Genomic DNA, 134,251 nt, shown 5'->3' with positions numbered 1-134,251 from the left:
AGGAGTCATGTTATGAAGGAAATATTTCAGTATTACCAGAGCAACAACGAAAAAAGTCTCACTAACCTATACTAAAACATGCCAAAGGATTGTGTAAAATAGACTTTTCCCTGTCTTTGGCAATGAGTTCTAATTTCTGATATGTCAATAAACACCTGCACCCAGGGTGCGAACTACGGGGGAGCTAGGGGGAGCTCGGCTCCCCTTAATAAGACATGGGCTCCCCTGAAAACGTGATTTGTGAAATTTTGGGGGGTCTCAAAAAATATTGACAATGTGTTATTTTGACGTGCAATTTCAGTTTTGTGTAATGTGATCATCGTGGATTATTATGTGTAAAATTGCAAAAATATCATTCATTCATGCATGACGGCGATTTAAACCTAATTCACTTCAATAAAGATAACTATACATGCTATTCTCGTCATGAGCATCAAGGTGTGGGGGCGCTGCGGTGCAAATTCATTCCACTCATGTTTAGTGCATAACTCAAAGATTCATAAAAAAAAAAATAGTCCTTGAAATCCATTCTGCAGTTAGCATCATATAGCATCATATAGCCACCATGGCAAAAAGAACACAAGGCAGTTTAATTAAATTTGGTTTTACTAAGATATTGTGTAATGATGACGTTAATGGCACGACCGATTCACCTGCTGCAAGCCCTGTTAGCACACCTCCCGCCACGCCGACAACCAAGTCATTGCAAGACCCCGGTTATATATATAAAAAAAAAAGGTGGGCTCTCCCAAAGTCCACGGTATAGTTCGAACACTGCCTGCACCATTACTTAAATGTGTTATAACTTGCAGAAAAAGCTACATTACGCAGTATTAGAGCTCTGAATTATTATACTTTATTAATTAAAATATTACTAGGCACAAAAAGGTTTTCCTAAAGATATTTTATGCACCAAATATGATGGCAGGAACATAAATTGTATACTGTTTACACAATATTGACTCTACTGTTCAAAAGTTTGAGGTTTTAAAAATGTAAAAAAAAAAAAAAAAAAAAATGTTTAATAACTTTCAATTTAATAAATTTTACCATTTTATTTCTTTGATGCAAAGCTACATTTTCTGTGTCATTATTCCAGTCTAAGTGTCACATGATCCTTCAGAAATCATTATAATATGCTGATTTGCTGCTCAGGAAACATTTCTTCTTATTATTATTAATGTTGAAAACTGCTGTGCTGCACAATATTTTTGTGAAAACCATGATACCTTTTGATAAATAAATGAATAGTTCAAAATAACAGCATTTATTTGAAAGGAATATCATGTAAAATTATTTATATATTATTAATTATTTATTAATTTCTTTCTACAAAAAATAAAATAAAATAATAAAATAAATAAAAATCCTACTGACCCCTTTTGAATTGTAGTGTATTATGTAGGCAAGTACAGGTAAAAGCTAATGCACTAATGTGGTTTCACTGTCTTATATAAAAATCAATGTATATACAAAGACCTCAAGGGCTATATTTAGTAAGTTTGCCAAAACATTTTATAAACTGAATGTTTAATCGGGAATCATGAGCTGACATGTACATTATGGGCTTCCTGCATCTTTGATGTATATTGGGATAGTCTGGTCTTCATATTTCTGCCCGAGCTTCAAATGTTTCATTCAAAATGAGAAATGTCTAAGCTTTTCTGTGAGCTGGTTAATTTTCACATTTTGTTTTTGTCCAGCTGGTATAAGCACTCATGTGCTGGGAGCTCTGCGGCAGCACTGGCACTGTGGGAAAACTCCTGCTGACTCACAACCTGCAGTTCAACACTGAGTGATTAAGGCAAACACTGCACACGTTTTTCAGTTTGGGTAAGATGAAAACTCTAGTTTTTGGTTTCAAGGCTTTTCTGTTAGTGCTTAAACAAATAGTTCAGGCATGAAGTGAAAAGTTTCTCATTATTTAGTCTATAAAACCTGCAAGAACATATAAAGTCTTCTGGATGCAGTACTTAACTCATACATCAAATAATTGCATTAACAATGCCAAAAACATTTCACATTAACAATGCCAAAAATGAAATATCTCTGAATATGTGGCAATTTTCTTCAGTTCTATTATTAGTAAGTTACATAACCAGGTGAAACCTTTTGTCCCTTTAACAACGTGTGACAAAAAAGCTGCACACAGCCATTATGCTTAACATGATATTCCATATATAAGCATGGAACCCATAATTACCAAAATGTAGTGGTTCCATTCCAGTCATTAATATAGTCTCTCAGCCATAAAAGCCCCCTGACAGCCTATCATTTCACCATGTCTTTTAGAAACCCTGACAAACCTTTAGACAGAAGTTATATTATCTAGAGCACATGTATATTGTGAAGTCTCTTAGAGTTTTTGAATGTCTTTCTATGCCTGACTACTGGCAGTATAGTATAAATTCAAGTCGACCTTTATTTATATAACATTTTATACAATACAGATTGTTTCAAAGCAGTTTTAAAATAATAAACAACAAAATATGATACACAATTCATCAAAAAATAGACAAATTAAAATTAATCAGCTCAATTCAATTAAAGTTCCATAACAGTGTCAATGTAGCAAAACTCATCAAATCTGAAACAAAGATGATTAAGCAATAAGGTAGCTCTATAGAAGACAGTAATGTCATCATCCAGCTCAGTTCAGTTCAAGTTTTGTTCTTCTCCAATAGTTTCAGTGGTCAAATCAATAATGGAATGGAATGTTCTAACATAAAACATTCTGCTATCCTTTAAAAAAGTTAATAAAGTTGACCGAAGGACGAAATCTATACAATCTGATGCAACTGTAATAATGGTTCCGCTCTCCAACTATGGATATTACATCATGGATTCACATCTTTCCTCTGCTCCACTATGTAAGTGCGTGGAGGCTTTGATGCTGTACCTTTTCTATCAATGTCAATATTTTGAGGACAGTCAGACAACACCGCCTTCACATTCACAAGTTTGCAGATGAAAATGGGCCTGGAACCTTTCATTCTGCACTGCTGAAGGTAGAGGGGGGGTGGAGTCTCATGGAGATACCTCCGCTTTGTTTGAGAAACATCAACATTCAACTCCTACTCTCCCCTCACACACACACACACACACACACAGTGCTGATGACTGAGAACCTTTTCTGGTGTGGATGTGTTGGATTTAAAAAGTTGCCCACTGCATCTCCCACATACATTCTCCATTTGTAATACTTGGTCTGGTCTGGATTGAAAAATAAAAAAAGTTTCCACACAAAAATTGCTAGAAAATTTCACTAAGAATAGCAAAGAAATGTGAAATTTTATTTTATTTCAAAACATACTCCAAACCTTTGCTCGATTTACTTTTTTCAGTGTAGCTGTGCTGGGTTCATATTTCTTATATCAAGTCAAGTCAAATTTATTTGTATACTGCTTTTCACAGTAAAAGCAGCTTTACAGAAAAATACGATGTTAATGTTTTTAATATCTTAATAGCTTCATGCCTTAGAGTCACATTTAGTAGATTAGAGCTGGGCAATAATATAGTTTACATTTTGCAACAATACAAGCAGATATTTTTTTATATGTGAGTATTCTGCAGATAGAGTTGGACATACTTATATATCTTTATTTATTAAGAACTGAGCAATAATATCACTTTGCAATCCATTTCTTCACACATAGTAAATCTCAATTAATTAAGCAATGTAATATGTAGGGAAATATACAGTCAAAATAAAACTCTTTTTCATATATTAAAATGAATGGTTTGAACAGGAGATATTGAAGGGCTTGTCATTTATTTATTTATATTAACACTGATATTTTTATTTACAATAACTAACTCCAATAAGTAGCTCCTACTTGTTTCTGTAAAACAGGTAAGAATGTGTTTGTTTGCATACATCTGTACATGATCATAAACTGTGTGAAAGCTGAGCTTATGTATGTACATTTTGCATTTCAAGTGCTATCAAAGATGACTCATTTTTGAGCTGCCTTTGATACTAGTCCAGGCAGTTGCTTCAGGAGTTTTATCCATTCCATCATCTAATCTTACATCCTTCCAGCCTCTTCTCAGTATTGATTGTTTCTAAGGTTAAACAAAAAAAAAAAAACATCTACAGACCTATTACTGGAAAGCTTATGAATACAGATCTCTTGCATCTGCACAGAGTTTTGATGAACCTGTTATAAATTTTTTCCTGTTCTCTTTCTCAAATAGTGTATACGCCATATCAGGATTCCTATAAACAAAACATATATGTGACCCTGGACCACAAAACCAGTCATAAGAGTCAATTTTTGGAAACTGAGCTTTATACATAATCTGAAAGATGAATAAATAAGCTTTTCATTGACGTATGTTTTTTTTTAGGATAGGACAATATTTGGCCGAGAAACAACTATTTGAAAATCTGGAATCTGAGGGTGCAAAAAAAAAAATATTGAGAAAATCGCCTTTAAAGTTGTCCAAATTAAGTCCTTAGCAATGCATATTACTATTCAAAAATAGTGTTTTGATGTATTTACAGTAGGACATTTACAAAATATCTTCATGGAACATGATCTTTACTTAATATCCTAATGGGTTTTGGCATAAAAGAAATCAATAATTTTGACCCATGCAATGTATTGTTGGCTATTGCTAAAAAATATTCCCGTGCTACTTATGACTGGTTTTGTGGTCCAGGGTCACATATATGGTTTCAAATAAATACATTTATGTAGACTCATACCTCTAAGATAAAATCATACAACATATATGTCCTGGTCCATTGCTGGTCCATTTTCACTGCAAGCTGCTTCAATTTTAAATATGTATGAGGTTTCTCTTGCCTTATCCGTAGAGTTATCCATAGAGGCCTGTTTGGTGCACTGTTTCATGTGCTCCCATGGGCATTTAAATATATTAAACTGGATGCAATGGTTGTAAACAATTTACTGTGCAGTGCCTCCATTGTTTGCTGGTGAATTCAGTGCGACTGTACTGTCAGAGAGAGGATCTGCAGAGTGAAGTGCCAGCCAGGGGCTCTTCATATTTCCATCAACAAAAAATTTAGCTGCTCATCACACTGGCCTTCGTTTCCTCTGAAATGTATCGATCACTGACCCATGTCTCCCACTCTCTTTCATTCTCCCTCCCCTCTGTATCTCTCTCCTTTTCCCTGTTTGGATAACTCATACTACTATATCACGTGTGTGCAGGGCCGGCGCTAGCCATTTGGGTGCCCTAAGCACAAACGCTTGGCGGTTTGAATAACTACCATTCAGAATTTCTTAGTTAGGTTCTCTTTACTTCCAAAATAACTGCTGCAAATAAATAATTGGAACAGAACAATGTAAACACAGAAAGTTAAAAGTGCAAAAAAAGTTTAAAGTGCAAATAACAGTATAAGTGTATGAATTTTATGAAGTATGAATTTTAAAGTGCACATTTTAAACTGCAAATAACCATACATAACTGCACAGTAGAATTTACTTCTACATACTCCTGGCCTTGAGTTGCTCCTTGCATGTATTTTAGCATTGACCCTGCATTCAGAAATACAAGACAAAATATTCAGGGATTCTACTGAAATGCATTTTTGATTGAACCATCAACCATCATACAAAAATATTGCACACATTAGTCTTTTATATAGGCCTATGTGTCACTGGAACATTTAAAATTCAAAACTCTATTTTACCTTTAAAAGAGGTCTGATGAGGCACAATATAATAATTCTGTACATAATTTGTAGGGCTGGGAAAAGATTAATCGCGATTAATCGCATCCAAAATAAAAGTTTGTGTCTACATGATATATGTGCGTGTACTGTGTATAATTATTTTGTATATATAATTTATATAATTTGTATAATTATTTTGTATATATAATTTTGTATAATTATTTTGTATATATATTTTCTATATACAAAATAATTATACACAGTACACGCACATATATCATGTAGACACAAACTTTTATTTTGGATGCGATTAATCGAGATTAATCTTTTCCCAGCCCTAATAATTTGACAACTCTGTGAATATGAAAATATACAAACACTGAGATTGTGGGTTTTTTTTTTCTAATTTCAGTTTCACCAACAGATGTCGCCCTTGGCCGAACCTCTTGAAAATGACCGCATAGAACAACGAAAAAACTTTATCTAAGCGGTCTAATTTGGCAAAATCACATCACGTTCAGTTGCAGGGTTTTTCTAAAGTTCACCTTACCAAGAGGCAGATAGGCATTATATTGAAGCGAAGAAATTACAATAGGGAACGTTCTGCACTAATAGCTATGCACACACATCTGTAACGTATAGCCTACCTAGGGGGAAAATTAGCTTTATTTGTCATTCAAATATGACGATGAGGACCCCAACGATTGGCCTTCCTTTCCTTCTCAAACAAACTGCATCTTTAACAGCCCAAGTTTCAAAATTTCCCGGGGGAGAAACCCCCGGACCCCGTTAAAATAAAAGACTCAACATGCAGGGCTAAAGCCCCGGATCTTTTGCACTACTAGCGACGCGGACGCGCCGACGCCCCTGGACATGCATACTACACGCACAAAACTAACATTTTTATTTAAAACATTGTCTTACCTGCAAGCGACGCGCGAGCATCATCCCGCTGTCTCTTCTTTTTTCTTTTTTCTTTTTTCCGCCCCCGACTCTTGGTGCCTTTTCGAGGCCATGTCTGAGGTCGGTGTCGGCCAAATTTGAAATTGATTGAAGCATAATTGAACAGACCACTGGGAGGTGGGGAAGGGGGGGCACCAGAGGGAGACTGGCACAGAGATTCACCTTTTTCTCGACTAATTTGGTCTAGGCCTATATTACTTTTGTATTGCGTTTGTATATTAACATGCTAGAAATATTTTATTTGTTATTTATACTAGTAGCCTATATTGTGATGATATTTTCACGACCCAGATTTTTTGGTGCCCCCCCAAGCACTTGGTGCCCTACGCGCAGTGCGTGATGTGCGTGTGCGGAGCGCCGGCCCTGCGTGTGTGTATTGGGACACAGATGGAACTCCTACTCACTTAAATTAAATAAAGATAAAAGATGAAGCACTGAAGCATTGAAAATAGCAGAGATGAACACAAAAAGCTGGAGCTATAGTGATTTGGTATGCTTATTCATTATGCTTATTTGGTAAGCTTACTGGGATGCTACAATTCAATTATGTTAAGCTGTGAGAAGACTCTAGCTTATATTGTAAAATGCTATTTAAATAAATGCTAAATAGATGCAAAACCTTCTCATGTTTTAGTGATTGTATCAGATATTGCATTCTTTGAGAACCATATTCTTATATCATGTCATTGTTGATTTATTCATTCTGATAGGTTGACAGAGGTTCAAGTGTTGATTAATTTGCACTGCATGAACATAAAGTAGTAGATATGTTGAGTGTGTTTCAATTCCATATCACTGAATTCTTTAAAATGAATGCTAATTAATGCCTGATTGCATGATCTTCATCAAAGAATAGGATTGGAAAAGACAGGTCTTTGAAGATGACTACATAGCCACTCAGATGCTACTGGTAATTCTGATGTATGTCTATGTGAATGCATTAAGAAGAAAAACATCAATAAGCTCTGCTGAAATGACTCCAGGGAAAAACAGTCAATGAATAGATGAATGCATTGTGTATATTAAAGTGATAAAGGGTGCAGTTCTATTTCCAGGCAGAGGATATCTACTACAGTTAGCCTCAGAGGGAGTGCTTTTGTACTCTGGAGAACTGAGTCTGATAAAGCAAGAGAAGCCACTAGTGAATAGGCCTGCAGTAGCTACACCATCAATGCCTGTGCATACACAGATATTCTCAGGTTTTCTCACAATCTCCACAAAACTGTTGGTGACAAGTCAGTTTGACATCAGAGTTCAGTTTCGCTTAGCTGATGTAAAAACTGCTTTCCAAGGAATGCATCGGGTCAGCTTGAAAAGGTCTGAAGTTCATGTTATTTTCGATTTGTGGCCTTATCAATATTTTTAAGTCAACATGAAATTAAAATTGTCTTCTCTTCCCTATTGTGATGTATTGTATATCAAATTGGAAGGTTTCTCAAATGAGAGAAAATAAATGTAGGCCTGGGCTTGATTTTGTCCATCGGGAATTGATGTTTGCTAATGGAGGTGAAACTAATGTTTTTAATTAAAGATCACAAGTGCACATAAATTTAAGTAAACTACAACAAATAAACCGGTTGACAAAACCAGCCACGATTTATTCATGAATTGAAATTAATCTGGTTTGCTCATAAATCGGTCAATTGTTAAAGGGATGGTTTGAGTTGGTTTCGACTCATCAACGAATTGAACTGGGGAATCATTTCGCAGTGAGATAATAATAAGAACTTTGATTAATTTAAGTATTTAGGTAAAAAGGCTGATTGGGATAAAACTTTAATGGCTGCAACAAAATGAACTTGGACACACAAAATGTAAATAATTTACAGGCCTACATTTATTATTTGTAGAGCTACAAGTGAATGCCTCACCTGTACGTGTAAAGACCTAAAAATGGATGAGGCTAGAAGGGACAAAGCTACGGCCACCAGGGCTTACTGGGCATACGCACAACAACAATTATTACTGTATTTGCGTTATGGTAAGGGATAGGTTTAGGATTGATGGTAGGTATAGACGTTAATGTGATAGGTAACAAATTTACTTTATTGTTATTTTCTGGCCATAGCTGTATCCCTTCTTGCCACAAATTGCTGAATCATGTTTTAGCTGGAAATGAACTGTTCAAAAGAACCGACTCACAGAAATGACTCTGCTTTTCGAAAACTCATTGCATGATGCATTGTGTTCAGGATTTTCCATGCTGCACTCAGAGGACACATTTCAAGGTAGGACGGCATCAAGGCACGTTCAAATCCAATGTTAGCTTCACTTCCTGCCTCCTGAGATGCCTCATCTGGTTGACTTTTGAAGGCAGCATAAATGTATCCTTCGCTGCCTTTGATATCCCACAATCCTGTGCGTTCCATTCCATAACGGTTGAACAAAAAAATAAAGATGGCATCAGAAAGTTGCATTTCTTGTTGTAGATCAAGTCCGTTCCGTGACTTGTCTTGCAAACGCTGCCTGCGAAGTCATTGCCAGATAAGGCAGCGAGGCAACAAGTCAGCTGCCAAGGTTTTCGGATGCAGCCGAAATTCCCATCACTAGTTCATGTGAACTCATATGGGTCACCATTGGTATGAACACAATCCGTTAAACAATCAGGGATGGGTAGTATTTCAAATACATGTATTTAAAATACATATTTGAAATACAAAATACTATTTTGTATTTTGCATTTAAATACCTTTGAAAAAAATCTAATGTATTTTGTGTTTAAATACATTTAATCTTAATATTTTTGCATTTTCAAAATACATAAAATACTTTTTGCCAATCAACTAGTTCAGACATGCCACTTTCATGCATGTGAGCTGCAGCTGTATGACTCCATCTAGAATTGGGTAATGAAATTTACTGGATTCCTGTAAGAAAATAAGGAATAATACTGCCTTTGTGTGCTATCAAAATGTCCTATTTCCAATTTAAGAAGTCTTGATTACAAGCATGTCGCATGCAAGTGCTTTGCTGTTGGAAAGAATATGAATCATGGAGGACACCAGATTTCCTGGGAAAATCTTATTAAAGCCAAAATCATAGATATTTCAGATATTTAATTTTGAATAAAATGAAGCATCCCATTTGTTGACAACTGTATCATCATTTACAGTGCTATCTTTTCAGTTAGCTTGTTGATGATTCTGGATTTTCAGTCAAATACATGCTGTTTTGCTGTGTATAAACCATACAAAATGCTTGAAATGTTTTTTGCACTACTACGTGCATGACTTTAAAATTAAGACAAAAAAGAGACTTTTGTGGGGGGAAAAAGGCATACCTGTCCCAGCAGTTAAAAAAAAGAGCACTAGCAAGGCGAACATAGCATTAGCACTAGTCAGTCTTAAGTTTTATTTTGGGGTCAGATTTTGGTTTTATCAACAAGCTAGATAGTCAAATGTGTTCATTAAACTTTAATCATACATATGTTGGTGATGATATAGAGTGTAAATCGATTTAACTTTTTCTATATCATTTTTATATCATCGTGCTATGCAAATATATCTGTGGAGCTTTTAGTGGGTAGGATCTATTGACACGTCAGAGCGATAAAGAAACATGGATAAATTAGTAATAAGCAGCTTTCTGTGTGTGTACCCAAAGACAAATATAACTATAATGTTAATAATAAAGATATAAATAAATTTAAAAAAAAAATTCTAAGGGTATACTCACACTAGGCACATTTGCCTTATACTAAAGCCCAAGCACGAGTTTTCCTTTCGCAAACAGACAGATATCACAGGATTATTACAGAGGCAACTAAGGTTAATGGTGGAATTTGCAGCTTTACTCACAAACTACAATACCTGTTCATCAATAAGATGAGAACCAGACCCATTATAAATCTAAATGTACTTGAAATTAAATTAATTGAAAATTGTGATATCCAAGTAGTAATAAAGATTTTGCTGTCATAATGATAACAATACCGCATAAAAAAAAAAAGTAAATTAACTGTTCCATGCTCCGGCGCGGTTAGCGATCACACTACATGTTTACCGCACATGAGCCACCTCTTCAAGCAAGCCAGGGCATGGTTAAACGAACCGCACTGGACACGGTACAGAGCAGTCACACTTGTGAAATGAACTGGACTTTGGGGGTCAATTATGGAATCAATTTAACGCCATATATATTTGCAAGAGAATTGAAGCATTGCAAAAGAAAATAAAGGTTTGCAAACGAAAATGAATGTATTGAGAAAAATAAATATGCTTTTTGTAAACAAAAATAAAGTACTGCAAGAAGAAAATAAGTTTTGCAACCAAAAATAATGAATTGCAAAATATAAATGAAAAAGAACAAAAGCAATGATTTTGCAGTACTTATTTTCCATGGCCATGTCTACTAATTTATTTGCAACGCTGCTTTTATTTTGCGTTTCAGTCAAGTTTGAGCTTGCCATACCGTTTTCCACTTTGCGCTTCAAGTTTCTGCGCGTCTCACTTTGTGGCACTGTTTTGACATGGGGCGGAGTCAAGGGACGGGGGCGTGTCCAACAGGCTTGGGCATGCCTCCCTGGAAGTGATGTCATCGGCCCGAGACACAGATCACAGCTGATCCAATCATTGAGCAAAGGCATGCGGGTGGATCGTTTCCTTTTTTTCACTAGCTTTAACTCATGCATGTTTTAATTTTATTAACTTTATTAACAAATGTATATGTGTATTAGCAGCGTTTGCTCAAGTTAAAGAAGTTGTTAATATGAACAACTTCTGGGTAATTTGGCTGGGTATCCTAAGCGGGGGATGTCTTGAAACAACCGCTCTGCTGCAGTATGCCCTGATTTGTTTTTGGTTGTATACGCTTGAGCGAACCTGGTAAAATGGTCCATTACTACAAGGATATATTCATACCCTCCTCGGCTCGGCTCCAAATGAAGGTAGTTGATACACACCAGTTCCATAGGTGAGTGTGTTGTAATACTGCCCATTGGTGCTCGGACGTGTGTGGTAGGTTTCTTGTCCTTTATGCAGCGACACTTCCTGGTCACATACCCCTCTATCTCAGTTTTTATGTATGGCCAGTAGAACCGATCACTCGCCAAGCTGAGTACTCTCTCTGTTCCCACATGTCCCATCCTGTCATGGAGGTGCTCCAAGGCCAACTTCCTATACTTGCTTGGTAAAACTAACTATTTTCTCTTTTTTGTTCTTCAATAGAGGAGGTAAGTCGGCAGGTAAGTGGTCAATGGCTGTAGTTCCTCTTTTGCAGTCGACATAAACAAAGCAGCGATCCAGGCCACATCTTTATGTCCTGACACACGACTACCCTCCCAAGCAGTCTGTACTAGGCTGGTAGGTAACTCTTCTGTGCACTCTGACTCAAATGCTTCGATGTCCAGGGGGAGATGGGACAATGTGTCTGCATTGATGTTGGCTCTGCCTGGCCGGTATGTGATGTTAAACCGGAAGTCAGATAACTCCCCAACCCAGCAGTGGCCCACTGCATTCAACTTTGCTGTGCTCATCACATATGTCAGCGGGTTATTGTCAGTGTACACCGTGAAGTTTGGTGCATAAAACAGGTAGTCCCTAAATGTTTCGCATACAGCCCACTTTCAATGCCAGGAACTAAGTTTGCCACTGTGTAACCGATAGTTCTTCTCAGTGGTCTTCAGTGTTCTTGATCCATATCCGATAACCCTCAACTTTCCCTCCTGTCGCTGGTACAAGATAGCCCCCAGGCCTGCTTCTGATGTGTCAGTATGGAGTGTAAAAGGTAGGTTGAAATCTGGATATGCCAACACTGGTGGTTCTTTTAGCATACTAATTAGCCTTTTCAAGGTCTGCTGGTGTTCTCTGGTCCACTCCACTGGAGACTTTGAGGGGACTTGTGGTACTTTAGCTTTCCTCCGGGTATGCACATTTTGGTCAGCCCCTGTTTTTTTCTGCAGCAATTCATATAGGGGTTTTGCGATTCTGGAGAAGTCCTGAATAAATGTTCGGTAATAGCTGAGGAAACCCAGTAGTCTTTGTACGTCCCCCACTGTCTGAGGTGTCTTGCGAATCAGAGATTGTACAGCTTCTAAGTCCCTTGGATCCACACGTATACCTTCAGATGACACCAGGCGCCCCAGATATCTGACCTCTCTCCGAAACATCTCACATTTTTCGAAGTTTCAACTTCACCCCATGGTGCTGAAGGGCTCTTAATACTCTCTTGAGGCTTTCAACGTGTTCGACGAAGGACTTTGCATAACACAGGATATCATCTAGGTATGGTATACAGCATTCATCCCTATCTTCTGCTTCAGGCCCATAATGCGGTACAGGAACTGTTGAGGAGTTTCATTTTCACTCTGTTTAGTGCACATTAACTCTTGGAATAGTTCTGTGCTGCTCCAGTCACCCAAATGTGCCTGTAGGAACCCTTTTAGTTCACTTATGCGCTTTTCCACTGCATGGTACAGCACGGTACGGTCCAGTACGGCTCACTTTTGGGGGGTTTTCCACTGGGTACAGTACCTGGTACCTGTTACTTTTTTTAGTACCACCTCGGCCGAGGTTCCAAGCGAGCCGTACCGTTACCAAAATGTGACATGTAAACTCTGCTGATCACTGATTGGCCCGGAGAATATCATCACTGCCTGCGTCACTGAACTTGCGGCACGAGACACAACAGACCCGCTAGATTTAAATCAGCACAGCCAGCGAAGAACCGAACACAACTGTTTTGAATGAGTGCACCGTTATTTTAATAACCAAATAATGGCTGTTTCGTTGTCTGTTGAGGAAGTACAGACGTTCCTCTCGTGATAGCCGAGGAGCGGATCCAGCGAGAGCTTAATGGAGCGACGCGGAATTAAAACGTTTTCCAGGAGTCACGGCAGTAGAGGCGGCACTGCTATAACAACACGTGAATAATCCCGCCCACTCCAAAGTGGTACTAAACTGCAGTGGAAACACAACCTGAGCCGAACTGAGCCGTGTCGTGCTGTTCTGAGCCGTGCCGAGCCGAGTCGTACCACGCAGTGGAAAAGCGCCATTACTGTCATATCCTCCTTATTCATTAACATATCTTTGAAGATACCGGGCTTGATGATTCTCAGCACACCTCTTATAATATCACCATCACAGAAGTTTTCTCTGAGGCCACCATCCATTTGTTGGCATATGTTGATATATGTGATATCCGACGAGTGGTCCCCAATCTGACCTCCATGTATCTTGAACTCACGGGGCTGAATGTATTAAAGTCCTCCCATTGGAAATGTGCTGCTGTTGGATGCTCGGTGTGGTCTGTTGGTCAGGTTTGTAAGTGGTGAAGCTGCACTGAGGGATGGCTCAATGGTTCTGGTGAGTGTCAAGTGTTGTCGGATTCTTCTGCCAAGTTCTTCATATTCTGCGAGCATTTTCTGCATATCTGAGTCTGTGCTGGATTTTCCGTCTTCAGCACCCCCTGAAGTAAGTGTGTACTGTGATGGTGGTATGTTAGTGTCGCCAGCAACTAATGTATTTGAAGTATGTGTGTTATGATTGTTTGTGACATTTTCAGATGTGCATAAAACAGTGTGGTTTTGTTTAGCTGATGTCACCATTTCTTGTAAGGTCAATAATTCTCTCAAACCTTTATCATCCATCTCTAGCAAGATTACACAAGACATATAAGCATCAATGTGTTTAATACATCTCTCACTGTCCTCCAAATCCAATTCACTTATGTTGTTTTCAGATATTAGTCCAATACCTTTGGCAATGCGGTACAGTTCATCAACAGGTAGGTTGACTAAATCTCTCTTGATGTCCCACACCAGCCGCCTCCTTGCGCATTCTGTCATAATCTTCACTTTGTGTCAGTGACAGCCTCAAATTTAGGATGATGAAAACTGATTGCAGAACATCTGGCACGTGCCTCGTTGTCTCGTTGTCTGTGGATGTAGCAGCCACTGGCCTCTAGCCCAACGCCACCTGGTCCAAATGGTCCTGAAATGATTGGATCAGCCTCCCTGTGTCACGTGACGCCGATCCCGGACGAGCCCCCAAGAATCTGTTGCAGGTCCCACCTCCAGAGACCCATGGACAGATTACTGTGAACACTGTAAACACAGGAAACAAAGAAAAGAATCGGGAGTCGCGTCTGCTCTCTGCCAGCTCCTCTGTTTGTGTTAGGAGTTGCTATGGAGACAGCCCTATACGTGATCTTCCCGTTTTAAAATAAAAGTCTCTGCTTGGATTATTCATAGAAAAAGATGAATTTATATATATATATATATAAAATAAGGGGATTCATGAATGTTCATAAAATTGTGTAAACACTTTCTGTGGGTACCACACTACTGACAGCCAATCAGAATCATTTCTGCTTTAAAGAGCTTGAGCATTTAAAGTGACAGATGTCACAACTGCATTGTATACAGAATACACTAATATAGTTATCTTTATAATTATCGTTCTTGGTGTAAAGAAGCTTAATAGTGTTACTTCACTGGATGGCCAATGTAGTTCAAATGTATTTTGTGTATTTTCAAAATACAAAATACTGTATTTAAATTTAAATATATTTTCCCACACAGTATTTTGTATTTGTATTTAAATAAATTTTTCCACACAGTATTTTGTATTTTTATTTTAAATACATTTTGATGTATTTGTGCCCATCTCTGAAAACAATGACACAAAATATATCACAGTAATACCCCCAAAATAAAATGTGAAACCAGAATTAAACTGAAGGTCTGCAGCCAAAGATTGCGACAAAGCATAAATGAGGTAAACTTTCTTCAACCCACAGCCCTAGCGATAAACCCCAGCTCTGGCTTTGTGTGTGTGTTTGATGTGCTTCAATACTTCTGTAGAGGTTGTGCCTATTTGTAGGTGTGTGTGTTGTGAGAACCGTCTTGTGATTAAACCGTCTTGTGTGGTTGGTTCGTGCGTGGGTGGTGACGCTCCCTGCGGTAGTTGTGTAGAGAGGTGAGCGGCACCGTCAGGCTTTTGTATCATTTGTTGTGTCTCCGTTTCTGCAAGTTGAAGAAAAGAATAGCTGAAAAGATTCTTCTTATATAAGTACCTGCTCTTGGGGGACTCAATTGTTTTGTTTTTTTACTTCTTAGTGACTGAATTGATATTTGATCGCTGGAGATGTTCAGCTGTCAGGTTGGAAATAAGAGGTAACCTCAGGACAACATATTGACTATTTTTTTCTCAGCAGAAACTTTAAGAAAATGTACTGTTACAAATATACAATAATTGAAACTCAAATCAATATTTCACATCAACATAATGATTTATTTTGGGAACTTCCGTGAAATAAGTAAGATGTCGTCTATACAGTCCCTTACATAATTTATGGCTGCATGAAGTGCAATTCTCAATATGGGAACTCATGTGAATCGTGTAATATTCTCTTGCAGTTGTGCTTGTGCAGTGCATAACCCATTTTCTTCATTTTCATTTTCCATCACACATTTAATATTAAAAATGTAAAGTCTCGTAATGGTGCTTCATCCATATGTGAGCTGAAACTGAAGTGGCATCTCAAGTCACAGCTGAAAGAAAAGCAGCTTGGATCATGTATTGATTTCTGCCCCGCTCCTGTAATGAAGATGGTGAGCGCATTGACAAACCTGCTAATGGTCGGGCAGATATTCCACAGCTGCTGCCACTCTTCGGCTTTTGTTTGGCTCCATGGGAAGACGCACAGCCATGAGAGCCAAAACCATTCAAAAGATCTGTTTCCTACTCTTTCCAGCAAGGGTGGCCCATTATGTGCTGCCTGTAATTAGCCACTGATTGATGGAGATATAGAGGTGCCATTTCCTTTTGAAATAAATGTAATACAGCCTCTGCAAACCATGTGAGCCATGCACAGGCAGGACATCATCTGTGTACTTTGCTATGCATGGTTCCAGTCTTCATAAACGCACCAGGCTACATTCTACAAATGCATCATGGAGAATGAATAATACTTGTATTTTTCTAGTACTCTACAGGATCGCTCATGATTTCAGGCCTTTTTCATCCTCGTAACTGAGGATGTGCTGATATGCAATTAAGTCCTTGAGGTGGATAATGCATACAGGGTTACTAGACAGTCTCTACAGTGTCAAGGTTCATGTCATCTCCATTACAGGAGCAGGTATGACGCATAATTTTATTTTGTGAATTGTCTGACAGCTGCTGGTGGGGGCCCAGGCCCCTCGGGTTAACAGTGTTTACTTTCCAGCAGACACATAGAATGAAAAATGACGCTGTTCAAACTGAAAGGCGATTTTTCTGTTCTCAGTCACGCAGCAGGGTTTGCAGGGCATCTGCGGAGAGGTCATCGGTAATGACAGAATTATAAAGGGATTTTTTTTTTCTTTCTTTTTACTTTTCTTTCAGGGGCTGGAAAGCTCATGGAGTTCAGGTGCCAAAACTTTTAATAGATGTCTTATTTTGGGTATCCTTTTTTAACTGTGTTCCTTTTCTCAATTTTATTTTTAAGCAGAAGTTCATTTTTTTTCTTTTTTTAATCCTACATGGTTTGGACATTTTACAGGCTGGGGGTACCTACAAATTATCAGGTCAAGTAATTTGTCAACTGACACTTTTTTTTATTTCTTTTTTTTGAGTCATAGTGTGTTGGATTTTTTTTTTTATTATTATTTGTATTGTATATGTTCCTGGTCCTGGTAAAGTGAAATGAGTAAGTTATTGTACATGTTATAAAACATTGAGTGGTCTTAATGTGGGTCACACTAGTTTGTGTCAAACATACCATCCTCATAATATCCCATTGTGTTGTGTCATCTCTTAACTATTGTTATATCATTTTCTTTGTTTTGACATATTTATCCTTTTTTTAGCACTATTTTGTGTGTTTATTTTATTTTAATTTATTTTTTGACTGTTTTAATCTTTCAAGACTATTGATTTTATATATAGTTTATGATTACTGGTATATTTCTTGTTGATGTATATTTTTTGGAAATAATGCCCTTGAACTTTGGAAAGGCTAATGTTAAACGTATTATTATTTTATAATATAATATTTTAGTAATATAATATTTATTTTATTCTTATTATTGTTATTATTATCAATATAAACATGAATTAATGAATACAATAAATACAATACAATACGTTTTGGACCACAATGACTTTTGTTGTATGGACAAACACTGAGATGTTTTTCAAAATATATTTTTTGTGTGTGTGAGTAAATGATGATCAGTATGTCTTCTTTTTTTTTTTTTTTTTGATGTACTGCTCTTTTAACTTGAAATCAAAAACATTTTAGTAGATAGGATGCAACTCATGTCTCTTCAGCAGTCCAATGCAGCCATATTAAAGCGAAGGCAGCCAAGCTAAGACACACTATGAAATGCATGTAATTAGTTCAGATGTATGCATGGATTACCATTATGCAAACATATCATAAATTCATGTCTGTGCAAGCAAAACAACTCACTGCTCTCACATGATTACAGGAGCTCAGCTGTCATCCTGGCTACAGAGACAGCTATGTATATACATACTGTATATACATATATACAGTATGTGTGAGAGAGGATGCATTCAACAGTTAATATTTCCTCTACTGCTTCAGTGGATCAGTAATGTCTTGGTGTCAATGGTTTCTCGACATGCTAGGAAAAAAAACAACCTGTCATCCATCACTGCATATGAAAACTGCACAAGAAAGAGGGAGTTGAAAGTAATTCATTTTGGATGTTTGGTAAAAATGCTTTCGCATTAAAGATAATTAAATTAAATGTATATAGGCAGGTTAATCTAACAAAAACTGAAAAGAGATAAAGGGTCTTTCTCCTTCCAGTTGTCTGCATACGTTCATAATTTTTGATGATTAAAAATTGGCCAGAAGGTCTAAACGAAAGCTATCTGCTACCAGACACTAGGTGTGTGACAACGTTCCTTTGCTGATGTACTGACAAGTCCCACAAGAATTATATTGAAGGCTAATAACTAGAAGCACATTCACAGGCTAGAACAGTAGACACACCACAAAAATAATTTAAACAACTGTATAGTTCAAGTGAGATGTTTTTTATGGAAGAATTTATAAGTGCTAAATATGAGCATTGCATTTTAGCCTTTACTATAATCCCTCAAGACGCTGACACTGTTTATGTTAATTGTAAATGTGCTTAAATGTAGCCTATTTATTTATGTATGCATGCATTTATTTATATACACTGTCAGGGATCTGCAAGAAATGGGACCCAGATGCAAATGAGCAGACAATGGTAATTTATTGACAAGACGTTGACTAGAAACAGCAGGGGGAGTGAGAAGTGAATCAGTCCAAACAGAGGAGCAGGGCAGACAACAATACAGGCAGGAGGGATGACCACTGAGCCTGTCTAAGGTGGCAGCGGACTCAAGCACAGAGCCAGCAGCTCCAGAGGAAGGCAGGAAGACAGGAACCCCGTAGCTTGAAGTGAATCTCAGAAGTCGCACCAGTCTAGCCGCCAGGTAGTGACTCACAGAACCAGAGACCTGACTCGTGAGAGTGGAGAGCTGCTTCCAGGTGGTAGGGGTCAGAGGCCAGGGAATCTGGGTAAGGACAGGACAGGGCAAAACACAATAACAAACAAGACAAGACTCAAGACAACACAACGACACAAGACAGACAAAAGAAAATCTAATCAAGAGAAAACACTAGATAATACACAATCAAAAAACAAGAACTAGACAGAACTAGAGCAAACAAAAATAGGAACCGAGGATATAAAATAAGACAAGATCAAAAAATCACTTGAGCTAGATCAAAGGATATCTTTAGGACCCAGAAACCGGTAGACACCAAAACGAACCAGCAAGGACACAAGGGAAAGGAACGCAATATAAAGCAGCAGAGCACACGAGGATCAGGTGAACACAATCAAGCAAACGAGGACTAGACAAGGACTAAACAAGGGGGCGTGACCATGGGAAACAGGGAGGTTGGACAAGAGGAGCATGTGGCAAACACAAACAGAGACAGAGCCATGTGCTCAGACACAAAACAAACAAAAGAAACATTGAACAGGGACAAGACAGACAAGACTGTCAGGGTAGGATCCTGACATATACAGTATATATAAGGGATGAGTATTTGTGTATTTGACATTATGCCATAAATGCTGTCAATTGAGCTTAATTGTTTTGATCCTGGAGCATTTCTTTTTTTTAGACAGATTTATTTCTTCTTCAGATTGTGAAGAGATACCCGTTTGATCTGCTATTATTCAGATGTTTCCAAATATTTGAGATTTATTGAATACCAAAGTAATTGGTTGATTTTTATGGTTGATTAATTTTTAGACTCTAATTAAGTGCAAATGATTTTACTCTTATTATTTATTTATTTAGTCATTTAGCAGACGCTTTTATCCAAAGCGACTTACAAATGAGGGCATAAGAAGCAATCAAAACCAACAAAAGAGCAACAACGTGCAAGTGCTATTACAAGTCTTGGTTAGCCTAAGGCAGTACAGATAATTATTATTATTATTATTTATTTATTTTATTCATTTTTTTTAAATAAAAAGACATATAGATCAAATAAAATTAGAATAGAAAGTGCTAGAGTTATAGGGTCAATTAAAGATGGAACAGATTAGTTTTTAGCCGTTTCTTGAAGATGGGTAAGGATTTGGCTGCTCAGATTTAGTTGGGCAGGTCATTCCACCAGATGGGAACAGTTAATGAAAAAGTCTGTGAAAGTGTTTTTGTGTGTCTTTGGGATGGTACAATAATGCTTCGTTCACTTGAAGAACGTAAGCTTCTAGAGGGCACATAAGTCTGAAGTAATGAATTTAGGTAAAGGGGTGCAGAGCCAGTGGTGGTTCTGTAGGCAAACATTAATGCCTTAAATTTAATGCGAGCAGCTATTGGTAGCCAGTGCAAATTGATGAATAGAGGCGTGACGTGCGTTCTTTTCGGCTCATTAAAGATTAATCTTGCAGCGGCATTTTGGATTAATTGTAGAGGTTTAATAGAATTGGCTGGAAGACCTGCCAAGAGAGCATTGCAATCGTCAAGTCTGGACAGAACAAGAGCCTGAACAAGGAGTTGTGTTGCATGTTCTGAGAGAAAGGGCCTGATCTTCTTAATATTGTATAATGCAAATCTGCAGGACCGGGCAGTTTTAGCAATGTGGTCTGAGAAATTCAGCTTATCATCAATCACAACTCCAAGGTTTCTGGCTGTTTTTGAAGGAGTTATGGTAGATGAGCTTAACTGGAAGGTGAGATTTTGATGAAGCGATGGGTTAGCTGAAACTACAAGCAGTTCTGTCTTAGCTAGGTTGAGTTGAAGGTGATGGTCCATTATCCAGCAAGAAATGTCTGTTAGACACGCTGAGATGCGAGCAGCTATCGTCGGATCATCAGGATGGAATGAGAGGTAGAGTTGAGTGTCATCAGCATAGCAGTGATATGAAAAGCCATGTTTCTGAATGGCAGAACCTAGTGATACCACGTAGACAGAAAAGAGTAGTGGTCCAAGAACCGAGCCCTGAGGCACCCCAGAAGCTAGATGTTGCGACTTGGATACCTCACCTCTCCAAGATACTTTGAAGGACCTATCAGAGAGGTAAGACTCAAACCACTGGAGTGTGGTTCCTGAGATGCCCTTTCTCAATAGGGTTGACAAGGGGATCTGATGGTTGACTGTATCAAAAGCAGCAGACAGATCCAGCAAGATAAGTAATGAAGATTTGGAAGCCGCTCTTGCGGATTCGGTTTAATCTCCACTTCTGAAGCCAGATTGGTTACTGTCAAGGAGGTTGTTCTGTGTGAGAAAGACAGAGACTTGGTTGAACACAACTCGTTCAAGTGTTTTTGCAATGAAAGTAAGAAGGGAAACCAGTCTATAGTTCCCTAAAAGAGTTGGGTAAAGAGTGGGTTTTTTAAGAAGTGGAGTTATACGAGCCTGTTTAAATGCTGAGGGGGAAATTCCAGTGTGACGGGATGTGTTAACGATGTGAGTGAGTACAGGTACAACTGCAGGAGAAATAGCTTGAAGGAGATGAGATGCAATAGGATCAAACGGACAGGTAGTAGGATGACTGGAAAGGATGAGTTTATAGACTTCTGCCTCAGAGAGTGGAGAGAAGGATGTGAACGAGTGTATGTTTGCTGGTATTATTATTTTTTTTATTATTATATTATTAGACCCATCCTGACATAATTTCTAAATAATCACAAAGGTTTTCTATGACACGTTTCCTTCTGCGCAAATCTCTGGCCACTCTAAAGTCACTAAAGTAGTACATTTGCAATAGTTTTTACATTTTAGATTCTGTCATCATGTTGATATTGTACAATTCAGTGTCTATACAAACTACAAAAAGTATACTCTACAAATACGAATGAGATGGCTCTGTCAAGAAATGTCCAAACATAAAAAGTTGGTCAAAGTTGGGCCCAGACATTGAAATGTATGAATATTACAGTGTTTATGAATGAGGAAAGGACATACAGTCTGTTTTTGCCAGATGAATTTGCAAGAGAAGAGTTTGATTGGACCCATGACCTTTGACATTAGCAAAAGAATAAGACTTTTAGCATGTGTTTCAGGAGTCAAATTCACGTCACCATCCAATATCTGTCGACCCCTCACCATGTGTTCACTGATTCAAGCGCTTAACGCAGGCAATTGCTCTGTCTCATGAAGTTCAGGTTACAGAGTAACAGAGGCAGTCGGGCGAGTTCGCAGTGTTGTCTGCTCACAGCTGAGTGAGGAAATATGGGGTTGCATTGAACAATTTCAGGCTGACAGGCTACAATTAGGTGGGGTTTATTTGTTATAGGGAGTGCCACAAAGGTGGCAGCTTTCAGGAGATGATAACTGTGTTTGCTAAGTATAGTGAGTTTAAGAAAGTTGTGTGTGCATCTAGATAGATAGATAGATAGATAGATAGATAGATAGATAGATAGATAGATAGATAGATAGATAGATAGATAGATAGATAGATAGATAGATAGATAGATAGATAGATAGATAGATAGATAGATAGATAACTTCATTAATTTTATAGTACTCTAATTAATTTTACTAGCTTTAATATTTTGGAAGATTCAGTGGTTTGTTCATACACTGTCAACTTGAGTTATTTACTTTTCGCTCTGCTGTTCATCGTGCTGTGTGAGGCTGTTTATGTAACAGCACAGCAGTTTTCATCCAAACTAAAACACTTTTGTGTGTCCCTTTGCCCATCCAACTAGTGACATCTTATCAGACAACGTCAACTTGAATTACATCCATGTAGCATTAACCGGAATTCACAAGAAAAGTGAAACTTTAGAACTACTAACTTCAAACACCCTCTTTAGAAACTCTACAACATTACCATGCTAGAGAAAGACTAATGAGAGATCGGTGAGACACAAAAAACTTTAACAATAGGGAACAGAAAATCCATATGATATTAACTTTCATCTCCGACTTGGGATTTTTATGAAAGGATGATTGCAGAAGATTATCAGCCTGCATTTTACCTTTATTTCTGCAACAGAAAGGAAGCTCGCTGTTGGCTGCAGAGATATAGCACGAAAACTAGATCATTGGGTTTTCTTAAAAGAATACTCATATTAAAAGAATATGAGTGTTGTTGCAGTTACTAAAATGCTGTGAGTGTGTTGTTATGTGGTTGCTTGAGTGTTTTGGATTGTTTTTAGGGGTTTTTTAGGTTCTCTATAATATTATAATCTATATTTGTTGCCTATTGCATCTTATGGTATTGCAGAAAGGTAATAGCATTAATGATGCATGATAAATGTCCATAAACACAGAACAAATTATACACTAAAGTTTGGGAGTTTAGATCAAGTATCTTTTAGTTCTGTTATATTGCAAGCTGTAGAGTATGTACACAAATAGCTTTATATGTCATCTCATTTTGCCTAGGTAATCAGTTCTTGGTTAGAACAAGCTACTGTAATGGCCAATGACTTTATAATAATAAGTCAAAGCCTGGCTTTGTGGAGAGCTATAATAATGCTGAAGTGTGCACTTAGAAAGATCAAATAATGAAGCATTTCTTGTGAAAATGTCATATTTTTACAAGAAAGAAAAATCTGAATTGTATCAGCTGCACACTCAGCACACTGTCATGCTTCATAAGTCGATCTCCTTTATAAACAATTGCTTATTTTCTTCAGAGATTTGACACTTTGTGTCAACCACTATATGGAAGTAATTTTTGCCATTTTTCTAATGTCAGAATAATTAATTTTACACTTACAAGTTTGTAACAATTTGCTGGGTATTAAAAGTCAGCTGGAGGGAATTAGAGATCATATGCTGGCCTTTATTCACACCCACAGGACATCAGCAGCAGAAGAACCTCCTGTGGAGATCTATCAAAATACATACGCTCACTAATTACTTTACCAGTGGTCACTTCACTCTGTACAGGTGGCAGTAATTCTGTTAAAGATAGACTCCAGCGAACAGAGTTCCTCAGAACAGACCTTCTCAGAAGTTTGGTTTTGATAAAGAACAAAACAACTGTGACTATAGCTTTATCATTTCATTTGGAACATTAATTGGAATAGGTGTATTTAGATTGGTTGGAGTAAAACATAGGGATTTGTTTAGATCACTTTAAAATCAATATTGAGGTTAAGACAATTAAATGAGATATATTAAATATTTGCGTAATAGGCCTAATGCTCGCATCTTGATGCATTAATAAACAGAATATTTATTACACATCAACGCGATCTTTTCTACTTCTAAGATGTCTCTCTCCTGGGAATCGTTCCTCTACAATTTCTTCCACCTCTTTCATCACCTCTTTAGATGTGTCTGTAAACAGCTATCTTTGCACCTAGAGTCTTTTTAAGTTTGTTAGTATCTGCAGCAAATACCCCTGAGCTCAGCATCAAGTTAGCGGAGCGAGTCTGTTAGAATTCTGGTTTTAACACTTTCCCTAAGAGTTAAGCAGTTAAAATATGTCACGAACAGCATAATAAAATTGGAAACAGACGAAAGAAACCTAAAACAGCAAATAAGCATACATACAGTGGTCCTAAAAAGCACACTTAAAATTATATGAATGATTTATTGCATTAGATTTCAAAAAAGCTAACTTTTCACTGGAGAAAGCATTATTAGGATAGAAGACTATAGCATTTTAGCTAATTTGAAGTTAAAAGGCATTAATGATGGATTTGTTTTTATGCAGCTTTCCACTTCACAAGACACTGATGGTCTGGAGTTGTGTGGATTACTTGTGGATTATTGTGCTGTTTGTTATTTTAAAGTGTCCTTGTTACACGTTACATGTACTTACTATTATAATAACAATACATTATGCAAAATTACATGCAAGTAATCTTAAACCAAACCCTAATCCTAACCCTACCCATATAGTAAGTACATGTAGTTAATTAAAATTACTCAGTATTTAAATGTATATTTACACTGTAACAAGGACACTTTAAAATAAAGTGTAACCTGCTGTTTTTATCAGCTGCTTGGACTATCATTCTGATGGCAGAGGATCAATTGGTGAGCAAGTGATGAATTTGTTCTAATGAATAAGGAAGTAAGCTCATTTGAGTACATTTTCAGCTAATTTTAAACATGTTTTCGCAGCAGGCACGTTTGCATTTAATCCATTCACAGCTCAAAAGTGTTTATATGTGAACAACTGCTTTCCTTATTTTTTTTTCCAAGAATTTGTAATCCATATATCCCTTTTCCATATTCCTAATTTACATTGTTACTTTTTTTTTTTTTTTTTTTGGCTGTAGAAAATTCGATATTGAATATATACATCTCAAAAAATGAGAATATCGTGAAAAAGGTCAATATTTTTTGTCACTCTTTTCAGAAAGTGAAACCCATATATTACATAGATTCATTACACATAGAGTGAAATATTTCAAGCCTTTGTTTCTTGAAATGTTGATGATTATGGCTGACAGATAATGAAAACCCTAAATTCAGTCTCAGAAAAATTGAATATTGCATAAGATCAATAAAAAAAGGATATTTTAAACAGAAATTTTAGGCTTCATTTCTATGCACTCAATACTTGGCTGGGCCTCCTTTTGCATGAATTACTGCATCAATGCCGCGTGGCATGGAGGTAATCAGCCTGTGGCACTGCTCCGGTGTAATGGAAGCCCAGGTTGCTTTGATAGCAGCCTTCAGGTCATCTGCATTGTTGGGTCTGGTGTCTCTCATCTTCCTCTTGACAATACCCCATAGATTCATTGTCTGTAAGCCATAGATTCTCTATGGGGTTCAGGTCAGGCGAGTTTGCTGGCCAATCAAGCACAGTAACACCATGGTCATTGAACCAGCTTTTGGTACCTTTGGCAGTGTGGGCAGGTGCCAAGTCCTGCTGGAAAATGAAATCAGCATCTCCATAAAGCTTGTCAGCAGAAGGAAGCATGAAGTGCTTTAAAATTTCCTGGAAGATGGCTGCGTTGACTGTGGACTTCAGAAAACACAGTGGACCAACACCAGCAGATGACATGGCAGCCCAAATAATCACTGACTGTGGAAACTTCACACTGTACTTCAAGCAACATGGATTCTGTGCTTAAATCCACTCCTTGTGAAGCTCTCCCAAGTGTTTGAATCAGCTTTGCTTGACAGTATTCTCAAGCTCGCGGTCATCCCTGTTGCTTGTGCACCTTTTCTTACCCAAATTCTTCCTTCCAGTCAACTTTGCATTTATTATGCTTTGATACAGCACTCTGTAAACAGCCACGCCTTTCAGTAATGACCCTCTGTGACTTAACCTCTTTGTGGAGGGCGTCAATGTTCGTCTTCTGGATCATTGCCAAGTCAGCAGTCTTCCCCATTATTGTGGTTTCAAAGAACAAGAGATACCCGGAATTTATACTGTAGAGATGGTCATTAATTGAAACTCAAATGTAAATATTCTAATGTTTTGAGATACTGATTTTTGATTTTCATGAGCTGTAAGCTCTAATCATCTAAATTAAAACATAAAAACTTTTAAAATGTTTTACTTTACATGTAATGAATCTAAAATATATGAAAGTTTCACTTTTTGAAATAAGTTACAAGAAAAAATTTACTTTTTCACAATATTGACATTTTTGGAGATGTAACTGTATAATCTGTATGCTGAGTTTTCTTTTCAAAAGCCCATATATATTTTTTTTCTTTCTCCCATTCAAGTGAGATAATTACATTCTCTCATAATTTACTAATATTTTTCTCTCGTTGTTGCTTCACCTCAGCTGTCTTATTTTTAGAAAGCATGTGGGCTGTAATTCAGTATTTTTTTCCCTTTGCAGTCACGTTATGTTCCTGCTTCTTACATGGCCCACTTTCATTCTCCCGTGACACTGTGTACAGAGGAGCTGCTCACTCCAGATCTCCACTTTAAAGGCACAGTCCACCAGCGCTGAATCACCTGAGGAATTGGCTCCCTCTGAGGTTGTAGTTTATTGTTTTCAAACATCTGCTTGAAATCATAACAGGAAAAGAGAGACATATTTATATTCTATGACAGTATGTTCTTGCTCTTGCCTTTTCTCAAGTGGCTGCCAAATGGAACTTAAAGCTTACGAAAGATTTATACTTCAAATAAATGCTGTTCTTTTGAACAAAAAGAAAAAAAACACTTAATTTCCAAAATAAAATATAAAGCAGCACAACCATTTTTAACATTGATAATAAGAAAAAAATTTCTTGAGCAGCAAATCAGCAGATTAGAATAATTTCTGAAGGATCATGTGACACTAAAGACTGGACTGATGATGCTGAAAATCTATCTTTGCCAGCACAGGAATAAATTACATTTTCAAATATATTTAAAAAGAAAACAGTTGTTTTAAACTGTAATAATATTTCCCAATATTACTGTTTTACTGTATTTTTATCAAACAAATACAGCCACAAGTAGTTTCTCTCAAAAAAAATCTTACTAACCAACAAGTTATTTATGTGTATACTTTTAGGAGCACACTAGCATATAGATGACCTCAAAGCTACCGGACATGAACTACAAGCCACAAAAGTCATTTTCTGTTTTATTTTCTCCATCGGTGACATTTTGCTTTTTCTCATAGTGACAGTTTTGAAAGGAGCGGTACAGTCAGAAAATGTCACTGCATAGCATGTCAATGTGGGCAGAAGTTGTTGATGCTGATCTGAAATCAGCTTTGTGGTGTTACCAGCAGCGGTGATATTTTAAGACGGGTGGAACAGTGTCTGACGCTGGTCTAGGATCAGCGAAATGTCCACCCAGACAGACTCTGAGATGTTTGCTAAAGGGCAGGTCTCCTGGGATATCTGCCATCTCTCATCCTGCTGATGTCCTGATGCTGCATGCAGAACCACATGAGAGGCAGAGTAATAGCACTGCACTGTAAAAATCGTTTTTTGCACACTTTTGAATTAATTTAGGTGTTGTTTGACAACACTTTCATTATAAATATTTTATCCTGCTTAATGCTTTTCTTTCCCCCACTATCCTGCACTACAATCTGATTTGTACTACGCTTGCTATCAGAACTACTCAGCTTCAACCGTAATACTAGTCATGTTAACCTGCCTCATCTCAGCTTTGTAACTGAATATAGCACTGGAACAGCATAAGAACTTAAATTTTCCATTTTTTTCTTGTATCAGCGCAAACGCTCACTGTGCTCTCAAAGAGATGAAAATTATTTAAATTTTTTACATTTTCTGAAAATGTGAGCAATGCCTGTTTGAGATTCAGTCATGCATCACATTTGTTCTGTTTCTTTAGTTTCACAGCACATTTGGAGGGAAATCTTTCATTTTGTGAATTCGTATTGCATTTGCATAGTATTCGTAGAGGATTAAACGTAGCCACATGTAGTTGCTAGGGTGTTCAAAGTGGTTACTATAGGGCAAGTCAAGTTGGTTTATGAATATAGATTGTTTCAAAGCAGCTTCACAGTAATAAACAGGAAAATAACAATCAGTGATGCAGACTTCATCAAATATGAGACAAATCTTAAATCTGTTGTAAAGCAGTTCTAAAAAGACAATAGTGTCCTTATCCAGCTCAAGTCAGTTCAGTGTTGGTTCAGTTCAGGTTAATAGCAATCTAAAGTTCATAAACTATGAAACAAGCTCAATTCACTACTGAAGACAGTAGTGTCATTATTCAGATTGAGTCAGTTCAATTTTGATTCAATTCAGTCAATTTGTCATTTATAAAACAAATTTGATTCAGCTATAAAGCAGCTCAACAGAAGGCAATAGTGTTTTCATTCAGCTCAATTCAGTTTAATCAATTAATAATAATAATGAATATTTAGTGCCTTTTAAAACCCAACTAATTGAGCTGAATGAGACAGTGCAAGGAACTCAAACTCCATCAGTTGACATAAATCGAGGAAAAAGCCTTGGGAGAAGCCAGGCTTCATAAGAGGGCCTAAATGAACGAATACGGTGTGATTTAGGATTTTGTCATAGAATGTTGCATAAAAAGGAATTGATTTCCTTTGTGTATGTGAATGATTGAAGGTGATGCCAGAAAGCCTGTCAGAATAGCATGTTGTTTGGTTTTATTTACACATTAAGAGAGGTGTGTGTGTGTGCATTTGCTCATAATTGTCCTTGTGAAGAAGTGTTTTCTCACAGAGGAATCTCCACACATCATCTTTAACTGGAGGTGACATATAATCTACAAATGGTTGGATGCCTGAAAATGTGATTCAAATTATGCAAAGACTTCTCTAGGTGCTGGGTCATTTAGTATGCTGACATTTACTTGCCGACAGTATACAGTCAAAATTAAATTCAAGTAACTAAACGGGAACTTGCAAGAAATATAAAAAGATGTCAAAGAGCAGAACTTCTTGATGCAGGATTCAGCCCACAAACCATTTATCCACGCTGGGTTATAAACACTCATGCTCAGCCAGAACCTCTCCTCCCACACACCATATTTGCTATTGCTGCATGCATGGGTAAGCATTCATCTGCCTCTACTTCAGCATATGCAGGGGATCAACCCAGCTTGCATTAAGGTCTTATTCTTTACTGGACAGGAGAGCATTGCAAAGGATTTTCTTTCTTTGTGACTGCTAGCTTCCTGGTTTTCGCTCAGTATATGTGCACTTTTTTTACCAGAATGCTTTTAACAAAATCTTGTTATATGATTACATCAGTATTTGTAGGTGTTCATTTGAGTAGATGTACAATATCAAAGTGTGAGCAGCTTCTAAAACAAATCTTTTTATGCTTCTACTTCAGAGATGTACACATTTTTATGAATTCTGTTTCTAAAGATTTGGACTGGAACTGAAATTGCTGGGAATTTTGCAACAGTACTGCAACAAGTTCAATATTCTGATAATATATTATCATTACTCTATATTATAGTAAACAATGGAGAAAAATTGCATGAGGAAAACATTTTTAATGGCAAAATTCATTATTCAGGTTTTTGGCTATAATTGTCAGTCCTGTGTCTTGTTTTCCCCTCCTCTCGTGTCTCTATTTGACCTTCCTCATTCCTGTGATCAGTAGTTAATTAGTCCCTAGCCCTGTTTAATTTCTCCGCACCTGTTTCTGTTCTTCCTCTGTGATTTTCCTTGTGTTCTTATGCCCTGTTTCCCTGCCCCTGTGTCCGGTATTATCGTCATCTCGACTCGTCACCTCCATGTCTCCTGTGATCCCAGTGTTATCAATAAAGTTCTGAAGTTGGTGAAGTTCCTCGCCTCCGCGTTTCCCTGCTCCAGAGTGAGCTCTGACAATAATATATATGTATATTATATATTATAATTTATTATTGGAATATAGAACAATGTTTATATTATCAAAGAGCATAACTTCTGGACACCGGATTCAGCCCACAAACCATTTATCCAGTTTTCTGCTATAATATACACTCACCTAAAGGATTATTAGGAACACCATACTAATACTGTGTTTGACCCCCTTTCGCCTTCAGAACTGCCTTAATTCTACGTAGCATTGATTCAACAAGGTGCTGAAAGCATTCTTTAGAAATGTTGGCCCATATTGATAGGATAGCATCTTGCAGTTGATGGAGATTTGTGGGATGCACATCCATGGCACGAAGCTCCCGTTCCACCACATCCCAAAGATGCTCTATTGGGTTGAGATCTGGTGACTGTGGGGGCCATTTTAGTACAGTGAACTCATTGTCATGTTCAAGAAACCAATTTGAAATGATTCGAGCTTTGTGACATGGTGTATATTATCCTGCTGGAAGTAGCCATCAGAGGATGGGTACATGGTGGTCATAAAGGGATGGACATGGTCAGAAACAATGCTCAGGTAGGCCGTGGCATTTAAACGATGCCCAATTGGCACTAAGGGGCCTAAAGTGTGCCAAGAAAACATCCCCCACACCATTACACCACCACCACCAGCCTGCACAGTGGTAACAAGGCATGATGGATCCATGTTCTCATTCTGTTTACGCCAAATTCTGACTCTACCATCTGAATGTCTCAACAGAAATCGAGACTCATCAGACCAGGCAACATTTTTCCAGTCTTCAACCGTCCAATTTTGGTGAGCTCGTGCAAATTGTAGCCTCTTTTTCCTATTTGTAGTGGAGATGAGTGGTACCCGGTGGGGTCTTCTGCTGTTGTAGCCCATCCGCCTCAAGGTTGTGCGTGTTGTGGCTTCACAAATGCTTTGCTGCATACCTCGGTTGTAACGAGTGGTTATTTCAGTCAAAGTTGCTCTTCTATCAGCTTGAATCAGTCGGCCCATTCTCCTCTGACCTCTAATCGTCAACAAGGCATTTTCGCCCACAGGACTGCCGCATACTGGATGTTTTTCCCTTTTCACACCATTCTTTGTAAACCCTAGAAATGGTTGTGCGTGAAAATCCCAGTAACTGAGCAGATTGTGAAATACTCAGACCGGCCCGTCTGGCACCAACAACCATGCCACGCTCAAAATTGCTTAAATCACCTTTCTTTCCCATTCTGACATTCAGTTTGGAGTTCAGGAGATTGTCCTGACCAGGACCACACCCCTAAATGCATTGAAGCAACTGCCATGTGATTGGTTGATTAGATAATTGCATTAATGAGAAATTGAACAGGTGTTCCTAATAATCCTTTAGGTGAGTGTATAATGTATTATAATTTACAAATAAAATAGATCATACAATGTTAATTATAAAATATTATATTATATCGCAAGGTTGGAAAATGTTATTCAGGGTTTCTTTGCGCCAAAAATAATTGTAATTTAGTTTTTCATGGCCATTTTCCTGTTTTTTTCTTAACAACTGAGCTGTTAAGAAATGCTGTGTCTTCAATGCAAAGTCTGCATCACACTGGATTCATAACCATAATATATATTTTTTAAGTGTTTAGGAATAATAGAATCTATTCAGCTTTCTCCTGATTTCCTCACCGTGTGTTCTGGAACTTCACATACAAATACGTGAGAATACATAATCACATCTATTAATCTTTGCATGCTTGAAACATGTTCTTAAACATGTTTGTAAATCTTCTAAACTGTAAATGTGTGCCTCATTAGTGATTCATGGAATGAACTAACTCTGTATCTATTTTCAGAATCATTTACTTATAGGGCCTATACCAATCACATGTCTGAACAAAGAACTTTGTTTTGTATGTTTTTAGCTGATGTACTATATGTTTGTCGAACAGACTGTTTAAAGCGTGGCACTTTAAGTCACTTCCAGCAGTCAAAACTGACATGACTTCTGCTGTCCTTTGATGAGATTTCTTCCACATGCTAGAACAGACACAACTCTCTCTCTCTCTCTCTCTCTCTCTCTCTGTCTCTCTGTGTGGCGCTATCAGTGGTAGCCGCGAGAGGCCGATGCAGCCCTTGCTGAAGGCTGATCCTGACATATCGATTTGTCTTGCATGTTGAGTGTGTGTGGTGTGTCTTGCACACTGAATGAATAAGTGTGGGTTTGTTTTCCATGCTGAGTGACTATTTATCCCAGCAGTGTCTACAGATATTGACCGGGGAACCTCTGACAAGCCAAACCCTCCTCTGTTCTCCTCAGAATTTTTCTCCCCTCTCCTCCCGTTTCTCTCTACATACTAAATAAGATTTTTGTATTTAACAAAGCACGGCTCATCTAAATGCCCTTGTAAGTCTGTGTGTGTGTGTGTCTGCACTTGTGTGTGTGAGGCTTTTGCTGGCCATTCTCCCTCCATATCATTGTGCCTTCTTCAGATGAAAGCAAAGTAATTAGCATGTTAACTGTATTCTAATTAAGCAAGCCCGTTTCATTTATCCTACAATGCGCTCTCTAATCATCCGTTCTTTCTCCTTTTCATTTAGAAATGGATGGACATTATGCAACAATAGTGTGCTATGGACACATAATAGTGAGTTATTCAATATAATTTTTCAATAAGACTATGAAAAGTCGCCTTAATCTAACAACTGCCTCACTATCACCTTTCATAACCTTTTATTGAGGAAATTAACATTGAAAGCTGCATAATATTGCACCTAAGGCAATACTAAAAGTGCAGAATTTACCCCACCTAAAAATGTCATACTGTAAGAAGCTTTTCTTCATCACTTAAATCAGATAAAACCCTCCGTAACTTTACGTGAAAGAACTGACTGCATAACTTCACACAGAGAAAATTAACCCAGAGTTACTTTACACCAGATTATATAATTGCATCCATTCTCACAGAAAGCCTCTTAATTATTAGATTATTAATATCGTCTCACATGTGAGATGAATTTAACCTCAGTGAGTCGACCACAGCAGGATTTATGAGAATATGAGAAGGCAATACAAGTTGTATCTGCATGTATTTGTTATGCAAAAACAAATAATTGTTACAAATAGACCTACACCGATAGAACATAATGGACTGTAGGGATGTAGAAATATGGTTTTCTAAGTGTGATTGCATTTTAATGATCCGGTACTGATTTTCAAAATCAATCATTTGTGCTTTCAATTCTTTGGATGTGTAATATCCAATTTTTATATGTAAACAAATTGGCATTTGCCATTAAAATGCTTTAATTGAATAAATATCAGAATCTATGAATTGAAGCAGATGGAATCCACTGAAATTAAGGAATAGTTCACCTAAAAAATGAAAACATTTGCTGAAAATGTATTCACTCTCAGGCCATCCAAGAATTAGTTTCTTCATCGGAACAGATTTGGAGAAATTTAGTATTACATCACTTGCTCAGCAATGAATCCACTGCAGTGAAGAATGAGAGTCCAAACAGCTGATAAAAACCAACACAATAATGCACAAGTAATTCACATGGCTCTAGTCTATCAATTAAAGTCTTTTGACTTGAAAATCTGTTTGTTTGTGAGAAATAAATTCATCTTTTTAACTTCAAAGCATTGCTTCTGATAAAAATATGAATCTTTAATCCCTAATTATTGTTTCCTCCAGTGTAACAGTCCCTCCCCTGTTGTTCTCTCACATAAAAATCCACACATATTTTTGTTTAGAACTGTTTTATACTGTTTTTGCTTGTAAACGTTGTGCATATTTCTCTCATGTTTCAGACAAGACTGGGGAAAGCAATATTACGTATAGAGAACTGAATTTAAAACATCTTATTGATTTTGTTCCAAATATGCAGTCTTTTACTTCAAACGATGTTAACTAATGGAGTCGTGCTTGTGGGTCGTAACTTACAAATCGTAACTTGTGGGGGTTTTTTTATGTTTAAAAAAAATGTTTTTTAATGTTTTTGCTTTTACTTTACTTTTAGTCATTTAGCAGACGCTTTTATCCAAAGCGACTTACAAATAAGAAAAAGTAACTAAAACTAAAAGTTAACACTCTGTAAATACTCTATACACACCCATTTAAGAAAATACAGAAATTAAATAAAATTGACAAATGCATACAACAACAACATTTCAATAGTAAACATATAAAGGGAAAAAATAAATAAATAAAATAAAAGTAAAAAGCCCGGTGGAGTCGCACGGTAGAGTCGATGGTCTTTACATACTAAATGTTTTTATCAGCTGTTTGCCCTCTCATTCTGACGGCACCCATTCACTGAAGATCCATTGGTGAGCAAGTGATGGAATGCTAAAGTTACCCAAATCTGTATCGCTGAAACTTTTTTTTTTTTTTTACATTTTGGATGATGATCTGAGGATGAGTACATTTTCAGCAAACTTTCACTTTGTGAAACATTCCTTATTGAATCTTTATGAATTACAGTTGATTAGCAGAATGAAGACTTTGTGATTAAAGGTTGATATCAAGGCCTGCTAAAAATACTAGTTTAGACACACTTGACAGAATGCATATTGCTCATAAAACTTTTGATTTAATGTTTTAAATGCTTAAAATTAGTTTTGAAGATAAATATAAATTGTGCCTACAAATAACTTAAATTTTGCAGTCTAAATTCAGTTTTTTTAATTGTCATATTTTTTATAATGAACTTGAAAATGTTTTCTGACAGTTATCAGCATTTCAATGTGCAAACTTATTCATTCCGACACACTCGTCATGCTTTTTAATCTCTGCATGTCTTTTTAAAATTTAATTCTTGACATATGCTTTCCTACAACTCTGCTGTCATAGGAATATATAGCCCTGACAACTGATATACAAGAGGTACATGGTCCAGCTGTCATCACCGAGCAACATGTGTGACTGCAGGACCCGGTACATGATATCAGACCACTCATCAGACAGCAAAGGCATCATAGCGGGGTGACAGACTGATCTGGAGGTTAGGACAAGATGAAAGTGATGGACACTGTGGAGAAGAGACTCTACACAGCATTATACTTGCAGCTTGCCAGCTCTGATCAAAGCCTGGAGCAGTGCAGAAACTACTCAGTAAGCACACAGGAACATGGAGGAGAGCGAGAGACAGAGAGTAAGGTATAAAACACCTTCCCAAGCAGCCCAGTGTCATTTCCTTTTCACTGCAGTCCTGACACACACACAGAGCTGCTGTATTTTTCTACCTGAATTTACACTCCTGGCTCTGGATCCAGTGCTGTTTGGGACTAACTGCATTAATGTTACAGCGCTGCCATTGGCTGTTAATATGCTCTCTATTATGACATCCATCCAAAATATTTCAGTCAAAGGTCTGAGGTGTTAAAAAATGTTCCCATACCACCAGTTCTGTGGCACAGATTGGACCGAAATCTGTGATTAAGCATTCTTCCAACCCAAATTCTGCCCTGGAGTATCAGAACTCCTTGTATCCAAGACGATTCATTATTAATACATGTTAAATTATGCAAATCTGCCCTCTAATAAAATTTCACACATTCAAGAACATTCTTCAGGAAATGTGTCCAACTGTAATTTCCTGCCAGGTCTGAATTTCAATCATTTTGACTGATGAAGGTTTTATTTTTAGAGATCAGAGCAGGATCATTGATCTGTGGTAACACAGGGTCATTTTTAGTAGCTCATCAAGTTCTCAGTGAAGTCTGTCTCTGGTAAATCAAACAGAACCTTACAATTTCCATTGTTCCATTAAAAAAGGACTAATTAACATGTTCTGCCTGCTGATTGGTCAATTCCAGCCACACTGATGTGAAACACCTGTTACTTGTTTAGTTTCCTTAATCAAAATGTTCAGTTCTTGAATATTTTGTCACAACTTTAATCATTTTGTTTGCTTGCTTACTTTCTTTGTGTTATGACTAAGTGAATATTTTTGTTGCATAATCTGAAACTGGGCAGGGGATTTTGAGTTCCCAGCATGTTTTGCGCAAGTCTGCAAAATCACCCTGCATCCCAGTGTTCATACTATCCATCCTAACTAGTATGTGAGATTAGAATAAGTTTGTCCCAAAGCATAGTATGTTGAAAAGAGTAAGTTCTGTATGGTCTACTATTTCAGGTACATTTTTGAAGTGTGGATCCATGCATGTACACTCTAATATCTAATGTTGCCCACAATCCATTGCACTTTGGTGAAAGATTCGGTTCAGAACTACAAACACTAATGAAAAGCATTAAAAACTACAAACATGGTGGATGTGTAAGGAGTGAGGTTTAGATAAAGAGGTTTGGGAAACTACAAATCAACATTTAACCTGGTAAAAATATTTATTTAATGTTATCTGTGTTATGTTTCATCTGCAACAACAATTAGAACATGTATAAACGTTTTATAAACTTTTGAATGCATCATTAAGTAAAAATACGAACAGATTTCTCTGCATAAAGACCCACGGCTGGCAGATCACCGTGCTACTTCTTTTCTCTCCAATACAGTAGGAAGTTAAATTAGGATAAATTAAATGTGGAGAATGTGAACTGTGACAAGATGATTGACAGGCCACTTGTACTTACTTAACAACTGTTTAAAAAGTATGTTCTATGCACAGTTTTAAAAATAAAGAATCTTTATTTTAAAAAATACTTTTATGAACTTGCATGGGAAAATAAGAGCAGCAAACCGCTTCACTGCATTTCACAAATCCACTCCTGTGGCCTCATAGTAAAGTGTCTATCGGATGCACTCTACAGAATCTCGACCGGAAGTAATAGGTCATCTGGGAACTTGTTGCCTGGTTGTGGCTCGAGGGGATACAGCTAAAACCAGAAGCTAACAATAAATTTTATTTTCTACTTATATACTAACGTCTACACCTTCCCCAACCCTAAACCTACCCCTAACAATAATGCAAAAACTGTAATTGTTGTACAGTGTGACAAATATTACACTATATTGATGTGCGCATGCCCAGTTTTAGCTGTATACCCTCCAAGCCTTCTGTTTTATGAATACAGTGAATTCAAACATACATTTTTCCACATGGTGGTTTTCACCTGGGGAAGTAGCTTTATTTGGATGCAGCCTAAATGTCGAAGAAGGATATTTTGATGTTTTTTAAAAGTTGGTTACCAAACAGTTTTGGCTCCCATTAACTTTCATTGTTAGGTCAAAAACTGTTATAGGAATGATGGGAACATTCAGAATATCTTCCTTTGTGTTCCAGATGAGAAAGAATGTTGTACAGGTTTGGAATGACATAAGGGTTAGTAAATGATGAGAGAATGTTCATATTGGTGTGGGTTATTGCTTTGTTATTATATGACTGAGACAGATGAGGAAACAAGAAAACTTGGTAGTGTTTAATAGTCTGATTTGTGGACTTGGGTCAACCTGAAGATGATTCATTTGAGTTAATTTAATATTTAATTACTAGTTATATTGGGACTTACTCATTTCAGTTCTACAAAGTGTTTGAGTCTACATTAATATTATGGTAAGAAAGTTTTCTTCAACTAAATCAAGGTAAATCAAATAATTATTTTACTTTTTTTTCATTATTATTTTTGGACGTACACTGTAAAAAATGATCGTGATTTTAACGGTAAAAAACTGTGAAAATGCTACGGTAAAAACCTGTTACATGGTTAATGGAAAGTTCCTGTAAAATTTACAGGGAAAAACCGTAAACTGACGTTCCCAGAATTCCCTGCATTCCATTTCAAATTCTGTTTGAATTTGACGTTTTTTTCTTTGAAATTACTGTTTCTTCTTAGTTATTTTCTTATCGGTTATGTTTATTAGGGTTGTATGTTACATCTAATGTTGTTAAATTAATGTTTATAGCATATTTCAGTTTAAGGAGTCTCACCATGATGGTGTTTAGTGCTTGTGTGAATGACACTGTGCACCTTCTGTATACTCTATTGTTTAAAAGTTGCTTGTGATGGGCTTTGGCTCATCATGTGACTTTCTCATCATCACCTGCATTTGGTGGTTATCAGTGTATTTCAAAGGAACAAAACAGATTTCAGTACTTTAATAGGTTGGTATATTAAGATTATATCAGTTAAAGAAATTACGGTATTTAACTGTAAATTTAAGTTAAAACCGTAAAACCTAAAACGTTGCTACCGTATTTTTTACGGTAGAATTCTTTTAACCACAGCTGCCAGTTTTTTTCCGTAAATTTTACGGATTTTTTTTTACAGTGTAGCAGATCATTATTTTTGTTGCGTAATGCATACTCAATGCATCATATTTTTATTATTGTTTGTATATATTCATATTTTTATGTATTCATTCATGTATAATTTATCACCTATTCCACATTCATTTATTTATTTATTTTTTTTTTTTGCTAAATAGCTTATTTGATTCTTATTTGTATTTTCCCTGTTACAAAATGTCATGTCTAATGTCAGATATCCCCTTAACAAGGGAATTTAGTCTTTCTCGCATTCTATTATCCAGCACAGCACTGTCATTATGCCTTGAAAACAAAACTACATTGGAAAGATGGCTTTGACCTGCTAGCCTTTACTACTCATTTAGACCCTTGTTTTGTCTTCAGGGATGGGGTACTTTATGCACTGAGTCCCTGTTTATACACAAGCTGTCAATCAAATGGGTACATGCAGAATCTAGACTGATAGAGACGCTACATGCCTGCGAAATTACCCACGGCATTCCATCTGTCATACGTATGCTAAAAAACAGCATGATCAATGCATTCAAATGTGTAATTCAAACATGCTACATGTGCTCTGTTCTCTGAGCTCTTTGCATCAATGGAATAAGTAAACAACAAGCCTGTAGATATCTATAAGATTCTATCTGGTCGTATTTCATTTTTGTATTTTTCATTTGAAAAATACACAAAAGAATTGACTCAAAAATCTGAAATGGCTTTCAAGGACATCATGGCGTCCACTGTTGTTAGTGAATGCTGTTTCATCCTCGAGTAGTTTGAAAAAGAATGTTCATGAAACATGAAAGAGCTCTCAGAAGCTCAGCTAATGCACAGCACTGGAACACTGAACACAAACAGACTGCGCCACAGATTTACAGACCTGCTGTGAAATGCAGCATCTTCCAAAGAATCAACGAACAATTCTGCACCAGATCTCTCTGTATTTAGGGTAACATTCACTGACATGGGGTAAAATACAGCTGCCTCATAATAACAAATTATTATTATTATTATTATTATTTATTATTATCATTATTGTGCAGTGTATGTGTCGTTGAAAGAAAAAAATATATAAAGACATACAATGAAAAAATAAAGTTAATTTGAAAAGCAAAAGACAAAATTGCCGATAATGTATAAAATTAAAGATGCTGTAGGCCTATAGCAGTGCCTGTGATCTGATGCAAAATTGTAGGTTGATTCTTTGGAAGATGCTGCATTTCACAGCAGGTCTGTGAATCTGTGACGCAGTCTGTTTGTGTTCAGTGTTTCAGTGCTGCGCAGGGTTACTAGAATTAACTAAATTTAAAACTAACTTTTTTTTAAACAATTTACACCATAAAAAAAAAAAAACTAATTTCAACTAATTAAAATGTATTATATTTTAAATATAAAACTTATTTTAACTATAAAACTTATTTAAACATTTCTCATTTTCTCTTATCTTATATTGATGTACTAAAATAAGTAGAACTAATATATATATATATATATATATATATATATATATATATATATATATATATATATAGAAAACTGATGATTTCAAAAACCAGATGACAAAAAGAAAACTACTAAATTTTTTACTAAAATTAAAATGAAAACAGAATATAAAAATTCAAAATAGTGATATATATATGGGCCGTCAGTCGATTAATTTTTTTTATCTAATTACATGATGTTTCAATTGATTACTCTAATTAATCACATTTAATTGCAAAATAAATTTGACTGAAAATACCCACAAAAGATTTAAACAGCTATTTTTGTGTTAAATGAGAAAGTATCAAGTACCAGAGCTGTCTAAACTCAGTCCTGGAGGGCCGGTGTCCTGCAGAGTTTAGCTCCAACCCTAATTAAACACACCTGAAGCAGCTAATCAAGGTCTTACTAGGCATACTAGAAACTTCCATGCAAGTGTGTTGAGGCAAGTTGGAGCTAAACTCTGCAGGACACCGGCCCTCTAGGACCGAGTTTGGACAGCCCTGAAGTACACATTATGTCACATGCACACAGCAGGGAGGAACGAGGAACGCGAGACGAGGATGTAACTCAAAATAACAGTCTTTAATAAATCAAGGCAGGGCTGACACACAGAAACACCAGGAGTAACTAGTAGACCAGACGAAAACTACTGAACAGACAGGACTTTTAAATACAAGTGATAATCATAGATAATAAAACACAGCTGGAACATAATTAACTGATAATCACACTAGACGAGGACAGGAGCCATAATATATATATATATATAAAGTAATATATATATATATATATATTGTGACGAGTCGGCTGCCTCCCCCCTTTCTATCATCACCACCCCGTCCCGTATTCGCCGCCCTTCACCAGGCTCCCGAAGGGAGTGGGTGTGTGAGAGAGGAGGGGCGCTGAACACCCAGGGCTGGTGGCGTGTGATGAGGCGCACCTGATGTGAATAGAGCCTCATCACCGCCGCTGTTTAAACGCCGAGCGCGCCTCTCCTCGGGAGACCGGTCTCTTCCCCGTGCATGCACGCTGGTGTCCTCGTGGGTCCAGGAAGGGTGCATCGAGGAGGACTGCCGCACCCGTTAGGCGGCTGACGGGCCAGGATGCCGGGCCGTCGAGTCCCCCCAGAAGCGCCGGGACCATAGGGGATGGAAGGAGCCGCGCAAGAGACGTCGCCGCCGCCACTCGCTCCCGGCCCCGAGAGGGGAGCGCGTGCGGCCACCGGACTCCGCCCCTTCCCTGGACCCTTCCCTGACGAACACTACCCTCCTTCACTAGCCCCGCGGCACAACGAGGACACCAGATTCCCCGTTTATTTGGACACTTTTCCCCCTTTGGACACTTTTGTACATTTTATTGTTTAATAAAAACCTCTCCGAGGCTTGACGCCACACCCACTGTGTCTGTCGTTTGCTCCTCTCGCCACAGTGGTGGAGAATGCGGGCAGGCGGAGCTAGACAGCGCAGTTGGGCAACATCTGATGACGTCATCCCCTCTCGCAAGAAAAGCCGGTGGAACCCGCACGGTGACAGAGGAACGACGGGGACAGCCTCCCAGCCACCAAAGGGGTAAGTGACATTCTTTCTATTGGTCATTTACCCTGTGGCTGGTTGAGGCTGACAACTAATACCCGGTTTCTCTGTCCCGGTTCCGGCGCGGTGCGAGAGGGAGAGTTGCCCGGAGAGGAATCCCTGCCCCGCCCACTCCGACCGCTGGAGCCTGGTTGAGGAAGGTAGCACTCCTGCGTGGGCAGCGACCCTAGGACGGGGATGTCGCTTGGGGGGGGGGGGGGGATGTGACGAGTCGGCTGCCTCCCCCCTTTCTATCATCACCACCCCGTCCCGTATTCGCCGCCCTTCACCAGGCTCCCGACGGGAGTGGGTGTGTGAGAGAGGAGGGGCGCTGAACACGCAGGGCTGGCGGCGTGTGATGAGGCACACCTGATGTGAATAGAGCCTCATCACCGCCGCTGTTTAAACGCCGAGCGCGCCTCTCCTCGGGAGACCGGTCTCTTCCCCGTGCATGCATGCTGGTGTCCTCGTGGGTCCAGGAAGGGTGCGTCGAGGAGGACTGCCGCACCCGTTCGGCGGCTGACGGGCCAGGATGCCGGGCCGTCGAGTCCCCCCAGAAGCGCCGGGACCATAGGAGATGGAAGGAGCCGCGCAAGAGACGCCGTCGCCACTCGCTCCCGGCCCCGAGAGGGGAGCGCGTGCGGCCACCGGACTCCGCCCCTTCCCTGGACCCTTCCCTGACGAACACTACCCTCCTTCACTAGCCCCGCGGCACAACGAGGACACCAGATTCCCCGTTTATTTGGACACTTTTCCCCCTTTGGACACTTTTGTACATTTTATTGTTTAATAAAAACCTCTCCGAGGCTTGACGCCACACCCACTGTGTCTGTCGTTTGCTCCTCCCGCCACAATATTAAAGCCACCCAGCTTTATATCAAGCCGATGTAAAGCTGCTTTGACACACTTTGCATTGTTAAAAGCGCTATACAAATAATATTGACTTGACTTGACTTGACAGGAAACAAACCAAAAAAGGCAAACACATGACACAGGACTGACACATTACATATTGTAGCTTTAGAAATATTTTTATTTGATTCAACATAAAATGGATTACACATAAACATTTAGGCTACAACGGCCTAGACTATGGAACATAAAAGAAGATAATTTGAGAAACATCTCAGTATTTTTTGTTCATACAATGAAAGTCATTGGTAACCAAAACAGCTTTGTTACCAACAATCTTCAAAATACCTTCTTTTATGTTCCACAGAAGAAAGTAAGTCATTGTGAGTAAATGATGACAGAAGTTTGGGATATATATATATATAATGTTCTTTCAAACCCCAGCATTAATTTATTTGTTTAGTTTTTTTATTTACTTTTTTCCACAAAATATTATGTTTTAATTGTCATGCCATCGTTTGTTCTTCTTAAATTGGACACTCCAGAAGATCGTTTTAGAGTCTTTCACATCATCTTTTATTCTAAAACATACACACTCTCCTGAAACAGATAAACTCAGGAGTCCAAGCAATGAAAACTCAGTCTGCTCTCATAAAGAGAGATGCCTTGAAATTGCTATTGATCGTTTCCTGTGAGGCAGTGAGAACACTAGAATTTAACCCACTAAATGTCTGATCAGATGCAGTTGCTGTTTCGCTGTGTGAGAGAAACATTTCTGTAACAATTCAATTCACATTGGCACAAAAATCAGTCCACATCTCATGGATAGATCAGAAGACATCGAGGGCTGGCCATTACATATTGAAATGAGGCCTTTAGGGACGAAACCAGGGGGTTTTACTGAAAACGAATTCTGTTTCTAATACTTCCAATAGTAGTGGATAGTAATCAGCATCTTCCCTCAAAAGATCCAAGAGCTTGGAAGATCACTTCAAAGAACAACGCATGAATTAAATACACATCAAGATCAAACCAAAGAGTAGGCAGAAGCCTGTAGGTAAAAACCTGTCTGGTCCAGGGCAGCAGACGTCTCTGAATCTCATGCTTTTTTTTTTATTGCTCTCAATGCGAGGGATCTTCTGAGATAGATTGGCTGGCCTTTAATATCAGCAGCAATGTGTCCCGAAACTCCCTTCAGTCGCTTTAATTCTGTTTGTCATCTTTTTGTAGTTTTGTGGGAAATAGGCCCACCTCTCGGAGCAAAGCAAAGGGCAGTACAGGTGATAGACTAGACACGGACTGAAGTACTCAAAACATTTCAGGTAATGTGGCGTTTGTTTTGGGGAAGACAGATGAAAAACACTCTAAATGGTCTCAAATGGAAAAGAAGGGAATATGAGGCAGATATTAGATTGTAGAGCAGAGCTTAGGTCTCACAGCTTTGTAAATACAATGAAAAATGGCTTGTTTACTTTCTTGTGGTAAAGCATTTCCTATTATAACAGGAAGTCAGGGTGGGACAAGGGTTTTTTAAATAGCCAGCCACATAAAACATCATTAGTGGTGTTTTTAAAACAGCAGCAATAGCTTTGTGATAAAAGAGCCAGATCATTTTGCCTCCCATGTTTTCTTCTAAAGCAGTGTTGTAATTGTTAACTAAAACTAAAACTTTAAAAACCTGTCTCGTTAGTTCCATCGTTAATTGAAATAAAGCTGAAATAAAATATAAATTTTACAAAACAAATCTATAAATACTGTAAATAGGAGTACTTAAATTGCTAAAATTAAAAATGATATAATAAATTTAAACTAAATATTATAATAAATTAGTTGATTAATAAATTAACGCTAAATATATATTTTAAAAAAAGAAAAGCACTGTCTTTATCTGGCCCTTCTATGTTAAAATGGCACATGCTGTCTTTATTTAATTTTAAATATTAATAAACTCTCTCAATTCAATATCACAGAACATCTGGTGGTCCTGATTTTTTGTCATTGGCCCTAGAAAGTGTCTCTCACAGCGAAGCCTAATTCATTTACTGAACTGTGATTTAACCCAGTCACAGTATAGACATCACCTGCTAAAATGAAGTTTATGGCAGCTTTCTTTACCCTTTATCGCAAAGTGAAGCTGGGATGCTAAGTATGGAGCATTGCCCTCTCAGGCGGAGATGTTCTTTATGTCCCATACACCATGAACTAATCTGTTTGAGTGGAGGACTGTTATTTTCTCTGTCAGGTGGAATCTATTCTGAGAAGTCGGCCCATTTGTGCTACACAACGAATTGAGCTGCGGAAACTGAGCTCTCGCCTATGAAAGTTCAAAAGAGTAGAAACAAATTATCTCCACACTGTGATTTCCTGAACATGCCAATTAAAGCATTGCTGGGTTTAGTTGAGCCAGTGGGTAGCACAGCACGGCCAAACTTAAAATACTAAATTAATGAACATGAAAGGCCATGATTTGTCTTTGGTGGCACTTCAAAGAAGTTAGGATTTAAAAAAACAAAACAACAACAGACAGCATCAGAAGGGGAAACCCGGGCTAGTTGTCACTTTTCACACTTTTTAACAGCACTGAATATCATATCTCTGATTGGATTTATTTTTGAAATTTTCTGTACAGGCAAACCTTAAAGTGTTAAAAAATATTTTCACAGTTGCCACCCAAGAAAAAGATAAAGTTAATTGAACACAATAATGTTAACTAAAGGCTGTGACAAAAAAATAGTTGCAATAAGTCACAATAGGAAACTGCATGTACTGTATGTATTATAAGCTTTTCATTTAAAAAATACTAAACCTTTTTTTTTTTTACCTTTTAAAAAAATTTAATAGGGTGACAAGCAAAATTTCAAAATGTTGTTTTGGTAATTCTTAAATTAATCCAAAATGTACATAAAAAACTAAACATATGTTTTTAAAATGATATATCATATATATGATGATATTGACATTTTAGTTTGGATTGAAAAAATTGATTAAAATAGAAAAATAGAAAAAATATGAGTGAGTGTTATAGTGAGTGAGATAACTGAGTGTTTCAAAACAGCAAACAAAACCACCGTATTTTCACATTTTGACTCAAAACTTTTTAAGACAAAGCCTGTGTGACAACTAGCCCCGGTCATTTGTATCATGGTTATATTACTTGATAAGATTATGATCTGTGATGATATATGCCTCTGCTTGACTTGTAATAAATAATAATTCCCTTCTGTGACTTTTTTCAAATTAAATTCAAAATGATTTATTAATCATTAATCACAAGTAACGCAGCCCAAGATTGATGTGTATATAAACTAAAATAATGACATTTTATAGTGATGGCATTTTCAGCTCTAAAATAATGGGTTATCGACATGACATGTTCTTTCAAATCCCATAATAATGGATGGATCTAGTTTAATTTATGTGTAAAATAAGTATTAGATTATTTAGTGTAAGTAAACACCATTGCAGAGAGTAAAGGATATTGGTTTCAATTGATTGGATCAATGGTTCTAGACTAATCTGGTGTGGAACAACCCTGTAAATCAGAACTGTTGTGTCTGGAACATAGAAACTTAATCTGTGAGATCGTATGCATGTTAGTGAGAAGGCAACAGAAAGCCATTGACTGATCGATACAGCTGCTCACTGCACTGTATATGACAGCACGCCAATGTTTCGATCATACACAAAGAGTCCGCAGATGTTTTGAGAGCTGGATGGTTATTTTCAATCACCTTTTTAATGGAATCAACAGCAGAGTGTTTTGGGACCTGCAAAGATTTGATTGGATGGCCTGATTTTGAGCAGAAGCTGGGCATGAACAAAGAAACGGCTCCTCAGTCAGAGAGGAAATTAAATCTCAAAGTTTTGGAGGAAGATTGATTTTCAACTTCTTCGTGTGCTTTTACTGAGAGCTGTATAATATCAAAGCAATAAAAAGGCAAATTCCTTTTTTATTTTCATGCAGAATAAATTATGTAACATCCAGACCATATAATTACCATAATTACTCAAAGAATTGCCTGAATCCTCAGGAGAGAGTAAGATTCATTTTGTATTTAAACCCAGCAAGTCATTTATGTTCTCATCGGGATATCAGCCATTAAAATGTATTCATGCAGATACAGTTGGTCAATGATTATTCTCAAAACATGAAAAACCTTCAGATAGAATTTACGATATTATGCTTCTAAAGCAAATAGAACCCATTATATTCAGTTATATAGAGACAGGCTGTCAGTAAAACAGTTACATACAAAAACAGATTATGGTCTGTGAGGCCGCATCTCGTCAGAATTTTGCAAGAGGACATTTGATGAATTATATGAATTATATATCAATTTGTTTGATATGAACTGTATGAAAACATATAATTTTTAGAACTAAAATATGCGTGAAGGTCTGCCCCTAACGCCACATAAACACAACCTTCACTGGGATGTCTGCTCATCATACAAGAATGTTTGAAAGAGATGTTGTACGAATTCATATAAATTAGCTGTCAATTCACCATAAACTTAAATTATGAAAGCTTGTTTCTGCCATGGGATAATAAATAAATAAAAGAGAATATTTATTCTCACGACTGAGAAAGTTTTTCTTGCAATTCTGATATAACATCTCACGATTCTAAGTTTATATCTCGCAATTGGATATTGTTCAGTTCTGACTTTAAAAAGGTAATTGCGACTTTTAGTTCACATTCCTCAGAATTGTGAGCTATAAAAAGTTTTTAGTTAAAAAAACAATTTAGATTTAATAGTTGCAATTAAAAATTATATTTAAAAACAGAAAAACAAATTGTATTATCCACTATCCATATAAAATAGTTACAAATTGGCATAATATTGAGTTAGAACTGCAAGATGTAACATCCAAATGATGAGAAATTATGATGCAACAACACAAATGCAAGGTATGAAGTTGCAGATGAACACATCTTGTATATAATACATAGCAAAACATTACATTTTTGACCTGGTGCTCCACATTCGTTTATTACATGCAAGAACCAGTGGCATTGTTGATGTAAATGTTGGCGTTCCACTCCACAGAAGCAAACAGCGAGGATGTGTAAGGGGCCGTTGACTAAATAAGCACAACTTTTAAAGAACGCATATCGAGGCTTTGCATTTTTAAATACAATATCTAGAGATGCCAATTTAAAAAACTTTAATGTTTTTTAAACTTGAGCACACAATTTCAGAAATGTGTGCTCAAGCATACTGTGTCATGCGCAAGATCCTACGAAATATGAGACGCCAACACCTCCATCTAGTAGGCTATGTTACCATAGAAAAATAATGGAAAACAGAGGAATGCAAAAAGCATGCGAGAAAATACAATTGTTATTTTCATGTAAACTATTCCTTTAAATACTAGCCACTGTTCTTTGATTCGCCTGAAATTTAAGCATCCCTGCTGAATGACTCTCAGCAGTATTGTGATGTGTCAGCCCTTCCACTCCAGATTGGCTGCTGTGCTTTGTTTAGTGCCCATTAGTAGGAGGCGTCCATTCCCACTGAGGTCTGAGGAAGATGGATTTAGTTATTATCGTCTTTCTGCTGGTGCGATGTGAAAGACTCAAGAAAATCAATAGACTCTTTGGAAAAGGCAACACCTCTGACGTATAATAAAACCAGAAGACATCAGCTAATTTATGGATCTTTAAAATGTGTTTCTTACAGTCTGCTGCTCTTAAATAGCACGTCAAAGCTTAAAACACACACTTTCTCTCTCTTTTTCAGTTAGTTTTCAAATTCTGACTTTTAGAGTTTCTAAGTGCTTGATGTATTTATGTTGATATTAAATTTACCATAATAATAACATAAATGGAATAAACAGTGCCTCACGGTAATGGCAACCAAGGTCTATGAAGAGAACTAACTCAATATCCATGGCAGAGGTGTAAGGGCTGCAGACATAATTGGTGGGCAGATTCAATTACATGCAATCATACCGCTGACACAGCCCTCAGTGGTGGATGCACTGCAAAAAAAAAAAAAAAAGGATTTTTACTCACTTGTTATTTATTATCTTGTTTTGCAGTAAAACGTCTAAACATTCGTAAATCAAACCTTAAGGTGCATTTAACTTGAGAAGCAAAATTAAATAAGATATGAAGACCTTTTTTTATTTAAAAATTATTAAAAGTGCAGTGAATTTACGCTTAAAGGAATAGGCTCAATGGATCCTGTAAAGTGAATGGGTGCCGTCAGAATGAGAGCCCAAACACCTGATAAAAACATTACAATAATCCACAAGTAATCCACACGTCCATCAATTAAAGTCTTGTGAATCAGGAGATAAATATGCACAGAAATAAGTGAAAACAACAAGGGATGGACTTTTTCACTGGGGCAAGCATTATTATTAATTATCAGGCATTTCAACGGTTTAAAGTTAAAAAATCTAAATTATGGATTTGTTCATGACAAGCAAACTTTTCACTTTTCAACAAGATGTTAATTGATCAAATCGTGAGGATTATCTGTGGATTATTGTGATGTTTTTATCAGGTGTTTGGACTCTCTTTCTGACGGCACCCATTCACTGCAGAGGATCCATTAGTGAGCATATGGTGTAATGCTGCATTTATCCAACTCTGTTATGATGAAGAAACAAACTCATCTACATCTTGGATTGAACATCTTGGAGTACCTTTTAAGCACATTTTCATTTTTGGGTGAATTATTTATTTAAAACAAAAACAATATCTGTCAATGGAGTCAAAAAATAAACTTGTTTTCCCTTTGAATTAAGTTTATTTTCCATTTCAGAAAACAAGAATTAATATCTTAAAGGGATAGTTCACCCAAAAATGAAAATTCTGTCATCATTTACTCACCCTCAAGTAGTTCCTGTATGAAAGTTTTTGTTCTGCTGAACACAGAGGAAGATATTCTGAAGAATGTGGGAAACAGCAGTTCTGGGGCACCATTGACATCCATAGTATTTATTTATTTATTTTCCTACTATGGAAGTCAATGGTGCCCCAAATCAGCCTGGTTACAAACCTTCTTCAAAATATCTTCCTTTGTGTTCGGCAGAACAAAGAAATTCATACAGGTCTGAAAGCACATGAGGGTGAGTAAATGATGACAGAAATTTCATTTTTGGGTGAACTATACCTTTAAGTTATTGTCCTTCTCAAGTAAATGTATTTTGATTTAAGAATATTCATGTCAAAAATACTGAATAATATTAAAAATTAAAAAAAATTTGCAGTGTGAAAATATTTAAACTACTGACTTTTTATGTTGAAGAGACAAGGTGCAATCTCTGACTTCTTGGTTATTGGCTTAGAAAAGTTATGCTTCTTTCTTCATCTGTGCCACTGTAATGCCCCACTGCGAAATCTGTAACAATCTGTGAGGTCAGCGAACATCAACATATGCATATGTATAGAATAACTAATTCTATAGGACTTTGTTATTAGTATTTACATCAGTGAAACCTTTAATCATAAAAATAGCAATTAATCATAATACATAATACCTTAGAAGGTCTGTTAACCAGATTCAGAATCGATAATTCTAGTGTTGTTTTATGATCAAGACCATTTATCTTGTAAAAAATATATTTTCAAGCATTAAACCACCAGTTTGGTGCAGTACATTATAAGTGCAGAGATCAGCTTGTGCAAAAAATGATCAAACACTCACAGACACTTTAGTTTCACATATGGCCTTCTTTTAAACAATAATAGCACTCGAGACAATGATCCTAATATAAGCAAAGCATGTCAGCACTTTAGGCTTTTATGTAGGTGTATAGATGACAAAATACTGCTTGTAGTTGATGATCAACACTTTAAGACAGCTGCTTTATCACACACTTACATACAAAATTCCCTTCAAAATTATGTTCTAAATTAAGATATTGACTAGAATTTACATCTGCAACAAAAGTGATTATCCATGCAGAAGTCGGCAACATGATGATAGAGTGCTGAGGAGGGTCGCAAGGTCATTGCTGTGTGGTTGCTAAGGTACTCTGAGTGGTTTTTAGCATGCATACTGATGTAAGTTTAAAAAAGACAATTTTGCTCACTAAATATGGCTCAATGCAAGTCTATGATGTATTTTATTATCTACTGGCAAATATAATACATCTAATCAACAGGAAAAGTAATGGAATTGTATTTTTTTCTCCCATGGAATCAAAAATTAAAAAGGTGATTATTTATCACACAATTCTGACTTTTAGTCTTGTAATTCTGAGTTTATATCTCACAATGCTGAAATTTAAATTGTGAGATATAAACTTAAAATTGTGAGAAAATGGTCAAAATTGAAATTAAAAAACAGAGATGACCTTTCTTATTTCTTTACGTGATGGAAACAAGTTTTCATAGTTCAAACATTTCCAAGTACCGAATTAGCATTTAATATCGCTTTTTCTTTCAGATGAACCATGGAAATAATACACTTGCCAACAGAGTCTATGTTCCCGCATAGCTCTTTTCTCAGGATGTGAGTGGTGGGACTGTTACCAATGATGAACAAGCTCATAAGTCCAGAATAATATATTAGCTAGAAACAATAGCACTGGTGTTATAATGTGTGCTGGTTCATAATAAAAACTGCCTGCTGTAGCGCTCAATCTATTTGACACCTCGTATTGACTAGTTCATAATGAACTTAAAACAGGTATTAAGGTATTGTCCCTATTTTCAAAATGTCACAGCCCTGTTACTTTTAGTCCCGGTGTTTAATGGCAAGCATTGAAATTGTAATCACAAAAAGAACGAATGCACACTCGGGTGCAAATCACACAGGTCTGTTTTCTGTGGTAGGCCGAGATTTGGCACATTAATAAGGATGAAAAAGCAAGTGTTATATCGTGGTGGGCAATTAGATTTGCAGCAGTGAGCTGCTTTTTCTGGGCAGTTAAATGCCCATGGCGTTGTGCCCTCATAAAAGACCAGCATGTGAGACTGATGCAGCAATAAACACTTTAACCTTGAGAGACCTTCAGTCGTCTTTTGGCGCCCCCTATAGACGAATACGAAACTGCAGCTAATTACGTGAACAATCAGAAGCGATGCGTGGAGATGATGATAATGGCACACCGGCCCTAGACAGAGCCTAGAATACAAAACATGCAATCACAGCAGGATTTTTCAAGTGCTTATGATCATTACAGTCCGTGTTCAGATAGAGGACTCTTACTCCAGACTAATTTAGACGAGCTTGGAGGAAAGATGGCATGGATTGGATTGAGGAGACATCATCATAACGATTTGACCTTAATGTAATATATTAAAACGACAAGAGTTCATATGCAAAAACAGATAACTCCGTTTTTAACAATTCTCAGAAAACATGTTTTTTTCCTTGTGCATGCCAATTGATCTCAATCAAACTGCAGTTGGGTTATTTTGACTGAGTTAAAAAACAAAAACAAAAAAAAACCCAGCTAACTAACACAATAAAAACATGATAACATAATAAAAAACATGATTTTTTAAAATTTTCAAAAACTGAGTTATCTGTTTTTGCAAATAAACTCTTCATATATACAGTGTCCTCAAAAAGTATTGGAACAGTAAAGACAAAATTGCTCTGTTGGCTGTGGAGTCAAGACATTTGCGAATATGATTAAAAGATGAATATGAGACAAAACTACAGAATGTCACATTTTATTATTAGCCGTTTCAACTCATAAGTGTTTTACCAAATAAGAAGAACAGCACTTTTAGAGTTCATACCACTCATTGATGTGAGGATAAGTATTGGGACAGTTGAACATAAGGCAGATATAAAAGATTAAAAGCTATTATTTAGTTGCAGATCCCTTGCACACAATCACAGCAGTGAGTCTGTGACCCATAGACATCACCAGACTCTTGGTCTCATCCTTTGAAATACTTTTCCCAGCCTTTAATGCAGCCAATTCCAATTGTTGCTTGTTTTGGGGAGTTTCTGCCTTTACTCTCCTCTTCAGCTGGTGAAATTCATGTTCAATCGGATTTAAATCTGGAGATTGACTCAGGCAATCTAAGACTTTCCATTTCTTTGCCCTTATAAACTCCTTGAATGAACTGGCAGGGTGTTTTGGGTCATTGTCCTGATGCAATATGAAGCATTCCCAATGAATCTGGTGGCATTTTCTCGATATTGGTAGGCAAGATGGTTTTGTATACTTAAACTTTTAAGTTGGCTCAACAATTTTTTTTTAATTTTTTTTTACAGTGTTTTTTTTTTTTTTACATACATGCATGCATACATACACACACACACACACACACACACATATATATATATACAGTATATATATATATATATTTAAGTAAAATGAAAAAAGTTACATTTAATTTTATTCTTATTTTATTTAAAAAAATACTGTGTGTGTGTGTGTGTGTGTGTGTGTTATTTTATTAATTTAATATGTTAATATTAAAATGGAAAATGTTACATTTTATTCTTATTTTATTTTAAAGAATTAATAAAAGAATAAAATAAAATAATTAGTAATATATATTGTAGTAATATATAAAATAATAATATATAACTGCTGAAACAGTTCTACTCTGCCATAATTTAATCCATCCTCTGCACTTCAATAACTGTCTGGTTCAGCTCAGCGACCAAATCTGACCTCAGAAGACTACAGAAGGTAACCCGGACTGCTGAGCGAATCATTGGTACAACCCTCCCCACTCTCCAAGAACTGTACTCATCCAGAGTGAGCAAAATCACTTTGGACCCCTCACATCCAGCACTCCCTCTTTGAACTGTTACCGTCTGGTCGACGCTACAGAGCTCTGAGAACCAGAACGACCAGACACAGGAACAGTTTCTTCCCTCAGGCAATCCATCTCATGAACACTTGAACTCTTAACAATAAATATGAAACACACAGCACTATCATACTTTTTATTTTTTATTTAACACACATACTTATTACATTTCAAATTTGCACCTAACATACCTGTACATACCGAATTGTCTATTTTGCATATTGTCCATTTTGTATATTTGTACTTTTTTTTTTTTTACTATCTGTGTCCTGTCCTGTTGCTGTCATTCTGTCGCACTGTGGAGCTACTATCACTAAAACAAATTCCTCATATGTGCAAACATACCTGGCAATAAAGCTAATTCTGATTCTGATTCTGATTCTGATTCTGATAGAAGAATAAATGACCAGAGTGTTTTTGTTTATTCTATGAATCTCTTGTGGTGTTAAAATACCACTTTGTTTCACTGAATTGTTCAAATAAAGCATTTTTTTTTTTACCATTACCAGATTAACGCTTGTAATTATAAAATTAAGTTGTATTATAATTTTGATTATTTCAATGCAAATGGCCATTGTCTGCGGAATAACTGTGAGGGTTGTAATAGCCGCTAGATGTCGTTGTTGTGTTTAGTTCAGATTTATTCGGAGCTGTAGAAGAAGACACGTGTGTTGTTCCGGTCGCGGTGTGTCTTGAGCTTCTCACTGAACATCAGTATTATCATTTTTCAATAATGTCTATTGAAATAGAATCAGCAGAGTAAGTTAATTAAATTGTGTGTTTCCAAACATCATATGCATGCATAACTGTGTAATTTAAACGAGTACGTACATTTTACAGGTTGTTTTTATTGCTGTTTATGTCTGTGGAATGTAGCTAACTGTGTTAGCATTATCAGCAGCTTGTTTTGCACACAGCTTAGATACTAAATAGTTTTAATCTTTTATATTTTTTCTATTTGAAGTATTGAAGCTCAGCCTGGTTAGTGTTTTGCCTGGTTTTAGTAGCAAAGGCAGGATTCCTCCATCTGTTTTCATTTAATTATAAACATGTTTTTAGAAGAACAATGTTGTGCATTGTGGATGTCGTATGTGTGCTTTATCACAATACAAGATTTCAAGACATTGCTGTTTTATTTATTCGTTTTCACACACCAATTTGTAAGCATTGCTTATAACTATAGACACTATATTATTTCATTCAACTCTCGTAATGTATTTGTTCTCCTCAGTATTTTAATTTAGTACCACAATGTCTTCTTTCGTCATGTTTTTCCAGCGTTATTCGTCTGATCATGCAGTACCTGAAGGAAAACAGCTTGCAGCGGACTTTAGCAACGCTCCAGGAGGAGACGACAGTGTCTCTCAACACAGTGGACAGTATTGAGAGTTTTGTGGCAGATATCAACAGCGGTCACTGGGACACTGTGCTTCAGGCTATACAGTCCCTCAAACTCCCTGACAAGACCCTCATTGACCTTTACGAACAGGTGAGAGACAGATCAAATCAGGATTTTTATAAGTCTCTTGTCATGGTGTGGCTCATTGTGAATACAGATTGAGCTGTGAATAACTAGACACATCATAAGTGGTTTTGTGGTATTTTTGCAGGTGGTTCTTGAGCTGATTGAGCTCCGAGAGCTGGGAGCGGCCAGATCTTTGTTGAGGCAAACTGACCCCATGATCATGCTGAAACAAACCCAACCTGAGCGATACATCCACCTGGAGAATCTTCTAGCACGCTCTTACTTTGACCCCAGAGAGGTGAGGCATCAAACAGTGCACTTCACAAAAACCTAGCAATTTCTTTTTACACATTTACAGGTACATCTCAAAAAATTTGAATATCGTGAAAAAGTAAATTTTTTCTTGTAACTTATTTCAAAAAGTGAAACTTTCATATATTTTAGATTCATTACATGTAACGTAAAACATTTCAAAAGTTTTTTTGTTTTAATTTTGATGATTAGAGTTTACAGCTAATGAAAGTCAAAAATCTGACTCAAAATATTAGAATATTTACATTTGAGTTTCAATTAATGACCATCTCTACAGTATAAATTCCGGGTATCTCTTGTTCTTTGAAACACAATAATGGGGAAGACTGCTGACTTGGCACTGATCCAGAAGACGAACATTGACACCCTCCACAAAGAGGGTAAGTCACAGAGGGTCATTACTGAAAGATGTGGATGTTTACAGAGTGCTGTATCAAAGCATATTAAAGGTCCCACGACATGCTGTTTTTTTGGATGCTTTTATATAGGCCTAAGTGGTCCCTAGTACTGTAGTCTCATTCCCGAAATTCAGCCTTGGTGCAGAATTTCAGCCACTACGAGCCAGTCCCACAATGAGCTTTCCTAAGGACGAGCCATTTCTGTGTCTGTAGCTTTAAATGCTAATGATGAGGAGAGAGGCGGGGCAAGGTGGAGGGTGGGTGTGTGTCCTGCAGCTTGCGGCCACTGTACCATGCGCTAATATTGACAGTGGATGTATCGCAATGGCTCGTAGACACGCAGTCCTTCAAGCTTTTCAGTTTGACCCAGAATCCGATCCGGATGGAGAAGCACCGGATGAAGAAGTTGCAACTCAGCGTCTACAGCAGGACGTCTCCGAATGGTTAGTTTAAAATATTGTGTCTGGATACGGTCAGTGTTTCCCACACATAGACTTTACTTGGGCGGACCGCAAAAATACGCGTCTCACACACACGAGAGCGACTTTAGAACAATATTTAGTAACTTTCAGACCCTTTTGGCTGCTTTTTTTCCCATAACGGGTATATACTAACAAACCTAGCGACTTTTTTTTTTTTTTTTAACCTATCATTCATTTGGAAGATGTCTACAGTACTGTCCCGTGAGCGCGAGGTCTCTCTCCCGGTGCAGTGTCGCCTCTCTCGGCGTCTGTTCTGAGCAGCGAGCGGTAGAGAAGCAACGCTTTCAGTTTGCCTTAAAGCAGAAGACTCATCAATAAATCATTTACAAAACAGCGTTTACAAGCACTTGTCGCTTACTGACTGTTTGGACTTTTAACACATTTACATTTATGCATTTAGCAGACGCTTTTATCCAAAGCGACTTACATTGCATTCAAGTTACAGTTTTTACATTTTATCAGCTCTTGCTTTCCCTGGGAATCAAACCCATGATCTTGGCATTGCTAGCGCCATGCTCTACTATTTGAGCTACAGGAAAGCCATATTTTAAATATGAACATAATTTGTCTGTTAATATGCGCAGTTTATTACTCAGACACAAAACAGTGCTTTGCTCGTTTGCAAGCCATGATGTCTCTCGCTCGCCTTGCACGGTCGTAGCTCATTTTCTCATGGGCGGGCAAAGCAGAGAAAGGGGAGGTAACCTTTCCCCGTATGACGACATAAGGGGAAGATTCCAGATCGGGCCATCTGAGCTTTCATTTTCTCAAAGGCGAAGCAGGATACCCAGGGCTCGGTTTACACCTATTGCCATTTCTAGCCACTGGGGGACCATAGTCAGACTAACGGAACTCACATTAATGTTAAAAAACCTCATAAAGTGAAATTTTCATGCCCTTTAAAAGCAAAGTTTACTGGAAGGAAGAATTTGTGTAGGAAAAGGTGCACAAGCAACAGGGATGACCGCAAGCTTGAGAATACTGTGAAGCAAAGCTGATTCAACCACTTGGGAGAGCTTCACAAGGAGTGGACTGAAGCTGGAGTCAGTGCATCAAGAGTCACCACGCTCAGACGTCTTCAGGAAAAGGGCTACCAAGCCACTTCTGAACCAGAAACAACATCAGAAGCGTCTTACCTGGGCTGTGGAGAAAAAGAACTGGACTGTTGCTCAGTGGTCCAAATCCTCTTTTCAGATGAAAGTAAATTTTGCATTTCATTTGGAAATCAAGGTCCCAGAGTCTGCAGGAAGAATGGAGAAGCACAGAATCCATGTTGCTTGAAGTCCAGTGTGAAGTTTCCACAGTCAGTGATGATTTGGGCTGCCATGTCATCTGCTGGTGTTGGTCCACTGTGTTTTCTGAAGTCTACAGTCGACACAGCCATCTACCAGGAAATTTTAGAGCACTTCATGCTTCCTTCTTCTGACAAGCTTTATGGAGATGCTGATTTCATTTTCCAGCAGGACTTGGCACCTGCCCACACTGCCAAAGGTACCAAAAGCTGGTTCAATGACCATGGTGTTACTGTGCTTGATTGGCCAGCAAACTCACCTGATCTTAACCCCATAGAGAATCTCCTCTTCAGCTGGTGAAATTCATGTTCAATCGGATTTAAATCTGGAGATTGACTTGGGCAATCTAAGACTTTCCGTTTCTTTGCCCTTATAAATTCCATGACTGACCTGGCAGGGTGTTTTGGGTCATTGTCCTGATGCAATATGAAGCACTTCCCAATGAATCTGGTGGCATTTTCTTGAATATTGGTAGGCAAGATGGTTTTGTACCGTTCCAAATTCATTCTGCTACTATAATCATACATTAAGTCATCATTAAAATTGAGAGGGCCTGTTCCAGAGACAGCCATGCATGCCCATGCCATGACACCACCTCCACCATGCTTTACAGATGAGGCTGTATGCTTGGGATCGTTGCAGTTCCCTTTTTTTCTCCACATTTTTGCTTTATCACTTAGATAAAGGTTCATCTTTGTCTCATCAGTCCATAAACAGTTCCAAAACTCTTCTGGCTCACCTTTGTGCTTTTTTGCAAACTCTAATCTTGCCTTTCTAATTTTGGTGCTGGTCAGAGGTTTGCATCTTGCTGTGTAGCATCTGTAATTCTGTGTCAAAGTCTCCTGAGGACAGTAAATTGTCAGAGCATCACCCCAGCTTTCTGGAAGTTGTTGGTGGTTTTACAGACACGTCTTTTAGGGTTCATTTTCACAGCTTTTATGATTTGTCTGTCATCAACTACTGTTGTTTTCTCAGCCGATCAGGTCGTTGTTGGTTGCTGGTGGTTTCCAAACTCTTGATTTCCCTTTGTTTTGCTAGAGCTCTAACTGACTTCCTCTTTTCTTTTAGCATCCAAATTGCTTGCTTTTCTCTCAAAGTCAGCTCCCTCGTCTTCATCCTGGTTTGTGTGTGTCATCATCGAATGCAAGATTCAGAATGCAGAAGTAATGGATATAACTGATACGACACATTCCCTGCTTTTAATATCGACGAATTAATGCAACAGGACACAGCTGATCACTTAGAAAGACCTGTGAGGCAACTGTTCCTATACTTATGCTCACATCAGATAGAGGGATGAAACTCTAAAAGTGCTGAACTTCTTAGCTGGTAAAACATCTATGTGTTGAATCGCCCAATAATAAAATGTGACATTCTGTAGTTTTGTCTCATATTCATGATATTTGTAAATGTCTTGACTCCAACAGCCAACAGAGCAATTTTGTCTTTACTGTTCCAATACTTTTGGAGGGCACTGTATATGGGTTTCACTTTTTGAAATGAGTGACAAAAAATATTGACCGTTTTCACAATATTCTATTTTTTTTTAGATATATCTGTAAATATATTGCATATGAAATAGAAATACATTTATCTAATAGTTCATGCAGTGTTTCCTAAAAGGTTTTGTGAGACTATATCTAGGGGGGTTCAGGGACATGCTCTACTTTTATTTTTTATTTTCTTTGTACAGTTTAAAGTTAAATGCATCAACCTGGTGCACTTAGAAAGCAAAATTAAGAGCACCATCCCATTTTTTTCCACAGAATAAAAATTCAAACAGGTTTGGAATGACGTGAAGTAATTTTTATTTTGGCATATTACAAATCTAGTAAAATCCAGTTGCAGAATTTTGTTTCAATAAGATCACATTATTTTGATTTTAGTTTGAGTGCCAAAATAATGGTGCAAAACACCACATTAGAGATCTTTTATGTTATAAGTATAAAGATATTTTCGGTGCATTAAGAAACTGTGGCACGACAGATTAAATAGGCAGGCAATTAATGGGAAACATTGGTTTATGTATATCTACTTGGATTTTCACAAACAGTTTCATTTCCATTGTGGTTGAATTCTGAGCTGATATATATCTATTTTTAGGCCTATCCTGATGGCAGCAGTAAGGAGAAGCGTAGAGCAGCTATAGCTCAGGCTCTTGCTGGTGAGGTCAGTGTGGTACCACCGTCTCGCCTGATGGCTCTGCTTGGACAGGTGAGTTAAACTACCCTTGCAACAGGACGTTAGTGCAGTAATGCATTAGACATTGTACACTGGTCTCAGAATTACACTGGAGGAATAGTTCACATTACTGTAGTTGATGGTCTGTCTCTGTCTCTAAAGTCTCTGAAGTGGCAGCAGCATCAAGGTCTTCTGCCTCCCGGTATGACCATTGATTTGTTCAGAGGTAAAGCAGCTGTGAAAGACGTCGAGGAGGAGCGATTCCCCACTCAGCTGGCCAGACACATCAAGGTACTGGAACAAGCATCTGCCCTCCACAGGAGCATGAGATACAGTGGAGATTTGTTAGTCACCTCAGTGGGTTTTTTCATTGTAGTTTGGTCAGAAGTCTCACGTCGAGTGCTCGCGCTTCTCTCCTGATGGCCAGTATCTGGTTACTGGATCTGTGGATGGATTTATTGAAGTATGGAACTTCACTACTGGAAAAATCAGAAAGGTCTGTGAATCTGTATTGTGATTTATGCATCTACATTTGTAGTTTAAATATCATTTATGTACGTTTATTCATGGATTTCACGTCTCGTGTGTTTTGGACAGGATCTGAAGTATCAAGCTCAGGATAACTTCATGATGATGGATGATGCAGTGCTGTGCATGTCTTTCAGTCGGGACACAGAGATGATGGCCACAGGAGCCCAGGATGGCAAGATTAAGGTCTCATATACACTAAATTAAAATTGGACAAATGATTAAAACCTTCAGTGCTCATTGATAATTAGTTTAACACAGAGATACCCCTGAAGCCTTTTAATTTGGCCTAGCATGCCATATCATCATATCTTAATTTCTGATTATTAATTATAAATTTGTATTAAAATGTAGAGAATCTAAGCGATCAGATATAAACATTAAATGATAAACGTCTGTTTACATAATGTGTTTACTGTGTAAATTTAATATGCATATATAAATACATATACATTTATATATTTTAAATATGTATTTTTTATTTGTATGTAATTTATATTATATAAAAATATTTAGCATATACATATATATTTTTTCTTAAATACATGCATGTGTATATATACATAATAAAGATGCACAGTACACATACTCTATATAGACATATATAGAAGTAAACTTTTATTTTGGATGCGATTTAATTGTCATTTATTATGTTATATTAATAATAGCTAGGGCTGCCCCCTAATAGTCAACTAACTACTCAGTCCACCAGAAGAGGCTTGGTCAACCAAAATTCTATTAGTCGTTTAGTCGCAGGAAAAAATAAAATAAAAATCCACATTGGCGATGTCATGCAGATCGTTAATGGCTGGTCAATGTGGTAATATAGTACATAGCGCAGAACATCCAAAGCTCGCCTATCATTCATCGACCTCAAATATGACTTATCATCTGAAATATGTAAGTAGCAGCAACTTTACATGGCTGCTCAATCTGATGTTAATCTAGAAATATGTGCGCTGTTCAAGTGTTTGTGCGGAGTGTGGAAGCTAAACAGTCAAGTAACTATTATTTTTATGGCGCTTTTAATAGTGCAAATTGTGTCAAAGCAGCTTTACATCAGCTTGATATAAAGCTGGGTGGCTTTACAGTATTTAGACGGGGAAATAGTTTGTCGAAATAGTGTCATTCTCCTCTGGCCAGACAAAATCAGCAGTTTAAATCTAGGCTAAAGCAGAGTCAGATTGTGCAAAGGACTCATTTGCACAAGTGAGAACAGTAGCGCTCACTGCAGGACAGATGAAGGCGTCGGTGCGCTCACTTGCTCTTAAACTACTCATTTTTGTACCATAGATAAGAGTAATACATCTTTCGAATGTGTAAAGACTAAAAACATTGTGCTTTTGTAAAATAATGGAAGCAAACAGGATGCTTTTTTTTTTTTTTTTTTTTTTTTTTTTTTTTTGCTGTCTCGGTTCTCTGTGAACTTGAGCGTGAAACTACGTGTATATTTGCCTTATAGACATGAAAAATATATCTATACAGAGTGAAATGTCTACTTTCAAATAAACCAATTCAAATGGAAGACAAATATTCTCAGATTATGTAATCCAAATGAAACATTCATACAGGCGCATCACTACTGCGGAGATGACGAGTCTGTCGCCGACTTCATCTCTTAAACTGAGAACACAGAAAGGACTAGTTTATCAGTGAATTATTAAATTGTTAATGTAGCCTCCTTACTGACACATTCATAATCATTACTTCTGCGGTGCGCTGTGACAAGCTTTATGCGTGCGCTTAAGCTCTTAAAATACGTATGCAATTAAAGGGCCATTATTATGATTTAAATGGTTTATTAATAAATGTGCGATTAGTCGACTAATGCTTCAAATGAACGACTGCTTGTCGACCAGAAAAATCTTTAGTCGAGGGCAGCCCTAATAATAATGAATTATTATTCTAATTTTTATATTATTTTAAGTTTTTATTAATATTTCTAATTCAATTTTTTTTATGTTTTCTGTTGTCCATATATTGAATTTTTTTTCTTTACCGTTTTTATTTGTTTTAGTTAAACTAAAAATGAGAGAATTTATATTTTATTTTGTTTAAAAATGACGTTTAACATGACCTATTAAATATATTTAAAAAAAAACATTATGTAATAAAAATAAAAAAGATGCAAACACGATTCTGTTTGAATGGTAGATCAGAGGGTTACTGCGTTAACATTTTCTGCATAAAATATGCTATTTTATTTTTGCAGTAGGAAGGCTGATTTATTGGTTATTTGTTAATGCTGGATTGGTTGTCTTTTTTTTTTTAGGTGTGGAAGATACAGAGCGGTCAGTGTCTGCGGCGATATGAGCGTGCTCACAGCAAAGGTGTCACCTGTATCAGCTTCAGTAAAGACAGCAGTCAGATTCTCTCTGCATCATTCGATCAGACCATTAGGTGAGCATCTCTTTACACTGTCCTCAGCATCCACAAAAACCACAGCACATTTCACTTATGTTTGATTTTTCCCAACAGGATTCATGGATTAAAATCAGGCAAGTCTTTGAAGGAGTTCAGAGGTCATTCTTCGTTTGTGAATGATGCCACACTTACTCCTGATGGTCATCACATCATTAGTGCCTCATCTGATGGAACTGTGAAGGTATAGATGTTAATGCATTATCTCAACTATCTCAAGTAAAGGCTCATAAAATGTAACTTGTGTTTTGGTTTTTCATCATCTTTCGCCCAGGTCTGGAACATGAAGACCACAGAATGCACCAGCACATTCAAATCTTTGGGCACGTCTGCGGGAACCGACATCACTGTTAACAATGTGATCCTGCTTCCTAAAAACCCTGAGCATTTTGTCGTGTGCAACCGATCCAACACTGTTGTCATTATGAACATGCAGGGCCAGGTGAGAAGGTCAAGTGTGTTGTTCATGAAAAAGGAGATGAGAATATTGAAATGATTTGGGTGATTGATTATGAATCTCCTTATGGTTATTCCTGTTGCAGATTGTGAGGAGTTTCAGCTCTGGTAAGAGAGAGGGCGGTGATTTTGTATGCTGTTCTCTGTCTCCACGTGGCGAGTGGATCTACTGTGTCGGCGAGGACTTTGTGCTTTACTGTTTCAGCACAGTCACAGGCAAACTAGAGAGAACCCTGACCGTAAGCCCTCTCTCCATCCTTCTCTCCCCTCATTTACCGTTTTTTACTAACTCGACATGTTTTTTCATTTTTAATTGAAATCATTTTTTTGTACAAATGTTTGTATTTTTACACAAAAGCTTAATATAGCTTTATTATATATTTTCATCATGAATTTTTTACCATGATTTGTGGAAAAAAAGTCATTGTGAAACAATAGCAATTGTAAAATAATACTGCCAGGCAAAAAACATGAATCGTTAGATGAAATTAAAAGACTATTTAAGGATCACAGTGCAGTCTCAAACTCTAATTTTAAATCTTTACCAATCTTTGACATTGTCCTTCAAACCTGTAGGTTTTACCCATTTGTCAAGTTCTTAATCATTTAAAATATAATACAGTTTAGTATGATCACTTATTTTATATATTTTAGTAAGTACAGGTCAGAATAAGTGTTTAATTTTTACATAAATATTTGTTACGCTGAATGATAAAACACTATTTAAACTATATTTTCACAAAAGTTTGAAACATTACAGTAGACAAACTTTTTACTTGCATTTATTATGGCTTATGTAAAATTGAGTTTGATGTGGTCATTAAAACGGGATGTAAAAACTATCATTTATATATTTGTGTATGTTTTTTTCCACAGGTTCATGAGAAGGATGTCATTGGTATTGCCCACCACCCACACCAGAATTTGATCGCCACATACAGTGAGGATGGGCTTCTCAAACTCTGGAAGCCTTAACCACACGGATGTGATGTAACATGGGGATTTGGATTGGTTGGGGCGGGAAGAACAACACAATTAGAATATGTTGCCTACTTTTTAACCCTTTTTTGTACATATCTGTTTTTTTAAGTGCAGTGGATAAGATTTTCCAAAAATTTTCATGGAGTTAAATTTGGCAAATGGAAGCATCTTTAATTGTAACCAGTTTTGTTCTTTTGATCCAACAGTAGATCATTTTTTCTTGTCATTCTCTTCCTTTGTCTCATAATTAAAGCATTTGAACACAAGTTTCTTGCACATTGAAAAGCTAGCGGTATTAATTAAAATAAAACATGGATTTCTTTAATCAATCAGTCACACCTGACATTAAAATTCATAATCATAAAAATGTTCACGTTGAAACAGCATAAAGAGTATTTTAATATACTATACATGAAGGCCAGTAATAATTGAATGACAGGCCCCTAAACTGCAAATTATGGGAGTAATCTGCAAATATTAATTGGATAAGTTAAAAAAACTGATCAAATTTATTTTAACGCAACATGGGTTAGTTTGGATTATGGGTCTTAACATGAAACTACCATAAACGTAGAGTCATACACTTTGCTCTGAAACTAAGACTAAATATGATTGTGAACTTCAGCTATGAAAAAAAACCTCAGAAGACAAAGTATTTTATGATTTTTAATTTCCCATAAAATACATTTTATTTGCATAAAATTACCCCCCCAAAAAAGCTTGGACACGTGCAAACTATTTGAGAATGCTGAGTTTCCACTTGACCGCGATCCTCATCTTCGGAGAAGTCAGGGCTTCTGTGAGGAGTGAACAGGGTCATTGTAAATTCAAAACGAATCCCATGAATGAAAACCGCTTCACTGAGAGTACTCACCTTGCTGAGTTACAGCGGGTCTCTGCTGCTGAAATGATGCCATAATGCTATTGGCTGTTGAGTTTGGACCTGTGAGCTGAGGAGAGAAGAAATAAGCATAATTTACCGTCTTAGAATTCATATCATTTTTATTTGTTTTTTTTCAACTGGAAAGAGGTAAGCCAGTAGTAACATTTAATTGTAAGCTAAATAAAAAAAGCACCAAGCATTAAATTAGAGTAAAAAATGGGCTTTGGGAAATAAAACAAAAAAAGTACATTTGACTCGTTATTTTTTCCAGAGTAAAAAAGGCAAACAAGCATATAAACCTAAATTACAAGAAACCTTGACCAACATGGTAAATATATTTGAAAATGAAACTAATAATAATACAAGTGTATTAACACTTTTAAAAAATCTGAACATCAGTTTGATTATTCAAGTATATTCAACTATTGAATATAGAACTAAAAACAAAACAACCCTAAATGTGCTGAAAGAGTCAATGGGAGCCTGTGTGTGACTCACTGGAGTTTGGCCCTGCTGCAGGTTGTCAGTCCAGATCTCTGGAAGAGCTGTCTCCATGAGCTGGAGCAGCTCACCGTAGTCTCTCTGCAGGCTGCTGGCCGCACCGTCAAACTGGAAGAGCACCAGAGCCTTCAGCAGGCTACGAACTTCCTCTGCAGGGTCAGACAAGAACCATCATCAGTGTGAATCTCATGTTTTACATACAGCTACATAAGGAAACTGATCAGATACATGTCAATTCTGTAAAGCTTCTGTAAAGTACTATGGAGTCCAAACTTAGCACTAAAATACACATTTGTTGATGTCTTATTCACTTGAAATCAAGAACTTGAAATAGGTCCATGTTTATTCATAAAATATCCATTTTACAATTGCAATTTATATGTATATATTCAGATTTATATTAGTATTGTATGTTTTTGTGTTTCTGTTGTGTCCTCAGCTCACCTCTCATCTTATCAACAATGGTGATGATTTGAGAAAGTGCGTTTAGGAGGGCAATGTCCTCGAATGGGCTTCCTTCCTTCAGACTGTGTTTCTTTCCCTCTGCTTTCCTACGATTCTTAGATGACCTCCTGCAGATCAGTTAGCAAACTTCAACCTCGACATTTGAGCTGCAAGACACTAAAATAATGAAGTGTTTGTATATTTGAGTTAGCAGTGATATCACTCACGATGAAATGCGAGAGTTGCTGCGGGAGTATTTTGAGCCAAGATGGCTGCCGGTCAAGACACTGCTGGCCTCCGAGTAGAGCTCAGCATCCGCACAGTCAGGGCCATCCTCATCTGAAACACCAAGAGACTGTCAGTGAGCAACAGGAAATAGTTTCAAACCAAATGTGTTCTAATGAACATTTTCATGTGATTCAGTAAAACAATCAAAATAAATGTACACTTCAAATCTCTATTTTAAAAATATATTCTGTGAGATAAAACATGCAATATTTTTTCTAAAGGTTACACCCAGTGTCTTCAGAAAAGCTAATAATATAAATGGATCTGAGTTATATTTCCTGTTTACCAAATAACTCCAGTCTGGCCTTGGCTTTGAGTTCTCGGACCACAGCAAGGCGGTTTTTGTGACGGATGAACAAAGCCTTCTGGGACTCCAGGAAAGACGTCTGATTTCTGTGAGCTACAGGCAACCAATTATACAGTTAAGAAACAGCACAAAATAAATACAACATTAACAGGTCAATGACAAAAATAAAAAAAATGATGGTTTACCATCTAGAAGAGCAGACTTCAGATCAGTCTCAATGATATCCTGTCTGTTGTACAAATAAATCTGAAATAAGAAATAAAAGAAACTAAACTTTTTATACAGCTATTGACCAAACAAATAAACAAAAATATATATAAAATTTCCAATACAGTTCTAAAGAAGGTGAATAATTTTTTTAAGTTTCTTACGCTCACCAAGGTTTAATTTGCTTGATAAAAATACAGCAAAAACAGAAATAGTGAAATATTACTACAACTTAAAATAAAAGTTTTCTTTTATAATATATTTTAAAATGTAATTTATTCCTGTGATGCAAAGCTGAATTATCAGTGTTGAAAGCCATTATATTGCATAAATATTTTTGGAAGCTGTGATAAATGTTTTCCAGGATTCTTTGATGAATAGAAATATTTAAAAGAACAGCATTTACTTGAAATAAAAAAAACTTTTATAATATTATAAATGTCTTTATATCCTCTTTTGGTCAAATTAATGCTAATACATGCACGCACACACATACACACATACATATATATACACACACACATATACGCACTGAACAAAATTATAAACGCAACACTTTTGTTTTTGCCCCCATTTTTCATGAGCTGAACTCAAAGATCTAAGACTTTTTCTATGTATACAAAAGGCCCATTTCTCTCAAATATTGTTCACAAATCTGTCTAAATCTGTGTTAGTGAGCACTTCTCCTTTGCCGAGATAATCCATCCATCTCACAGGTGTGGCATATCAAGATGCTGATTAGACAGCATGATTATTGCACAGGTGTGCCTTAGGCTGGCCACAACAAAAGGCCACTGTAAAATGTGCAGTTTTATCACACAGCACAATGCCACAGATGCCGCAAGCTTTGAGGGAGTGTGCAATTGGCATGCTGACTGCAGGAATGTCCACCAGAGCTGTTGCCCGTGAATTGAATGTTCATTTCTCTACCATAAGCCGTCTCCAAAGGCGTTTCAGAGAATTTGGCAGCACATCCAACCGGCCTCACAACCACAGACCACGTGTAACCACACCAGCCCAGGACCTTCACCTCCAAGATTGTCTGAGACCAGCCACAGCTGCTACAACAATCGGTTTGCATAACCAAAGAATTTCTGCACAAAACTGTCAGAAACGTCTCAGGGAAGCTCATCTGTATGCTCGTTGTCCTCATCGGGGTCTCGACCTGACTGCAGTTCGTCATCGTAACCAACTTGAGTGGGCAAATGCTCACATTCAATGGCATCTGGCACTTTGGAGAGGTGTTATCTTCACGGGTGAATCCCGGTTTTCACTGTACAGGGCAGATGGCAGACAGCGTGTATGGCGTTGTGTGGGTGAGCGGTTTGCTGATGTCATGGTGGTGGTGGGGTTATGGTATGGGCAGGCGTATGTTATGGACAACGAACAGGACAACGAAGGTGCATTTTATTGATGGCATTTTGAATGCACAGAGATACCGTGGCGAGATCCTGAGGCCCATTGTTGTGCCATTCATCCACGACCATCACCTCGTGTTGCAGCATGAGAATGCACGGCCTCATGTTGCAAGGATCTGTACACAACTCCTGGAAGCTGAAAACATCCCAGTTCTTGCATGGCCAGCATACTCAACGGACATGTCACCCATTGAGCACGTTTGGGATGCTCTGGATCGGCGTATACGACAGCGTGTTCCAGTTCCTGCCAATATCCAGCAACTTCGCACAGCCATTGAAGAGGAGTGCACCAACATTCCACAGACCACAATCAACAACCTGATTAGATGTGTTGCACTGCGTGAGGCAAATGTTGGTCACACCAGATACTGACTGGTTTTCGGACCCCCCCCAATACAGTAAAACTACACATTTTAGAGTGGCCTTTTGTTGTGGCTAGCCTAAGGCACACCTGTGCAATAATCATGCTGTCTAATCAGCATCTTGATATGCCACACCTGTGAGGTGGATGGATTATCTCGGCAAAGGAGAAGTGCTCACTAACACAGATTTAGACAGATTTGTGAACAATATTCGAGTGAAATAGGCCTTTTGTGTACATAGAAAAAGTCTTAGATCTTTGAGTTCAGCTCATGAAAAATTGAGGCAAAAACAGAAGTGTTGCGTATATGTATATATATACATAGAAAATCTCCCTTTTCTGTCAAATAATAATAAAACATTAAAAACTGCTAATAGTAACTGGTAACGGAGGCAAGAAATGAAAGAACAGGCTCACCAATCTGAGCGCTTCTTCCCATGCAGCTCCCTGTATCAGAGCAGAGATGGCCTCCTCACAATCCTGACAAGACACAGACATGAGCACATGACACAGCAGACAACAGTCTTGGAGACAATGATGACTATGAAACATAGAGTGTACCTTAGCATAATGCTCCAAACACAGGGCAGCTTCCGTGTGCCTCCTGGCCTCCAGAAGTTTCTCTGAAAACATCAGACATACAACATGGCTTACGAATATTTATAATCTCAGTAGGAAACATGCATACATGACAGAGATCTCCACCTGCCAGGTCTCGGGCGAGTAGTGCCAGCTGTTCAGGTGGTAATGGGATGTGTGTGGCCACAGCGAGGGCATTTCTCCAGCTTGTACAGCTGACGAAGGCCTGCAGGGCACGGGCATTCTCTCCACATCGCCACAGCAACAGTCCCGCCTGCTCTGCCTGCTGCTGCTCCACTAGATGCTGTGCATAGGCCACGCTCAGGGTCTGATAACATCACAGGGGTCAAGATCACGTCATCTCTGCTACAGTTAAAACTTTACCACGCAAGCTAAATATTTAAGTCAGTTCTGCTGTGGCCTTATAGGTAGGAGGTATAGGTAGGAGTTTATAAAATAAAACTTGCCTTGTATTGCTCACTGTTTGAAGAATAGAGCTCAAGAGCATCACTGTACAGTCTCTGATCCTTCACCAAGTTTAACAACTCTGCGAAATGTTCTTCACCTGAAAAACATGAGGCAGAACAGGAACAGGAGAAGCAAACAGAGATACAGATGGTGTAAAAACAGAGGAATTTGCTGTTGGATTGCTCATGGATGTCCAACAAGACCCTTACCACACTTGCTGAGATGATGTAAGGCCTTCCTGTATCTCTTGAGGTGTTTATCGATGGTGTAGCGCTGGTAGTTCGGCTCCAGGGTTTTCAGCATGTTCAGAAATGGCAGGTACTCTTTAGGGTCCTTCATGTTTGAGGTAAAAAAAATTAAAAATAAAACTATAAACCACTGCAAAACAGACGTGTGCTAAAACTAGATCAATCTCATTATCAGAAAAGCTGTCTACATGGGAAATGCCTGTTGTTGTGTTACAATGCAACGTCTGTCAACTAATGGCCAATTTCTATTTTCAATGTGTTGTACATTCCTTTTATAATATAAAATAATGCAACTGTAATATAAAATATATTATAGTAATACAAATGTGAAATGGCTGCTTATATGTGAACAAGAATTTTATTCATTACGTATTCATTTCGTTTTATAATATAATATTTTTAATATAATACAAGAGAACAAATATAATATGTGCAATGCTGCAGTTGATGAAATGAAATGACAAATGAAATTTTATTTATTATGTGTTTCTTGAATTGTGTTTGTTAATTTCATACAAGTTCTGTTTGTAAAACAATGAATATAATATAATATAATAAATACAAATGTGAAATGGCTGCACTTATAAAATTGTGAATTTTATTTGTGTTTACTGAATTGTGTTTGTTAATTTCATACAAGTTTTGTATGCAAAATGATTAATATAATATAACACAATATAATATAATACATGTGAAATGGCTGCTTATATGTGAACAAGATTTGAATTTATAATATGTGACCCTGGACCACAAAACCAGTCTTAAGTGTCAATTTTTCGAAATTGAGATTTCTACATCATCTGAAAGCTGAATAAATAAGCTTTCCATTGATGCACGGTTTGCTAGGACAGGACAATATTTGGCCGAGATACAACTATTTGAAAATCTTGAATCTGAGGGTGCAAAAAAATCCAAATATTGAGAAAATTGCCTTTAAAGTTGTCCAAAAGAAGTTCTTAACAATGCATATTACTAATCAAAAATAAAGTTTTGATATATTTACGGTAAGAAATGTACAAAATATCTTCATGGAACATGATCTCTACTTAATAACCTAATGATTTTTGGCATAAAAGAAAAATGGATCATTTTGACCCATACAATGTATTTTTGGCTATTGCTACAAAAATACCCCAGCGACTTAAACCTGGTTTTGTGGTCCAGGGTCACATATAATGTTTTAATATAATACAATAAAACAAATATGTGCAATGGCTGCTTATACGTGAAATTTTATTATGTTTACTGAATTGCATTTGTTAATTTCATACAAATTTTGTTTTGTAAAACAATGAATATAATAATAATAATATATGTGAAATTCTGAATTTTCTTTACTGAATTTTATTAGTTATATTAACAACATGATATAATTTCACATATAATTATGTAAACTTTTAAATTAAATTATGTATTTACTGAATTGTACTTGTTCATCTTGTAATATAAAATAATATTATACAGAAATAAAAATATTAGCAATGGCAGCTCATGTGTGAAAAGATTCATTTAATCATTTTTAAGAATTAATATAATATAATTAGTGCTGTCAAACGATTAATCACGATTAATTGCATCCAAAATAAAAGCATTTGGTTCCATAATATATCTGTGTGTACTGTGTATATTTATTATGTACATATAAATACAAACACATGCATTTAAGAAAAATATGTTATGTTTATATATTAAGTATATTAATAAATATTATAAATTATAATATACATATATGCCTGTAAATACATGTTAATATTTTCAAAATATATACATGCATGTTTGTGTATTTATATATACATAATAAATATACACAGTACACACATTATGCAAACAAAAACTTTTATTTAGGATGCGATTAATCGTTTGACAGCACTAAATATAATATAATATAATATAATATAATATATAATGTTATAAAAACTAACAGTTAAGATGCATCAGAGTTGGAATCTTCTGACTGACCTTCTGAGATTTTTCAGCCACCATGAGCACTAGGTCAAAATCGTAGGTGCCGAGGGAGTGTTCATATAGCTCATTCACATTGACGAGGAAGAGAAGATACTTTAGGGCTTCCTCTGCACTCACACTGCTGCTGCCACTGGGTGGGTTCACTAACCATACAAGCACATAGATGTAACAGACACATAATCAAACTTATTTTTTATTGGGCTTGAGTGAATCGAGGCTCACCTCGTAACTCGTGGACCTTCTGTAGAGCGATTTCTAGTTCTGGTGTAGTTTTTCTCACGTGTGATGTCAGAATACATAAACAATACCTGTGTATAGATAAAAGCATCTCATAGGAGGAAGATCAGGGCTTGATGTACATCGTGTGTGAAATGTAATCTTATCTCATTTGGAGAGGGAAGTAGAAGGGCTATATTGTACTTCCTGCAATTTATGAAACATAAGAAACGTTTATAACCGAGGAACTGACTTTTGTGGGTTGAGAGTCTCCATTGTTGACTGTAAAGCATCACAGATGATGTCCACCTTCTTTCCTCCTTTACCTGAGGCACAACTGGAGGCTGAGCGTGAAGGACATGGGTACATTGTTGTAGTGGTGTCTTCATCTCTAAAAATGAGAAAAAAAAAAAATTAAATTGAAAGACAAATGAAAGCAAAAAAAGCATCAAGAGATTTAATTTTTTAATAATTTAATCAATGCCTTTGCGTTAAAGTTTTACTTGAGTTCAGTGAGGAACAGGTTGATGTAGTTGATGGAGTCAATCTGTTTCAGGAACATCTCAATGTTGGCAAGAAACACCTGTGAGAGGAATCATGGGATGGGGTTAGATGGGTGTAGTGTTATTATTATCTGAAAGAAAATGCAATCCATGGTGTAGAAGAATGTGTTTAGAGGTTATTGTAAAAAGGAAATGACAACAGAGTGAGGTCACTCACAGTTGGATTGTGGTCATAAATGAGGTTGAGGTTCATCCTCAGCTTCCTCATGCAGTCAAAAGCATCTTTAAATCGGAGACTGAAACAAACAACTCAGCAAAATTATTCAAATCAAATCATTTAATTTACCAGATATTATTATTTTTTTATTTTTAAGTAAACAATGCAATACAAAATATTTTGGGGAAAAAAGGGCTTTAGTCGGTATTCTCTTTGTATATGTAGCATTGTCTGAAGTTTTTCTAAATGTAAAATACCTATCAAGCCACTTTCTGAGCTGAGCAAGTACAAGAGCTCGATGATGGATGGTTTCCAGATTCCCTCGTGGCATCTGAAAACAAAACAAATACATTTTTCATTCAAATACATAACCAAAAAATACACAATCATATGAGCATGCGAGAAGAACCATGTTCAGTTGACCTGCAGGATGAGTCTGGTGTCCTGGGGAACCACAGAAACGATGCGAGAGCCTCGTTCTACCTTTCGTACAGTCTCATCATTCTGATTAGCATCTGAGCTGAGAGCTGACTGCAGACCTACACAGGACACCAATATAGATATAGAAATATTTAAATATATTTCTATATTTATGGAATATATGCTGTATTTATATTGTATTATAATACACTACTGTTGAAAGGTTTGGGATTGGTATGATTTTTTTTTTTGATAGGTCTCGTTTATTTTATAAAAAAAATACAGTAAAACAGTAATATTGTGAATTATTATTACAGATTAAACACCTGTTATCTATTTTAATATTTAAAAAAGTAATTTATTAATTTTCAGCATAGTCTTTCAGCACAGTAGCTATGTTTCCATCCAAAGTTACGAATTAAACGTAAAATTGGAATATCGCATAAACATTTGTGAATAAAGCACCGTTTCCATCCAGTGAGTTGAAGAGAACAACACTGTCACTTCTTGATTAACTTGCGCTAAATATCACACAGAAAAAAACTATTTTCTGCAGCAGGAGAAGGCACTCAATATAATAATTTGCATATAAAATAAATTACGAGCCTCAGAGCACGCAGATGAAACGCGGTCATGTTCTCTTATTTTCGGAGCCTGCTGTTCGTGAACGCAGTTCTGGAGTTAATTATAACAAAGCATTTTGACGAGACTTTTCTCAAGCATTTTAGAATGAAAAAAAAACTAGCATTTCAGATGCTGTGCATTGTGATCAGTTCGTTTGTTGGTCCAATTGTGCTGTCCCATTGCAAAGTCACGTCTTTTTAGATGTGCATTAAGGAATTTATTTAGTAAAAGTGTTTCCATTATAGTCAAGCACACTAACTTTTTTATGCACATTTTTAGAATTTATGCGCATCTTGGAGCTTCCATCCAGCGTTTTTTTATGCGATATCCCAAGATATGCATTAAAATAGGTGGATGGAAACATAGCTAGTGTCACGTGATCCTTTAGAAATCAATCATTCTAATATGCTGATTTGTTGCTAAAAAACATTTCTTACCATCAAGGTTCAAAGCAGTTTTTTTGCTTTTCTTTGAAACTTTGATGCATTTCTTCAGGATTATTTAATGAATAGAAAGTTTGAATAAACAGCATATATTTGTAACATAATACATTCACATGTACCTTTGATAGAGAGTGTGCTGAGGTTGAGACAGTGGCACATGTGAGAGTGTGTGGTGAGCAGGAGGAAGTCGTCATAAACTACAAACGAGGAGATATTAGAGGCCACCTGCAGAAGAGACACTCCAGTGAGCATACCAGCCAGGATTTCGGCACTAACACACTAAATATAATGTAATTTATATCCTTTTTGTATCATTTTTGACACACCTACCAGTGAGTCACCGATGTAGAGGTGTGATCTCTCTGTGAGGCCTATCAAATGTTCCTATTAAAAGACAAATACGTATGAAGCGTTTATTGCAACTGAAGTGAGCATGATGAAATAAAGGTCAGTAATAGATGGAGACTATATATTCACCTCTCCGCTGAGGGTACATAGTGCCGTCTGAACACAAGGCCGGGGGAAGTTGATGGTATTACCAGTAGAATCCTTCCATTCTGTTAGACTGAGCTCTGAAGAGTCTGTATAGAATATTCTAGCATTAACAGTTGTCTTTATGTGTGATCAAACTATTCATTTTTAAATTGCATTAGGAAGAAAACTAAAAAGGACAAGTGATAAAACAGATACTATGTATTAGCCAAATCCAGTTCCTGTTATAATTAGTGGACTAACTGACCCATGTGAACTTTCCGGATCTGTCCGTCATCAAGTTGCAGGGCCACAGTGCCATTTCTGAGGCTGTGACACAAGCGGATCACAAAACCATCCACTGGAACGTCTGACCTAAGAAATGACCAACAACAAGAATTTAAGAAAAAGAGGAACTGCATAAAGTGCGGAGTTTAAAAAAATGCTAAAGTTTTTTTTAATTCCCAGCCTCTGAACTCATGTCTACGGTCGTTAGATCAGTCTGTCTTTGCGTGAGCTACACTGAATACAAATATGGTCAAGACCGGAGGAGTTAGTTATTTTAGCGTCAGTACCTGATCTGCAGCGTGTCCTTGGGCTCCTGGCTGTCTGATGGGGTGAGTTTCAGCAGGCGGGTCAAGCATCTTCCATGAGCCACAGCCAAAAACAAATCGTCACTCAACCACAGCAGCAAGCGCAGTGTAAGAGGTTCCTCCTGATCCATGGCGACCCTGAGAGACAACATCAGCATCAGAATATATGCTACATGTAATAATTACACAGTGCCGATCTGAATAGATACGCTAGCCCGAATAAGAAAATTAGCAAAAAAATCCAAAAACAGTGGAAAGGACAGTGGAAAACAGTGGATGTGTCAAAAAAAAAAAAAAAGACTGCTGAATGTAATATCTTTTTTGTAGGAGTTTGAGATCAGTAAGATTTTTTAAACAAATAAAATACTTTTATACAGCAAATAATGCATTCATCTGATCAACAGTCCCATTTAAAATGTTACAAAAAAATCACAAAAATATAAAGCTGCACAACTATTTTCAACACTGATAATAATAAATATTTCTTGAGCAGCAAATCAGCATATTAGAATGATTTCTGAAGGATCATGTGACAATGAAGACTAGAGTAATGATACTAAAAATTCAGCTTTGCCATTAGAATACATTTAAAAAAATAAATAAATAAATAAATAATAAAAAAAAATATATATATATATTAATACAGAAAACAATTATTTAATAATTAGCGTAAATTAATTATTTTAAATTGGTAATAATTGTTTACATTTTTATGTAAATGAATGCAGCTTTGGTGAGCACAAGACTTTCAAAAACATTAAAAGAATTTACCGACCCCAAACTTTTACAGCTACACTACCATTCAAAAACATTATTTAGTGACACATTCTTATTAAATAAGGATTGGAGAAACATGAACAAATGTAAAACACAATCAACAGTCAAACTCAAAATCATCTGTACCTGTATGTCTTTCTTAAGACTAATGGTGCCGAGATGACTTTAAACCCAGGTACACCTCCATTTTCAGCTCCACCACCTGAATATAGGAAATGTAAGTGAGGAATCCTAAACAACATAATGTTTGATTTGACAAGTTACGTGACTCACCTTGACCATATACATAAATAAGTCCATCGGCTGTGAATGCAGCAAGCTCATTGGTCCTCTGGGCTTGAGAATGGAAGGTGACCAGGTTCACAGGAACAGGAAGTTGAAGCTCAAAAGCACACATAGGTGGAGGGATCACACACTGACGGAATGTTGTCACCAGGATTTTATCTGCAAAACACATTAGTTAAACACACTGAAATCATTCAGACTTTTAATTGTTGGACTGTCATCAAATATCTTATTTAATCTACAAATGATGTAAAACTAGATCTGAAAAACAGCGTGTTGTCTACAATTTATTAAAGTAGAGAGATTAATAAATTATTCATAAGTTAGACGATGGCCACGCCTACCTCCATCTATTACAGCCACATTGCCGTTATCATGGCAATCTGTGCCATGACTGCGCTCTGTGCTCCAGCCCCAGTCATAGGTGTAGCTGCCCCATCCTCGAGTCAGGAGGTGGAGACGCAAGGGCTTCTCCGGATCCCAACACACACACGCCGGAGCCCTAAGGGGCTCATTGCCAAAATGTAAGCTCTGCTTTAGATACCAGTGATAATTCCCGACTGTCCACAGCTGAACTGTGAAAGAAAAAGGTCAGATGTTTAAAACAAAGCATCATGGCTGTCTTAGTTCCTGCATTTTCAAATGTTAAATCATCACATTTTATTTTGACTGAACCACAGGATGCCCTTAATGCTTTTGTTGATAAGCATTTATTTCAAGCTCTTCTGTTGATAAGTGCACTTCATGACAAAAATGGGAAGATGGTTGGCGCATGCTGGATTCAAATGCACAATAAAGCAAACCAAAATTAGAGTGAATGCAAAGATGCCGTTTGTGTGGAGCCATATTTATTTGTGTGGAGCATTTATTTATACAATTCATTTGCAGCCTTTGTGATTTGATAATCACGCTAAGCCTTGTCAACTCAACCAGAGGTCCCCGACTCAAATTTCAGATTTTGTTAAGATTTTTTCTGTAGAAAGACAAACATATATAGAGATAAAAGCCAAAATATTAAATTATATATATTGAGTAATCCACTATTTTGTAGAGGGGGGTCAAAATGACAATTTTCACCTGAGATTTGGAACCAAATTAGAGGGATGTAAAAATTGCTTTAGAAAGATGACAGCATCATTATTTTACTTTTACAAAGAGATTGGTAGATCTATTAGTAAAATATATTGATGTTAGCCATTTTTGTTTCATTATATGCTAAAGGTGACAGCTCGAGAATGGCAAAAAACACTTCTTGTGGGATTTTTTTTTGGCCTCAATTTTGCATGCCTGTAATTCAAGAAGTATTAAATATATCTTAAAATCCTCCTCCACGTCTACTTCTATCATCGCTTGGATTACAGCGCCTTCTTTTTGACTGTAACTTTTTCCAATGAGGGGGCGGAACATTTGGCAAATTATGCTATGGCACTTATATTATTGCACTGGTTGGCTTTTAACTGCGAGCAGACAGAGTGTCAATCAATGCATTGGAGAATACGGCGAACATAAATAATGAAACAAAGTTGCTTGTCAGATTTCCCTAACAAGCAACCATATTTTTTAAAATAAGCCCAAAAAACCGCAACCAGGGATTTTTTCATGCAACAAAAAAGAAGCCCAAAGTCGCGTATAATACACGGGCTTGGCAACTGTGAGCTCAGCGTGTCGCGCTACATATTTACATTGTTTTGAATCGTTGCTAAGCGCCGCGAACAGACGCCGAATGGCGTCACCAGTGTGCGTATGCTCACAGAAAATGTGTTTGAATTTTAAAGATGTGGCACAATGCTGCACTTCTTGTCCAGTGTGCGACCAGATTCAGCCATCTCTCCTTACTCTGTCTGTTTGGTAAGTGAAATGTTATGCACTGTAACAGGCAACCATTGGCAATCGTTATTTGTTTTCCTTGCCGTTCTGAATACAGATTTACGCTTCGGGCACACCCCCGATGTCATCATCCATCGCGATGATTCACTGCAGACATCGTCCGATGCCAATTTTGTAGACATTGCCCAACCCTAGTTGATTTGACACAGAATGACTCATATTATGATTTTGGTTTATTTTGATTAATCATGCAGCCCTAAATAAGCAACACTGATCATTCCTGGACCCATCACTGAATATGCAAAGCAGTCTGATCTGCATCTTACTGTATGTGTTGGGATGGTCATTCTCTCCAGGCTTCAAGTCCTCCACCCAAACAGCCAGAACAGTAGAGTCACTGTTCCACAGCAGCTCCTTTACCTGAGAAAAATACACAAATCATCAGCTTTTCATGCACCATGACTTGTATTTCAGATCTTGGAAAATAACATATATAGAGGAGACGAGATCTACCTTGACCTGATCCTTTCCAAAAGGCAGAGTAAAATCTCCATGCAACAGTCCGTTCTTTTCCATAAACACCACACTGTGTTTGTTAGGGTGCCGCTGTGTGGAAGCGATCAGGCTGCCGGAGGGTCTAGAAAAAAAAAAAAAACATTTGTGTCAGTTCACATCAGATCTGTCAGACTCAGCAAAGGTTAAAAACGAAGTTGAAAGACATTCAGAATATCTTACTTCCAGCAGAGAGGCTGTTCCAGACCGTTAACAACCTCGCTGGTGGCCTGCAGAACACATTCTCTGTTCCAGATTCGAACCTTTCGAGCACCTGAAACAAAAAGCTGCTATATTTTACATTCACATTAATGCATCTGGCAGACACTTTTATGCAAAGTAACTTTCAAGATACACATTTTATCAGTTCATGCATTCTTTGGCAACCAAACACAACCTTGGTGTTGTTAGCGCCATTTTCTACTGTTTAAGCTACAGTAATAATGAACAATATTAACTGTCACAACTTTTCATGCAATAATACCAGAAAGTGAGATTCTCACCAGTCTGAGGACAAACAGCGCTGACAGCAAAGAATTGCCCATCACCACGCCAAGTGATTCTTGGCTTCCTGTCGTCCCATGGCAGAGCAGGCTGCACTTCCTGTGAAAGTGTATGAGAACTAGGTGAGAAAAGGCCCATATTCAAACCAGGTTGAAATGCCAATGATCTTCAGATGATCCCCAGGTCAGTATCATACTTCCTAGCAGAAGTGAGTTGATTTGGTAAAGCAGAACGATGCTAAACAGAACAAAAACTTACTGCTGCTTTCCGCTGGGCGGCCTGCTTGCCCTCAGAGCCATGAAACTGAGTCTCCTTCTTCCCCCAACCAACTGTGATGAACTTATCTAATGCACAGAAGAAAAAAAAATGCCAATCAGACACTATATCTGTTCATATGCAGTGAACACAAGTCACCTAAGTGAAAGCATGATATTAAGAGGTGAATGAAGACTTATGAATTATACCTTCGCCAAAGTCATCCTGATTGATCGCAACCTCAGTTATTGGCTCAAAGTCCTTGGTCATCATGATAATGGTCTCCTGACCTGACATGCAACATAAGACACAATGAGAAAGAGTGAAATGCCATTATTATACACTTCTAAACAGATACATGCTGAGTGGCAGGATTATTATAGTTAACTAAGTCATAAAAAAAACAATTCTGTTACTTGAAAAAATATTAACTTAAAGTAAAACATTTTATTTTAGCCAGTAACTTTTAATTTAGCAACATCTCTCTTTTTTATTTAGCTTAACTTAAATGACCTAAAAATAAATAATATAAAATAACAAATATTAAATAAACAAACACAGTATATATATATATATATATATATATATATATATATATATATATATATATATATATATATATATATATATACACACACATAAAACAAATTATAAAACTGACAAAAACACACATAAAAGAACTGAAAAATTAAATTAAAATGAAAATTGAAAATTAATAAATAAAAATGAAATCAAAGTATTAAAAAAAACTACAATAAAATCTCAAGGATATTAAAATAACACTGCTAGTGATATAGACCTGTGGTCAGAGTCACCAACTCTTGATCTGGGCTCCACGTCATGCCAGTTAGACCGCTTTCCACACTGCCAACACATTCTAACTGTGAGAGAGAACTTGATCATGTAAATTAGAAAGTACAACGAGAGCATATATATTTCACAGAATCTTTTAGCAATCATTTTATACAATCATCAAAGCATTAAGAACAAATGAATGATCACCTGACTGGTGTTGAAGTTGTAGAGAATGACATCACCACTGCCAATGGCTACACACACTGACTCCTGATCTGGCAGATCTTGTATCGCCACCACAACCCCACTGCCATCCTCTGGGAGATAGTCCTCTGCCGTCAGTGAAACCTCTTTATGAACCTAGAGAAGCACATTATACAGCAAGATTAATATAGAGCTATTTGGATCTCTCTGGAACAAAATGGGGTTACAACTATCATGAATGACCCTTTCTGGGATTTAAAACTTTTTATTTTTATTCCAAAAATACCTCTTTGGTCCGAGGGTCAAACTCTGTGAGGGCAAGCACAGAGGCCACCAGCACGGTTCCAGTCTCGCTCCTGATGGTGAAACACTGTGGGGATCCCGGGAGAGAAAGATCCACACACCTGAAGCGCTGCAGCAGACTGAGGTTTCTCATTTTGGGTAGATGCTTTCAACAAGACGAGATCTGAAACAGTTTTGCAGTTTTTGTTAGACTGATTTGATTGCAATCACTAAAATAAGACGAGGCAGGTGGGAAAGACATCCTGTCAACTTCAACTGCACGACATGCATCCTGGGATGCTTTTTAAACAACTATGTATCCTGGACATTCATTGGTTGCTTTCCTTGCAAATAAATGTATACGTCAGAAAGTTTAATTATCAGCAATAAATGTAGTCAACTGTGTCCGAATTTGACCAGTGTTTCCATGGTACTGAGTGATTATCATATTGATGTTTCATGGCATTTACACGGTGGTACTAAAAATACCACACACGACATTATCATGGTAGTAAAACATGGTAAGTTTGTATCATGAAATTTTATGTTAATACTAATACAGTTAATACTAATACAGTAACATCAACTGAATGAAATGTGTCTGTTTAAGAGGATCTACCTCCTTATCTAGTAAACAAATGCTTTCAAAATCAGAATAATTCTTATGATTACAAAACTGGCACAAATCAAGACAGCGTATGTCTGAAATATAATCTTTTATATAACGTTAAAGACACAACCATCAGTAATACTTACCTTGTTGTATGTTTGAGGTAAATTATCATTTGCGGCATACACATTCACAACACACGCACGTTGTTGTCAGTGCAGCGTGAACTCTGACGTCGTAGAAAAAACTGCAGCGTGTGGTGATGCGCGCGAGTGCGCACTCTGTCGTCGTGGAGGAAACAGCGGGGGAGTCAGATTCGTTTTTGTGAATCGGTTCTTTTGAACTGGTCTTTTTAAAGAACCGGTTGAAAAAGTATAGGCTCAATGAGCCAAAAGAATCACTGCGAGTCGGACATGTTCGACAGAAATGGTTCTCGGTTCAATGAATGAAAGGTGTTGTAGCAAAGACATCGGTTATAGTTTACGACTATAGTTGGGTAACGATACTTTTGGGAAACGCACACTAATTCAGTCTTACAAATCACGAATTGTTCAGTCCGATTTAAGAACAGCGCATTCAGACCGGTTTTGCGAAATGGTTCAAATGATTCATTGAAAAGATCTGACCCCAAATGATTCGTTCATGAGTCAGACATCAAAATTACATATCTAGTTTATTTCATGAACAAAACATACGAATGTATTTAGTGTTCAAACGGCCAGTCTCCCGTATATAACTTAAATATGTTAAGTCAAAATAGTTTTGACAATTAAAAACAGTTTACAAGTTTCTGAAATTGGACAGATTTGGTATGTGCATTACTTATTTGAAACGAGCAGTACTTCAAAACAGTATGAAGGCGATGACGTTCATGACACGCCTCACTTAAGACGTACGCAACATATTCCTGATGTGTAATATTTCCTGATTTCCTTAGTGCTGGGACTCGCTGAAAGAAATAGTAGCTGCGCGCGAGTTGTTTAGATCTGGAAGTGCCACGAGACGAGCCCTGGACAGACACATGGAGGAAAGAACACTGAGCTTTTGAACAGAGAAGGTATATAATTATCATCAGCTGTTGTGCTGTAAATAGTGTGTTTTATTTCAGTTTATTTATATAAGCGCAGGTGTTGACTAATAAAAACAACTTGCTATACAGCGAAGAGTTTACCCATTTTGTTTATTGTTTCATACATGCATTATACTGTTTAATGCTTGAAAGTCCAGTAATGTACATTAAATAATTTAACATGTCATGCAAATTTATTATAACTATATTTTCCTATTTTAATTAATCATTTTCTATTTGATACGAAGCATCAGATAATGTGTGTTAATTAATTATTACAATTTATTACAAAGAAGTTGTACATTAATGAGCGCTGGTGATACTTAATTGTGAAATATTCCTATGTGGAAACTGAAATGGTAATAGCCGTGCATATAGGCTATTGTGTTTTTGAAAGTCGGATATGCCACAGAATGTATATGGTTCCCCATGCTGCTGCTACACTTCTTCTTTTTAAGTATGATAATATGGGGCAAGACGACGACCTCCAGGGCAAGTTAACCTCCCTACCTATTTTTTTGACCCCTCGAAGCTTTTGAGGTTAATGGCTTTAATTTTGTGTCTCTGGAAAACAGTGATTTGTGATATTGTATTATATTGAATGTTAAAGTTTTTTTGTGTCTATTTGGTAATGAGGGATATGTGGCATATAGATGTTTTTAGATTTAAAGAGTAAAAAAATATATTTTTATTTTATATGATTTTTAAGTAAAGACGATTTGGGGTTATTCAATAATTCTACAACTAAGATGCACATTTCACACTAATTGAATTTGTATATTTGATATTATATTCATATAATTGAATATGCTATGTAATTCATAGAATAAATGTACTGTTCAGATGAATCTTTTACTGAGATTCTGCTTTGTCTGTCATTAGTTATTCACTTATTCAACTAAACTGTCATAACAGAAATCAGATGATATATTATTGTACATTAATGACAGTCTAAAAGAAAATATAGATATTTATAAGTAGTGTGGTAAATTGGATATTTTTGAATAATGTTACATTTTGTGTTATGACAACTAAATTAGCAAATGTTCATATTTATATTCCTTTATAACACATTTGGTGATGCATCATCATCCTACACATGGTAAACTTGTATCTAAATATGTTACAGTATAAAAATAAATGCAGATTATTTTGCTCCTTCATACCTAATATTGATGGTTTTTCATTTAGATCTTCTACTGAAGCTCTAAATGACCATATTTTTATGGTGTGGCTATGCTAATAGACATCATTTGATTACTGGAACATTTTATCTGATGTTAATTATTCTCTTTGTTGAGATAACCATATGGAGAGTGAGGGAAGCTCCAGCACGCCACCTCCACCGAACGTGCATGTATCTCCTGCAGATGAGTGTGTCGGCTCTGAGGAGACCCAACAACACAGTTTGGGTCGATCAGATGGGGCTCAGGATAAGAATGACACCCAGATCCATGCTGCTCTTCATGATGGGACCTCTGCCACCCTCAGAGGGACACTCACTCCTTCCAGCACTAAACTATGTGGCTATCTCAACAAGCAGGGTGGACCTCTCAAAGCCTGGAAGTCCCGCTGGTTTGTCTACGAGGAGAATAGCTGTCAGCTGTTTTACTACCGTATAGCACAGGATATCAATCCTCTGGGTAAGGTGGATATGTCTCGTGCCACGTTCAGTTACCCACTGCATAGAGAGGAGGGAACCTTTCACATACAGACACCAGAGCGCACTGTCATTCTCAAGGTAATGTAATCACATGGTTTGAAATAACAGATTTGTTTTAAAAAATTTAATTGTGAGGCAACAAAGGGCAACAAGCTTGGGATAGGTTGGTACAGTAATTGTGAAAAAAAATCACTGAGATGAACATGGCAACTATAGATTATTTTACTTGATTGTTTATATGAATAAACTTAAGTCTATGTCATTGCTGTTATTAACTAAATCTATCAAAAATAATTTTATTAAACTAAAATAAAAATGAAAAAATAAAATTTAAACATTAGATAAAACATGAAGGAAAATTAGAAATGCTGCCTTGGATACTTACTGAAATAATAAATAAGTTTAAACTAAAGCTGAAAATAAATGAAAATTAAATATAAAATTATAGTACTTCATATATTACAAAAAGTAAAGCTAATAAAAATGAGAACAGCACATAATTACTAAAACTTAAACAAATTGACATTATTTTCAAGAAATTGAAGCATAAATCTGTATTGTCAGAATTTGTCTGTGCATTTAACTTTGTGGTTGTTTGTAAGTCTCATTGCGCTGAAAGATGATTCTCATTAAAAACTACTTTTAATTTTATTACTTAAAGGGATAGTTCAAGTATGTTGTTCCAAACCCGTAAGACCTTCATTCATCTTCGGAGCACAAATTAAGATATGTTTGATGAAATCCAAGAGCTTTCTGACCATGTATACAGTGTAAAAAAAAAGTTGAGCCAACTCAAAATTTTAAGGCAACCAGCTTCAGCAGATTTTTGAGTTCTCAACTTGTTGTTTTAAGGTTATACAACAAAAAGTTGAAAATCCCCTACAAAAATAAGTTGGGAGAACTCAAAAATCTGCTGAAGCTGGTTGCCTTAATTTTAAATTGGCTCAACTTTTTTTTTTTTTTTTTACAGTGTAGACAGCAAGGGAACTACCACATTCACGGCCCAGAAAGGTAGTAAGAACATCATTAAAATAATCCGTTAAATAGTTAAAATAGTAATTAATGACTGAATTTTCATTTTTGGGTTAAAAATCTCTTTAAATGAGCATACTGTACATTGACTATACATCAAATGTCTTTATGTATAAATACTTAACTATTTATTTATTGCACCACAGTAATGAGCATTGGAAGGAATATGTGCTTCATTGCAACAATATTGAATAAATGCCAATGTGACTGGGAATTTCCCGGGGGGAAAAAAAGATTTAAGATTAGCGATTCTAAAGGTCAGTTGCTTTTCAAAGATGAGATTCTAGGGTATAAATGGGGGGAGGAATCTAAACCCTCATTCATTCTTTCTTTCTCTTTCTTTCTTTCTTGTCTCCAAAGAGCTTGATGCTATCATTGGGGTTAGACAGCCTTTAAAATGGCACGGTGATCACATGACTGCACTTCATATTATACGCACCACATACTAGAGTATCAACAGTGCTGAAATTAGGTCGGAGAGAAAAGGCTGCTGGCTGTACGCATTTCCATAAAGTGTAAAGTTCTGATTAGTGGTCACTGGTCAATATGTTTTTTCTTAATTCTTAAAATATGATCACCCTGGAGTCTCTCTTTTGACTGTTACACAGAGAACGTATGGAGGAATAACAGTCAAGCATCTTGAGTAAGACAACAATACTTTCCTCTCAACAGTCTTCAAACATGGTTTTGTTTTTTAGGCACCTAACAGGGATGCCAAGATGTACTGGTTGCAGCAGCTGCAGTTGAAACGTACATTATACAGGGAGCAGCATGCGCAACATAAGTCCATACCCAGACCAGACAACCACAAATTGGAGAGCACCCCATCAGCAAGCAACTGCCGTGGTAAGAGCCTAACATCTTAGTAATAAGGAAACCACACAATGATTACGTGAAAAATGAAAGGCATTTACTGCATTATGGAGATTACACCGTTTATGAAATATGAGGGTGAATGCATTTAATTTTTCCAAGTAAAGTTCAGTTGTTTGGCCAGTCATGTGATACTAAGTTAATAGAAAGTGAAAGATGATCAGAACCAGTCAGATCTTGAGGATTATTCCAGAATGCTTGGAATCTGTGCACCAAAATAGTGTTTTAACTGACTGTTTCTATTGCCAGAGGAGTTACTTCACTTTCAAACTGTTAAGATAATAATTAAAAAAGATGATAAATGAAAATTCAAAATGTTGAAGATTACTAAAACTTTAATAAATTAAAATTAAAAACTAGTAGAAATGTCAATCGCACTTAACAATTAACTGAAAATGTAATAAATACTATATAGACCAGGGGTGCCCAACCCTGTTCCTGTTCCTTGATCAGGATTGGAGATAAACTCTGCAGGAAGGTAGATCTCCAGGACCAGGGTTGGGCACCCCTGACATTTTCAAGACAATTAAGCACATTTGTATTTCATTTTTTATTATCAGAATGTGTCTGTGCATTTAATTTGTAGTTTTTTTGTAAATCTTATTTTCCTCAAAGGAGATTCTCATTGAAAACTACTGTAATACAATTAAATGACCATAAATTGAAGGCAATACAGCAAATACTACCATAATCTATAAGCATGCTTTTTTATTCAAAAAAGGAATCAGAGCCAAGGATAGAGGGAGGAAAGCAGCCGATTAGCTAAAGGGAGCTGCTGAGATTGACCAATCAAATGCAACGTCACTCTGCCACATTGTTATAGTTTTAGTCATCCATGCTCTGTAGCCCCAGGAGGAGGTTGCAAAAGCTCAGTCTGATGTTTAGTTTGTAGATAGATCATCAGGAAACATACGGTCTCCAGCCAGTTTGTGCATGTATTGTCTACCCTCATTCTGTTATCCGTCTTAACAGGAGGGTGTGTAGACAGGAAATGTCATCATCCGCAAATTTCATGTAAACATTTAGCAATTCTGGGAAAAGGGTGGGATGGATATTTATATCCATCTTTTCTTTTTCATTATGTTGCAGGACATTTATGTAGCTTTACTATGGGTTGCAGTCTGTATGGGTGCTGCATAGCACTTCTAGCTATCAATCTGGGGTTTGAATTGAACACAAAATGACTGCTGAGCTCAGTTCCCCTGAGCACTGAACATAAGAGGAGGCACTAAAATGACTAAACAAAGACATTATCCACATTATCTCATAAAAACTAAAGAAAATGATTAAAGCACATGGTCACTAAAAAAAAATGTATATGGTTGATGAAGTCTGAAATTTAATTTAAACTCATTTTTGAGGCACCCAAAACTTTTAAAGCAATTAAAGTGGAAATGTGGCAGCAGTACTTTGATACTAATTGCTTTCTAGTGTATACTGGCTATGCAGATAACTGGATTAATTCATGAATTAATTGCAAATTGTTACCTGTCTCTTCTAATTTCCAATGCATAAAAGCATAATTTCCAGGAATCAAAGTATACAGGTTTGGGCTTCTTGTGCTAAAAGCGGTGAACATTCATTACTTACATTCACAGCCATCCCCTTCCAACCGTAAGATGTGGTATCCAGGCATTAAGCAACAGCTGTTGAGTAAAATGCAGAAAATGAGGAAGTGAAAGTCTGAGCAGTTGAATCTGTAGAAAATCTGGAATATTGCATCACCAGACAAAGACAGACAGTATGGATATTTATTCATTTTTTTACTCAGTGCTAGCTTGTGGTTAGCATACGGATCTTTTAAACCGCACTTATGTGATTATTAGAAATTCCAGGCATGCTGGGACATGTACCTTACCTTGTGCTAGACAACATTTTTTCGTTCTGTCATTAGAAAAGAGATAGGTAAAGCAAGATACAAAAGAAGAATACAAAAATAACATAGTACTGGTATAAGCTTTATTTTTCTTTATAAGCTTTTTATTTTTTTCTGTCTTACTCTACCATTCAAAAGTTGGGGGTAAGTTTTTTGTTTTGTGAACAATAATTTTATTGGCAGTTAGTTCAAGACAGCACAAAACACAACACACCAATTCCAATCTAGACTGCAGTCATGTAACCCCCCCCCCCATACACCTTTCACAATCTGCAAAATGTTAATTATTTTACCAAAATAAGAGGGATCATACAAAATGCATGTTATTGTTTATTTAGTACTGACCTGAATAAGATTTCACATAAAAGATGTTTACATGTAGTCCACAAGAGAAATTAGTTGAATTTATAAAAATGACCCCGTTCAAAAGTTTACATACACTTGATTCTCAATACTGTGTTGTTACCTGAACGATCCAAAGCTGTGTTTTGTTTTGTTTAGTGATAGTTGTTCATGAGTCCCTTGTTTGTCCTGAACAGTTAAACTGTCTGCTGTTATTCAGAAAAATCCTTCAGGTCCCACAAATTCTTTGGTTTTCCAGCATTTTTGTGTATTTGAACCCTTTCCAACAATGACTATGATTTTGAGATCCATCTTTCTACACTGAGGACAACTGAGGGACTCATATGCAAATATTACAGAAGGTTCAAACGCTCATTGATGCTCCAGAAGGAAAAGCCATGCATTAAGAGCCGGGGCATGAAAACTTTTTGAATTTGAAGATCAAGGTAAATTTAACTTAATTTGTCTTCTGGAAAACATGCAAGTATCTTCTGTAGCTTCTGAAGGGCAGTACTAAATGAAAAAATATGATATTTAGGCAAAACAAGAAAAATGTACTCAATGTAAATCTTCGTGCTATTCAAAAGTTTTCATCTTAATGCATCTTGATGGCTCTTAATGCATGGCTTTTCCTTCTGGAGCATCAGTGAGCGTTTGAACCTTCTGTAATAGTTGAAAAATGAGTCCCTCAGTTGTCCTCAGTGTGGAAAGATGGATCTCAAAATCATAGTCATTGTTGGAAAGGGTTCAAATACACAAAAATGCTGGAAAACCAAAGAATTTGTGGGACCTGAAGGATGTTTCTAAAAAAACAGCAGGCAGTTTAACTGTTCAGGACAAACAAGGGACTCATGAACAACTATCACAAAAACAAAACAAAACAAAAAACAGCTTCAGGTAACAACACAGTATTAAGAATCAAGTGTATGTAAACTTTTGAACGGGGTCATTTTTATAAATTCAACTATTATTTTCTCTTGTGGACTATGTGTAAACATCTTTTATGTGAAATATCTTATTCAGGTCAGTAATAAATAAACAATAACATGCATTTTGTATGATCCCTCTTATTTTGGTAAAATAATTAACATTTTGCAGACTCTGAAAGGTGTATGTAAAGTTTTGACTTCAACTGTATATATATATATAAAATATATACATTTCAAATAAATGTGTTTTCTTTTTAACTTTATATTCATCAAAGAATCCTGAAAATAAATTTCATGGTTTCCACAAAAATATTAAGCAGCACAACTGTTTTCAACTTTGAAAGAAATAAGAATGTTTCTTGAGCAGCAAATCAGTATATTAGAAGGATTTCTGAAGGATCATATGACATTGAAGACTGGAGTAATGATGCTGAAAATTCAGCTTTGCATCACAGGAATAAATTACATTTTATAATATATATTTATATAGAAGAGAGTTATTTTAAATTCTCAGTATTACAGTTTTACTCTATTTTTATCAAATAAATGCCGCCCTAAGCATAAGAGATTTCTTTCAAAAACATAAAATCTTACTGTGATCTCAGCATAAAAAAAAAAGTTACTTACGAAACAAACAAGAAACACGTAAATCTCATTATCTGAAAGCATCTTGTTATACTGCTCTATCAGATGCATTTAAAGCAGTGGGTTTGCTGAACATAGTTTCTGCCTTCTCTTACACAGCTGACTTCTTGCCCATTGTGAAGACACCTTCTGGCCTTGTGGGTGAAGAAGCTGCCAGTCTGCCTGCACCTGGATTAAACAGCCCACTCAACATGTCAATCAAACATCCACTAATTGAGCTGCAGTGAGTACATGTGCTTATGATGTTTACACTGTCTGTTCTCACAGAATGGATTCTGGTGTTATGGGATATTTCTAGGGTAAAATTAAAAATGATTCACACTGACAGTCTGTGTCAGTGCCTTCCAAAAAAGCAGTGTTGTAATTCTTTGAATTTCTTTAGAATTATTATTTTAAGGAAGTTATACCCACAAGCATATACGCCATTTCCTGGGATTTTATTATACACAGGAGTGACAAAAAATATTTTTGTATTATTATTGTTATAATAAAAGGCAATACTTATTTTAATATTAAATCAAGAAATTTTGGCTTGTTTTGTTCAATGTATAATGTGGGCATTGTACCAAATAGATTATCTAATATATGATTAGGAAGTAATATTAGTTTCATATCTGTCTCAATGAGAAAGTGGGAAGTTACTTCTATTTCTGAATAGAACACATCAGGACAAACACCATTTCATTATCAACTTCAATGTAAAAAAATTATTGAACTGAGTACGTAAACATACAAAGGAGACTGTTTTTAAAAAAACTAAAAGTGTACTTGTACTCCAAGTGGATTGATACAGTCACACTGGCGTGATTATTAGATCGTTCAGTGTGTCAAATCACCAGCTGCTAAATTCTAGTTCGCTGGCTGGCGCTGAGCCAGAGACAGAAGCGTTTTTACAGCACAGCATTATAACCAATCACACACGATTCTGTTGAGCTTATGAATGCAATGGCCAATCAGAGGCGTTCAGATGAGTAATCGCTGACATGCGGTGTTTTGTTCAGGGCGCACGCTCGCTGAGTGAATTCTCTTGCGAATTTTCTTATCAGAAACAACAAAGTGCAGAAGTGCGTACAATGCAAGTAAGATTAATTTCACAGTGCAAACAGCTTCAGTGATTATAATGGGAGTTTTTGAGACTGAAGTCTTGATAATGAAATGATAATGTTCTTTGATTATATAAGTTTCCTTTGCTGTTCTGTACAATGAAAGTGATACAATTAGTCACTTACAATGTTTTATTAAATTCATGTTAAATACAAAGGCAGTCATAAAATATTTTAAGGCATGACACCCATGTGGTACTTAAGTAAAAAGTTAATGGGTCATTCTACAGAAATGTCCACTTTTGGTATGGCAAGATGTCCTAAAATATATTGATTTTAAACTTAGACCACATTATTAGATTACCTTTTGACTTTAAGAATATTCATAAATGACAGGCTTTGTTTTATTTTTTTTATCTTTTGTGCATTTATTTACCCATAAGGAAGGTGACACCAGTGACAGTAACAAATTTATACAGTGCAGAATTTATAAAAAATGACAGTGCAATTTACAAAATGTCTGCTGCAAGGTATCAAAGCACGTTGTCAATCATGGTATACTCACTAAATTAAGTAGTTTAATCCATTTGTATTCTAGTTTTTTACAATTCCCTAACAATAAAACAACTTTCAGCTAAAAGCAAAGTTCAACTAAAAGCTATGAAATCATAAGTGAAGTGACATACTGCCAAGTATGGTGACCCATACTCGGAATTCGTGCTCTGCATTTAACCCATCCAACGTGCACACACACAGTAGTGAACACACACACACCGTGAACACACACCCGGAGCAGTGGGCAGCCATTTATGCTGCGGCGCCCGGGGAGCAGTTGGGGGTTCGGTGCCTTGCTCAAGGGCACCTCAGTCGTGGTATTGAGGTGCCCTTGAGCCCTTGCCCTTGAAATCATGAGATAAATATGAAATTTTCTGTTCTGAAAAGAGACAGTGGACTTATCATGGGCCTGTCTTCATAGATCTTCAGGAAATAGAAAGAAGGAAGTCAAGTGATGTCATCAGTGTGATTTTTATTTCAAAATAAACTATTTTTGTTAAACGGTAACACCAGTGCCACAACTCCAGGGGACTACTTTCATTATTTTATATTTATTCACCATTTTTTTTTTTTATGTCGTTTACATCATATATTTGATAGCTATGAATACATTGTTGTATTTTAAATGGTAGAAAAACTAGTTTTGGACCTCAAAATAAAGCACGTTTTCTCTGTACATGGCTGTGGGGACGAGCAGTTTTGTGGTGTTTGGAATTAATTAAAAAACAAACATTGCAACATTGATGGCTCAAGGTGTAATTGTTCAAAGAACATAATTGTTCCATTTTAAAATCGTAACCCTAAATTGTTTTTCAAGTGTAATATTTCTGTAAAGTCTAGGGACCGAAAAATGGACATTTCCATAGAATGACCCTAATAGAACATTAGGCTAATTTAGAATTATACTAGAAGACAACAATCAGATGACAGAAGGAATGTAGTGGGTTGTTTACAACAGGTTTTGCAGAAAAGTTTAATCATGTTGATAACTTACAGGCCTTATCAGATATAATCCATTAGACTTTGATTAGACTTTCATCTGATGGTTAATAAGATGCGCATTGTGCAATTAAACCCTACAGCAGTGCTTCTCAAAGACCGGATGTTTCCCATAAATTGAGTTATTTGTGGTGGTCCGTCACTATATCAAAACTGACACAACTGGCACAATAGATTTTCCAAAAGGCTTATACTTTATTGAAACATGAGCATTACGCGTTTCAAATTACAAATGCAGCACAGGGGTTTTTATATGAATGTATCTTTAAAAAGAACCGACCGTTTTCAGAAAAGCTCGATGTCGTTTTCATGTCGTCTTTCCTGTAATGTAGCGTTTGTGAGCGGCTGAGAGCAGTGCTTATTTGATTACAGCTGTTACCGGGAAAACCATTATGTCTCCGCTCCAACAAGAGAATAAATTTGCATTTGGAAGTCTGTGGGAAACACTGTCTGTCAGCAAACATAAACAAAAAGCTTCAGAACTTTTCTGAGAAGGTGCTTAAGTTTTGAACGATATACTATTACTATGAATTAGGCTACTACTACTACTACTAAAAACCCATATCGGTCAACCTCTAATGCTGACACTTAAATGAATTGTTTTGCCACTTTTGCACTTGTTATTAATGTATTTTGAATGCAAAGGACACTTTATTTATTTTCTTAATTAATGTTGATTTATTATGCATGTTATGTAGTATGTTTATTAAAAACAAGTGTTGTAATAACCGATTTTTCCGGTCCGGACCTTTGACACTGATGAAAATTCAGATTTGGACCTTTGAACGTAGACTTTGAGAACCCCTGCCCTACAGATTTAATTTAAAGAGACCAAGACATGTCTAGAGACCACAATAGCCTCTGTTAATTTAAGCCACCTAGCACCATCAACAAGTTTTGCACTTGCCATTTTCTTCCAAAAATGAAGTTATTATTTCTAATCATTTCTTCAGTGGTTTCTCTATGTTTGATTTACAGGAACACAATGCACAGTTTCCGTAACCGGCACTCACAGGAAATTAGACAAAGTGTTTTCCATATTGATGACTCAACTGACGAAGAAAAAACACCCTCATCTAAGACATCCAGTAAGAACCACATCTTTCTCACTAGAAAAATAATAAACAATTGTTTCAACTTTAAGTGCTCATGGCCGCCGTCCTCCTTAGTTTTAGCGGTTCCCACACCCAGTTCTTCTCAAATCCCAGAATCCCCTGCTAATGCCAAGTCTGAGGAAGATCTCTCCACCATTTCACCAATCAGAAAGAATAGCAAAGAAAAGTCCAAATCACTGGAGCTCAAGGACACATCTCGACTTCAACATGAAAAACTTTCCCTGGTAGAAGAGGTCAAAGCACAGAAGGTAAAATGAGGATGTTAATAATCACTTCAGTTTCTCATATAAGATTAATCAACTGAAACTCACATATGTATGTGTTGTCAGGAGTTGGTGTTGCTGTTACATAAGGTGCTAGAAGCCGCTCAGCTGGAGAAGCGCACCTGTGCTCAGTTTCTAGCCGCTGAGGGGGAACAGGAGCGCTTGGAGCTCCTCAGACAAGGCGAGCGGCATGCGGCCGAACTGCGAGACCATCTGGAGTCCCTGCAGCAAGAGAACGAGAACCTACGGAGGGATCTGAACCAGAGGGATGCCAATATCGCCAAACTCCAGGAGAATGTCCAGCTCCTGATGCACAAGAATCAGGCCAAACAGGAAGTGATAGTGAAGCTGTCTGAGAAGATAACAGTCTGTGGGGAAGACCAGCAGTGCACCAATGGGCTGGAGTCAGAGGCCTTAAAACAGCTAACAACCGAGAATGAGAATTTGAAAGTGAGAAAATAAAGCATTTTTACATACAAATATATTGTATTACAATATATTTTTCTGTATTTACTGTACATAAAAATAGTGTCCATTTTGTCAGTAGCATTTTATTATATACTATATAATAAACATATATATATACACACATACATACATATATACAAATATATATATGTGTGTGCGTGTAAAAATGTATATATATACAATGGTGTGAAAAAGTGTTGGCCCCCTTCCTGATTTTTTTTTTTTTGCATGTTTGTCACACTTTAATGTTTCAGATCAAACTAATTTAAATATTAATCAAAGATAACAAGTAAACACAACATGCAGTTTTTGAATGAAGTTTTTTATTATGAAGGGAAAACAAAATCCAAACCCACATGGCCCTGTGTGAAAAAGTGCTTGCCCCCTAAACCTAATAACTGGTTGGGCCACCCTTAGCAGCAACGACTGCAATCAAGCGTTTGCGATAACTTGCAATGAGTCTGTTACAGCGCTGTGGAGGAATTGTGGCTCATCTTGGCAGAATTGTTGTAATTCAACCACATTGGAGGGTTTTCGAGCATGAACCGCCTTTTTAAGGTCATGCCACAGCATCTCAATAGGATTCAGGTCAGGACTTTGACTAGGCCACTCCAAAGTCTTCATTTTGTTTTTCTTCAGCCATTCAGAGGTGGATTTGCTGGTGTGTTTTGGATCATTGTCCTGCTGCAGAACCCAAGTTGGCTTCAGCTTGAGGTCACGAACAGATGGCCGGACATTGTCCTTCAGGATTTTTTGGTAGACAGCTGAATTCACGGTTCCATTTATCACAGCAAGTCTTCCAGGTCCTGAAGCAGCAAAACAGCCCCAGACCATCACACTACCACCACCATATTTTACTGTTGGTATGATGTTCTTTTTCTGAAATGCTGTGTTACTTTTACGCCAGATGTAATGGGACACACACCTTCCAAAAAGTTCAACTTTTGTCTCGTCAGTCCACAGAGTATTTTCCCAAAAGTCTTGGGGATCATCAAGATGTTTTCTGGCAAAACTGAGACGAGCCTTTATGTTCTTTTTGCTCAGCAGCGGTTTTCGTCTTGGAACTCTGCCATGCAGGCCATTTTTGCCCAGTCTCTTTCTTATGGTGGAGTCATGAACACTGAGCTTAACTGAGGCAAGTGAGGCCTGCAGTTCTTTAGGTGTTGTTGTGGGGTCTTTTGTGACCTCTTGGATGAGTCGTCGCTGCGCTCTTGGGATAATTTTGGTCGGCCGGCCACTCCTGGGAAGGTTCACCACTGTTCCATGTTTTCACCATTTGTGGATAATGGCTCTCACTGTAGTTTTCTGGAGTCCCAAAGCTTTAGAAATGGCTTTATAACCTTTTCCAGACTGATAGATCACAATTACTTTCTTTCTCATTTGTTCCTGAATTTCTTTGGATCTCAACATGTGTAGCTTTTGAGGATTTTTTGGTCTATTTCACTTTGTCAGGCAGGTCCTATTTAAGTGATTTCTTGATTGCGATCAGGTGTGGCAGTTATCAGGCCTGGGTGTGGCTAGAGAAACTGAACTCGGGTGTGATAAACCAGTTATATATGGGGGGGCAAACACTTTTTCACACAGGGCCATGTGGGTTTGGAATTTGTTTTCCCTTCATAAAAAAAACCCTTCATTTAAAAACTGCATGTTGTGTTTACTTGTGTTGTCTTTGATTAATATTTAAATTTGTTTGATGATCTGAAACATTAAAGTGTTGCAAAAAAAAAAAAAAAAAGAAAAAAAATCAGGAAGGGGGCCAACACTTTTTCACACCATTGTATATGTATGTATGTATGTATGTATGTATGTGTGTGTGTGTGTGTATATATATATATATATATATATATATATATATATATATATATATATATATATATATATATATATATATATATATATATGTGTGTATGTATATATATATATATATATATACACATACATGTGCACATATATCTGGATGAATGTATGGATTAAATTGATCAAAAGTGACAGTAAAAAAAAAAAAACATGTAAAATGTAAAAATAGAATTCTATTTCAAGTAAAAGTTTTTCAATTTTCTAATCAGCAAAGAATCCTGAAAAAATGTTTTCCAAAATGAAAATCATGTTTTCCACAAAAATTTAAGTATGGTACCACAGTATAGCTGTTTTCTACATTGATAATAATAGACTAAAATTCAGCTTTTCCATCACAGGAATAAATTACATTTTAAAATACATTCAAATAGAAAACAGTTATTTAAAATTGTAATAATATTTCACAATATTATTATTTTTACTGCATTTTTGATCATATAAATGCAGCAAGAGACTTCTATAAAATTTTTTTTAAAAAACATACAACAAAACTTACCAACTCAAACTTTGTATAACTAATAATTTAAATGTGCATTATTTATGAAGTTTATCTGCATTTTATGCTTCTTAAAAGGACTGTGACAAGCATGATTACAACTTAACTCTAAGCCCCAATTGAGATCATATCTCTATTTCAGGACGATTTGAAGGCATATACAACTCAGAACCAGTACCTAAACTCTGAGATCTACCATCTGACAACACTTTGGAGAAAAAGTTGCGAACAGGAGCAAAGTCTGATAGTAAAGGTAAATAATTTTTCAGTCAAGGTTTCTTGCACCAAAAACAGACACATTTTTCCTACTGTCATTACCCTTTGTACCGATTGGCTAATCTAAACACTAAATGGCTCTTTATGAACTGAGAGGTTTAAGTTTTGAAAGTTAGAGTGTGTCAGAGCCATTTGCGATGGTAATCTGAGATAGTAAACAGCAAGAAGTGTTTGAAAATTGGATTTAGTGTTGTTACTGTGTGTGTGCCAGTGTGCTGTTCTGGAGGCCAATAGCTGTCAGATGGAAAGCAGATACCTGGGAATCCTCCAGAAGCTCCAGGAGAGTAAGGAATTGAATCCAGAGCAGAGAGAAGCGGTAAAGAAGGTGGTTAAGGATGCAGTGCGGGCAGACTTGAGCACCGCTGTCAAACTAAACTCAATCAGGTAAACAGTCCCATCAGTTTACCCCAAGTACAAATTCTGTTATCATTTATTCACCCAGCTCTTTTCGTCTGTGGAGCCTTGCTGTCAGCAGGCCTTAAATCACAAACGTGTTCCCATATAAATGTTTGTCAAAGTTCTATGTTGGAACTCACAGTTCCCGACATTCCACAGGGATTACGATGAATATGGATTTAAGATTGCAATGGACTACAAAGTTGAGGACCTGAAACTCCTTGCTAAGATCCAGGCCCTGGAGATCCGATCCCAAACCCTGCTGAGCCAGGAGGAATGCGACGGGCTATTGTTGGCTCGTTGCGCTCAGCTCCTGTTTGGACGCCCTGAAGGAGAACTGTCTTCAACCCCAGAACTGAAGAATCTCCTTCGGACAGGCTTACCGCGTGAGTACCGTGCGAGGGTTTGGCGTTTTATGATACAGACTAGGACCAAGTCTCTAAAAGAGCGTCATCCAGATCGCTATCAGGAACTGTGCAAGAAGAGCAGAACTTCGCCTCACCTGGTGCCCAGACAGATCCAGCTGGACCTGGATCGTACGCTGACCTCCAATCAATACTTTTCCCCTCCTTCAAGCCCCTTGATTCAGAAGCTGGAGAGAGTTCTGCAGGCGTTCTCATGGCAAAACCCCACCATCGGCTATGTGCAGGGAATCAACAGGTAATTAGCCTCCATAGACATAAAAAAGGAGAGCATGAGAATTGGCTTTGATTAGGGGGGATTTTAGAACGAATGTGAGTAGTACAAGTAATGACCTATCACAAGAGCTTTTTGACTGAATAGGCCACTTTTTGTTTTTAAAAATAAAATGGGGAATTGTGTATATTACAAAGAACAAAAAATGGCAAATGTGACCCGGGACCACAAAACCCGTCATAAGATTTTTTTTACTTAAGATTTAACGCTGAATAAATAAGCTTTCCATTGATGTATGGTCTGTTAGGATCGGACAATATTTGGCCGAGATACAACTATTTGAAAATCTGGAATCTGAGGGTGCAAAAAAAAAAAAAAAAATCACCTTTAAAGTTGTTCAAATAAAATTCTTAGCAATGCATATTACTAATCAAAAATGTAATTCTGATATATTTACGGTAGAAAATTTACAAAATATCTTCATAGAACATAATCTTTACTTAATGTCCTAATGATTTTTGGCATAAAAGAAAAATCGATAATTTTGACCCATACAATGTATTTTTGGTTATTGCTACAAATATACCCCAGCTACTTAAGACTGGTTTTGTGATCCAGGGTCACAAATTTACTTTATAAAAATGTCTTTATTCAATCATTTAAATGTATTTTGAATATAAAATGTATTAAATATATTATATATTTCAGAGTTATGGTTTAAAATATCATATAATTTAAAATAGAATATAATTTTTGAAAGAAGTCAGTATCGTATTAAATCATTTATTAAAACTAGCTGATTTTCAGTGTGGTCTCAGACTTCTGTACTATTAAGTTAAAATGTAATTGTAATATAATTGAAACTATTTCATTTATAAGTCTAAATATTGAATATAAATCTCAATCTTAAATCTATATGTTAGTATATAAAATACACAATCTCAACATATTTTAAATCTGGCAAGATATGGCTTAAAAATGCTTAATTTCACACAATGCTTACCAAAGCTATGTGGAAAGTGACAGAGAAATTGCATATGCAAATTGATATTTGCCTTGTTCAAGTTGACTAAACTAAAAATTTTAAGTCAGCGGGGTAACTTATTATTTTAAGTTGAAACAACTTTTTTTTACAGTGAACAAACTATTTAATACCATAACATGTATTGTACTGACATCTGGTGGTCATTTGTTGATCAACAGCATTCTGATGGAGGGTACCTTACAGGCTAAACAGAGTTAGGTGTAGGTTTACTGTAAGGGCCACAATATCTATATGCGAAAAGAAAGGTTAATAACACCATTGATGCCACTGTGTGCAGACTGGCAGCCATTGCTCTGCTGGTACTACAGGATGAGGAAGATGCCTTCTGGTGCTTGGTAGTGATTGTGGACTACATCATGCCTCCCTATTACTACACTAAAGACCTGGTGGGCTGTCAGGTGAGAACCCTGCATTAGTCCTAAAACTTGCTGCTTATTTTAATGGTTCAGATTTTGTTTTCAATCCCAGTTTTTCAGTATGGTCTCAGACTATTATACACTACAGTTTTTAAATGTTTGGAAGCAAGTGTCGAATACAAAAACAGTCCTTTTGTGAAATATTTCTTCTTCCGATCCCTCCAGGCCGACCAGCGTGTGCTAAAGGACCTCATGCCTGAGAAGCTGCCTCGACTCACGGCTCATCTGGAAGCGCTAAAAGTAGACGTGTCACTCATCACTGTTGAATGGTTTCTGGTGTTGTTCGTTGAGAGTCTGCCTACACGCATACTGTTTAAAATATGGGACGCCTTCCTGTATGAGGGCATCAAGGTACAGTAAAGCATTCTGGGGAGATGCTGTATAAATCAATACCTGCCTGGGTCTCTAATAGTTTGAGGTTTCTGGATAATCCACTGAATATTTTGCAACAGTTTTGTTTGTAATATAATTACCCTAATTTTTACCCTAATCCAGTTGTGTATAAGACCTACATTTCCCATCATTTTCACCAACATTGCAAGCCTACAGGCCAAATAGAAAGACACAACAATGAACCAAATCCCTCATTCATCTGTTTCACAGGTGATATTCCGATATGCATTGGCTCTTTTCAAATACAAAGAGGAAGTCATCTTAAAGATCAATGACAGTGTTGAGATGTACCAGTATCTCCGCATCTTCCCCTACACCATTGCAGATGGAAGGTAAGATGAAGGATAGCAAATGGAAGAGAGAAAATCCTAGAGAAATTACAGTGTGAAAAAAAGAGCAAGAGTAATATAAGATATGGGTAGTTGACGTATCAATGTGTCCCATGGTGTGACGGGAAAATGTAAAAAATAATAATTACCTCTAACATTGAAGATAAACCTCTCATGTTATTTGTATGTTAAGTTTTTTTTCTACATTTTTGCTATGTCACACCATAGGACACAGTCCAATTTTTATTTGTCAACTACCCATATACATACAGAATACAGTATATATAATGATTAATGAACTAACATGCTCTTCTACAGTATGGTATGGTAATATTATCATGCATACAATGCATTCTAAAAGTATTAAAGCATTATACAGTAAATGTATTCGTGCCTTATGCTATAGGATATGATGTATTATTCATAGTTACAACTTTGAAGGAGCATAATTAATTTGACCACAATACTTTTTTTAAAGGCTTTACTCTTTAAAGATATCAGCAGGTATTATAATGCATTGTTTATGATAAGAAACAAAGGACGGTATATTAAGCATTGTAACCTCTAAAACACATTTTACACACTTAAAAAAAAGAGTTATAAAGTAAATTATTTAAAAATATAAAACATTGATACATGAAGTATTTTTTACAATTGTAATTTAAATAGTATATATTCAATCTAAATTTATACCTGTAATATATATATATATATATATATATATATATATATATATATATATATAGTCTATATGTGTGTGTGTGTGTGTGTAAATATTTACATATATATATATATATATATATATATATATATATATATGCACAGTAAATATATTACTTCATAAATGTGCTGCTAATTAAACAGATCTCTGCTTCTCTCTTGAGCTCCTGGTATTGCAGACAGTGACAGTGTAGCTATTTTTGCCACAGTCAGACATCACCATATATAATTCATTGAGCCATAGTAAAAACATTGCAGCCTGCATCTGTTAGAAACAGAATATGGGTCAGATGCCTCTGTGGTGTGGCTAATTTAAAATGTATGTCCCTGATACTGTGTGTGCGCACACCTGCTCACTCCTGTTTCCAATGCATGGCATCGTTTCAAAAAAACAATGAAGAAAAGCTGGCTTGGGGGAGAGTTTTTCCAAACCACAGGTTTCTGCAGGAAATAAACAGAGCAGCTAATTCATCGCTGGAGTTTCAATCTCAATTTACCTCGTCTTTCTCGTCCCCAGGAAGCTGACGAGCATTGCCTTCAACGATATGAACCCACTGCCCATGAAGCTGCTACAGAACCGGCGTGCCGCACATCTGGAACGCCTCCATGCTGAGATTAAAGAGCTGGAGAACTTACGAAAAGCATACAAAGCTGAACAAGTCCAGTGCAAAGACAAAGAGCTGGACACCCTGGCTAGTGAAGATGAAGAGGAGGTATAAGACATCAAGCATAAGTTCTTGATACATGTGCTAAAGCCTCGAAAGCTGAGTGAGAAACACTAAAGAAAAAGAACTCCTCATCATTTATTCACCCTCATGTTGTTCCAAAGCCATAAGTATCAGTTATTTTCCAGTTAATGAAAGTGAATGGAGATGGCACAAGAAATGCATCTATTTAACTATATTCCAAGTCTTCCAAAGCTATATAATGGGTGGCTATATAATGAGGAAGAGACCAAACACAAATATAATTAGCAAAAAAATCTTTCCATCAGCTACTTTTTAGTGGCTTTTATCAGAAAGATATGAAGGTGAGAAATTATAGCAAAGACACTGGATAAATGGTTTGAGCAAAATGGTCATTTTACCAGCAAAAAAGCAGCACTGATTGGGCATGTTGAGGCCCTTTTTATTTGGACTGATATAACAACACTACTGTTCAAAATTTTGGGGTCAGTAATATGTATAATTATTCATTAATACTTCAATTCTGCAAGGCCACATTAAATTGATCAAAAGTGATAGAAAAGGCTTGTCAAGTTTTCCACAAAAATATTAAGCAGCATAACTGTTTATAACATTTATAATAAGAAATATTTTTTGAGCAGCAAATATATTAGAATGATGCTAAATAATTCAGCTTTGCCATCACAGCAATTAAATTATATTTTTAAATATATTAAAATGGAAAACAGGTATTTTACATTGTAATATTATTTCACAGTATTGCTGTTTTATTGTATTTTTAATCAAACAAATGCAGCATGGGTGAAATAAGACTTTTAGAAAACTTACCAACCACAAGCTTTTGAATGGTAGTGTACATGCAATCTCTTCAGCAAATATTTGTTTTTAAATTGGAGGCTTTTATTGTGTTTATGTTTTTTTAGTTTGAAAATAGATTTTATACTGCAGTTCTACTGATATATATACACATATATATATATATATATATATATATATATATATATATATATATCACATGCATGCCTATATTATCAGAATCATGCACAGTTCACAGACTAATATATTATGCCACAAATGCACACAATAAAAAAACTACTTTAAAAAATAAACATTCGATTCAGTTTGTCTTCATATTGGAGAAAATCCAAGGTGAAGTCTGTTTGAACAGCTGACACATCTGAAGAAACACTGTCCTTTTTTTCCCCATTTTATTACTTTAAAAAAACAGGATACATATGAAATCATAAATATAAAAATCAAACAAATCAACAAAAACTTAGTTCCATGTTACAAACACCTTTACTGCAGGTAAGAGCTAATAGCTAATATCACACCAGAGGAGTAAACTGATGTATTGCCTATCCATGACTGTATCCGATAACAGAATCGGCCTATTCCCCCGTGTGACACGGACAGAAGCACAGTTTCCCAAAATGAAGAGAAATAGACTCACAATCTCATCTCGAAAAAAAATTAAAACAGTGGCTTGTCGCATAATAAAGCTATTGTTCTATCAGTGTTAAGTCACATGTATTCTAATGCCAAACATTTTACGTTCCTACAAAAATGGCTCGTTGTTTTAAAGAGTTAGAAAAGTCCCAGGTCAGGAGCATGCAGGTCGTGTGTGTGTGTGTGTGTGTGTGTGTGTGTATACAGTGGTTATGGGTTTACTAGCTTGCCTCTAAGCACAGCTTGTCTGTCTCTTTCTAATACACACCGACAGGACTAGACAAGTCACGGCTGTTACTGAGATGCTTTCAGTGATTTAGAGAAAGAAGAAAAAGGCTGTGAACAAAAACAAAAGCCTGGTTTTCCACCAGGTAGCATAAGAGAGAGTTTGTGCACTTCTTACATTTCCTTTTGTGCACATTTGGCAATATAAAGTGGAGTTGTTAGCCAAACGCCGATGTCTTAGGCCAAAAAGATCCTGTTCCAGTGAATATGACACAGGAGTCCATTAAAAAAAACAAAAACACACCTTCTCAGGCAGTAAATGCCCATTGTAAGGTCAGTTTTCCGGTCCAAATCCCTAAGTTCAAACACTTTAAGTCCAAAAAACTGATCTTAGTTCAGCGTCAAAAGATGTATCTCACAAAACCTTTTTTTTTTTTTTTTTTGCATAAAACATTTTTTATTTCTTTTTGCATTGTTGACATTATTGTAAAAAAAGCACAATCCTCATTACTGCATTATAGTGTATATGTACTGTAATATATATATATATATATATATATATATATATATATATATATATATATATATATATAGAGAGAGAGAGAGAGAGAGAGAGAGAGAGAGCGCTGTTAAATTAAATTACATAAATATTGTTCAATTACACAAATTATTTTATAATAATAATATAGTAATAGGGAAAAAAATCAAATAAAAATATTATTACAGTAATGAAAATTATGCACTTTTCCCTTCAGATTTTCATGAAAATAATGTCACAATTACAAATAACCTTAATGGTTCTAATTGTCTTTATGCAAAATATTTTTTTCTTTTGATTTTGTGGTGATGTTTTTGTGAGATTCACCCTAACAGGCAAGTTCCACCATTCATCTTTAAACACAACCTACTCATCAAGTTTGTGTGACCTGATAAAACTGTGGGTTGCGTAACCAGAAACTGCAACGTCAAGCATTTAAAAGACAATGTTGTTGACAGAAAAGATTTTCTTTAAACCTTTATGAAACATCTCTATATTGAATGCGCTATAAGACTGTTTTAACTATAACTGTTTTACAGTTACCATTAATTCATCTCTGTGTTTAATGTATGCCATCTTAGTGCAATATTTAACATGCTTTCAGCATAAGTTTTGTGTGGCAAATGTTAAATCTCTTAAGATTTTTTTCTTAATTCATGCTCTTAATATCTCATAGGTACACTGTGTTCATTTCTGAACCCTCCCCAAAACATTTTAAGACAATTAACATTTCCCTCCAATGCAAGACATGGAATAAAAATGATAAAGAAAAAAACTATTCCTCAGTCAATATTTATCAATATGTAACATGACGTTCAACACATCCATACAAAAACTGCACACATCAGTTTTGCTAAATCTGACATTTGTTAGAAAACAAAAATCAATAGACTGCAGATTCCTCTGTGCGTAAATACATATATATATTCTCCTCAGCCAGACTGAATGCACTCTGGCATTCGATGGGTTAGTTAAATTACTGTGACTGGTTGGATCTTTTTAAGGCTTATGAGCTTTTTCTGTTCTGCACTCAACTAGTCTATGAAATCCAGCAGGGGGCGACATTCACTCGATTGGTTAAGGCAAAATGCAAGTTTCATGTGACTCTCCTCTTCCACTGCACTGTCTAGAAGAAAATAAAACGGTTTCCTTTCAAGATACTTTGCATGAGTAGGAAGACTTAAGTTTGATGCGGATATTAAAGTCGGTGCCCCTAGACATCTTGCTAGATATAGACCAAACTCTCCATTGGTTGCAAAGAATCAAAGCGAAAGAGAACAAACGTTGTGCTGTAAAGACAACTATGTAAAAGCTAAGATTAGTACATATCTCCCAAAAAGAAAAGGCAACATTTCGCCATTTTGCCCCCCCTAAAGTTTGGATGAAGAATCGCACCCAAGGAGAGATCGGTGCTTTATGCTGTGGATCAACATCATAGATGCTCATGCACTTCATTTCTGTTGAGTGAGGCAAAGTCATGTAACTTTAACAACCAAAGAAAATGTCCAAGCCACATCGCAGCACCAGAAAAGCCCCGCTGCTGATTTATGAACAGGAGTAGCCTTGTGTTTCTTAGAAGGATGAATTGTTTTTAATTAGCTATGAAGCTAGCAAACTATTTCTGTGTACATCAAACGTTTGGAATTATTAGTTTTACATTTTTGGAAAGAATCTCTTATGCTCACCAAGGCTGCATTTATTTGATTAAAAATACATTAAACACAGTAATACTGTAAAATATTACTATAGTTTTAATACATTTTCAAATGTAATTTATTACTGTAATGCACAGCTCAATTTTCAGCATCATTACTCCAGTCTTCAGTGTCACATGATCCTTCAGAAATCATTCTAATATGCTGATTTGGTGCTTTTCTTATTATTATTAATGTTGAGAACAGTTTTTGCTGCTTCATATTTCTGTGGAAACCATAATACACTACTATACAAAAGGTTTGAATTAGAAAAAATGATTAGATAAAAACTAAATGAATAAATGTTGTTCTTTTGAACTTTCTATTCATCAGTCAAGAAGCTTGGAAAAAAGAATCATGGTTTCCACAACTAAATTAAGCAGCACAACTGTTTTCAACATTGATAATAATAAGAAATGTTTCCTGAACATCAAATCAGCATATTAGTATGATTTCTAACGGATCATGTGACACTGAAGACTGGAGTAATGATGCTGAAAATTCATCATAAGAACAAATTATATTTTAAAAGATATTCAAATAGAAAACAGATCTTTTAAATTGTAATAAATTACAATATTACTGTTTTTACTATATTTTTGGTCAAATAAATGCAGCCTTTGTGAGCATAAGAGACTTCCAAAAACAAAAAATCATAACGATTCCAATCTTCTTGTAGTGTAACTGAACAGTTGTTTGTTTTATTTGTTGTTTATATGTGATTTTTGTTGTAATGTCACTCATAGTTACACAACTGTGGATTGTAGTCAGAAACCATTAATGTCTTCCTCCCAGACCCACTAATAGTCACAGCAGGAAAATTGGACTTTTACAGTTTTATCGCAACTTAGAAACAAACTACAATTACCACCCATTGGAGGGAAACCAACCAACCTTTTTACACACAAGTGAAATGCAAGGACAAGGCCCTCATTTTCAGGCATGGTTACATTATTTTAGTAAAATAACAACCAAGCATTTTTTTTTTTTTTTTTTTGAAAATTAAGAAATAAAAAAGCGTAGATGCTTCATTATTTGAATTAAATCAAACAAAAGAACAAGTGCTGCACTGCAGTATGTGGGTTTCTCATAAACGCAAAGAAAACCAATAAAAAAAAAAAAAGGTTTGTTATGAAAAAAAAAATCACAATAAAAACAGTGATTCTAGACATTATTAACTGTGTTTCACTAGATGGCAACTGTTTTTGTTTTTTTTAGTCTTATAAAAAGGACATCACTACGAAAAATGCATCAGGCTTTTTAAAATATGCAGCGCTCCAATATAAAGTGCTTCATTACATTGTTATTTCATTTTTTACAGTTTCTTATTAAAATATTGTATTCCCTGGAGTGAAACCATAGTAAACATGTTACACATTGGTAAAAATAAACATTTTGGAATGTCTTTAAAAAGTCCCATGGGCTGATTTTGGTCAAGCAGAGCTTGTCCCGGGAGCCTACAGGAAAGAAACACGTTATTAGTCTTATTTACTTCCAAACAAACCAACAACCAATCAACTGATCTGGAGGAGTTAGTCCACTTCATCAATTTCAAGCAGCAGAATGCCAAATAAATGGGTTAAAAACCATAAAACTGCATAGGTGTGAGAAACATGCATATGGAGAGGTTGTTATGATGGATGTTAAAGGCTGTCTTGAAACCAGATTCTCAACCCTAAAACACTTCAACACTATTCATAGTAACAGAATTTCAGGAACATGGAGAGTATATGGATAGTTGACAAATGTGCACTTTTAAAATGACCATGAACTTCTAAAGCAACTGCATGTAGTTTTGTGTATTTTTGTGACTTTTGAGTCCCCTACAGCTGAGTGGAATTATAGTTGCAATTATAGTGGATAACCAAACACGTCCATTTGTTGCTGGCATAAAACAATCCACCCTTTCCACAGAATTGCATTTCCCCACTCACCAAACTTACATACTCCTATAACAGACATTTGTGGGAGAGCATGGGAAAGAAACAGAAGCCTTTCACGTTTTTTAAAGTCAGTGTACCATCTAAATGATTTCAAGATTTAAAAAAAACAAAAACAAAACATACATACAGTTGCTTTAACAACATGAGTATAGTATACAATTTATATGCATTGTGTAAGGAAAAGTGTATATTTAGTTTATGTAAAAATTCAGTTCACCAATGAAAGTCAGTGGGATCCAAAGGAACGCTTTCAGTTGTGTTGCTGTCTGTGCAAGGTCAGAAAGCTCTAGGACTTAATCAAAAATATCTTATTTTGTGTTCTGAAGATGAACAAAGGTCTTACGGGTTTGGAATGACATGAGGGTGAGTAATTAATGACAAAATTTTAATTTTTGGGGTGAACTATCCCTTTAAATAAAGCATGAATGGTCAATTAGTGAGTGATCAGGGTCAGATGGTTTTCTTTAAAACTGACTAGTCATCCTACAATACACCGAGTAAATTTGAGGAGTCACACAGAAATGATTAGCATTTTATGTCAACAACCCATATACTGTACAGTCAGTCCTAATCTTATGCCACCAAACAAACTGTTCTTCCTGACCCACTTATTATTTTGATAGTGAAACTGCACAATTTCCCATTGTTTATCTTGAAAGTAAGGATTTTTGTGGTTATCAATCATTTGCTAATTGAGAGTTATGGAAAATATGACCATCAGCGTGAGAGATAAACGTCTTTCCTTTTCTCTACTCCTCTTGTTTTTCCAGCTTGGCAGTTTCAATTATCTGTCCTTCAAATAGCAACATGGTGATTTTAAGGCAATGGATATATAAGAACATTTTATAGCTGCCATATGAGTTCAAGACAGTCAATAAAAAAGAAGAGGCAAGAATGGAATGAAAAAATAATAACAATCCACAGAGAAAATGAGAAGTTCATGCTCTGTTAGTGCGATGCATAGAAAGGATAGATGAAATGATAGATGGATGAAGGAGGTGAGGAAGCATTAGTCAGCATGCAGCAGCAGCCACCGGTGTGTTCTGGAGCAATGTGACCAGGAAGAAGAGGGTGGAGGTGGGCAGGCAGACAGACAGGAAGATGATCATGTCTTGTGTGAGGCAGAGCACCAGTGTGTGCTCCGACAGGGCCCAGTCCATCAGCACACACAGCAGCAGGTAGTACAGGTGGAACTCCTGCAAGGCCTGCCACTCCGCCCCTGCCACACCCACGTCACCACTCACCATGGCCTTAACCTCCGTCAACTCTACCTCTTCCTTGGGACGGGCACGCTTGCTGCGCCCCCGCTCCTCCATTGCCATTGACCTCCTGCTGTTCTCCACAAACTCCTGCAGGAGAGAAAAGTAATAAATCAAATTATAGTCCAGTACAGCTGCTTCCTAGAGGCTGTTGTCACACTAGGTTTGATTTCTCAGTCTGAAACCTACTATCTCTGCCACAGTATGTTTGGGTGAATGTGCAAATCATATTTCACCCCAAAATAAAAAAGTAATAAAAGATTATTAGCTTATGTAAGAAGCATTAAGACCTTTAAATGGTAATTAAGCATGTTTTATTTCCAAATTCTCATTACTGTAACATGAAAAAAAATCAGCAATTACTGAAAGAATTCATGCTTATTCTGGCAGAAAAAATATTGTAGATTAATATATATCTATATCTATATCCATCCATCCACACATCCATCCATACACACATACATACATATACACACACACACACACACTTGTGAAAAACTTTTTTTTTTTGTAACTTATTTAAAAAAGTGAAACTTTCATATATATTTTACATTCTTCACATGTAAAGTAAGACATTTCAAAAGTTTTTTTGTTTTAATTTTGATGATTAGAGCTTACAGCTCATGAAAGTCAAAATCCATTATCTCAATATATTAGAATATTTATATTTGAGTTTCATTAAACGAACATCTCTACAGTATAAATTCAGGGTCTCTCTTGTTCTTTGAAACCACAATAATGGGGAAGACTGCTGACTTGGCAATGATCCAGAAGACGAACATTGACGCCCTCCACAAAGAGGGTAAGTCACAGAAGGTCATTACTGAAAGGAGTGGCTGTTTACAGAGTGCTGTATCAAAGCATATTAAATGCAAAGTAGACTGGAAGGAAGAAATTGGGTAGGAAAAGGTGCACAAGCAACAGGGATGACAGCAAGCTTGAGAATACTGTCAAGCAAAGCTGATTCAAACACTTGGGAGAGTTTCACAAGGAGTGGACTGAAGCTGGAGTCAGTGCATCAAGAGTCACCAAGCTTAGATGTCTTCAGGAAAAGGGCTACCAACCCACTTCTGAAACAGAAACATCGGCAGAAGCATCTTACCTGGGCTGTGGAGAAAAAGAACTGGACTGTTGCTCAGTGGTCCAAAGTCCTCTTTTCAGATGAAAGTACATTTTGCTTTTCATTTGGAAATCAATGTCTGGAGAAGACAGGAGAGGCACAGAATCTAAGCTGCTCTAAGTCCAGTTTGAAGTTTCTGAAGTCAGCGATGATTTGGGGTGCCGTGACGTCTGCTGGTGTTGGTCCATTGTGTTTTTATCAAGTCCAGAGTCAATGCAGCCGTCTACCAGGAGATTTTGGAGCACTTTATGCTTCCATCTGCTGACAAGCTTTATGGAGATGCTGATTTGCTTTTCCAGCAGGACTTTAGCACCTACCCACACTGCCAAAAACACTTCCAAGTGGTTTGCTGACCATGGTGTTACTGTGCTTGATTGGCCAGCCAACATGCCTGACCTGAACCCCATATGGAATCTATGGGATATTTTCAAGAGAAACATGAGAAACAGTCGATCCAACAATCCAGACGAGCTGAAGACTCAATAGTGCCACCGCAGTGCCACAGGCTGATCTCTTCCATGCCATTCCTCACTGATGCTGGAGTTTGTGCTAAAGGAGCCCCGACCAAGTATTGAATGCATAAATGAACATACTTTAAAGAACTTGAACTTTTATGCTTTGCAAATCCTTTTTTTTGATTGATCTTAGGAAATACTGTAATATTTTGAGATACTGGATTTTGACTTTCACGAGCTGTAAAGTCTAATCATCAAAATTAAAACTTTTTTTTTTAAATGTCTTACTTTACATGTAATGAATCTAAAATATATGAAAGTTTCACTTTTTGAAATAAGTTACAAAAAAAATGCAGTTTTTCACGATATTCGAATTTTTACCCGTTTATTTATATATATATAAATATATACATACACACACACACGTATATACACACACATATACATATATATATATATATATATATATATATATATATATAAAATTAAAGAATAATTCAAATTTTTTCAGTGGATATTTATGCATGTAATTTACATGCATACATATATATCTATAAAAAAAAAAAAAAAGAAAAAAAGAAAGCTACAAATTTTACAAATTACAAAGAAATGGCAAGTAACACATTGAATTAAATGTGTAATACATTTTTGAAGTAGAAATAGTATTTTCTTGTAAAACACACCAATATCTTTGTTTTATTAGAGTTTTGATTTATTAAAACTTTTGTGTAGTTTTTTTCTGTTAACCAAATCATCATTTCCAATTGTTCCACTTATGGAATGATGATTTAGCAAAATGAATGATATGTCACCAATAGCAGATCACTTCCGCAACTTGTTAAGATCGCTCTCATAACAATTGCAAATTCTATTCCACATTCCTTACACCAGAAGACCATTTTCAATCAGACTAGGCTACAGTTCCTCAGCGTGCAGTTGGAAAACAGTTTTCCCACCAAAAATGTTCTGAAATGGTGCCAGTAACTGCAGACTGAACAGATATTTTTGCCCAAAGCAGCTCTGAGAAAGAAAGCAGTTGACATGTTCCAAAGTCTGTTGCTGTGCTACAACCTATAATGCTAGCGACTTTGCATTTCTGAGGGGCCGTGATTCTGTGCAGCACCTCAAGGCTCAAGCCTTCTCCTTTGATATCTCAAAGCTGTTGGCTACACGATTTGGTTGACTATGTGAAACGTAGAAAGCAGCTTTATAAGAGCACATAAGAAACCAGCCTTGTGTGAGTTTTTCCCCTTGAAAAATCAACAAGCTTTTCAAAACAAAAGTTGAAAGTTGTCCAAAGAGAATATCTGGGACACCATCTGAATCTTAAAATATTAACGTATCCAGGCCAGCAGAGAGCCTGCATTCAAAAGACGAACCAAGCTACAACACAAAACAGAAACGTGACTCAGATGGCAAGTGCGCTCTCAACACTGAGACTATTTATGGTGTTCTGATCCAACAGCAGACAGAAGGAGAGAATTGCACAGATAGTCTACAACCTTCAGCGGTGACTCACCATCAGGGCCTTGTCCATGTAGAACTCCCTCCCAAGTGTGCCGTTGTTGTATTTGGTGTCGATGGCAAAGCAGAGGAAGAGCACGTCCACCACGATCTCGAAGATGGACAGGAAGCAGTGTGCCACCAGGAACGCAAACAGACACACAATGATGAGCGGCAGGACCCACTCGGTGTAATCTCTCTGATAGTTCAGCGCTAACACCCCAGCGAACGCCGTGCACGTCACGATCAGGATCTGCATGGGGATAAATATGCAAATGCTCAATTATTGGGTATAAAAAGTACAAAAAAAGCATGCGGAGAAGTCGAGCATAGTTGATCTCCAGCATGGGATGCTGATGTGTCTTTTAGGCTTCTTATCCATCAAGGCCACCTTGGTAATCCAGCTTCATAAATAAGATACAGTTTAAAACCGTTTAAATTGTGTTAAGATAGGTATACTAGTCGAGGCACACCGACACAACCAGCATAAACCAGTTTGAACTACCATGAATATTTATGCTGGTCTAAACTTATTGTTTATATTGAGGCTTTTAGTGCATGTCTGTTAGCTTAAAGGACACAACAATTGTCAAATTAAAAATTTTGTAATTGTGGTTGAAACAAGCTAAAATGTAGCAAAATATGAAAAAAGCTAATAATAATAATAATAATAATAATAATAATTCACTAAAGTTTTTTAAACTATCTTCAATAGAAAACCTAAAACTAGATCTGGCCTCACCTCATAAAAAATCTTTTCATACGAGTCAACTGAATTAAAAAAGGAGTTCAAGAATAATTACAAACTTGCAATGAATAGAAAGCAATAAATGATGGTTTTGCTGGATGGTAAAAAACTGAAGTCTATTGGCAATTAATAATTAAAAATAAAAACAAAAAAGACATACACATACACTACCATTAAAATGTGTGGGGTAAGTTTTTCTTTTTTTTAAATAAATAAATTAATATTTTTATTCAGAAAGGATGACATTAAATTGACCAAAAAGTGACAATAATGATATTTTAAGTATTTTATGGAGTTTTAAGTAGTCTCTTAAGCTCACCAAGGCTGCATTTATTTGTTTAAAAATGCTCTAGTCTTCACATGATTCTTCAGAAATCATTCTAATATGCTGATTTGCTGCTCAAGAAACGAGTTTTTGCTGCTTCATATTTATGTGGAAACTATGATACACTACTATACAAAATGTTTGGATAAATGAAAATAAAGAGAAAAAATGCTGTTCTTTTGAACTTCCTATTCATCCATCAAGAAGCCTATCATGGTTTCCACAAAATTAGTGTTTCAACATTGATAATAATAAGAAATGTTTCTTGAGCAGCAAATCAGCATATTAGAATGATTTGTGAAGGATCATGTGACACTTAAAGCTGAAAAATCAGCTTTGCATCACAGGAATAAATTACATTTTACATTTGCAATAATATTTCACAGTATTACTATTTTTACTGTATTTTAAATCAAATAAATGCAGCCTTGCTACGGTAAAACGTTCAAATTAAATCTTACTGACCCCAAAATAGTACATTTGAACAATAATGTCAACACACAAAAAAAAAACTCCACTATTCAAATAACAGTTAAGCTGTTTTTTAAATACTTGACGACCACTATCAAAACTCATCTGTCCTTCACCTTGCCCAGAAAGAGAACAAAATCTCCAACGGTGTTGATGGTTGCCACCCTAAGAGCGTTTTCCACCAGGATCATGAAGGCATCGCGGGCCGAGGTGCAGAAACTGGTGCTGTTTATGGCCGTCGCCGCATATGCATTCTAGAAATAGATCGCAAGAATTAATACATCACACAAAAAGAGCTACAATTTCTACTTCAATTTGCACAGTATGAGTTATCTATCGACTAACCTACCTGATTCAAATAATTGAGGCACTTCTCCAGACACCACAGACAGCAGATACAGGCCTTCAGCATGCAGCGTGCACAAGCGTTTTCCTGGAACAGAATCAGAACGAGGGCAAACGTTTTCCACAGTGCATGTCTGATGCACATTTGTCAGCCTCTTGCTTAATGCTCCAATTCTGCCTCTATAAAGCTGGCACTGTTATCTATTAGAGTTCATTATATTCCCAAGATCCCCAGCCATATATCAAGTAAATGATACGTCACCTAAGTAAAACCCAAGAGGACAGTAATAATAAATAGCTTTCAGCATTAACTTCAAAAGATACCCACCCAACACACCAAGATAATGCTCAAATAAGTATGTAGAAGAAGATTTTCAGACAAGTAAAGTAATGATCACCTGATTGCTGATTCAAAAAGCAAAAGCCAATTCAATATATTTTTCCACTTAGCTTTTAGCCATTGCATTTTTCTTAAAAACTGCAAGTCAAAATTGAGCCTATTTACTTTAGTGATTTTATTGTGCAGTGTTTATCAGTAAACACCATTCTAAAGAAAATATATTTTTTTTAAAAACACACCCAGGATTACCATTAATAAAACTAAAACTATACAAATAAAAAATATATATTTCTTGAAATAAAATAAACAAACAAAAAGAAAACAAAATATAGAAAGAAAATAGATAAAATTATTTTATTTTAACCTGAAGTATTAAAATAACTAAAACTAATAAATAAAAATTAATAAAAACTATAAAGACATTCAAACATAGCATAATATTCCTAAAAAAAACGTCATAATATTAGTTAACGGTGTATGTCATTGTCCCAAAATCACTACATAAGAACTTTCCTGTCCTAATGAAAACTGTATGCCATAAGCACGAATATTCATGATGTCAGTTAAGATTCTTGCAACGAGAGAGATTTGCAATTTAGATCCAACAGCCCAAGGACACGTCAAGCGAGCTGACTCCCTACCTTTCCTTTGAGTTGGTTGTGGATGTACATGAGAATGAGGCGTGGGATCTTGACGAGGGTGATGATGAAGGAGCCCTTTGCCACAGTGCCCAGGTGATACCGCACCAGCCGCAGCACTGATGACAGGATGGGCGTCACCGGGAGTTTGGTTTTGTCCCTGCATGGATATGAAATGAATTACTGCAACAAAAAAAAACGCATCAAGGTTGCAACTGTGAGCTATTTCAAGAACAACTTCATGAATACAGGATTAGTTGAAGACAAGTACAATTATAGGCTTATAGTTCAGCCAAAAATAAAAATTAGCTGAAAAATGTAGTCACCCTCAGGTCATCCAAGATGTAAATGAGTTTGTCTTCATCGGAGCAAATTTGGATAAATTTAGCATTACATCACTTGTTCATCAATGGATGCTCTGCAGTGAATGGGTGCCGTCAGAATGAGAGTCCAAACAGCTGATAAAAACATCACAATAATCCACAAGTAATCCAGACGACTCCAGTCCATCAGTTAGCATCTTGTGAAGCAAAAGGTCCATAATCCATGGACACATATTTTAGCCTGAAGCAAAAACATTAAGGTGTCTTAATGATTGATTTATCACAAACATAGACAAGACAATAATTGATAAACTGGAGTTGGATTATTGTGATGTTTTTATCAGCTGTTTGGACTCTCATTCTGACGGCACCCATTCACTGCAAAAGATCAAAAGATTCTCCAAATCTGTTCCCACGAAGAAACAAACTCATCTACATCTGGGATGGCCTGAGGGTGAGTATATTTTTTTGGGGAAAATTTTCATTTTGGGTGAATTATTTCTTTAAGCAAACTCAAGCAGACAGAAATTTTGAAAGTGCCACAACTTCATGAAAATCAACCAACAAGAGACTTAGGGTGTTTTCACACCTGCCTCATTTAGTTTGGTTGAATCGCACTAGAGTTCGTTTTCCCTCTTGGTGCGGTTCGTTTGGGCAGGTGAGAATGCAGCAATCGCACTCGGGTGCGCACCAAAAGCGGACCAAACAAGCGTACCGAAACCTCCTAGAAGAGGTGGTCTCAGCACGCTTTCAAACGAACCCTGGAGCGGTTCGTTTGTGGTGAGAACGCGATCTGACCTCAAACAGACCCAACTGCAAAAAGAACTGCGCATTTTTGGACTAAACCAGCTGCCGTAGTCAGCTGCGCTGTGCATTATGGGATAAGGAAGTGTTTGTTGACAGTTTGCGGTTTAGTATGACAGGTTGCAGACAAACTTGGGGTTGTGAGGAGGTGCGGAGCCTTGTAGAAATTTGTAATAATAATGTAATAGCAGTGTGCTGTCTGCTGCATTTTACTCCTGTGTTTGTTTACTTCCTGGAGCACCATTGGAATTTTGCCGCACGCTCTTTCTGACCAATCGAAAATCAGTTTAGGGAATGCGTTCAAAGACACATCTAGCCAACAAGTGAAGCGGATGTTGTCACGTGACTGCATTTTGGTTTGTTTCAGCTGGTTCGGACCAGAGCAAACAGTGTGGTGTGAAAAGGAACCAAAACAGCTAAAAATAGCTACAATGTATAATTTTTTCGCCTTTGGTCTGGACCAAATGAACCGAACTACAGATGTGAAAGCACCCTTAATTATGGCCATTTCTGCATTTTAAAATGTCATCAAATGAAATATTTTCAAATATCATCAAAATGTATTAACCACATCACCTTTAATAAGAAAAGTGGTATTTGAGGGCATTTTCACTAAAAAAAATACAGACCTTGTGAAATAGTAGGTTACCACAGCACCGGATACGGTCATCTGCTGACAAGCCAGGATGAACTCGCTGATCCAGATCAGTCCCACTGCGTGGTACCAGGTCATGTACTTCAGCGCTCCTGTGAGCCTGAACTCAACCAGGCCAGTATCCTCATTCTTCTCCGGGTTCCCTGTGGACACGAGTGTACAAGCTGCAGCCAGAGATTTTTTCTTTCTTCAATAGTAACACACATTTAAAATGAGAACAAGATGCCCATGCAAAGTCAGTTAATTTGTGCTACAGTACATAAATGTCCTACATTATGTGTATTTTAAGGCTTATACACATTACGTCTGAGATAAATGCAAAGCAAAGCAATTCCTAAAGTTACATTAATATTTCCTTTTGCACATCTGTACTTCAAAAGTATGCATTCTTAAGTTATTAAAGGGGCAACAAAATATAATTACATGAGTGATAACAGAAATACCAAACTTAACTTGAATATGTTTCCTGACGTGAAATCAGACATTAAAACATTATGATGTACAGTATTAGGATTGATAATTTTTACATTTAAAATATTTATATTAAAATATCATATTTTAAGAGATATTTCAACCAAAAATCAACCAAAAGTCTGACACCATTTACCCATCATCAAGTCATGACTTTCTTCAATAAAAACAAAAAGAAGTTAAACAAAATGAATGCTGTTTTTCTTCATTCATTGAAAGCAGACTTTGATAAACAATTCTAGAACAAATAAAGTTTAGAACAAAATAATGGGATGTAACTGATGAAAGAAGTTTATTTTTCTTTTTTTTTTAAACCCACAGGATTCTTCATCTCACCAGTGGTGCCGAGGAAGAGGAGAACCATGATCCAGTAGAGCCAAAACAGAGAAAGAGCGAGGAACGTGCAGAAGGGCTGCAGTGCCAACAGCGGCAGGTGGATAAACACTTTTCCCGCCACATGGAACAGGGCGATGGTCAGAGCCACCCTCTTCCTCATAAACAACATCAGAAGCAACAAAATTCCCTACAGGAGCAGAAAGATGGAAATTAGCAGCATGCAAAACAACAAAAACACCAGCTGGGATCTCTTTCATATTTCACTTTCCATCAGGGCTTACAGTGAACACAGTCGCTGAAACGGCGTAGATGAGCAGTCCTTGAGCGTGGTCTTTGGTGGTCTTCATGCCACCGTTGGGTTCTTCTGTTTCCCTCAGATCTTTAGTCATGGTCTCATTCATTGTAATTCTATAGTCTATGTACAACCACCACAGAACGCTGGTACCTCCTGAGAAAAGCCAAGAACAGACATCATATTCACATTCAACACTGTAAAAATAGGTGTAAGCCTAGAATTCAACTGTGTGGGATTGCATTACTGTGCATCCCATTGGAACAGACACATCATTCTGGCAGATAGTCGATATGAACAGTGATATTCTATACAGTTTAGTCTGTTTTTCAGGCAAAAATACCATTTACAATAAACAGAATATCTTTCCTGAAGTAAAATCAGACATCAAATCATTATAATATACAGTATTAAGATAACTGTTTAGTACTTTTGAAACCTGGCAAAAAATATATAGTTTGAGAAAAATAAAATGAAATAAAAATGCATGACATAAAATCAAACAAAATAAAATAGCAAAATATTTTTTTTAAATTATAAAAAAAAAAAAAACATTAAATAGAACAAAATAAAATAGAATATAAAATAATAATAATAATAAAACTAGAAAATCAATCAAAATAAAATGTAAAGTAATATTTATTTTTTAAATAATAAAATAAATCAGCGTTCTTAAAACAAAATACAATTAGAATAATAATAGGACAAAATAAAATAAAATACAAAATAAAATAATAATAATAATAAAAACAAGAAAATAGAATAAAGCAAAATATTAAAATAGAATCAAACTAAATAAAATAGAGCAAAATAAATGTAAAATATTATTTAAAAATATATTATTAAAATAAAACAACATTAAATAAAACAAAATTCAATTTAAAAAAGGAACAAAATTAAATTACTTAGAATAAAACAGAATATATATATATATATATATATATATATATATATATATATATATATATATATATATATATATATATATATATATATATATATATATATATATATATATATATATATATATATATATATATATATATATATATATATATATATATATATATATATATATATATATATATATATATATATATATATATATATATATATATATATATATATATATATATGACCCTGGATCACAAAACCAGTCTTAAGTCGCTGGGGTTTAGTTGTATTAATAGCCAAAAATACATTGGGTCAAATGGGTCAAAATTATCCTTTTTTTTTTTTTTTTTTATGCCTAAAATCATTAGGATATTAAGTAAAGATCATGTTCCATGAAGATATTTTGTAAATTTCTTACCATAAATATATCAAAACGATTTTCTCAATATTTAGATTTTTTTGCACCCTCAGATTCCAGATTTTGTATTTTTTGTATCTCGGCCAAATATTGTCCTATCCTAACATACCATACATCAATGGAAATGTAATTGTAATGTAATAAGCAAAGCTTATTTATTCAGCGTTCAGATTATGTATAAATCTAAAACATTCGAAAAATTGACACTTAAGACTGGTTTTGTGGTCCAGGGTCACATATAGAATAGAAAAAATATATAAAATATTAATTGTAATGATAATAATAATACGGATTAAAAAAATAAATAATAATAATTATATATATATAATATTGACAAGTGGCCAAACTGTTCTAATCAGAATATGCTATTCTGCACTCAAGAATAGGATATGCAAATGAAGAAAGAAAGGATGCCATTCTCAGCTTAGGAGGTGAGAAAAGAGCAGAGAAAGCAGACTTGCCCAGGGAACCCAGAATCACCAGTGCAGTGAGGATCCAAACCAGGATAGCAGAGATGTAACGAACGATCACCATAAGGATCATGGACAAAACTGCAGCATGCACAAAACAGGATCAGCAGTTAGAGGAAGACTCCAGACTACACTACAATTAGTAGTTAAGCGTAATCTAAATGCATTTCAATATGAAACTTAAGCGTTGTTAATGCGGTTTCGTGTCATCTTAAAAGAGAGGACAAAATACTTCAGCCTTCGTCTGATAGTGGCTCAGAATACTGCAATAATTACAATGGTGCACCTTAGATTTAGATAGTTGTTTGTTAATGCTTAATAGTGTAGAACTTAATTAGCCTTGATATGATATGATATGATATTATGTCCCGTAATTATCCATATCAACTAATTTTACAGATAAACAATCAAAAAATTGAATCAAATGAGCCTCAGCAGCAGCCAGAGAAAGTAGACGTTTACCTAACGCCAGCAGACACAGCCCAACAATGATCTCTTTGCTGGCCGCCACCCCAGCAATCAGCCTGTTTAACATGCTGTTATCACTGACAAACGTGACCACTGCTTCAGCAAACTTAGCATAGCAGGAAATATCCACCGGCGTGCAGCGGTTAAACACTGGAAGAGCTTTGCTGCAGAGATACAAAAGACCAGAGGATAGAGGACAGATCGAGAGAGAGAAGAGCTGTGCTTTACAGGGAGAATTTGTTTGTCAAGAGTTTGTTTCATACCTCTCTGGTACTGGAAGTTTGGGACACTTTTCAAAGCGCTCTGGAAGGCTTGGGTACTTATGACCAGGTAACTCATATGAACAAAGCTCAGACCCTAAAACAGAAGAAAAAGATGCATTATAATCAACATCACCCCTATAATGCTAGGTCATGCTAAGGTGGTCAAGACATGCAAGTTTATAAGTTTAAGATGAAACAAGCTCTGGTTAGACTAGCTTAATCAGGGTGGTCCACCAGCTCTAACTAGACACCTGGCTCTGTCACAGAGCAGTATTTATTATTTAAAGATAGAAATATGATGAGCTAAAGTACCTTTTTAAAGCACTAACTTCACTGGATTATCTAAAAATAGACATTGCTTCACGATGATATGAAACATGAATGTCAGGGACGGTTCCTCCGAGGAGGCAAGGGAGGCAGTGGCGTTTCAAAATATTAGATGAGAAAAAAATTTGTAGTACAAAAATAAAACAACTCCAATATTACAAAATATAACATTAAAACGTGTATAATCAGTCATTTTTCGAAAGAAACACTGTCCAACAGCGACACCAGCAGGTAAAGTTACAGCGAGAGCCCATGTGTCTCTCTCGACTCCCCTGAGCCCATTGAGTTTTAACAGACCTTCTAAAGTGTGCTGTGAGTTTGCTGGGGGGGGGGGGGGGGGGGGGGGGGGGTATTGAGAATGAATGGGGGAAAGTCACATCGCGATATGATTGGATATGACTGGTTAAGTTCGGCTGTGATTTTAAACTAAATTTCCGTGTCTGTGACCAATATTTACAGAGCGCTGATGACTGATGATCCAAAAAATTCATAAACAGTTAAGTTAACTATTACAATTAATAGCTGAACATAAGTTCACAAATAAAATATATTGTTTAAATTGTTACTGCCTTGAGTTATTATTTTGGAATAAATGTAAGATGCTTAAAAACACTAATTTAATGAGATTCATACATGGCTTTAATAATTAGAATATTGATTACATTGTTGATGTAATTTTTTTTATTTTCTGATAGTGTAAGTAATGTTTATTTAACCAAGAAAATATGACTGGGACATAAATTTACAATTGATTTAAGGACTGAGGACTTTGCCTCCTCATTTCATAACACCACCACACACCACTGATGTATGTGTCAATGCCATGTTATTTTTGCATTATTTATACACTATAAAAGTGTTACTTTTTGAATAAGCTTTTGTTTGTATATATTCAGTTTTCCTTTTAGTTCTAGTTTAAGTTATAGCATTTTTGTTACATTCCTTGTCATTCTTGTCTTTTTTTTCTATTTATCTTTGTTTAAATTAAAATGAAAAATGTTGACTTGGCAATTAACTGAAATAAGTTGAATAAGTTTCCATCTAATACTTGTTTCATTTCAGCTTTATTTCAGTTATCCAAAAAAACTAATTTTAATCATTTATTTTTAGTTAACAATAACAACACCGATTCAATGCCTAATTCACAAAAACATGACAACAGAAATTGTTTACATTTCAATGACAATGTTATCAATAGAATTTGGGGAAAAAAGTGGGACTTCCATTCTAATCTTCTTTACATGGGCAAACATCACCCTATCATTAACTGTCCAGGCCAATATCTTGGTCTATCACTAGTAACATCGTCATTACTATTATTATTTAAAATTACTCATACCATGACATATACATTTTTTGTCATACTGCCCAAACCAAAAATGACGAGCTAGAAACCATTTAAAAAACAGATACAATCAGACACTGAATTTAGCTGCAATTTTTTCAGCAGGGATGTAAAATGAGACCAATTAAATCACCGTCAACTCACTAAGCATTTAATATGAATGTGAACTCCATGATGAACTTTCCTTATGTACAGAAAACACAGTGAAACTCCAGCCAAACAATGATCTCATTTATACTCTCCGTTGGTGTCAGATGGGGCATGTCAAACCCTATAGACAGCAAGACTGGACTGTAAACAACAGAGACCCTACAGCAAGACGGGTCAGTGGAATCTTTGTTTAGTTAGTTCCTGCGCCTGACAGGAACATGTGTGTGTGTTTATGTGTGTGTGGTGCTCTTGTTGGAGCCCCTGAGTAAAGAAACACGGAAAAGACACACACTGGGGGGGTCACGACCATATATATGATGAACGCCTTTGTATCTTCCATTGGTAGATGTCCAGTCAAGGTCCTACCATTATATCTGTGACAATGAAGTTACATTCCCACAATAGCTAGCTGGTTGACCAACTCACCATTCATCATGGCAAACCTCTTGAGGTCATAGTAAGTCGCCAGTTCCTCGGTGGGACATTGTGACACGCACAGCGCCATGGACTTTATCTTCCTCTGAATGATGTCTATGTTGCATGGATCCAGGAAAAAGACGAATCTGTGAATAAAACAACAATAAAGTCTCATTTTTCAAGACAGGAAGAGTATCCAACTCAAATATGATGACAAACTAAATACCAAAGCAGGAGTCTGATCTGATACCACCATGGGACTTAAAACACGGCATTGTGCGATAAAGATCAACTCTGAACAGCAGATATTTTTTGTCACAGGACCGTTCAGCCCTGTTTTTTGGCAGAGGGCAACTGAGAGCTTGTTTATGAGCTAAGCCTCCTCTGCTGCCGTGGCTTTACTTCAGTGTTTCATGCGGAGTGAAGTGGGCACGGCGCCCACACGGGGACGAGGGACCCATTGTCTTGTGTGTTCAGCACAAAAACAGACTGTCAGTAGCAGGGGACGTACGCGCTTGAGGAAAGAGCACTTCAGCATTAGCAAAGAGCCTGTTAAAACAGCCTGGCCAAAGAAGAGGTTTACTGTAAGAATGTAGCCCAGATCTGACCTGAGGCTAGTCTAATGCGAAAGCATTAGAAGAAATAGCATCCTGATATAGCAAACTACAAATTCAGGCATCTAGAACAGCTTAATTTCTTTTAAAAATTGGAGACAAAATTAGTGCTCGAGGTGGAAATAAAACTGGAAATTTAAAGGGACATATCATGAAAAACAGGATTTTCTTGTTTAACAACAAAGGCTTAATTTACTACATATACACTGTTGTTCAAAAGTTTGGGGTCGGTAAGGTTTTTTAATGGTTTTAAAAGAAGTCTCTTATGGTTACCAAAACTGCAATTATTTAATTAAAATCCAGTAGAAACAGAAATGTTGTGAAATATTACTACAATTTTAAATAACTTTTGTATTTTAATATATTTTTACATTTTAAAATGTATTACTATGTTTGAAAAGCTGATTTTTCAGCATCATTTCTCCAGTCTTCAGTGTCACATGATCTTTCAGAAATCATCTAATATGCTGATTTGATGCTCAAGAAACATTTCTTATTGTCAAAGTTGAAAACGGTTGCGCTGCTTAATATTTCTGTGGAAAATGTGATTCATTCTTTCATTCTATCTGCTTGTTAGCCAGGGTTCAAAGTATGTGCTGAAACAGTGTTACTTGTCAGTTGCTCAGTAACATTTTTATATATTTTTGTAAGGCATGAATATGACAATCATACAAATTCGTAATGAGAATCATTTATAAAAATGCCTGTTTTTTGCAAAAACAGTTTCAAATTTTAGTAAATTTTCCAGTAAATTTTCTGAAGTGGCAAAAAGTTAGTTTTAGGCACTGCTTGCAAGTGTAGAAATTAGGACAAAGGTATTGCATTTTCCCTACTGTAGTGTAAGGAAAAGTAATATACCTGTGAAACACTCCTTTATTTCACAGTGCAATTGTTTTACAATATATGGCTATTATTACTGTCATAGGAATAATAATATAAAATTATTATTATTATTATTAGTTTGGCTTCCAAATTCACCTGTGAAACGGAGACACCATTTCACAACTAAAAAGGGGGTTGAGTCTCTTTTAAATTTTAATTAGAAATAAATTCACCAGCTTTTTTCTTTGTTTAGTTTGCACATTGAACCTGTGTAACTTGGAGCTCTTACTTTTGAACTCTCAAAGTGCACCAGATTGATGAATTTACTTTAAAATTAAACTTTATAATGTCCCCTAGAGGGGCCGAGGTCCACCCACCACAGTCTCACAAAATCCTGTGGGAAAACATACACAGGGCTCGCAAAATCGCTAGCCTGACGTCCCGGGGCTATCGTATTTTCCAGTCGGGCTACCAAAATGTACTTCCGCCCTGCCCGATGGGCACTTCAAACTTCAAAAGGCAATTATGTCACTGAATAAATTGAGTGCTGCACATTTCAAAACACGGCACGGATGTCTTTATGTGAATGCATCTCTGAAGGAAACCAACGGTCTTCAGAGACGTATCGTTGACATTTTCATTTCATCTTGCCTGATAAAACCAGTGTTTATGAGCCTTTTATGAGTGTTTACGTACTGCTTTGTGTACAGCCGTTACCAGGGGACAGCCACTCTTAAAGCGCCACCTCGTGGCAGAGAGTGAATTTGCATTTCCAAAAAGCCTATCTTATGTTTAGATCAATGCCCAATTGTGCATATCGACCCATGTGCAAACACAGTGTTATAAATGTGAAAGAGTTAATGTGCCTTCTAGGGGTGTCCCCGACTAAGGATTTTCATAGTCGAATCGGAATTTTGCGCGCTAAAATAGGAGCACAATAATTCTGAGTCAAATATGCATTTTATGATATTAGTAACTGTAAAGGAACTATTGTAATGGGTAAATAAAATGTAAGCCAATACAGTCCTAACTACTAAGCTCAGATGAGTTTATGTGCGTTTCTTATAGCAGTTAAAATTTAGTTTTAATTTAGTGATTTTAACTTTTATTTTAGTGATTGTTAATGCTTTAAAGAGCAATGTTAGATTGTAATGTTCTAATGCTATCTGTTCTAACTATAAAAGGTACAGCTGTTATAAAACCAGAGACAAAAGCTGTATGGCTATGATAGTATGTGAGAGAGTCAGTGATAATATCATTGCATTCCTATTGGTCAGTGTTAGAGGAACTCAGCTTACCCTGACAATTTGCCTGCCCTGAACCAGGTTAGCTTTCCAGCATAAGTAGCCACAGTGACTGAGGTTGATCTTTGTTAAATTTGCTTTATGGAACCAAATAATTTGACAGGGAGTCAGACTAACTGAAATAAGCCTGGCGTATCTGGTAAACTTGTTTTATGAAACAGGCCTCGAGGCATTAGAAGTCAGAAGACACAAGTTAATTTATGATTTGCTGTCTGTCTGATCCAAAGAAATAAAAGCGATCATATTTTTTCCATTGCATCGTATTGCATCAAATCACATTGTGTTGAATCGAATCAAAATTGGATCACACTGCATTGTAATAGGGGTGACTCGTATCGCATCGCTAGCTGCTTCAAATATATCTTCAATGTATCGTATCGTTGGCTATGCATCGAGATGCGTATCGCATCGGCCTCAGTTATGGAGATGCACATCCCTAGCGTAGGGTGATTGTCATGTTGGAAGGTGAACTTTCAGCCCAGTCTGAGGTTCTGAGCACTCTGCACCAGGTTTTCATTATGGATATCTCTGCATTTAGCTGCATTCAGCTTTCCGTCTTCTCTGATCACTTCCCCAGTCCCTGCCGCTGAAAAACACCTCCACTGCATGATGCTGCCGCCACCATGCTTCACCTTTGGGATGGTATTATGCAGGTGATAAGCGGTGCTTGGTTTCCCTCAGACATGAATAAGAATTCAGCTTCATCAGACCAAAGAATCTTTTTTTTTTATACTCAAGAGTTATTTGGGTGTATTTTTGTAAATTCCAATCCGAGTTTCATGTATATTTACTGAGGAGAAGCTGGAGTTTGGTCACTTTGCCATCAAGCCCAGATTGGTGGAGTGTTGCAGTGATGTTTGTCCTTCTGTAAGTTTCTCCCATCTCCATATAAGATCATGGAGCTCAAGCAGATTGATCACCTCTCTAACCAAAATCCTTCTCCTTTGATTGCTCAGTTTGGCCAGGAGGCTAGATCTAGGAAGAGTCCTGATTGTTTCAAACTTCATGCATTAAGGATTATGGTGGCCAAATGCTCCTGTGAACCTTCAACACAGCAGAATTTTTTTTGTAGTCCTCCCCAGATCTGTCTCAACACAATCCTGTCTCTAAGCTCTGCAGGCCATTCCTTTGACCTCATGGATTAGTTTTTGCTCTGACATCCATTTCATCTGTTAAACTTTATATAGACAGGTGTGTGTGCCTTTCCAAATCATGTCCAATCAACTGACTTTGCCACAAGTTAACTCCAGTCGGGGTACAGAAACGTCTCAAAGACGATCCAGTGAAACTGGAGTGCTCCTGATCTAAATTTCAAGTGTCAAAGCAAAGGGTATGAAGATTTGTGCAATGTCATTTTTTCAGTGTTTCCTTTTTGATAAATTTGCAAAGTTATGATAAATCTGGTTTTTGCTTTGTCATTATGGTGAGTGGGGTGTAGATTTATGTGGGAAAAAAAAGTAATTTAAAATTTAACATAAGAACGCAACATAACAAAATGTGAAAAAATGAAGGGGTATGAAGACTTTCTATAGGCACTGTGGTATATATATATATATATATATATATATATATATAAATAAATAAAAGGGGTGTAACGGTTGTCTGTAAAAAAATTTTTAAATAAAATTAAACCGTACCATTCTCCACAGACGGTTCGGCATGCACTAGAACTGCGATTCAACTTATATCTGACAACGCATCTGTAATATGGTTTGTTATAAATAACACATAAAACAAACAGGGTTTGGTTAATGTATGTTTCTGTTGATGGATACGCATTCTGGATTCACTCTGTCTTTTATGCCGTCATCTCCCAATACTGCTCACTGCAGAGCCAAATGACCTCTAGCTCTACCTCTCTGGAGGTAATGGGTGGAGTTTGACCAACTCCAGCTCCACCTCTGTGAAACAAATGGGTGGAGTAATGTTTAGCGATAGGGTAAGGGTAGGGTTAGGGTGTGGTTTGTGGTGTCTAACCCCACCCATTACATCCAGCGGGGGGGAGCTAGAGCTCCAGCTCCACCCATTTGGCTCTGCAGTGAGCACCCTCTCTCATCACCCGGGTGCTGATATCCTGTATTAAAGGTGCAATAGGTGATTGTCTTTAGAATTTTTTTTATGCTGATTGAAAGTCTCTTCACATCCCAATAGCAATCATAAAATTAAGTGGTCTAAGGCTACGTTTACATGACAACGATCTAGTCAAAAACGGAAAAGTTTTTCCCTTGCATTTTTAAAAAGTTTCACGTTTACACGACAACGTTTTCAAAACGATTTGCGTTTACACATATCCGCGAAAACGGCCAAAAACGCTGCATTACGTATGTCAGGCCAGTAGTTGGCGCTGTCACCTTGTTAGTAAACAGTACCTGTAGGGAAATGACGATTTTATGATGTATATGATGCGTCTCCGCTGTTGGTTGTAATATTGGTCAAGTAAATCCACACTTTGCTGAAGAAGCATTAGCAAACTCTTAAGCAACAACAACAGTACAATGTACTCCGCCATTGTTGTACGTTTGTTCGCGCTTGCCTTTAAACTCTACACGTACTGCGCATGTCTGCATACCTAACACGTACTATGTATGCACATGACTTCACCGTTTTCAAAGATTCCCAAGTATTCGTTGTTTACAGGGAAACGATAACGGCAGCGTTTTCAAAACTTGCACTTTGAAACCCGTTTTCAAAAATATGCGTTTTCAGTCCCCAAAATGCCGTTGTCGTGTAAACAAACAAGCAAACCGCATAAAAAGTTTCCAGTTTTGGGCCGAAAATGTTGTCGTGTAAACGTTTATTGTAAAATGTATTATTCATTCAATTTCTTGAATGCTGCTGCTAAATACACCTACTGTACCTGAAAAATAAAGCAATGTTTGTTTCATTTATATATTATGTGTATTTTTAATGTGTCTTTGTTCTTATTTTTTTTTATAAAGTCAAAATAATGACAAATACTTTTTTATCTTCACCCACTTTGGTCTAAATATCTGCCATACTTTTTTATTTTACATTTTGTTACCTTGTAAGACTTTGTTTTTAAAATAGGGAAATTTGTTTGGCTGTTCTGCTAAGACAACTTACAAAGTAGTAAAACCAACATGACAAAGACTCCTGATAAAATCAAGAATCGTGATTTTCCTGAATCAAAATCATGTGATATGATATTTTTTCCATAACGCCCACCTCTACTGGCAACATTTTATTACGCTGGTTGTTGTTGTAATGCATATTGTGTTAGAAAATAAAGTAACATTTACACTAACCTAACCAATGGTTTTAACAAAAGCAAATGTAAGAAAAAAAAAAAAACATTAGCTGAAGAAACTATGCCATTTCAACTTGCTTCTAAAAGCCTTTGAGCCCTTTTGTGGTGACTTGTGGCACCCAAGCACTGTAATTGTAAGTGAAATAAACAACGTACCAGGTGAGCTGCCGAGCAAGTTTACTACGTCAGAAAAGCCATACATATGGAGCCGATTATGTGATACAAAAGTCCAAATGTTGAAGTTTACAAATCATGCATTAAAAGCGTTTTGAGGTCATAATACAGTATTGTCCCAGAAACCACACAAAAATCATTTTAATCTGCCCGTGTAATTATAATTTGTGTGAAAAGTAATAAAAGTTGTTGGTGTTTTACTGCCACTGTCGTTCACTGGAGCTTGAAATTGATTTGAATTGATATAGGTATATTTGTATAGGTACGTTTTTGAAGTTTGCAAAAACGTTTGCAGAGACACATATTTCCACTGAGCCTAGGTTGGTGATGAGCGTGTGTGTGTGTATGTGTGTAAAAAGAGAGAATGATATGGAAGTTAGTGTAGTGCTGCTCAAGGTTGATTACATGTCTCTAGTGGTTCTATATTTTGAGCCAGAGTTAAAGCTGTAATAAGAGGAAGACAAGAAACGAGCAGTCACGCCTGCCTGTAGGAACAACTCACTCTACGTGGTATTTACCACACCTGTCTCTTTTATGACATGAATAAATGAAGCAATTACTCAGAGCTATATGGTTGTAATAGGATAAGCAAACACCTAGACACGTACTAAATCACACACAGGCAGCATCACCCTCATGAAAAAACTACTAAATGTGAAACGCCAACATAAAATCTGCTAATCACAAAAAAAGATTCTGTAAATGACCATTTGACATGACATGTAATTTTACTGTCCTCAAAGGCTATCATTTTTATCATGGCTGGACAGCAAAGAACTTTCTTACCATAAACATAAAATGATATATTCAAATTATGCATTGTTTTATTAGCAATTTCATGTCAAATGTGACTTGAAAATTGCCCTGTAAGGTGATTGCCCCCAGTATGAACTGTGAAATAGACACACATCAACATGATCAACGTGGATAGAAATGGCGTTTAAATACACTGCCATTTAAATGTTTGAGGTCGGCAAGAAAAAGAAAAAATCGTATGCTTACCAAGGCTTCAGTAAAAAACAACAACAAAAAAAAAAAAGTAATATTGCGAATTATTATAATAATAATATTATTTTTACATAATATCAGTTTTCTATTTGAATCTAGTTTAAAATATAATTCATTCCTATGATGACAAAGCTGAATTTTCAGCATCAATACTCCAGTCTTCAGTGTCACATGATCCTTCAGAAATAATTATAATGTTGATTTGCTGCTCATTGCTGCTTTTATTATCAATGTAAAAAACGTAGTGTGGGTTGACAATTTTTTTTTTTTTTTTTTATATTTATTAACTTTTATTTATTTATTTTTTCAAAAAATGCCTGGTTGTGATTACATATTACCTTAAACATGACATAAACAAGCTCTTGGTGATGCTTAAAAATCAAGATCCAAACAAGAATATTTTTAAGTTTTTAAGTCATGTGACACATTTGCATAAGTCAAATAGAGAAATTAACCTAAACATTCTGTCATCATTTACTCAGGTCACTACAATCCTGTAAAACATTATTTCTCCTGCAAAACATAACAGAAAAAATATAATAACACCGGGGTCAAAACAACACTGAACCTCATTGACTTTCATCATATGGGCAATTAAAAAAATAATAAAAATAAAAAAATATCAAGACATTTTTTAAAAACATATTTTATCTTCCACAGGAAGTCAGACAGGTTTAAAAAGACATGAGGGTGAATAAATAATGACAAAATGTTAGGGTGAACCATCTCTATAACAGCTTAAAATTGCATTTGTATGAAGCCTAAACATCATTAAATATACAGGTGAACCGCATGCCCTCCGCTAGTGCACCCATCTCTCTTTGACAGCTCCAGCAAGACATTTTCAAGCCATTATTAAGTTCACATCTGCTCTGACAAGCCAGTGAATGCTCCACCAAATGAATCGCTCTGCCTCGTGATGAGTCAGATCTCAGAGTCATCTCTAAAAAGCTAAGTACAATTCAGTTCAACCACACCGGAGAGCCAAAAACCATAATTTGACAGAGCTGCAAATGAAATGCCCCGCAATACCTGTCTTTCCTGCAGGCTAGCACCCATTAAGGGCCACATACTGTGACAGTAACCGTCCTCAGGGCCTGTACTGAATTATTCAAGGCTTGTGTGTGTAGCTCAGATAGTCCTCAGCCATCTCGAGGTGAAACGCCAGCCGTTTGACATTTTTGCATTGATGTGATAATCGAAGGGCAAGAGCTGGAGACCTCTGATTTCACCGCTGACCATTTACGACGGAGAAAAACAGGTGTGTAAAAGCAGAGAATGAGAAGGAAGAAAAACCGAGGGTATGTGATGGTGCCGAATTTAGAATAAAAGGTTGAGAGAGGGAGGAAAGGCGAGCTGACTCACTTTCTGTCAGTATGGTCGAGACCACTCAGCCGGACCCCTTCGATGGGCTCGTTGCGTTGGCCGCACGTGTTCCCGTAGCTGTCATATCCGAAGACGAGCCGCGCCGCCCCTCCAGTCGCGATGGTAAACCCACAGATGCCACACTAGAATGAGAGTGAAAAAAAAAAAAAAGTAAAAGATGTGGGAAAACTCATTTGCAGCAAAGGCTAAATAATTCACAGGATAAACCTAATTATAGAAAGATTCACCACTAAATCTAAATATTCCTGTGAGTTTCTTCATTTGCGTAAGACATGTATGTTGAGACACACATTAACACAATGTCCAAAATGTCCTGTGACAAGAAAATTTGTCTTTTCACACTAAATGTGAAACTGCTGTAAGACCACATACAATTACAACCAATCAGAACATGTTTCATGTTTACTATACTGGTATGTGGAACAGGATATTTTAGAGCAGTGAGATTTCACACTGGGTGGAGGTACCCTGTAAAACACCACAGAAATAGAAACCAAAATGACACTCATCGTGGCTGGTCGATAAAACACTATTTATCAAAGGAGAAATTTCAAGAAAAAAAGCCGAGCAATAAAATATTTAGGCTTGGTGTTTCTGCACATCCTGAAAACAGTAATGCATGAATTATCATGGTGGGATGTAGTATTATATGGCTATTCACTAACTATCTAACTAAATAAATGGGCTTTATTTAAGGCTGCATGATTTGGGGAAAAAATCCAGTTGTGACATTTCTCATAATTTTTTTTTTGTTTTTTATTCTAGGTTTGCTGTGCTTGTTTATATGGCTGCACAATTTGGCCAGAATTCAGAGATGATATATCAATATGGATATATAATAATAATAATAATTTATTTCTACTACAATTTTTTTTTTTTAATTACTAAATAAACAAATATTACTATTGTTTAAAAAAAAATGAAGAAAACTAATAATTATTTTATTCTACATTAAAATTACAATACTAATATTTATAGATGCCTTAATTTCTTCCTTTTCAAACATTAAACCATCCAACATTTATTTACACTTTTAAAGCTGCTCTTTTGTTGATAAGCACTTATCATTACAAGTATGAGAAGATGGTTGCTGCATGTTGTGTTTCCAAATGCACGTTAAATCGACCTAAACTCAGAACACATCCAGAAATTCTTTCATGTGGAGCAGCATTTACTTCAAACTGAGCCGCTCTGAGCCGCTACAAACACCAGCGGATAATGAGCTGCTCATGTGTAAGAACACTCTGAAACACACAGCACATAGTTTATTAATTAAATCACACTACGCCATGTTGCAATTTTGATTTTATTTTAAATATTCATGCAGCTCCAGCATTAATTATTGTTTTTTAGATATTTATTGTATTGTTTTATTGAGAGAAGAAAAAGACCATAGGGTGTCCAAGAATCCTACATTCTACATCTGCTTCACATCATAGTCCTGATTTACCTCTCTGTGTTTATTTTGTGATGCGTGCACATTATCTTTTTTTTTTTACAATAAATAAATAAACAAATGCATGGATATGAAATACAGTATTACACCTGTCATTAACATCTGACTGTTGAATGCCAAAACTGACCAATTAGAACTATAAAAATCTCCATTAGTATATCATTAAGTAGTACAGTATATCAAAACTACTCAGTATCTGTATATATGTAAAAACAAAGCAACATGAGCACTGACTGTAATACACAGTGTGACCAGAAATACTTTCAAAACCAGCATATATGAACACAATATTGTCTATAAATTATGAATAAGGTGAACTGTTGACTTACCATTCCCACAAGGAACAATGTAAATAATAGGAACCATGGCAGATCCGTGCAGCTCCGGTCCTCCAAAGGTTTCCATTCTCTTTTTGGCCTCTGAAATACATGCAATTCAATAGTGCTTAAAATGATTATTGTTTGATTCAAATAGCATGGCTTCACATTAAAGACAAACTGCTAAGCAATACCCTCTTCCAATATTTATACTTTTTCCACTTAATTAGTTCTAATATATTAAATACATAAATTTACAATTTTGGTAAAATAACACTGCGCATTAAATAGGGAAAAAACATTAGTAAAAAAAAATAAGCTTGCATTATTTATTAAGTTATTATTGTTGTTGTTATTACTGTATTATTTGAGTATTATTGTATGATTATTATCTTATCTATTCCTTCATCGGTCAGTAATTGAACATAAATATATTATTATCACTGCGTTTTACATATCGGTTATCAAGCACTTAAATATAAAAATAATCAAGAAAACAACCTAAGTCAGTTTCTTCTTTAAATAATGAGTTAGCATGCTGCAAACCTTAAACAGTATTTTCATATAAGGCCTCGCAAATGTAACCTGTCAAAACGGACATATTCAAAAATGAAATTTCACATAACAAACACCGACCACAATTGATATCCATTAATAAATAACCCCCTTTGTGTAACCAGTGTGTTGTAAGAGGACACACTACATTATAAAGATGTGAAGCAAAAAACAAAGACAACGGTCTAACGCGTGGTATTTTGATGCAAAGGCGAAATCATCACATAACGGTCATGGTCAAATGCATTCATCGCTATGTGCGACTGCATAGGACACAATAATAGGATTACATGCAGTGCAAGCGACAGTACAGCACTTCATTGGCCCGTCAAAGGCGATCAGCCGTGAAACAATGTATCACAGCGCCAGCAACAATGTAACAATGTATCAACACATCCGCGCCAGATTCGATACATGCTATCACGTTTTGTCGCGGGCAGCATCGCTTACCTCTGCGCTTCCACAGCATCCCATTGCCGGAGGGAGGTTAGGACCGCAAAAAAACTAAACGCTACACCGCAGGAAAACAATAACCCCAACTTGCAGGGAGTTGACGGTGTGTTTTTTACCCTGCATTAATCGCGCGCGTCGATCACATGAATCTAATCGGAGGGCTTTCCCCGGATGCACTGCATAATAATGTTTGTTCGCTCCTCTCGCTCCAGGTAAAAGGGATTATTACTTTAGGATTTATCGCCCGGCACTTCCTGGTGGGATGAGCAGGTGTAGCCGGAAAAGAACGGCAGCCGTCCATTCACAGCACGAGCTGGAGGAGGCGGAGCGCGCGCTGAATGTAGGGACGCTGGAGGAACCCGGGAACTTCAAACGATGCGGTTTCATTCTGGAATGTGTGTTTAAAAGATAAAGCTTGATATAACAAGATGTTTTAATTGTAATAATACTAATACTTACTAGTTACTAACACTTTATTTATTGTCGACTTAATCACATTCTAAACAGAATCGCTTCTCTGCTTGTTTTTACGAAATAATAAAAAATTATGCAAAACTATATGCCAACATTTCGGACTTTAAGCACCACTAAAATATCAAAATTTATTAAAAATGATAATTGTTCTCTGTATTTAACACTTTTTTTAATCATGTTTTCAACATCAAGCTATTACGGTTAAGCTATTAAGGTTCTCACATTTATTGGAGAGGGGAATACTAAAATTGTGCTTCCCAGACTTAAAAATGGATTAAATATTTATAGTGGTTTAGCGTTGAGATGTGAATGTAATCACAAAAAAGTGAAAAATCAATTAGCAAAATGTACACTGTAAAGGAATAGTTCACCCAAAAAAGAACATTTGCGTTTGTTTCTTCATCAAAACAGATTTCCCTTGCTTACCAATGCAGTGAATGGGTGCCGTCAGAATGATAACAGATGATAAAAATGGCCCAATAATCCACAATTGAAGTGAAAAGTCATTAAGGTGTTTTTAACTTCAAATCATTAGGTGTGTTCGACTTGAAGCAGAATGTGCAGAACGGTCAGTGTATGACATCAAAGTACCACGAGAGCGATTCGAAAGCATAAGGATCCATCTGCTCTCTTATCGCTCTCGTGGTACTTTGATTTCATACACTGATCATTCTGCGCAGCGCCGCTTCAAGTCGAATACATACACCTACTGATTCTGGCTAAAATATGAGTCTTCTATCCATAATATTGCTTTCTCCAGTGAAAA

At 36.5% G+C, this 134,251-nt stretch overlaps 4 protein-coding genes across 6 annotated transcripts; 2 read left to right on the top strand and 2 right to left on the bottom strand.

Annotated features, from left to right (window-relative positions):
* Positions 1-53,725: 53,725 nt before the first annotated feature.
* LOC306882967 (WD40 repeat-containing protein SMU1) lies at positions 53,726-64,987 on the top strand. The gene is made up of 12 exons (XM_079437997.1): positions 53,726-53,842; positions 54,362-54,572; positions 54,694-54,846; positions 59,136-59,246; positions 59,376-59,504; positions 59,590-59,709; positions 59,811-59,927; positions 62,014-62,141; positions 62,220-62,346; positions 62,437-62,604; positions 62,705-62,857; positions 63,495-64,987. The coding sequence occupies exons 1-12, from the start codon at positions 53,817-53,819 to the stop codon at positions 63,591-63,593; spliced, it is 1,542 nt and encodes a 513-aa protein (XP_079294123.1). The 5' UTR covers positions 53,726-53,816; the 3' UTR covers positions 63,594-64,987.
* Positions 64,248-81,083, bottom strand: LOC306882965 (elongator complex protein 1-like). 2 transcript variants are annotated; one of them, XM_079437993.1, is made up of 37 exons: positions 80,993-81,083; positions 80,241-80,420; positions 79,958-80,110; positions 79,755-79,836; positions 79,165-79,245; positions 78,959-79,044; positions 78,700-78,799; positions 78,380-78,470; positions 78,158-78,281; positions 77,971-78,064; positions 76,162-76,392; positions 75,806-75,976; positions 75,659-75,734; positions 74,738-74,893; positions 74,431-74,537; positions 74,169-74,272; positions 74,022-74,075; positions 73,811-73,916; positions 72,628-72,743; positions 72,462-72,535; positions 72,205-72,283; positions 71,988-72,067; positions 71,738-71,875; positions 71,491-71,576; positions 71,263-71,411; positions 69,265-69,388; positions 69,055-69,152; positions 68,714-68,915; positions 68,570-68,631; positions 68,426-68,488; positions 66,208-66,268; positions 66,002-66,115; positions 65,655-65,766; positions 65,428-65,555; positions 64,981-65,132; positions 64,474-64,549; positions 64,248-64,396 (listed from the first exon to the last, which is right to left on the bottom strand). In XM_079437993.1, the coding sequence occupies exons 2-37, from the start codon at positions 80,388-80,390 to the stop codon at positions 64,335-64,337; spliced, it is 3,942 nt and encodes a 1,313-aa protein (XP_079294119.1). In that variant the 5' UTR covers positions 80,391-80,420; positions 80,993-81,083; the 3' UTR covers positions 64,248-64,334. The 2 variants fall into 2 exon arrangements, with proteins under 2 accessions (XP_079294119.1, XP_079294120.1); XM_079437994.1 differs by having other exon boundaries at positions 78,380-78,483; positions 80,993-81,077.
* A 608-nt stretch (positions 81,084-81,691) lies between these two features.
* On the top strand, positions 81,692-117,396 carry LOC306883048 (TBC1 domain family member 2A-like). The gene is made up of 15 exons (XM_079438115.1): positions 81,692-81,903; positions 83,217-83,656; positions 85,309-85,456; positions 89,375-89,498; positions 92,851-92,960; positions 93,042-93,235; positions 93,317-93,700; positions 96,214-96,324; positions 96,559-96,731; positions 96,903-97,403; positions 98,702-98,822; positions 99,006-99,191; positions 99,444-99,565; positions 100,800-100,995; positions 116,596-117,396. The coding sequence occupies exons 2-15, from the start codon at positions 83,225-83,227 to the stop codon at positions 116,638-116,640; spliced, it is 2,847 nt and encodes a 948-aa protein (XP_079294241.1). The 5' UTR covers positions 81,692-81,903; positions 83,217-83,224; the 3' UTR covers positions 116,641-117,396.
* On the bottom strand, positions 105,872-133,299 carry LOC306883049 (choline transporter-like protein 1). Of its 2 annotated transcripts, XM_079438117.1 has the most exons (16): positions 133,009-133,299; positions 132,016-132,105; positions 130,210-130,352; positions 121,664-121,800; positions 119,416-119,509; positions 119,147-119,316; positions 118,676-118,765; positions 116,892-117,058; positions 116,611-116,797; positions 115,778-115,946; positions 114,025-114,181; positions 113,048-113,131; positions 112,815-112,952; positions 111,171-111,407; positions 108,089-108,166; positions 105,872-106,331 (listed from the first exon to the last, which is right to left on the bottom strand). In XM_079438117.1, the coding sequence occupies exons 1-16, from the start codon at positions 133,030-133,032 to the stop codon at positions 106,308-106,310; spliced, it is 1,989 nt and encodes a 662-aa protein (XP_079294243.1). In that variant the 5' UTR covers positions 133,033-133,299; the 3' UTR covers positions 105,872-106,307. The 2 variants fall into 2 exon arrangements, with proteins under 2 accessions (XP_079294243.1, XP_079294242.1); XM_079438116.1 differs by having other exon boundaries at positions 105,878-108,166.
* Between the last annotated feature and the right edge of the window lie 952 nt (positions 133,300-134,251).

This window comes from Barbus barbus (assembly GCF_936440315.1).
Source record: "Barbus barbus genome assembly, chromosome: 17".
NCBI classification, from domain to species: domain Eukaryota; kingdom Metazoa; phylum Chordata; class Actinopteri; order Cypriniformes; family Cyprinidae; genus Barbus; species Barbus barbus.
The sequence above is the reverse complement of the archived record's forward strand: the minus strand, read 5'-3'. Positions and strand labels throughout refer to the sequence as shown.

Excerpts from the sequence above, each read along its gene's own strand:
- LOC306882967 (XM_079437997.1), top strand. The coding sequence starts at position 53,817 with ATGTCTATTGAAATAGAATCAGCAGA. Across the intron at positions 53,843-54,361 it reads ATTGAAATAGAATCAGCAGA|CGTTATTCGTCTGATCATGC; the intron begins GTAAGTTAATTA and ends ATGTTTTTCCAG. Across the intron at positions 59,710-59,810 it reads CTACTGGAAAAATCAGAAAG|GATCTGAAGTATCAAGCTCA; the intron begins GTCTGTGAATCT and ends TGTTTTGGACAG.
- LOC306882965 (XM_079437993.1), bottom strand. The coding sequence starts at position 80,390 with ATGAGAAACCTCAGTCTGCTGCAGCGCTTCAGGTGTGTGGATCTTTCT. Across the intron at positions 74,894-75,658 it reads GTCTTAAGAAAGACATACAG|GGTCGCCATGGATCAGGAGG; the intron begins GTACAGATGATT and ends GTTGTCTCTCAG. Across the intron at positions 71,412-71,490 it reads GAAGGTCCACGAGTTACGAG|TGAACCCACCCAGTGGCAGC; the intron begins GTGAGCCTCGAT and ends TTGTATGGTTAG.
- LOC306883048 (XM_079438115.1), top strand. The coding sequence starts at position 83,225 with ATGGAGAGTGAGGGAAGCTCCAGCACGCCACCTCCACCGAACGTGCAT. Across the intron at positions 99,192-99,443 it reads TCCTGTATGAGGGCATCAAG|GTGATATTCCGATATGCATT; the intron begins GTACAGTAAAGC and ends TCTGTTTCACAG. Across the intron at positions 100,996-116,595 it reads CTAGTGAAGATGAAGAGGAG|GATTCTTCATCTCACCAGTG; the intron begins GTATAAGACATC and ends TTAAACCCACAG.
- LOC306883049 (XM_079438116.1), bottom strand. The coding sequence starts at position 133,032 with ATGGGATGCTGTGGAAGCGCAGAG. Across the intron at positions 118,766-119,146 it reads GCTGTGTCTGCTGGCGTTAG|TTTTGTCCATGATCCTTATG; the intron begins GTAAACGTCTAC and ends TGCATGCTGCAG. Across the intron at positions 111,408-112,814 it reads TTGTTCTCTTTCTGGGCAAG|ATCCTGATCGTGACGTGCAC; the intron begins GTGAAGGACAGA and ends ATCCCCATGCAG.